This window comes from Neolamprologus brichardi, chromosome 10 (genome assembly GCF_056152115.1).
Source record: "Neolamprologus brichardi isolate AB-2024 chromosome 10, ASM5615211v1, whole genome shotgun sequence".
NCBI classification, from domain to species: Eukaryota; Metazoa; Chordata; class Actinopteri; order Cichliformes; family Cichlidae; genus Neolamprologus; species Neolamprologus brichardi.
In genome coordinates, this window is record NC_142113.1 from 20,295,248 (window position 1) to 20,417,271 (window position 122,024).

Sequence of the window (122,024 nt, forward strand, 5' to 3'; positions counted from 1 at the left end):
ATTTGCTACACATTTATTTCTTGGTCACCCTGGCGGTGGTGCAGGACATGTATGAGAACAGCGAGTCAGAGGTGAGGTAAGCAGTAGGAGTGACAGATAGGTTCAGGGTGGGGATGGAATTATATCAGACATTGGTTCTGAGTCTCTTTTTGTTTGCAAGTCTTTGTGGAAGAAAGGCCTGGAGACGTGGAGGTATGGTCTGGAGAAAAGATGAATAAAAGTTAGTAGAAGCAAGACACAATACATGTGTGTGAATGAGAGGGAGACAGGTGGAAATCAGAGGGTTGGTGTAACAGAAGACGACCCGAGGGATAGTCATTTATATCATATTTCTTGACACCATTGTTAGGTTATCTGCCATGAGCTAATCCAGTCAAATCTGTTTGATCATTATACAGATTTATGTTTTTGCACAAGATATGGAACTTTAAAACAGCATTAAGATATGATGTAAGGAAATCTCAGAAAGGTGTGAAAAAGTAAAGAAGTCATCAAACACAATGGCATATTTCTTTTTCATATTTCAACAACATGTTATTTATAGGTGATTAAAGTGGAATCAACTTTTGGGTGATTAATCTAAGATAATGAAATTTTGATGACAATTTGCATCATATGAAGAGAAATTACTACAAACTATAGTTAAGTACACCTTCAAAGAACATTACTCTATTTTTACACTGTTTTCGGAGGGCTCTTTAGAATTTCTTTACAAAGTATATTCTATAAAACATGCAGTATGTCATGATTATTACATGATATTCTTACTGTTTGTACTGTGAAATGAATACAATCTGAATTCAAAAATAATGTAATCATACATGCACATTCATAATATAATCTGTGTTAGACCCCTTAAATTAAGGTTAAAGTCAACACTTTGTGTTATGTTTGGACCCTACACCAATTTTCATTTATTGCACTGGCATACTTTTTATGACAAGTAACAGTTTCAGTTTCAGTAATGAGTACATATACTCAAGTACCTTGATAAAAACACCTGTACATCATCTCCTGTCCAACCAGCCAATCATGTGGCACAGAATCCTGCAGCTATAGGTCAGAAGCTTAGCATGGGGACAGGATTATTAGCACCAATCTGATTTAAGTATTTCTCATTTTCATGCCCATCAAGTCTGGATCAGGGGAATATCCAGACTTGATGGAGCTGACTGAAAAGCCACAATAACTCAGACATCTAATATTTACTACTGTGGTGAGCTGCCCAGAAACCATCTCTGGCTCACAGCATATGTAAAGGATGTGTCTAGCAGCAAATGGGCTAACAGCAGGAAAGGTTCACATCAGGTTCCATATCTCTGAACCAACAACCGAAATCTGAGGGTGCAGTGGGTCGACAGCACAGGTGAAGGCTGGCAAAACATTGCACTTCAGGATAAGCTCAGATTGCCAACAACATGAATCCATGAAGTCAATGTGCCTTATGTCAACAGTCCAGGCTTCTTTCCTGGCACACTCTGTGCCTCCGTAATAATTATGGCTTGAAATAAAAAGCCTATGAGTATTGCTGCAGACCATTTACATCCCTTAATGGAAGCTAAAGGGATACTTTGATGCTGCACTGTTGAGTGAAACAAAAGTCATCTGCAGTGGTTTCGTCAACACGACAATGAGTTCAGTGGATTCTCCAATTACCAGCTGTGAGTCCAGTAGAAAACCTTTGGGACGTGATGCAGTGCAACAATAGACTCGAAGGAGCAATGTTCAGATGAAGACTCTGCATATTGTTATCATTTCTGATGAAGCACAATCACATAAGCACATCTCCAACATCCTGTGGAATCCATGCCACCCAGATCTGAGGCTCTCTGGAGAGCAAATGGACGTCCTACCCATTAATAGCTTAGCATCCATAATAAGTGAACTGCTTGTGCTTCTATACCAATGACACACACACACACACACACACACACACACACACACACACACACACACACACACACACACACACACACACACACACACACACACATATAGCACATTTCATTATATGTAAACTCAATGTGCTTAACACAGAACATAAAAAATAAAAGTATAAGATAAGACATGAAAGCACTAGCACTTCGAGTATTGCTAATTTTATTTAAAAACACTTCAACTGATTCTTGACTGATCAGATGTTAAATTTGGGGAGCTCCTTGTAGGGATGCCGTTACAGGCTCTAATATGGCAGAATACAACCAGAGTCTGAGTCAGCAGGTCGTGTATGTGTTTAGAGGCTTGTGGTTCAATGTCCGCCCTGCTCCAGCTCCACTCATCTCTCTCCCCCACACACCCTCCATAGTGTTCGATATGCTGATCCAACTGCTGCCCCCATGCGCACATGGAAAGATGGAAAGCTTTTACGCACCGCGCGCGTTCACTTAAAACGGGTTTAGCTGTTGTTTCTGCATTGTCACACGCATCGCCTGGTGCATAAGTAGGCTTCGGCATTAGGGATGTGCTGTAGAAAAGTATGGGATGCGGTAATACTTCACTACATAATACAGGGGGGTGGGGGTAAGAGACAAGGCGTGCGTCCAGATGCTCACCGCCAACTAAACGCGAGAGAAGCTCAGACATCAATAACATCTCGCTCATCAATAAGAAATTTTGATGGAGTTGGACTGCTTAATTAAATAGGTTGCCTTTACGCTAGCTGAATTTGTAATATTTAATCTGATGACCCCCAATGGACAAGATCTGAAGGAAGAACTCTTCAGCGTCTCCATCCACAGGAAAGCGGCTCGGCCAGACAGAGAATCCGACTTGGAGATATTTCTTATCTTTCAGTGATGGCTATTAACACTGATGCTGCCTTTGGGAAAAGTGCCCTTGGCGAGAGGGAAGTTTCTATACCCACCGGCTTCCAGGACACGGAGAAGCTACTGAGCACAGCAACCACCGAGCCCACCGGGCAGAGCAACATCAAACCATCTGACTCTTTCTCCCTGAACATCAGAGGGAGTGTCCGCTCCCTGGATGCGGACCAGAACGGACACAGATCACCTCTTAAATCGGGCTCCGTTGGGCAACTGGCCCCACCCAGATCCTCGTCCCGGCTTTTCCTGGGACAGCTGCCCTCTCAGGTGCCACCGGACACCGACCCCCCGAGTTACCTCTGGCTCGCCGTGCTGTCCTGTTTCTGTCCCGGCTGGCCGCTCAATATTTGTGCCTTGTGGTATGCAAATGTGGTGAGTGCCGCGCAGTTATTTAGCTTTTACTTTATCCATAGACATTTTTCTCCGGGCTTTAAATCACACTGTAAATCCAGGTGTTTTGCTGCTGTTTTGCAACTGTGTTGCTCTTAAATAATTTATGTTTTATCTCCTTCCATTTCCCGTTAGTCGAGGACTGTTCTCCAGACAGGGGATGCTGAGGGAGCGAGAAAGTATGGGCGTCTATCTATGTTACTCAGCGCCCTGGCAATGGTGCTGGGTGTGGCTGTGATCATCTTCGTAGCGGTTACAATAGGTATGCGAGGAAGAAATGGAACAAACACACAGAAATCTCAGTGTAACTCTGTGTATATCAACTTTTTCCTCTGTCTGTTTTGCTCTCAGAGATGCAGCAATGAAAAGTGGGATGAAAGGAGTCTTCTTTTACGTCATCTCAAATTTTCACACGAGGAAGGATGTCAATTTGACGATGAAAAAGCACAAACAAGACGAAGAGACTCTCAAGTACGAATTAATGTTTTGTTTTTGTTTGTTGTGTTTTCTGCTACGGACCTAAAAAAAAACAGAAAGAAAAAAGAAAGAAGGGCAGGACATTTCTATTTTTCTGGCTACACTCATGCCCAATCACGTCAGAAACTCAGGATCTGAGGAAGAAAGATAAAGACTGCACTATTGTGTCAGGCTGTCAGTAACTATATTCTCATAGTCTAAACTAGTGGTGCACTCCTGCCTTATGCAGACAGCTGGATAAAACTACAATTTGCAAATAAATTAAAAAAAAGAAAAAAACACATATGGGTTCACTAAACACAACAACAAATGCACAAGATCAGAAAAAAAAGGCATCAGTGCACTTCTAGTCCATGATGTCGTCACTGCCTGCCCTGTTTCTCAAAACTAAATCTTAACAAAACATTAACTTTTTCTCCTGTTTGACTCGAGAGTTTTGTGGCTGTAGGAAGACGTATAAGCTGTTTTCGTACATTGTTTACATGAATTTTAGGCACATGTCTATGTATCACAACAATGCCTTTCTGCAGTCATAGTGTGATATCTTGCTTTGCGTGCTGTCATAACTGAAATGACTCCTGTTTGGACTCTACTGAACCTCATTATGTTTACAATATACTGCAAGATATGAACGGGGTGGTTGCCCCTCTTGTATGCACCGATCTTGGCACTCTGATGTTCATGTTTATACATTTATACTGTATGACTGGTTTACTGTGCCATAGTTCTGCATGTCTGAAATAAAGCTGAATGAGCATGACCAACCTGGAAGTGAGTTTGTCACTTTTATTTAACAAAATAAGTCAATACAATACACAATCCCAATGAAAGGTTATTATGTGAATTTATAAGGAGTTAAAATAACAACAGGATACAAGCAGCAATATACAAATCCCCAGAAAATAAATAAACTCTCCAATCTGAGAAATTACATCTTATTCTCAATATTTTGTGTCAGTTATATTTTTGTGCCATAGAGAGAATAAAAACCACCTTGTATACACTTGGTTAGAGTTACAGTGCGTATATTTTGTCAGTTGATGGCGATTCATTGGAAAGTATAGAGCAACAAGAGTATGGTGCAGACACCAATAACCACACCCAGAATTATAGAGTCCCGCCTCTTGCGCAAATTGATTTTCTGGATGAGACTGTTGATGGCGGGGAAGCGATCTGAGAGGCGGGGTAGCAGGGTGAAGGAAAATAATTAAGACCCAAGCTGGGTTTCCCTTCCTTGCAGTAAGTAAATAAGAGACAGAGAGTAGCAGGAAAAACCATCAGCAAGACTCCGAAACAAAAATGCAATCCAGCGGCGTGATTCAGGGGATCCAAACCTTTCCATCTTATATTAACCCACAGGCCTGTCAGATGGACTCGAGACTTTAAAATTACGGTCATTTAAAACTTAATAGCAAATTTTTTTTATTTTCTAAATATTTTTTCATTCAGTTCAATGGTCAGTGTTCATCTTAGGTCTGTACATTTTTTTTATTTATTAGTGCAATCTAGCTATGCATTTATTATTTTAACTAAGTGCTTATGGCTCAGTCACACAAAGTAAAAATAAGACAGAAACATCCTCGTCACTAGGAAAGGAAAGAAAAAGGTGGTTCCCTGGTAGTTATGGTGACCAAGTGTTCACCCAGATGTGGGCGGTGTTCCTTTGTCAACCTCTGGGCAACCTTTTTTGATTGGAAGTCAGTCGCATAGGTCGTCTTTCTTCATTCACACCCAGACAGACTAGCAAACATTTATAAATACAGTCGTGGCCAAACGTTTTGAGAATGACACAAATATTGGTTTTCAGAAAGTTTGCTGCTTCAGCTTTTATGAAGGCAGTTTGCATATACGCCAGAATTTTATGAAGAGTGATCAGATGAACTGCAAAGTCCTTCTTCTTGTTAACACAGGTGAGAATGTTGACGTGCACAAGGCTGGAGATCATTATGTTATGATGATTGAGTTTGAATAGCAGACTGGAATTGTTAAAATGATGGCGATGCTTGAAATCGTTGTTCTTCCTGTTAACCATGGTAACCTGCAAGAAAACATGTGCAGCCAGCATTGTGTGCGATCGTGGCTCAAAGAGTTGGCAGTTTGTCTTGTAACCGGAAGGTTGCCGGTTCGAGCCCCGGCTCGGACAGTCTCGGTCGTTGTGTCCTTGGGCAAGACGCTTCACCTACTGGTGTTGGCCAGAGGGGCCGATGGCGCGATATGGCAGCCTCGCTTCTGTCAGCCTGCCCCAGGGCAGCTGTGGCTACAACTGAGGCTTCCCTCCACCAGTGTGTGAATGTGAGAGTGAATGAATAGTGGAATTGTAAAGCGCTTTGAGGTTCGTGAAAAGCGCTATATAAATGCAATCCATTATTATTATTATTGTGTTGCATAAAAAGGGCTTCACAGGGAAGGATATTGTTGCTGCTAAGATTGCACCTAAGTCAACTGTTCATCGGATCATCAAGAATTTCAAGGAAAGAGGTTCAAGTTGTTGTGCTCAAGAAAGTCCAGCAACGATGACTCGGAAACAACTGACAAAAAGATCTAAAAACACTGAAGCAGCAAACTTTATGAAAACCAATATCTGTGTCATTTTCAAAACCTTTTTCCATGACTGTACAGTGCTATGAAAAAGATTTGCCACCTCCTTGATCTCATAAATAACCTTTCCTTTAAATGACGATGTCATTTCACACTGGCCCTGTATGAAAAACAAAATGAAGGTTTTGAATTGGTCTAATCAAAGTCTGGGCTTAAATGTGATGGCAATGCTTTGGCATGACCTTAAACAGGCCGTTCATGCAATGTAATTCCTCCTGTGGTTTTGACTTACACATTTCGCCATATTATCACAGATTGCACGTAACTTCCTAATTGACTCCATTCGATCGCAAACTCATAGCAGACTGACTCAGTCTAATCGCCCCTAACTTGCTTTGAAGACAGCAGCTGACTGAGAGTGGTTGCACAGGCGTTGCCTGTCTTCACAAGCAGTTTTCTATTTTCCTGTGCAACAAGGAGAACTGGCATTTTTATTTTAACACAGAAAATAGGAAAGAAAGTCGAGTCTGGAGAAAAAGAAGAGAAGTGATATCAATGATAAAAGGATACTGGCCAAAGTTGTGACCCTGGTTTGAATGGACTTCAACATCCCACGCTGAAATGTGATGTTCTCTTTGGTAGTCATGGCGATACTGCAGGGAGACAAACCATTAGGGACTGGCGGCGGCACAGAAAGAAGCACACACAGTAGCTGTCTTCGCAGAATCACATTAAGCTTGTTTCAGCTAATGAGCTAAAAGTAGGGAGCTACAGTAGTCTGTTTTAATAGACTGAAATGTGCTGCATTTGCTTATGATGGGCACGTGTTGAGTGAGAACAAAGCAAGGGAGGAGGAAAGCAAATGAAGCATTAATAGAACTGACCTTATTGCATTGTCAATACAGCTGTCTGAGCTGTGAACATAGGACAAAAAACAAGAAAAAGGATAAAAGTAAGTCAACCATCTTCAGTAAAGTTAAAGATTAAAACTTCCTAAAATAACCTTATGAGATCATTTCAAATGTTCTCTATATGAAGTTATGGAATTATACAACAAGACTCCGAGGAAGCCTGTGCCATGAACCCACACAGCCCAATCGGTCTGTTATCATAAGAGAAGCACTTCATCTGATTCCTGCGAGGGACGAGAAAGTGCTGTTAATGGGCAATTTTGGGGAAAGTCCATTAATGTGTATAAAATTTCAGCTCTGAACATATGGATATATAATGTTTGGTTCTGATCTCTGATTTTCTCGAGGCGCACGTAAGGAAAACATACAGAGGGTCAACAGTGCACATACACACAGAGAAGGGCTTGCATTATCTGCTAAGATAAGTGATGGGCAGAAAAAGTCTGGGGCTGAGCGGAGCATATAAAGGCAGCTGCGTGCATCCTGTCGGACTTCACTAGAGACCAAAAATCAATACTGTGCTTTATACTTCCTACATCAATTCGTCCACCGCTCCCACCATCTATCTGCTGCCGTCCTCTGCTTTTTCAGACGATCCTTTATTAGCCGGCAGAGTCAGAGGTGAGGCAGCTTCATGTTTAGCAGACCATACTTTTCTTTCTTTGCTTATTTTCCTATTCTTTACTTATGATATAGCATAACATTATAACTTAAATTTAAATCTGCCTGTGTTCAATGTACATAAATATGAATACAGCTACAATATGCACACAGACATGGTTTCCAATGGTTTTCCATTTCTGCATATCTGACCACTAGTCACACTTATAAAGTTAGAACCACTGAGTCTTTTTTAAAAAATTGGTTTAGTTGGCATCTTTGTTGAAAACAGAGCAGAGGCAATAACGCGGATCAACTCCCCACCATTGGACATTTGCTTATTTAACAAACACACCCAATAGATTCTTGTGAAATGAAATGAGAGGAACCATTCAAACCTAAATGTGTCAACAAGCCAACCAGCAAATGAACCAGTTAACCAACCACATCCCTCACTCAGGTCCAGATCTGGGTCCAGCTGAGAAATGCAATTTGTCTAGCATGCCTGAATCCGCTCTAGGACTTCCTCCCGGTGGGACATGACCAAACCACCTCGTCGGCCCTTTTGATGTAAGGAAGTAACGGCTCTACTTTGAGGCAACTTTGTCAATAATCACATCGATAGCACTCTGGGCCCCCTTTCTTCCTACTGTAAAACACATGTAAAAAACCTCAGTGTCTACCTCGATGGTTCTTTTAAATTGAATAAGCAGGTGAGTGCAGTAGTCCAGTCCTGCTTCTTTCAGTTAAGACAGCTAGCCAAGGTAAAGCCATACCTTCCGGCTAACGTCTTTGAACATGTTATTCACCTTTTCCTTACTTGCAGATTGGACTACTGCAATTCATTGTATTTTGGTCTCGACCAGGCCTCCATTCATCGTCTTCAGATGGTCCAAAATGCAGCTGCTCGCCTGCTAACTGGTACCAAACGGGGAGAGCATATAACCCCAGTTTTAGCTTCTCTACACTGGCTTCCTGTCTCCTGCAGGATCCAGTTTAAACTTTGACTTTTTGTTTTTAAGTAGCTTAACGCCCGAGCCCCTTCTTACCTGTCTGAGCTCCTTTCTGTTTATGCTCCAGGAAAACCATGAGGTCTAGCTCAAAATTAATGCTGTCCATCCCACAGACTTATCTCAAATCTCGTGGTAGAGCCTTCTCTGTGGCTGGTCCCAGACTTTGGAATAGTCTTCCCCTAAATATTAGATCTGCACAAACACTTGATCAATTTAAATCACTACTAAAGACACATTTTTAAGCCCTTGCTTTTAACACACTATGACCCAAGCATTTTGGTCTTATTTTAATAGTCTTAGTTCTTAGTTGTATTAATTCTTTTATTGTCCTATCATTGTTTTATATTGTTATTATTGTATTACATTGTTTCTTTTTAATGGCATTTTTATATTGTTAAGCACTTTGTGCAGCATCGTCTATCTAGAAATGTGCTATATAAATAAATTTGACCTTGACCTTGAGTCCTTCGTGAATGACCGAGACACACCCTCTGGAGAAATCTCATTTCCACTGCTTTTTTCCGCGATCGCTGCGATCCCATGCATAACAAAGTGAAATACTTTTTATCACTCACTGATAACATTACTTCAACATGTGTATTTACTATTGCAATATTACATATTAAAGTTTACCATAAAACACTGCAATGTGAATGGGACTCAGTGGCATAAGAGCAACTCTGGATCCACTGCTTCAGGTAAGACATTTGTCTATGCACTGATTCAGCGAACTAATATATGTCCTAATATGAGATGTGCATTTCTAAAACTGCAATCAACACCTCTTTAAATTTAAGTGAAGCTGCAAATTATTGAGTAAGTTATTGAGTGCTTGAATAAAATCTCATAAAATAATAATAAGAAAAACACCAGCAGTCCAAAACTTTTATAAACTGAGCAGCAGCAAAGTGTTGTCTGTCGATCAGCTAATAGCTAAATCGAATCCTTTTAGCAGCCCTCAATACTGAGACGATGCCGCACATTTTAACCTCATTTCTTACATTAAGTATTGAACATTTGTTCATATAATGCATTTACCCCACCGAAACCCAAACAAGAATCTCCTCATCAATCACTGACATGTTCACACCTTCGAGAAGTCAAAGTGCAACAGTGGTTTCTCAGATCAGCCTCACAGAGTCTCAGATTTTATGTGCATTCTTCTTTCAAGCTCCATCTATCTAGATAACAGCACGCCCAATATCTCATAACATTGACAATAAAAACAGTTCCTCAACTTGCAGAGACCGTGTTTCACTGTTAAAGGTAAATTTAACTCCTGAATTTTCAATCTGAGAGTCTAAACTGTCTGAAGAGTATTAATAGTTTGTCTTTGCTGATGTCTGCTCCTCCTCCACAGGTGATACAGGAGGAAAATGTTTCTCTGGGTAAAATCAGCAACGCTTGTTTATCCGAAACAAACCAAGGATGCACTGGAGGAAGAAATAACCACACTGCGACAGCAGGTGGGCTATTTTTTCCTCATATGGTTGGGAAGGTGCTTAAAGTGGGTGGTTTATTTCTGAATCATGTTCAGTGATCACGGCAGCGCGCATCTCAGCACATTTCTGGCATTTCAACAAGTCCAGTACTGGCACTGTCAATAATGTTACTGTTGGCTCAGGGAAGTGTATTAGCATTAGCTGAAGTACTCATCAAATACAACACAGTATTTAAAATGTTCATATAACACTTTATATAAAGGTATAGACTCTTTTCTTTTTAACTTGCTCTGACCTTTCTTAAAAAAAACACTGCCTCTGTTAGGAACAAATAAAAAACAAAAAGATAATACAAATAAATACAAATCAGAATAAAGTCAACATGTAACACAAAACTGCTTTTTGCTTCATTTAAAAAAAAAAAAAGGCATAACATGTTCTCATCATTAAGGCCAAATAGTGTGATCCCACAGTCCAAGCATGCCAACGAGAGTTGACTGTATAACTGTAGGCTGAGGTATCATCTAGGAAAACCAAAAACTGACTGACTTCAACAAGGAGCTGACTCACTGTTAGGGTGTTTTTTGGGGGGTTATCAAGCTTTGGCACTAATCAACAGCAGGCGTGTGAAGCCTGAAAGTGACTGTATGAGGTGATGTCTAAGTGATCGACCACACACAGATTAAAGATCAAGCCTGTGCTGCGATTTCTACTGTACTGTCTAGTAAAATGTTAAAGCAACAGAATATCTCCTACTTGTTTTGCCCTGATGGGGTGCAGACCCCTGCTGCTCGCTGATATTTCATTTACTGAAGACAGCCAAAGAAGAGCTTTTCTTTACGGAAATTGATATTCACAAAATCCTGCATCAATGTTGATTAGTAAGGGCTTATCCCTGATTTGCGACGTTCTCAGGAGGTGCACGTCAGGTTACGTTGCAGGTTACAACAACACAGATTCCCCACTAAAGCATAAACTTGGTATTACTGGCGGCCTTGTGAATACTTTGTTTGCTAGCGGATCGCTGGAGTCACCTGCAGTTTGCACAGAAGACGTCAACTTATCTGAACTCGCCGAGCAAACATGTTCAGTGAATAGTGATTAGCATGGTGGCTGCAGAATGGTCTCTAGACCTGTGTGACCTTGTTGTGGTTGTATTAATCTAAAAGTTACAACATACGTAACAAGAATTTTCTAAATGGATATTAAACAAAACTGATATACTTCCACATTAAAGAAAAAGTAAATAAATGGGAAGTTAATAAGAAGTATTCAGCAGCAACCATGTAAAATACCTGAAAATGAAATCATACATTTTTAACTAAGGAAAATGTAAAATGAAAGGCACCTAAATGATGACTAATCATGTTGGATTCCCGGCTCGACAAACTGCCGCGTCAGTTGGTAAGTTCAAAGCTGTGGTGCATATCTCAACACTGACACGGTGGATTTTTCACTGAAGTAGCTAAACACTTTAATGGCTCTCCAGACTTTTCAAACAAAACCATTATCACCATTAAAAAAAAGTGTTAATCCCCCGACGGGGCGTCTGGAGATTCCCCAGGAGCATCTTCCTTGGAGGGCTCAACCTGGGGTTGCGGTCATGGCCTATTAAGGGCTCTGTTGGCTCTTAGGTGACGGTTTCCTCGTGGCTGCGTGCAGCGGGGCTAGGGGAGGGTCTGTGCTGGAGGACGGGGCTGTGGCTCCCCACACCCTCTAGCAGATCATTACATGAAGGAACCTTTTAAATACAAGCGCGCTCATGCTCACAGGTGTACACACGGGTGCTCACACACACAAACGACACCCTTTTTGGCTCCTACCTCAAAGCACACTGTGCGCTGTCGATATTACGTGCTGCACAATAATGTTTAATATTTAGTATTTACTGTTATATTCCCATAGATCATCGTGATGTTGTTTATTATGTTGCTCTTTTTTTTCCTTCTGCTTGTTTTCTCTTTTTTCTTTCTCAACAGGTGATCCAGGTGATTGATATATGTATTTTTTGTCTGCTTATTTTGTTGGTTTTTGTTTTTTGCCTTTAATCCCCGTCCCTCTTCCCCGCTGTTTTTCTTTCCCTCTTTCTTTCTCCCCTTTCTTTTCCCCAGTCAAATCTGTCCCGTATTTAGCAAGTGAAAATAAAATAAAATAAACAATAAAAGGTGAATCAAATAGACCATTACAGCAAGGCTGGGATGGTTCAAGACTTTTATTTACAACAAAATACCTACGAAACCTTACGATAATTTAATCAGACTCAGATATTACATTAATCCAAACTGCCTGGAGAAACAAGTCTGACCACTTTCAGCCCTTTGAAATATCTGTGCAGTTATTTTACCTTTAATTGTTGCTGGAACAACCAGAAAACGTGAACAAGAACATGTGTTCATCATCAAATATCAATATATTGATCTAAACTCACAGCTAGGATCATTATAGCCTTCTAGTTTATTTTTCTAATATATCTAAATGCAAACAACAATTGTTTAAGCTGTTGCACAAAACATAAAATATACAGGATCTATGAAAAGTAAGGATTTGTAAATAGATCTCTGATAGGTGGGGCATTCCCTTGCACAGGAAACTGAATAATAAATGTGTGAGCAGTGCAGGCTCTCTGATTTAGTCACATTTACTTTAAAGATTAAATGACAAAAAAGAAAAACAAATGAAAACCCTCTTTGGTGTTTCCAATTCATTCTGAACAACTAACTCTGCTGTTTTCTGCCACCACAATGCTGACTCACAAGTTTCGGTTCATTGTTGCAACAAAAAAGTTTAAAGAAGTTACTGTTGACCACCTGACTCATCTGAGCACAGATGAATAATCATCAGACTGGAACTTCAATATAATCTCAACAACTCGCATGTTTCTACAGAAATTTTAATCATGAAGTTCAGCCATTTCGTATCCATCATTTACACCAGGTGATATGCAACCGCAGCACAGCTCTGTCCTAGAGTCAGACAATAATTACCTTTTTTATTTATTATTTTTTGTATTTCAAAAGGAGGAACTGGATCTCAGTCCAATGGCAACTCAGGGGAAGGAACAAACTGCGGATCCACTGCTTCAGGGAACAGCGGTGATGGGAGCGTGGGAGTTGTGTCTCTCGCTGCTAAAATAACCTAAACCATGTTTTCATTATCTGCAGTAATGCAGTCATTCCCATAAAACCAATATACGATATAGAGTCTGGTCTATCCGCCCCCAGTTCCAAACTGGTCAAACCAAAACTGGAAGCCACTTTGCATTCACTGCCTCAGGAAGCACCGGCAGTGTGAGTCCCTAGCTCAATGTGTTATTTTGTTCAGAAGACACTAAAGGTGGGCTGTTTCGTGATTTCTGAATTCTTAGTCATTCTCTGTATTTTAAAAGGAGGAATGGGAGCCCAGTCAAATACTGGCAACTAATGTAAAACAGGGGGGTGGAAGCAACGCTGGATGCCCTGCCTGGGGGAATGCTAGCAGTGCGAGCGGTCTGTTTTCTCTGTCATTTTGCTGAAAAGTTAGCAGGAGTGGGCAGACTTCAGAGTTTAGAATGTGTGCAGTAAAATTAGTAGGTTGTGTGATTGTATCTATTTATTATCTTTTTACTTCTGAAGGGGAAAACACAGCCAGCACTGGCAACACGAGTAACACGACAGCTGGTGAAGAAGATACCGGAAGGAGAAAAAAACACCTGCAATCTAACGTACGTGAGTACTGTTAAGGCCTTTACACACAGGATGGGTTTAAATATTTTTCACACGCACCTGTTCTTAATGCAGCCGCTCACACTGACCACATATTTTCGCTGGAAAAAATTGCGGCATTAATGTTTTCAAACCAAGCACAATTTTTCTGATTTTGTGGATCTGAATAAACAGATCAGACCAATCAGGTCACTGCATTTGGCAACAAGTGTGCTCATGGCTCAAATTGTGCACCTGTACTGAATATACAATATGGAAATCATTTTTTAAAAGACACAGACGGTCAGTGCTCTGTGTCGATGGGCTCTTTGAAATGATTTGTCTACCTTCTCAGATGTGGTCCCAAGTCTAGAAACAAGCATTCAAACTGGCCCACTGACATTCAAATTTATGAAAGACACGATACAGCTTCAACTCCTAGATCAAACCATAATCTACCTGTTCTCTTTTTCCCCTTTGGATAGCATTTCCACAACATGAAACCTGTTTGTCACCACAGCTCCGAACACGCCAGCACACACTGACACAAGCAAGACGAGCTTCTGAATAATAGCTGCATCGCTTCTTTTTTATAAATAGAACCCAACCGAGCTGAACAGAAAGCTATAACTCCAATCAGGAAGTGTCTGAGTTGATGCAGTCATTTTTTATTACATCAGTGGAAATACCGCAGACACATCACAGAGGGGGAAAAATAAACTTTGCACAAAGAATTCAACTCTCACATAAAGGGGTTGTAAACAATGAGAAATTTTGGAAAATAGCTCTCAATCTTCTTGTGATAAGTGTGAAACTGATTTCTTAAAGATGTGTCTTACTTTCTTAGATGCTCGTGCTCCTTCAGGAAGAGCTCTGTCCTCCTGTTATTCACCCCTGAGCTGCTTTTGTAGGACCTGAGTAAGAAAATGAAAGAAGTGTAAAGTCCAGCATCAGATTAGCACCAAAAACATTATTACAGCTGGGACATGAGTGTGTGCAGATGCTTAGACAATATATTTAACATCGAAATACGTCAACCTCCCTGTGACAAGAGAAGGATATGATTCGTCATCAGTGCTGCAGGTATTTCCCTCCATCCTAAAACACATGCCGGGATACTGATGTACTTCCTGCATTAAAGCTTCTAAGTGCTTAACCCAAAGCTCCGTCCTCCATCTCTTATTTACACCACCACCATCCCATTTCTATTTGGACTAATAATCTTTTTAATCCATCATCTATTTTCTGTTCTGTTGGCCCACTCCTTTCACTGTTCCTCCACACCTCTAATCTCAGTGGGAATAATTAAAATTCACTCTCATCATTTTTGTAATCAATCAAAGTCAAATCAGGAGAAAGTCTCATTCCCTCTGTCTGACTGTCTTGCTCTTCCTCGCCTCTAGTGAAAAAGCATTTCTCTGCATCAGGCAGGCCAGATGTAACCACTCTCCCTCAGCTCCCGCTCAATGAAAGCCTTGTGGTTTGATTTACTGTAGAAGGCACTTAGGAAAGAGATCCCCGGCGAAAGAGAGAGACATAGACAGATACAGAGAAGAGGAGGGAAGATGGCTAATAAGAGGTGTCTCTTATTAGAGGATGAAATATGATAGCGGGAATGCAGAGTATTAAAGGGTAGGGGAAACCAGACACTGAATAGACATCTCTGCCTCCTGCTGGTCAGGGATAACATCGGACGAGAGGAGGAGGGATGGGAAGAGGGCAGAAAAGTGGGACAAAAAATAAGGAAAGCTGAAAATGTTAGATTTGGTGAGAACAAAAAATAGGCATGGAAGAAAATGCAGGAGGAAAATGAAAACTCTGAAGCAGCAGGGAGTAAGCAAGTGATTTAATAACGCATTTTTGTAACATTTTGGGACATATGGGAGATAAAAGAAATGACACCTAAAAAGATAAGAGAACTTCTAATATTAGATACTAGAGTTATCATCAATATCCATGAGAAGCCTAAACTACATTTGCCACCAAGTTTATTCACAAAGTACCACAATAAATAATTTTACACAACACTTGCGCTGTAAAAAGAAGAACCTACAATAATTAATTTCCATTAGCTTAAAAATTTGACAGTATTCTTTGGCTCCACCTCCTCAAAGTTAAATATTACCTGTTTTTTTATTATTATTATTATTGTGAAGCACTTAAAATAATAGTTGTGCCTTACTGCTGCAACCAACCCACTTCAAAAGGCACAACTTTGACTTTGAAGACAGGGTTGGCGAGTGAGTCGAATTTTTCTTACAAACTACAGCCAACCACAGCAGCACCATATATTTCTTTGTTACCAGTTTCACCAAGTGAGTGCCGACAAACACTTGCCAACCTTTTGGGCAATACACAGTTTTATCTAGCAAGGTTACCAGGGCCTCGCTGACCAGCCTCGAGGCCTGTGTGACTGACGCTTCACTCACTGTTGTATTTTCTAACAACATGAAGTTTTTTATTGATCAGAGAGGGAAGGGAACTCACTCGATGTCTCTGTGAACTGAGCCCAGAAGGTCCTCTCGCTCTCGCAGGCTATAGAAGTTGCTTTTGATTTTGTGGAACTCATGAGTGTAGTCCTGCAAAATAAAACACAATAAACTACAGCCAGTGTGACATGATATCACTAACAAACAACATGATTGGAAAACATCGGGGCAAAATACAGTACATATTTCATAAATGCATCTTCAAAGTGCACAGAATGTTACAATAAATAGCTGAAAGATTTTGTCCTTGACTGAGGGGAAAATACTAATCATATGATCACTCACAGACATGAAAAATTGGTTTTTACAATGTGGATTTGCCCAAAGTTCAACTGTAATTAATTATAACATTTAAAGTGTGGAGGGCTAAAAGTGATTATTGTGAAACAGTAATTATAATAATAACGTCCCTGAACTTTGAACTCAGGACCTTCTTGCTGTGAGGCGCCAGCACTAACCACCACACCACTGTGCCGCCCGGCAAAACTGCAAATGAAATTAAAGTTTTATTAATTGCACAGCCTACAACAAAGTGAAGGAAGTCTATGTACCTGTAAAATGTCTCTGTGCCTCTGTAAGGTGTGCATCAATCCTGCGTTGTGTGATGAAACTCCAGGGGTGCTAATGTATTCTGCCATTTTGTCATTGACTGCTGTGAGCTGCAAAAAAGGATTAAATTCTTATCAAGTAGCCACAGAAGCACAGACGACCTTTTAAGAGATAATGTGATTTCAAACAGCCCAGGATTATAATTTGAAATATTCGACTACTCGAAAAAAATTATTTAACAAATAGGCTTCAGGCCTAACGTCTGTTTGACTCTAAAAACATAGAATAACACAATTGTCTGCTACTGAAGGCATCCTATACGTGACCATACCGTGTGCCACATTTAACTCACATTGGCTAAGAGCTGGTCCAGCTCAGTCGTCATGGCCACAAGCGAGTTGTCGTGAGATGAGCCCAGAGAGTCAGACCTGATTTCAGACGGAAATAGAAAGGATGCGCAAGCTCAAATTTATTGTTTGACAAAATGTGGAGTGTAAAGAGCGGTGGAATTCACAGGCAACAAATACTAAATGTATTGCTCACCCAATTCATGGTTAATTTTTTATTCAGCAAAAATGTAAAAAAGAAAATTTAATTTAAATTCAATAAGTCAACAATTATACGTTCTAAAGCTTCTGAAAGCACAAAGATTTTTTAATATCCAATAAGATTTCGTTTGAGAGAGGGTACATGTTTAAAGTGAAGAGGGGAAAGTGCTGCCAACCTGCTGTCTCTCATCCGCTGGTCTGGGCTGCTGCTGCTGTAGCTGGTGCAAAGCTTACTGAAAGAGACTAGCTTGAGGTCAAGCTCATTCTCCAGCTGCCTGGCTTGTTTACGTAAATCTGATGGGGGGAGAAAAAAAATGGAAAACAAATAAATTAGACAACCCTCAATATCATGCCAGATCTACAGGAGTCCAGTCAGGATAGAAAGACCCAGGCAGATCATTTTATGTAGACCCAGAGTGTCAGTGAAGGAGAAGCCCATCTCGGTCATGATCCATCATGATTCACAGGTTATTGTAAAGTGTGAAGCACAGAAAGAAAGTTGAGTGAACAACTGGATATTGTTCACAACACCAAGAGTGAGAATTTGGTGAAACTGGAAGTAGTGTGGAACAACATTATGCTGCGAAAATGTACAAGAGTCTGTAAAAGGACAAATGTGACCTTGGCCTTGAGCACAATTTTGTGGAAGACCCATTAAATGATCACTGTGTTCAAGTTTGGTTAAATTCTGGACAAATTCTTTAAATCTGCCGAAGGATTTAAAGGGTCACCGACTACACGTAGTTGGTGAAAGCATTAAGCATAAAGCCTCGGAAACTCTGGTGTTTTAAGATACCAGAAGCATGTTAAATTAAACTATTTATTTCACATTATTGTTGGAGGGTTAATGTTTTATTTTCCATGGTACATATTAGATTTAATAGAACTAAATCTCTGTAAAGTGTATTTTAAATAGCACAATTTAATTATCATTTACCAATAACACATTACAGCACATCCTTTACAGTGAATTATTATGGGTTGCTGCTGACAGTGTGCTGACCTTTATCCAATGAAAAGAAACTTTGATTCTCTTTTACTGTTTGAGATGGTATCAGAGATCCAAAGTTTGATCTTGGATTTAAAAGTTTGAGAACCACTGGTTTACAACAAACATCCACAAAAAGCTGATAAACCACAGACTACACAGTACAGGTAGAAACAATTTTTATGATTATAAAAATAGTTGTTTTTCATGATATTATGATCATCAAAACAGAAAATTGGACTCACTTTTGATTTCAGCCAAATGTAAGGAGATAATAACTTGCAACCATAACATCACGAAAGCCTTCATCTGATTAACGAGGTGACTGATTTGGTGGTCAGCAATGAATGACCATATATGTGTAAACAACTATTAACTTCCTGTTTGTTTACACTTAACGATGCAAGACTTGTTTGGTTGAAATCTTCCTGTTACGTGCCTATGAACAGTAAACGGAGGATGAAACAGAAAGGTTTACAAACTCTGGTAGCACGTAAGCTGGCTTAAAGGAGGAAGCTGAAGTCTGACTACTGACTTTTGAACTACGATGGCTAACACGCTAACAGATTAGCTCGAAACCGGCTAAAAACACCTTCTAACCGCGGATAAAATAAAGTTTCTGAACTGCTGAGTTTGTATGACCTGGATAACAAAAGCCTTACGTGGTGGCAGCTGTTTGTTTGTGTGTTTGTTTGTTTGTTTTTTTTATTATACAAAGCACCATTATTTACCTTCCCAGTAGTTATTGCTGCCTGCCATGTTTGTTGTTGACATGTCATCATCAGCCGTCAAGAAGATACAGTTGTCGCACTTGTCTTTCTATCCCACAGCGGCCTCTAGTGGTTTCAAGATGTATGTCGCTCCCAGAGATTACTAATTTTGATATAGAGTAGGCATCAGTAACGGTAAAGCTAATTTTAAAAATGTAGAAAATCCTACATTTAGAATTTTAGATAAATAAAATTCTAAAATCTTCATTTTGGAGTATAAACCACTGGGTATACCGATTTATTGGTAGCAATATGTACTTAAATTAGACTATTTAAGAGCTAATGTGGGGTTTGCAGCTGCTGTGGGTGTTTAACTTTAACTCTGTCAAAACTTTTATTTAACCAGCTATAGAATAGATACAAATACCTACTTCTGTAGTATTAAACAGGTCTTTAAAGACATGTTTATTTGAGCTTTACACACTGCGTTTTTTGTATTGGAAATTGCTTCACTCCATTTCATACACATTCACCCAATTTTCAGTCTCTTATATTTAGCCTCATGGAAACTTTGGCAGCTCGATCTTTGGCTCGGTGAGTCACTCAATAAGATGATGCAGCTTTACAGGCTGGTTTAAAGTTAAAGTGTATCGGAAGAAAAACAAAAAGCACACACAGATGTAACTGAGATATGTGTCAGCATTGTGATTCTCTGTCTTTTTGCTCATTCTCTTTATTCATCGTCTTGAACACAGGCAGTAATTATATCACAGTAACAGCGGCACTGGTGGTCTGGTTGATGTAAAAGACAGTGACGATGATGATGATGATGATGATGATGCCAGCAGTGGTGAAAAAGAGCAAAAAAGTCTGTGTTGTTTTTGCATTTCTGCAACCTCGCCAGATGACACCTCTCTTTCACACTGATTCAGCTTTTTTCTCTCATTTCTGTCATTCCTATTTTCTGTCTTTCTTACATCTTTCTTTTCTTTTATGATGTTTCTTTAAAAAAAAAAAGTGCTATGACACAACTGACGCCAGTAAGCACCTGAAGTCCAGTCCCAGATCCTGCTTTGACTAGCTGGAAGATGGAGGTTGCGGGACAGGAGGATGAGGATAAGGAGGGATGGAAGCACAGGAAGGAGGGAGGGGGAGAAAGAGTGGAGCGATAAGGAGGTTTAAAGAAAGCGCTCCCCTCTTAGTGCTGGATCCTCCTGATGGACTGAATCTGAGGAGTCTGGGCGTGGGAGCCAAATTCACGGTAACATTTGTACTCTCCTCCGCGACAGTCGCACTCCATGATGTACTGGTGGCCACGGTAGCCAGGGTACTGGTAGCACACAAAGCTGCAGGAAAACACGCACACAGACACACGCTTGAATCGGGTAAGCAGTCAATGCTTTCTAGTGGCTGTGTGTTTTTCAGCTGTGTGAAGGTGATCTAAAGTGACCGTGAACTTACGCTCCACTCTGAATCTGCATGGATCCAACTTCGTTGTTAAACCAGCCCATGGCCTGCAGGGAGGGGTAATCATCACACATCTCGAACTGACGTCCCATCATGTTCTCCATCTCAAAGATGATCATGCGGGAGTCCTTGTGGTTCTGTGCAAAAGAGAGAAAAAAGAAGTCTCAGCAGAATTTGAGAATAAGCTGATGTCAGCTAATGGCCGTTATAGTGTGCTGTGTTAACCTACAGCACAGCAGATGGGCCTGAAGGAGATCATTCTCTCAATGCGGTAGGAGTTGCTGCCACTATAAGCCTCAAAGCGGGGGTAGTCGCCCTTCTCCAGGACGAACTGTTGGCCGCAGAAGCTGGAGTGCTCGTAGCCCACCCAGCTGGAAGCCAGAAACAAATGAAAAGAATAATGAGCGCACCTTCTATCTAAACCACCCAAAATCTGAAGGAAAGACACTCCGTTTTAGTTTCTTTAAACAGTTTAAGGGTTTCCAGAAGAGCAAGGAAGCTCATCGGATACGTACGCGCCACACTCCACCTTCAGGGAGCGGATGTTCTCCATCCCACACTCCATGATGTTCTGGCAGCTGGCGGTAAACTCCATACGCCTGCCCTGGAAGTACTCCTGATCGTACACAGTGATCTGCAAAAAGCAAAGAGGGTGAACTGAGTACAGCCTCAATCAGATATTACTGTACATAAACTAAAAACTTGTGCTGCTGCTTGCATTCCTGCAAGATGATGTGTAAAGCATATGCTTACCTTCCAAGGGCCCATGGGCATGGGGTTTGTCAAAGCCATGTTGTCCTTTTTTTCAGCAGTACCTGCAGAGTAAAAAAGTACATAAATAGTCGGGAAAGGATGTGATCACAAAACCTGTGGCTCACTGTTTGTTGTGCCATAAATTTAAAGCCCAGGTTTGTCACACCACTTCAAGCCTCCTGCTCACTCTTCTTTGTTGTTTTCACTTGTTGTTTTAAAATAACTTCCTCATATTATAGTTAATGTAATAAAACAAGGTACACGGGCTTCCTTCTGTTCTCGTAAGACCACCTGTTGTTAGTTGGATTGTTGCATTAGAGGCCTAGGCTACATTACATTCGTAGACTGGGAAACTGTGCTGTATTGGTAACTACTTTAACAACTTGGACCTACCCAAACTGGTGAGCTGTGTGTCGCAGGGTTCCACTGAACAGTGTGCGGAGGCAGTGTGGACGGGGGGTATATATACACCCACGGGTGTCAGGGGCCGGGGGGGGCAGGCATGCCTGGACTCATGTCAGCACTTTGCTTTGGACTCCATTGTTTAGCCACAGAGGGGTTAACACGCAGACACACGGTGATTCATGCAAACACAAAGAGGACCCACGGCTATACTGCGCTACATACACCTCTGTGGTATCTATATGTTAGAGGAAAAAAGAGAGGGTGGCTTTCCACACAAGCATGTGGGTCTATTATGAGATAGGCCCACATAAAAATTCAGCTCAGCGGTGAAATACTTTATGTGGCTGTTTTCTTTGATTTTCAAAGTCATGGTACAAAGGTGGAGGATTAGCAACAGTCTTGTGCAAACTACTGAATCCACTCAAAAGCCAAGTGATGTTTTCTATGATTTTAAGTGATATCAGGGCAGTGTGATTAGCACTACTGCCTCACAGCAAGAAGGTCCAAGAAGGCTTGAATCCACCGTCTTTCTGTGATGGCATGTTCACCCCGAGGTTCTCTCCGGGTACTCCTGCTTTCCCCCAAAGACATGTGCTGGGGTTAATTTGTGATTACACTATGAAAAGTAAATAATGGTGTTAGCTCTGTCTGGATGTACCGGCTCTCACCCTATAGCAGCTGGGATAGGCTCCTGCACCTGATGACCCTCAATTGGATAAATGGAAGAAAATGGATGGATCGAGCGATATCTCACAGTTATTACTATTATTAGACTAATCAAGCCAGTATAGCCCTGTAATAGACTAGCAACCTGTACAGGGCGTATCCAATCTCTTGCTTAACTAAACCACACTCACACCTAGCTCACACTACTGAAATTCATTATTATTAGGTTGGCCTTAAAACTATCTGAAAAGCTTCCAGTTGATCCAAAGTATTGCAACCAGAGTACTGACAGGAACTAGGAAGAGATAGCATGTTTCTCCCATATTGGTCTTGATGCATGCTCAGTCGTCCAGGTAAGCAAATCCCTGAAATTTGACTCTGTCCAACTGGTGGGAGTGGGTCTCCCACTAAAAATGCTAACTCCAGTTGAACAGAATGAACTTTCCAGGTTCTCCCATATTGGCTTCTCCTCAGTGGCTCCCTGTTAAATCCAGAATCAAATTTAAAATCCTATTTATTTATTAGTACAGTATGACTCATAAGTGTGTGACTACATGCCCCGCCTCCACACACACACACACACACACATTGTTAACATTATTACAAGTGCAGTGTGTTAATCAGATGTGAGAATTTAGTTGGTCAAGACTCAGATCAGGAATCTAACTGACCTACTTTTGATGATGGACACAAACTGGATCAACACTATAAATGCTGGATTTGAAACAGGAAGGTGCTGACATTGTTGGAAAGCTTGAAATCCCAGAAAAGCAAAGCTCTCCGCTTAACTGTTTCTATTTTTATTTTTATGCTTTGTTATGAACGGCAGTAGCTATTTCTATTTTTAAAATATCTCTAAGACTGAATAAATCAACAATAAAGGTTAACCGGGGCCAGTGGCACCAGTTCAAAGGCCTGATTGGCAGGTCTGGCAGTGCTTTGGCATTGACTGGTGAGCTGCAACTGGCAGCTTCACTTTCAGATAGTTTGGTGCAGTTGGGTTTTATAACACAAGGGGAATATTATACAAATTGATCAAGAGATGAAGCAGACAGACTCTTATTTTAACAATTTTATTCTTCCCATTAAGCGAAGCATCTTATAGGTTTTTAGACTCTATTTACATTTATTCAAAGTGCCTGAATTATAAATAGTTTTGTTTACATTATTTGTTCCTCATTGTGTCATTAAAAAAGTGAACAACACGGAGCGAAAACAGAGCGAGCAGCTGCTACTGTCCCCCCCTTCTCTCTTCTCTTGCTGCTCTGAACAATAAACATTTAGAAATGGCTTACTGAGGTCAGCACATTGTCCAGACTCTCTGTCTATGTGTGCGTGTGTGTGTGTGCGTGCACGCCTGTGTGTGTGTGTGTGTGTGTGTGTGTGTGTGTGTGTGTGTGTGTGTGTGTGCATTCATGTGGATGCCCATGTAATTTCCTGATTAAGCTTATAACAGAGCAAAAGCAAGATACATGTGCACTTTTTACACATAATACCACAGTAGGTCCATTTCTGTGAACTTATTTCTGATCAGAGTTGATTTATTGAGGTCTGAATGTAAGATGGGACAGGGATATATGAACATGTGTGCGTGTGTTTCTGCTGATGATAGCAGCAGCAGCAGCACAGACTTGACAAAGAGACGAGCAAACTCAGCAGGCTGATGTGAAGAGCCTGCCGTGTCCATATAGTCGACTCTGTGTCACATGCACAGATATCAAAACCTCAGTAGAGCCTTCAGTAGACTCTGAAACCACCTGCTGTCAGCTGTCAAAGACCCACACTTAACAGCCCCACAAAAAGCCTGCATATTGAGTGCTAATTACAAAGAAGGAAGCAAACACCTACAAATCTCCTCTGATATTTCTTGAGTGAAAAGTTTTGCCTAGAACATATTTTTCCAAGCTGGGCTTTTTCCAAGTATGAAATCTGGATATTTTAGATTGGAAGTCATTTTATTCCACTCACCTGAATCTTAAAAAATAAAAACCTGTAACAGAAATTGTCTCTGCAGTGAATCCTGACTGCCTCTAGGGTGCAACATTTCCATATAAACTCTGAGTTTAAAGGCCTTTTTAATATTAACTTAAAGAATGGTCACAATATTAACAACCCATCACAGTGCACGTGCACAAACTGACTCAGGCTCTTCCTGGATCAGGAATCTTTTATACTCTAGTCTCTCTGCTGGCATTTTTGCTGCTGTTGTTGTTATTGTGACTGCTGCTAAACTGCCGTTACGGTTGGTTTGGCACCGTTATCGTCACACACAGAGTCACTGCAGAGCTGTGATGGATAGTCATGTGTGACTGAGATCTCCAGTGAGTCATGCAGAGACTTTACATGAATCAGTAGAGAGTGAAAGGAAGACAGAAATAGGATTAAACCCACCCAAGAATGATTTCATTTTTGCCGTTCAAACATCTGAAAACATCTGTTGTTGTTGTTTTTAACAGTAAAGTTCTGAGAAATTACAGCACATTAGAGCCACATTTTATGTTAAAATGTAGTACGCTTAATCAATGTGAGGAGAATTATTTAGGTCAAATTGCAAGACATGCAGAGCTGGAATAAGTAGATGCATCATTTCTTAAATAAAACCATAAAAAGCATGCTATTAAAATATTCTTGCAAAAGTTTTTTATATACATAACAGAACTAAAGTAGCAGAATCCCATTGTTGTGTTGAGATGAAAGCAGGCATTTGTTATATACTGATATTTTCAGTTGTGAAAGAAATACTAAGTATCATCTTTGAATAGAAAGATCTATAGTTCCTCAGCATGTCATCACATGTTGGGTCAGGGGGTTTCTTTTGCAGCTAATGTTAGCTACTTTTCATCAAAACGCTTTGTTGTGAAGAGTGAACTATCTTCTTAACTGCTTTGCACAATGGAAACAGATCATGGTCCTTCAAGATGCCCTATCTTTCACACAGTGCAGCAGCTCATTTTGTGTTTTCTTCATCCAGACTGATGGTTTTTCGTCTGCTGCTTCTTTTCCCTTCAAATTTTTCCAGATGTAATATCACATTCCAGTCCTCCTGTTCTCATAGTGCGTCCAAAGAATCTTGCTTCTCTTGCTTGTCTCTGATGTTCTTACATAGCGATCTTTTGGTGTTTGCTCTTTTAAAGACTTCTTCGTTAGTCAGTTCAGGTCTATGATATTCACGTCTTTGCTGCATTGATAGCTTCAATAGCTATCTAGTTCATTGTCCATGCTTCCATGTGTAGGCATCTTCGACTCTTTCTTGTGTTGAAGCAAATTTGTCAGTTAAATTAAATGTTTGCTAGCTTAGATTCACTTCAGTTTTATTTATATAGCACCAAATAACAACAGTATTCACTTTAAGGTGTTCTATATATTAAGGTAAATACCCTACAATTATACAGAGAAACCCCAACAATAAGATGAGCAAGCAAAAAAGTAAGCAAGCACTTGGCGACAGTGTGAAGGAAAAACTCAGTTTTACCAGGATGCTATTGCAACCTGACCTTGATTTCATGCAACGATCTTTCATCACTACTCACAGCAGTGCCCAAATACTTGAATTTGTTGACTTGTTGTAGGCTGGGATTCTTTGATTTCTTTCCTTTTTAAAGAAAATTCAATCAAAGTCCATCTTTAAAACTGCATTATTGTACCTACATTTTAATCAGCCCAGTCCTTTCTGGCTACTTAAAATATATTTATAGAACTATTATCCTATATTTGTTGCAGTTTCTGCTGCCTTCTTGTCCTGATCACTCTTTAAAAAAGAGATACATTTTTAATGTCAATGATGCTTTTTAGCAGGATAAAAAAACGATATATATGAAACCTACTTTGCCACAAAATGATTGGACCTTATTCTTTGTAAGGGTATTGTTTGTGGGTCAAAATGACGACATATCATTCATGAGAGACGTTTCACAGATTATATATTTGGCAGTGACTTCGGTTGTTGGTTTTAATTTATCAAAAATCAAATCAAAAATCTGCATTGAAAAGTTAACAGCGAGCGTGTGTCTGCTGCAAATAAAGGTTAAAAAAAAAGTGTGAGAGCATAATATGGAAAGGTTTGTTCTTAATTGGCGTACTTTATTTACAAGCGGCATGCAAGCGAAAAATAAAAACAATAATGCACTGCACTCCAGAAATTGATAAAAAAAAAAAAAATTAAATTTATTTGTGTTATTTTTGGTTAATATTGAGGCAAATTAGTTACTCTGGCAATTAGCCATTTCCTGCAAAGCAGCAGTCAAACACAGGCCTGCTGTTCGGTTAATATCTCCCCTGCGCCATCAACAAATAATCACCTCACTAGCTGCAAATATTTTTTGTTTTTTATCAATCAGCTGTTTGTTGCGCTGATTGCCGCGCGCAAAGCTCGGTTGTAGCGCAGACTGTGCGCAGAAGCACGAGCCGGTCTCTGCGCCACTGAGACGCTCTCCCTCCCCTCCTCCTCCACCTCGTCAACGGCAACAGCCATCTGCCGCCTCTTTTAATTTCAAACCCAGCAGATTTCCCCACAAACGTCCAGCTTCACTTGACAGAACACAAACTGCGTTTGACGCTGTGGAGGACAGCTCGCTCTCCGCACGTATTGCGCTGGAGCAGGAAGAGAGCCGGGGCACATTTCGCACACGAGACTCCGTCTGCGGAGACAGGCTGTGGGAAAGACGAAGCGGATTTGAATTAAGCACCGGATAACAGGCAGCAACTCTGCATCCTTCGGTGAGGGAGGGAGAGGAGGGAGGCAACTGTTTTGTAGCTATCTTGGAAGCCCTGGGTTAGGAGAGGGGGGAGGAGGAGCGGAGAATGAGCTATTCTTGCACCAGCAGAGGCAACAGCCAGGACCCGTCAAGCGCTAAGAAGCCCGCCGGTAGTAATCCAGCCAGAGACGCCGGAGGCACCGACAGCGGCACAGACAGCACCAGTAACGGCAGCCCCAAGCAGACGGCGGCGATGAAAGTGAAGAAAGGCTGCAACTCGACCGACGTGGGGGTCCCGGTGACCACCGAGGAGCAACTGCTCGCCAGCACTGTGATCACTCCGGAGGATGTTCTTGGCTTGCAGAAGATCACAGAGAGTAAGTTCAGTGCTGTTGCTGTTGCTGCTGCTGCTGCTTGTGTTGGTAGGTGAGTGGGAAAAGGGGGACAAAGGTGCTCTTGTATGAGTCATGCATCACGTCATTATCGTGTCCCCTTATTTATGTAATCCATACAGGCCCTATTGAATAAGCGTTATTGATAAAGCGTCACTGGAGGTCCACTCTCCACTGAGCTGCTGTGTACGTTTTTTGACGATTTGTGCGCAGAGGAGCATTCAGCTCTCTCTGATGGCATCTCAGTCCTGCGACCTGTGGAGGTGCAAGCCCACCACTGTAATGTGGAGGTTAAGCAGTCGAGGTGGGTGAATGATGTGGTGCATGCAGACAGCGTGCAAGTGAAGATGTTGAACCGGGATCAAAAGAAAGACTGGACGACCCACTCTGCATTTTAATCTCTGTTAAATTAAGCAGGGCGTCTTAGCTGGAGACGTTTGGGTGACCCAGGGGTCATCATTCGAAGCAGTCTGTGTGGTTCCTCTGCTTCAGTAACCATGTAAATAAAACAGGAGACAAAGAAAAAATATCCCATGCCAGTGTACAAGTTGCAAAATGTAAATATGCTCTAACAAACAAGCTTAAAAAGAAGTATGAAAACTATATAAATACACTTGTTATAATAAGCTATCCCTATTGCTACCACTGTAATAAGCGTGTGCAGGCAGTATTTTGCTGTTTAAGCTGAAGCCAGTTTATAAATGCAGGAAACATCATGATCGACCCTGTGTAGTCACATTCGCCTACTGTTAGATGTTAGTCTCTTTAGGTACTTTTAAACTCATGTGCTTGTTCCTTTTCATAACCTTCTGATGAGAAATATGCTTATGACATTAGCCTATTATTTAATGCATCTGTTTTTTTTTTAATTATGTCCCACCTCTAAACATCCCAGAAGCAGGCAGGAAGCTCTTATGTTCACAAGAACTCCTACATTTATCACTAACTCGGGTTTTAGTTAGCTAACAGGTGGCAGCGGGACGTTTGACTATTTAAAGGCCAGTGTAATACCTCACTTACACAACATACTTGCATTACATGCTGAGTGTGATAACATGCAAATGCTCCGTGGGATGTTTTCACTGCTATTTTGAAACTTGCATGGGGATTTTTAGGCTCACCTCTGCATGTTCAGTTCTTCTCTATTTCTCTGAAAGCTTTCATGAGCAGCCCAACATTTCACATGCACCCGTGAGATGCCACAAGCAATACAGTGAGCGCTTGTCATTCCACTTCTCTCAAAAATATTCCTACAGTGGAGGAACCTCCACCTGTCTTCTTTCCCTGCTTTACTTTTCCTTATTTTCTTGTTTCGCATGAGATTAACAGAGGACGATAAAGCTGTAATGATGAATGGGTCTTTGCTTGTCCAATCCAATATAATCACAGCTTACTGAGCTTTGGGAACATCCTTTGGCTCATCTTGCTCACAGCCATCGAAAACTCTAGTAGTTTCTCTAATTGTCCATTATGCAGTCTATTATTAGACACACACTAGGGTAATTTCAGCTTTGTTTTGACTTCATCGAGAACACGTGTGCGCATCTTTGTGTTTTTAATCGGCAAGTCTGTGATCCCATAAGTGAGTGTGTGATGTCTTGCTGCACAGGGACACGTAGGCGAGCACCATAATGATTCTGACTCCCACGCCGGACCCCGTTATGGTCTTGGAAACTCACTTTCCTATCTCGCAGCGTCATAGCTGGAGGCAAGAGGAGGCATGTGTGAATCACCACAGCAACGTGGATACACGCTTGAGTCACTACAGCAACGTGAAGCATCTCCCCTTGGTTACAGCCAGCGGAGCGTGCATCATCTCTGTTCTCCCACACACTTCCTCCTTGCTCTCCTCGCCTCCTCTCCCATGTTAAACAGTGTAGGTGATGGATTGTACGGACAGAATCGGATATGCGTACACTCACGCTTGCTTGGCCTCGTTTTTGGTGGTCAAACCAAGCAGGAGACATCCTGTGCTCTCCTGAGATGTCAGTGCCACCGAGGCCCTTCTGTTGTTTTGTGACTTGTCACTATTTTTTTCTGCTGCTGCAGATTGTTAGTGGCTGAAATTGAGTCCCTCTCTAAGTGGCATGGCAAACCAGCACAGCCAGATTTAACAACAGTCTTGAGTTAAAGAGGTTTTTGTTGTTCTTGTTGTTATTGAGTGGTTTGAACCTGTTTGGAGCTCTGACATCCCACGAGGGGAAACTTCAGTTTGTAGCTTTTTTTTTGCAGCGTAAAGATGTCACTAATCGTTTTGCCCTCCATTCATAATCAAAGCAAGCTGCTGAGACTGATTGGGATTTGCATAGACAGAACGGGCTTTCTACCCAGTTGACTGATTTGATCCTGATTTTGTTCTTAACCGAATCCTAAACTTAATCCATCGAGTCAGCATGGAGCCTCAGAGTGGCAAGAAAGCCCCCCCTGCTGACACTGTGATTGTGTTTTGTCTCATGGGGAAGCAGCTAACTGCTATTTCTGTTGTTTTGTTTAGCTCTGAAATAAAATTGAAAAAACACATCATTTTGCAGCAAACATACTGAAAAACTGCCCAGTATTCTCTTTCCCAGCTTCTTATATGAGAGGATTTGCTGCATTTATTTGTATATCATTGGGAATCAAAATGCTGTATTTCTTAATTATTACTTTTGCAGTGTAAAAAGAAAGGAGAGAGAATATACATTCCTTAAATTGTCAGTTATTAAGTGATGAAAGTTCTTATTGGAACTTAATAAGAAGTTAATAAGTTCTATAAAATGTTGCAGCCACCAACATACATAACTGGTCTCTGTATTTCAACACTTTAATGTTAACATTTAGCCTCCTTCTTGGGTTTTTAGAGGGAGGCTTTTCATGAGAGGGTGACATGCTAAATTACTGTGCAATGCCAGCAATCAAGATCCATAAAGTTACTGGATGTAATGCACAAACAGACTCATTCAAATTAGAAATAATCTCACTGAAACTGAAGCACATGCATCTTAGATTGGCCACACCTCACACCAGGATATTGTAATGTAAAGATGTTTCTCTTAAAAGTGCAACAACAGTTTGAACACACTTTATTTCAGTGGCTCAGTGAGTGACTGTCAGCGAGGGGAGGCCTTGCTAGAGGCACATCTGTTGATCAAAGTGGGCACATATCAAACTTTAAGCTTCAGCAAAATCCAAACATCTACATGTATCACCAACATGTAGTTGTTATGAATGGGGACAAATTGCTATAAATGTGAACACGTTATTGCTGTAGGTGGGGCATTTTAACCTAGGTGTCTGTGAGGACTGACTGGCTTTTAAGGCCTCAAGTGGCCATTGGAGAAACTGCAGTTTTTGGCACTTCTGTGAGGACACTGCATACAAATAAACAGTTTATCAAAGTAACCCAGAACCCAAAGTCACAAAGAAAGGCAGCGAGTTGTTATTACACAGAAGCAGCAACTGCATAACGTCACAGTTTATTAAACCTAGTACACACCCATGCCATGTCTGTGGTTGCCAGGCAACACAGATAGTGTCACACATAAAGAAAGTTTTGTGGCTTTAAATTAGATGTTGTTGTCCTAAAATGAAAATTGTGCTTTTGTAATGTGTTATAGGTGCATTAATGCTACAAGTGCAACCACATATTAACAGGCTAATGTTATTATGTGGTTGCTAGGCGATACAGTTATGTCAAATACTTCACACGCATTGAAAGTTTTGTGTATATAAAGAAGTTGTTACTGTTGTGAAATTAAAAAGACAATGGTTTTAAAGAAGTTGAAGGTGCATAAACTTTGGTTGCTAGACAACCACGATATATGATATAGATAAGAACCCTCAGAGGCCTAAGGTATATCTGCTGTATTTTTCCAACATAATTAAGTGTTTGTTGATACAATTATTGAAACTTCACACTAATTGTTTTGGCTGTTACAAAAGTATTAAACTTTGAGTTTTAAGTTTATGGACTGCTTCAGTTTGGTGAGTGCAAACAATGTTATGGAAAAACTTCCTAAATAGCTGCAGAAATGTCTTTTTGGTTATTAGATGACGTGGATGATACTAAACAACATAAACCAGTCATGCCGACTGGAGTGAGTATTTGCTTTGAGTTTAGCAGTGGCAGTGTGACCGTGCAGAGCATTAGTTCGGTGCGGATAAGCTTGTTTTAGCTGATTGGCATCAGCTGTTTCACATTTGGGCAGCTCAATAGCACAGGCATTAAAACACTGACACCATTGTTACTCCGATGATTATACTCCTGTAAACAGCGTCCGTTACCTCAGCGCTCCACACCCAGCCTCCTCTGTATTTACTGATATTTTACAGAGTGGGTTTAATGCTCATACACATGTTATTAAAGGGGGTTAGCAAATGCTCAGGTGCTGCTTGGAGTCTTTGTGAACTTCCTCAAAGGCTTTTCTGCCACCCAATTTTTTTGATAACAACCACAAGAATATATTTTTAATGACTCTACAGGACTAGAATCATAACTTTAGTAAGAAAACAGTCTATTGTGCTGCTTCTAACGTTCTGTTTCCAGCTTCTCAGATGGGATGATTTTGCTGCTTGACTTTATCATATTATAGTAAATTGAGCATTTGAGAATTTTGGTCTGATGGAAAAACAAAATAAGAAGCTTGTTCTGATCAAACAGCCAATTAAAAAAGTGATCTGCATAGGAAAGATTGGGTGATTTGGCTTATAGTGCATCATTGTGGTTAATAATTACTCATCTATTTCCTAATAAATCATAAAAAGAATTTAAACGCCTGTGGCTGGATTTCAATTCTTTGTGCATGTTGGGGCTAATGTACATATAAGTTATTTTTAAGGGTGGCACAGTCGGGTGGTGGTTAGCAACATATCCTCACAACAAGCAGGTCCTGGGTTTGATTCCAGTGACTGGCTTGGGTGAAGTTTGCATGCTCGCTACGTTCTGCCGGGGCTTCAGCTTCCTACCCCAGTCCAAAGGCGTGCATGTTAGATTATCTGGGGGTTCTAAATTTTCCTTAGATGCAAATGGTTATCTGTCTCTCTGTGTTAGCCTGCGATAGTTTGGCAACCTGCCCAGGGTGTATCCTGAGTCTTGCCCAGTGACAGCTGGGGATAGGCTCATGCCCAACTATGACCCTGAACTGAATTTTTTATAACTGAAAGATTAAATAATACAGTTTTATAAACTTTGTCTCTGCTAAAATTGAATTTGACAGGAACTTTTTCACAGAAACCTGAGCGATAGTTCTGAGCATTGGTCGCTGTCTCATCCTGTGAATGACCTCCAATTCTGCAGCCAGTAACGATCTGACGTTTTCTGCACTCCAAACTCAGTGGAGTGGAATTGCAGCATGTGAACCACTTCCCCACTTGCTGCAGGTTTTCGTTTGAGTGTCTCTCCAACACAAAATAAAGACTGCCAATGTCAAATGACTTGAGTCAGTCAAACTGTAGGATACAGTCCTCCCTAGAGGATGAGTGGATGATGGGTTGAATCTAGTGTTAGGGTTTCTTATACAGACAACTTGGAGCCATTGAGCCATTAGTCAGCTCTATGCTGTGATGTTCATTCATACTCATCGATAGCACTAAAGTGGTTTAATAAGTATAACTTCCTGACTATCTTAAAAGGACTGACTGCACTGACATTTGACAGAAGCAGTCACAGAAATATGACCGTGTGAACCGGCCTGTGACCTGTGAAGTCTGACCGAGGGATGATTTGAATAAACGTTTTTATAACCCACAAGCTCTGTTAAACAGTCAGTGCTTTAAACAACCCACCTTAGTCTTTTGGTTTGTACTATTTTAAAAGTGCATCGGTGCAGGTGGGATGCAGTTAAATCCTCCGTACTATAAAGTTAAATGAGTTAGCGAGTGATGAAACCAGTCCAGTTTTGTTTGCCTGCAAAGCTCATTGCAAGATAATGAAGATGGGCTGTGTATTTAGAAAACATAATGCACACCTGTTGGTCATATGTTGGTCATATGTTGGTCATAGTTATAAAACATGCATTTACTTTAATACGTGTATTAAACAAAGGGTAAAATTGCAAGCTGTTATATTTATTCTGATTTTTCTTGTTTCCTGATTTTTCTTTTCTTGCATTTTACAGACTTTTAGCAAAATTAAGCTCGTTTACATCTACCGTCCCTGGGAAGACCAGATTATGTTTAAATAACCTTAATCACACTGTTATCAAGGTTGTAAGATATGAACAACATGGCTCACTTATGTTTACTACAATGTAGTACAATGTTTTTGTAAATACTACATATATAAAATGCATTTTATTTAGTATAATAAAAATGGGAAATAAGTGCCGAGGTTGTACAATTAAATATGACAGCTATGACCACCTTTATTCTTTAACACAGCCTGAACTCTTAGTGGGTTTTTCCTTTTATTTCATTAAGTAGTCTTCAGTAATACTTCTCCAGGCCTCTTGAAGGACATTCAGAGCTCTTCTTTGCTTCTTCTCTGCTTCAATATTGCTGGCTCTGGGGAGACCAATCCATGACTGATAGTGTTCCACTGTGTGTTTTTCTATCCAGACATGCTTTTACTGTACCAGCAGTGTGTTTCTAGTCATTGTCGAGCTGAAAAATAAAGCTGTTGCCAGTCACATGTTTTCCAGATGCCTGGTGGATGAAAATTTGATGGTATTTTTTCATTGATTTTGACAAGATCCCAACACCACTGGCTAAACTGCAGTTTTACAGACATCTGGAGACACTCAATGTTGTATCTCTCTCTTAATATCCTCCATACATACTAATGATGATAAATGTACACATTATGTAAGGAATAGAAATTTCACATTTGGATTCATACCTCCATCAGACCTGTTTATACTGATTTTAGATCCAGTTCTTGTGTAATGGCAAACCTCAGCCTTTTCTCCCTGTTTCCCTCCATTAAGAATGGCTTCTTGACAGACATCCTTCAGCTGAGACTATTTTCTGATGAGGGTGAACAGTAGAGGATCAACTGAAGGGCCACATGTATCTCTCCGGTCCTGTGTCAATTCTTTACTGGAGTTTTTCTTTTTTTTTAAAAGTAAGTAACTTAGAGATACTGCTCATCTGCTCATCACACAGTACTGTAGACATACTTTACACATTTCCAATAACCTCAGTCCCTCAGACTGAGTAATGATGACATGTCACTTTAGCACATCTCCTTCCTCTAGCTTCACATCTTTTAACAGATATTACATCATCACATTGCAGGTTCTGGTCATCTAACATCTGCAGTCTCTTTAGCCACTCGTCTCTTCCTGCCTTTCTCTCCACTGTCCTTACAGCACACCTGCTTTGTCACCCCAATCTCTCTCTCTCACACACACACAGTTTCAGCCCTGCCCCCTCTCTCTAATGATTAGTTGGATTTGCCTTCATACGAGTAACTAAACCGGATTAGTCCATGTGAGCTGAGTTGGGCCTAAGTGCCTTCCTCATCCCACCTACGTAACCGGCAGATTGCTGCTCACTAGAATACAAAGAGGTTGCTGTCATTTTCTTTGGCATTCACATGTATTATTATGTACTCTAAGTGCAGGATGATGCCCGATATTTTTTATGGCAAAAGCTTTTTAAGAAAAAAATGATTTTTATAAAATTTAAAACTTTAAAGACAAATAAAATGTAGCCATTCGAATATTTATATCTAGCATGTCACCCAAAAAAGGAAGAAAGTAAGCAGTTAGTTTTTGACTATTCTGATCTAATAATCATTGCTGTGCAGATGCACTGCGCAGACAACGAATGCATCTCTGTTCATGTTCATGTTTTTTTATGTGGCCTCTGTGGTCTGTCAGTGAAACAAGCAGCAACACATGAGAAAGTCTTCCCCCCCTTCAGCTGTTGCACAATTTCTCAACACTTGTTCTCTGAGAGATGATATGACATTTGTCACATGACCAACAATGACACATTAAACAGGCCTGTTTGCATGCTCGTTGAGCTTCTTCTTCTTTTTCGTTTTGTTGATTAATCATCGAAATCATTATCTATTGCCTAAGTTTTTAAATTTGTCAGTTTTCTTGTTGTGACATTTTTTGCTGTCATTTACAGGAAAAGGTATTTCAGTTTAACGGTGCTGTTTAAGTGCTGTGTAATGAGCAAGGGTAAAGAAAAAACATAAAATGGAGCGATCCATCAGCATCTAAAGAGGGACACGCTGAACTAGATACCATTATTAGGATCAGCTGTTGTGTTTATGAGCCTTTTTATGTGCCACTGATACTGGAAGGTTCCTTAAATTTGTTCTGTCCCAGTGTTAACTGGGTGAACAGCTAAAACAAGCTCAGGACTGTTTATTTTGGTGTAACTGGGCCACATGGCGCAGTATGTGTTGAACTGTGAACCTGACCCAGTCCAACTCGGAGCTGCTGATCTCTGCAGGGAATGTTCAGGAGGACAGACATCTGAAATCACCTTAAGTTAAAATTATTAAATTTGGAGCACTTCTCTGGTTTACTGTAGAAGGCATCTTTTTCTGTGTGTGTGTGTGTGTGTATACTGCTGATTGAGGTCACTTTGGTAGATTTGGTGTTAACTTGCTAACCTTGCTCTAGCTTTAAAGGCTTTTATTAAGATATTACACCTGAGTTTACCCCAGATTCCTTTTAATATTAAAGCAAAAAGTCATAGAGCAGTTACTTTGTTGGAGGTCTTAACAAATGACCTAACAGTTCCCATCTTCATAAAAACAATTCATCCTGTTTTTATGAAGATGCTGCTTTAAATAATTTCATTTTTCCTTTATCCATCATTAAACCTTTCTGGCACAACCGGGCCCACCTGTGAGGATATTTAATGGAAAACTCTCTGGGGGTGTGAGGTTTCCTCACTCCCTGAGGGCCAACTCTTTCTTGGATCTGTTGCTGCTCTCTGATGCAGTTGTTTCCACCCCCTGCTTGCTTTTTTCTCTCTCTGGTTTTGGTGTCTTTTCATGTTTACCTGTGGGGCAGGTGGCCTGGTAAATGTTAACCTTACCATGCCTTAACACAGCTTGAATTGTGGAGGGAGGGACATTGGAAGTATTTTGGCCAAATTAAGAAAAAGAAAAAGATAAACTATTTACAGTAATTTGATGTAACTCAAATAGTAGATAATATTGTGACACATGCATATTTTTGACAAATCATTCCAGTAAATTGTTTCAAATCCAGAGTGCCACTTCAGACCCCTCTGACCAAAGACTGAGTCAGCATTTCCTTTATGTTAGCTAACCCTGCAAGTGGGTGAAAATCTCAGCTCAACTCTTCCTCTACAGCCTTTTTTTCTTTTTCTTGAGTCTGAGGCTTCAGACTGCTCTAAATGCTCTAATTTGTTCTCTTTAATATTGGAGAGCAAATATCCTCAATATATGAGCATGAAAGCCCCACCCACCTGCTGGTCAAACTTAATATTTGCAAGTGGTATCCAATCAGAGCAAAGTTGGCCTGAAGAGAGAAGAAAATTAGCTTAATAGCTTGTTATGGATTGGGTTGAACTGAAGGGCTGTATATGATCAACGAGCATTGTTCCATACAAAGTTTTTCTACAAGAGTCCAAGAATAAAAATATAGATCTGAAAATGAAGTTGATAGATCCCCTTTAAACCCACGATTCCTAAAATGTGGGCTGGTGAACAAATGAAAGGCAATACTTCCAATCCAAACAGAGCCTGTTCACTGTGTGTATCTTTTCTAGTATTCATGTGTGCAGCGAAGCTGTAAAATAACATGAGGACATACTTTAATATTAGCACAAGGCATCATTCATGTGCACGAATAAGATGCACCTATAAGCAGTGGGAATAAGACACTGAACGCTCTGATCAGCAAACTTTTGTTTTGTGAAGGACGTGAAGTGAGAAGCCACTTGAGGATTTTGTTAAAAGCAGCTGACATTTAAGTTTGAGAAGTGGTTTGCAGATGAGTTTCCTGTTCCCAGCAGCAGAGCGAGCACTCAATGGTTAAGGTTTTTGTCATCTTCAGCACATACCATAATTCAGTGTTGACTGTGGTGACCACTTCACTTCACGCTTTGAATTCACTTAAATTTGATCAGTCGCACAAACGCAGATACGCACAAACTCTAAAAGCTTGGGACATGCTCTGTCTGGAGGTGTTCACAACCCAGAAGAAGAGCTGGCAGTGATAAACTGAAGTCTGCTGGCAGCTTCGTTTTTTCTGGGAGCAAGTTAACCTCAGATGGCTCTGTGTGTGTTGGTGTCTGTGTGTGTTTAAGGCAAAGTGAGATCATACACTTGTGAAAGGACACTGAGCCACAGACAGTCTCACACAACAAATCCATTGTCTTGCTTTCAGCCTCATTGTCCTCATGGGACTTAATTAGGAGGCTCAAAGGTAACTATTAGCAGTAGGTTAGCAAAAGGACAAGGACAACAGCAACTGTGGCACAACAGACTACATTATACATGTGTGCAGCACACACACAGACACACAAATGCAGATCTGCTAATAAAAATCCCACACCTTGCAGGCACAAATATTGCATGTTATTAAACAAAATTATGTGGTTGCTGGGAATGTTTATGCTAGTGTGACTGTTTCATGCGTGTGTGTGTTGAGGCGGTTTGGATGGTCAGGTGTTGCGTGGTACTAAATGAAGCCGGGTATGCAGAGTTGATGTGTTTAGAAGAGCCGACCTCAGCATTCAGACTGACAGAGTAGCAAAGGCATCACAGTGTCACAGTGAATAACGTCAGCTCTGTCAGGCGCGCTCACCGCATGCAGTAAATGCAGTTGACAACATGCTGCGACTTGGGGGTGAGGCTCTTCTTTGGGGGATGCTTCATACATAAACATGAGGAATAACACACGGGGTGCATTGTGAATAATCCTCCATTTGGGATTAACGTTAAAATAAACAGACTCTCAGGCTCCAGCTCAGTAAAGTTCTCATCCTGACTGCTCCAGGCCAACACGTTAAACCAGGTACATTCATCATGAAGTCACACTGGTGAACTACTACTGAGCTACTAGTAAATATGTAGGTTATTTTAGGTTGATTATTTCCTACTCGATTCTTTTATGTGGGGGCAACTTGTTAAACGTCAGTTCAAAATCTTTTTTCTTTCACTCTTCATTTTTGTTTGTTTTTTTACACACTACAGTTGTGAGCCACCCCTCATTCCTTCACAGCTGGATAGGAAAATGGGAAATAGGTCCAACGATTTAATAAAACGTGCAAAGATACATTGAAAGACATTATATAAGGTAAGATTTTAATGCATTGGCAGCGTGTTTAGTATCACCTGTCACTGTCTCTGCTTCTGTTGTCCTCCACTTGTCCAGTTTCCTCATTTTTATGAGGACACACGGCCTCTGAAACATGCCAAGTTTTCATCTGATAACTACGTTTTATGTCGTCAAATTGTTATCTTTGGCTATAGAAATGGGAGCAAATAATGTGTTTTTGCAACGGGTCGCAGCAATTTGGCTGTGGGCTAAATTGCCCGTTGTGTAGACAGAACACTGCTTCATCCTTTGAGTTAGGTGCCTTTTTATGCTTGAATGATTCATAGGTCAGTGTGAAGTGGCCTATAAAACAACACAAAACAGCATTCTTCTAGAAATGGTCAGGTGCAAGGACTGGACAAAAAATGAGTGAGAAAGCAGCCGATGTTTAAAGAAAAACTTTGAAAGACCTTCAGACCTGAAAACAATTTCCAACAACTGTTTTTTTGTTGTTGTTGTTTTTTTGTAGGTTGTTGCTCATTCAGTGGGCGTGTCAGAAGCATTACCTAAGTTATGCTCGGAATTAGCATCATAAGACAATACAGTGACTCACCTACCACAGGTGTAACATCTGTGTAACATGAAGCAGCATTCAGTGCGCCATTGTTTCAGTTTAAAGAAATGCTTTTTGGTCTGTTTGGTTTAAACATAGCTCTGGTTGTGTGGAAACCAGAGTTTAGACACAACTCTGGTGTCCGCTGACAGTGAGCCGGCCCTGCTGCTCGGAGGCACCATGTTTGTGGGAAACAGGCGCACTGAGTCTGTCTGCTGTTTGTGACTTAGAACTACTGTCCTACAGTGACCTCAAGCAAGGAGTTATTAGTCAAAAATACCACCTGATTCCTGCAGCTTACAGCAGGCTATGTAGCTGTGGTCCTGCTATTCTATTGTCCCTGTCTTCCTCCTCTCACCCCAACCGGTCGCAGCAGATGGCCGCCCCTCCCTGAGCCTGGTTTTGCCAGAGGTTTCTTCCTGTTAAAAGGGAGTTTTTCCTTCCCGCTGTCGCCAAAGTGCTCGCTCATAGAGGGTCAGGATTGTTGGGTTTCTCTCTGAATGTATTATTGTAGGGTCTACATTACAATATAAGGCACCTTGAGGCGACTGTTGTTGTGATTTGATGCTATATAAATTGAATTGAATTGAATTCAACTCATACTGCGTAAACTTTGAGTGGAAGCACACTGACCTCAGATGTGTTATTTGGTGTTGAAGATATCCGGCATTTCTAGCTGTCAGTGTGTTATGAAGAACAGCTGGTGGGCTGATTGGTCAGTCAGAGCTGCCTCTTCAGCGATTAATCATCCCCGAAGCAGCAGCAGTGTCCCCACTGTTTCACTGCAGATTTGAGCAGGCAGATGTGGTTGGCTTATTGTCAGCTGACACAGCAGATGAGTATGTGTGCATGTGTGTGTGTGTGTGTGTGCGTGCGTGTGAAAAGAGCATGCCCATCAAGAGAAACTGCAGAACATACAGCAACAAGTGCCGATCTGTTAAGATCAAACAAGGCAAACGCTGTGACATCTTTTAAACTTGCTGTGTGACTCTGGGTTTCTGTTTTGGCTCCTCGGGCCTTCAATGATCCATCCATTAAAAAAATTCCCCTCATCATACATGCAGCCGATAGGTAGATGTTACAGTTTCGCCTTCCCGTGGTATCAGATCAGCCAGGAAGCAGGAAGTGTCTGCTCTGCTGGGGAAGTCTAATAAGCACTGACACTGCCTGGTAAGGGCAGGAAGGATTAAGGGAATAAAAATAACTCACTTCTCTTTCTTACTGGGTGCTTGTGGGTGTTTGCCTGCAATTGCAATTGTGAGGAAGTGGCTCAGTTTTTTAAGACATTAGTCAGTTGCTAATAAGTAGAAACCGAGCTCTTGTAAATGATCCCTTTCAGTTGTGTGTTCATGGAGAAATGGCTCTAATAAAACACTTGAGATTACACCTGGCTGACTGTTGCAGTCCTAGTTATTATTAAAAGACTAAATGTTTAGTGTTTACAGTTATGCACCAATTCTCCAAAAGGCACATCACAAACAGTGGACGTGACGCCTAACAAACATTTACCAGCTACAGCCGCTTGTGTTGGTACACCTGTCAGTCAGCAGTCATGTTCCTTACTGCTTAACCTTAATGAAAATGAGACGGAAGCAGTTTTGTACCAGGCAGCAAACGCCCTTTTCTCTGTTCTAAAGTTCTCTGTGGTTTTAGAGACAAACTCAACTTGACCTGTGAAGACCAGCAGACTGCTTTTTTTGCACTTCTACACTGATTTTGTTTTACTGCCTTGGAGGTTTCAGGTTGATTAAAATAACCTTTTACTCCTAAATAAGATGAGGAAACACACAATCTGTCCTCCCCTTCCATTGCTACTTGTGAATTTTTAATACTCTCTGCTTGCTGAGTCTCAAAAGGTATTGATTTTCAAGATTGTCTAATCTATAACTATTCTACCTCCTTTCTCTCCCCCTCTCAGATTATTTGTGTAGCCCAGAGGAGAACATTTACAACATCGACTTCACCAGGTTCAAGATCAGAGACATGGAGACCGGCACAGTGCTGTTTGAAATCACCAAACCCCCGTCTACAGGTCAGTCATCTGTCTTTTGCATTCATATATTTCATTGTCAACTATTTATAAAAAAAGAGAAATTTCCATCATGAAATGCTGTAAAGCATATGAGTTTCAAACACTACATAAATATTTAAGAAATTGTTTGGAATACACTATATTGTAGCTACAGCTCTATAATCCCTTTGAATATGACTGTTGTGAGCTAATTAATCAAATAGAAATCAATATTGTTTATTCACCAGCTTCCAATCAGCAGCTCACGGGAGACATTACGTTATAGTTGTTGTTAAATACAATAATATATATAATAAATATTCTTTACATTATGAGATTTCAAAGTGAGAGCGTTGCAGGATGGGTTGATAATGTGTTTTGTACTTTCTGTAGTTTGAGTAGTGATTAGGCCTATTTACCTCTAAAAACAGAGTCAACCACAGCCCATCCTTTTAGAGGAACTAAGCTACAAAAGTAGGGCTCAAATTGAAGGAAGACAACAAAAATTATAAGATGCGTTAGGAAAACAAATCTGTCCTTTTTCTTTACCAAATACTACTACTTGGTGCCATTTCTATTAGGCTTCCATCTACAAAGGTTTATCTTGTACTTTAATGTGCTCCATGCAAACTGGTCTTCACTTCAGATAAAGGAAGTGAGAAGAGGGATATTGACCCAAATGCCGGCCGATTCGTCCGTTACCAGTTCACCCCTGCGTTTCTCCGACTGCGGCAAGTTGGAGCCACGTAAGTGAGAATGTGTGTGAATCTTTATTGACAAGGACACAGTTAACAAAGGAAAGAATGAACCTTGTCTGTGTATGTTTTTCCTTCCAGTGTTGAGTTCACAGTCGGAGACAGACCGATAGAGAATTTCAGGATGATTGAAAGGCACTATTTCAGAGAGAAGTTGCTCAAGAGTTTTGACTTTGAGTTTGGCTTCTGCATGCCCAGCAGCAAGAACACCTGTGAACACATCTATGAGTTCCCACCTCTGTCTGAAGACATCAGTAAGTCTGTGCACCCACTAGAATATAGGTCTTGTGGAACAAACAGCATGCACACATGCTGTTTACCTTCTTTCTGAACCTCCCTGAGCTTGGGGTTACTGGAGGTTTCTTCCTGTTAAAAGGGAGTTTTTCCATCCCACTGTTGCCAAAGCATTTGCTCAAAGGGAGTCCTATGATTGTTGGGGTTTTCTCTATTTTCTTTCTATTATTCTAGCATCTTTACCTTACAATATAAATCACCTTGAGGCAACTATTGTTGTCATTTGGCACTATATAAATTAAACTGAACTTTTAAGGCTTTATATATATATCATAGAAAATCATCTGGTCCTTAGCAGGTCTTAATCAAGTAAGAAGTTCCACGGGGATTATTAGGGCAAGGAGAAGCCAAGTGCTTAGAAAAAAATGCACTTGAATAACTGATGAACTGCAAGTATTAGCACCTCTATAAAAGCAGAGGTTTTTAACAGTTTGCAGGTTTGGGGCAATCAGGTGTGTGTTTGCGCAATGCCAAGGAGGAAATCAGCAATAATATCTGAGAAAAAGTTGTTGCTACTCATCAGTCTGGGAAAGAGTTTTAAGGTCATTTCCAAGTCATCATCTGAAGTTCATCATTCAGAAGTGAGAAAATATATTTACAAGTGGGAAACATTCAAGGGACTTGCTAATCTTCCCAGGCGTGGATGTCCCAGCATATTTACCACAAGGTGCAATGCTTAGATAAACTACAGAGAACCCAAGAGCAGCATCTCAGACTCTTTCACGGTAGCACAAGGCTTTTACGAGGCACTGCTGTCTGAACATGGGGAAAAAAATCCATAATCCTCAACCAATTTGAGCCACAGAGAAAATTGTTTAATTTTGGGTTAAGTTTTTTTTTTTTGTTTTTTTTTTTTTTTTACAAAAGAAGTCCATAAATCTTGTTCAATAAAGGGTTTGTACCAAAGTACTCTCAACTTAAATGTGAGGCCATCTGTCTGGTAGCTGAAACTTGGCAAAAACTGGGTCATGCAACAGAACAACGATCCAGAGCACAGCAGAAACTTTACAATAGAGTGATGGAAAACCAAAAGAATCAAGGTGCAACAATGGCCCAGTCAAAGTCCAGACATCAAAATCCTAGAAATGCTGTGGTGGGACTTTAAGAGAGCTGTGAAAAAACAAATGACTTCAAACCTCAATGAACTAAAGAAGAGTGGGCCAAAATGCTGTAATCTGCAATACCAGGCATTGGCCAGTGCGCTGGTCTGTTGGCCAGTGCCTGGTATGCCAGATTACCAGTCCAGCCCTGCTCAAAACTACAACTGGCAACCTCATGGTGGCAATAGAGAAGAAGCCACCAAAGCTTCCTGAGAATCAGGAAGTACCTGACAGTTTCGGTGCTCAGGAAGCTTTATCGAGTAGCTACTCAGATATTTAATTGTCATTTAAGTTGGGTGGGGAGAAAACATTCAAAAATACTTTAGCCTATCATGTATTGTAATGACATATAAACAAAGTAAATGACACAGTTTTAATGTAAGCAACATAGTGAATTTACTACATATTTGTCAGTCAAACAAGTGAATTAAGTGAACTCAGTGTGTCTTGAATACATATTTACCAGTTATTTATGTATTAAAGTCACATTATGTTTACTTCTTTCAATCATTTTAGAATGACAGCTATGCATCTCATTGGGTTTACACTTTTTTTCTCTTAAAACTACATACTTTATAAAATTTTTAGCAATTCAGTTGCATAATAGGCCCAATGAAGGTGTTGCTTTTACTTTTTAAAATTATTTTCTGTTCTGACCAGAGTAGATTAGGAGCCGGTCTTCTAAAAGCTGCAATGTTTTCTGTCTGCTTGCAGTCAGAGAGATGATCCTGCACCCGTATGAGACACAGTCGGACAGCTTCTACTTTGTGGACAATAAGTTGGTGATGCACAACAAGGCAGACTACTCGTACAATGGCGGGACGTAGAGGTGGCACGCTAACAGGAGTGCAAGCGGAGTTATGGACTAAACCCGAGGGGCGATCAAAATACACGTGTGGGGTTAACGTCCTGTTGATCCTGCAGTCCCTCTCCCTGTATCTCTTTCTCTCCCTCTTTGTTTTTCCTTCTGAGAGGATGCCGTCAAGAAAAGGCCCACACAGATGTGACACTTATAATCTGTGAGAGAGTGTGTGTGTGTGTGTGTGTGTAAGCACATCAAAGCCTAACAGAAAACACACACACACGCACTGATGCACACAGCTCGGTGTGGCGTTGCTGTAACAAAGTGTGTTTGTAACATGATAAACTTGCAAGTAAGCAACTTTTTAGGAATTATCAAATGGTTTTTGCTCTCTAGCCACGTCATGAAGTGAAAAACGAAAAAAATCTTTAATTATTGGTAGAAATTATTTACATTTTAGGGTTTAGAAACGCGTCTGAAAACGTGTTTTTAGGACTTAAAAACAGTCTTTTGGAAATCTGTTCTCAGATTCAGTGAGTCTGTGTGTTTTGTATGCGTGTGTGTGTTTGTATGTGCGTGTGTCTACCCTTGCTTTTAGCGTCTTTTTTATGATTGTCTGTGTGTATAAGTTTGAAGCATGATTCATTTAAATGTCAATAACATGACCATCTGGTTGGCAAAGTTCAAATAGATTTCCAAAACCGTTTAGTGCATATTCTACAAAGTAGGCAGTAAGTAGTTATTTTGTATTTATAATTCCCTCCCCTGTCCCTTTATTCCTTTTAGTTCTCCAGTCATGTGACCTGTATCAACCGTAGGACTTGTGTTTATTGTATCTGCTCAAAGCACAACATTTTACAACAATCAGGAAACTTATAAAGACAAACTGAGCTGATATGAAATGTACTTTGTCATCTGTGAAAATTCAACTGTACTTCCAGCCCCATGTTTTGTTGTTTAAGTGATAAAGAAAACTTTAGAGAGGTGCAAATTATGTGTTTCAAAAGAGACGAAAAGGAAAACATGGGTTAGCAAATGTTCATGTTCACCCTGAAATGTTCTGCAAAAAAAGAAAGGTAAGGAATGTAGCAGCAGCTACTTAAAGAACAGGTCACCCTTAAATCTCTTCCATTCTGTTGTTTCTTCCTGCAGTCGTTCTCGTCATGTCTTGTGTGATGCGGATATTTTCTCTTTCTCAGTTTTTTCCCCTGTAATATCTTATTTTCTGTCAAATTGTTTTCATTTAGAGACATACCAGCGATTTGGACCCAAGTATTGTGATCCGAACACAGGATTGCTCCATACTGTAATATGCTCACTGTGCTTTTTGTCTGTTTGTGCTGAGACTCAAGAGCAACCACGTAGTTTCCTGCATTTTTTTCCCCTCATCACACACTCTAATTTGATGCACTAGAGATTGATATTAGTTTATGTGACTGATGATTTTAATGAGTCTAAATTTAAAATGCAGTTAATTTAGACAGATACTGCATCGTATTTGCAAACACTCACAAGTCTATGAATAACAGGCCAGCTGAATCAAAGTTACTCAAATGTACCTGCTGGGTGTTCAGATTAACAGAGGAAATTGTGGATTGATTCAAACTGGCACTGCTTTGTTGATTTCGTCTTGCACAACAGACAAAGTATGAAACATTTATAATAGTTGTGAAATGAACAGGAGGGGACTCAGATTTGACTTAATCAGAGATTAAGCCAATTAACTTGAATGTTATTTAAAAAATGTAATACAGATATGTAGAACAGATTTATATATGACTGTGACTCGTGCAAATTATTTTGAACTCGGGAAGTTTTTGACAATACAAATGTTGGTGTGACTGAAAAAAGTAAAAATAAAAGATTTTGAAATATCACTGTCTTGGCTGCTATTTGTGTGGGTGTGCCTGTCTATCTGTTGAGTAAATGAAGGTGACACTTTGTTGAAGTAGTGCTTTATTTCTACAGAATAGAAGTGGGTCACAAATCTTGTTCAGTTTGGAAAAGTACACATTTCTCTGCTGGGATGTTCTTCACATTCTCTTGTATAAAACAAAAAACATGGAGAGAACATGGACACTAACCTCTGCGACCGGTACATCCTGATAGCAGCCTCTTATCTCTGTTACCCAACCAACCAACATTTTCATCTGTAATGACTGGGCACAGTCTTGGTAACACCTTCCTGCCATTTATTTGTGCGCTTTCTTGGAGTGAATCTTTCAAAGGGAAAGCTTTTAAAAATCCTATTTGCTTTAATTAATCCTTCTGTTTAGTGTTAAGGTGAATACAGGATACAGTTAGCTTAGCTTAGAGAGTAGAAACAGAGGGAAACAGAGCCTGGCTCCATTTAAAATGTAAGGGTTAGCCTACCAGACCCTATAAAGCTCACTTATTAATATACTACAGCAGGGGTCGGCAACCCTGGGCACGCGTGCCACAGCTGGCACACGAAGGGTTAACTGATGGCATGACCATAGCGGGCCGAGGCAATTTTTTGTTTTTATGGCCCGATGGGGGTTTTTTTTGTAACGGTATAAACAATGAAAGTGGTGGATTGGCCACATGCTGGCCGATGTGTAAAAATAACTCAGTTGTTTGGTGGTGGCTATGGCAGAGCTTCCACAGAGGCCAGCAGGTGGATGAGGGAAAGGGGAGGCAGGAGGAGAGGAGACCCGAAGCGGCCGCTAGTCCGAGTGTCAGGTGAACTGTTATGACCTGCAGTCTATCTGGATCAGATATAAACCAAGTTTAGGTGTAGTTTATTTTCGTTGTACTAACTTTTTACAGTCAGTTAAAATAACTTGTACTGCGTATTAGCTAGCATGACGGAGTTTCTATACAGCTGGGTCGGTGCTATGATGTTACTGATAGTGAACTTTATTTTATTCATAAGGATAGTTAGTAGAGTTGCCAACCGTCCCGTACAGAAATGGAATAGTCCTGTATTCAGAGAAAATATTACGCGTTTTGTGTTGAGGTGAAAAGGAACAGTTTGTCCCGGACTTCAGCTAGAATGAAAAAAGACACAAAGCTGGATTTATTCTGTCTTTACGCTGTCAGCTGCCTCTTCTTCTCTCATTGTCTCGCCTCTCTCTCCTGTTGCTACTTCAATCATGAAACTGATCAATGATCAGCTGATCGGCTTTTCTGATGCAAGTCCTGTTTCTCTTGTTTGTTTATCGCCCACTTTGTGCCAGAAACAGGAAACCAACTAAACAACAGCAGCACGTTTAAGGTTGATCAGCTGTTGTTAGAATTTATTTAATATTACTTCCTAGTATCAGCTGATGTTTGCTGGAGCCACAGCTGTAAAAGCTGCTGGTCATGATATCGGTTTGGTTATCTGGTGAGAGGGAAACATGAAGATGAAACCAGGAGATGTCCTTACTGAATCATCAGAGCTGAACAGGTGATGGAGAAACAGGTTTACCTTTTAGGTGACATGAATGAGTTGAAGGGAAGTTATGAACTGTTTCTGAGAGACAAATAACACCAGGATCCTTTTTTTTAACGTAGCTGACAGCTGGTAACTGCAGGGGCGGGTCTAGCAAAGTTTTGCCAGGAGGCCAGGTAGGGCATTAACAGGGAGAGGGGGGCACAAAGACATACTTTTATTTCTTATTCTCATTTAAAATGTCTAGCTTATAATAAATAATTATCTGAATCTTAAAACCAAAGTTTTTATCTGATGTAAAATGTATAGAAATCATACATATACCAACAAGACAGTATACATCACTGTCACAACAGCATTTGTTTTCATTCAAAGGCTTTATAGCTTTTCCTATAATACCTGGTGGGCCACTCTCTAGTCAAAATGCCCGGGCCGATTTTTTGTCCCAGTCCAGCCCTGGGCATGACACTCAGTGGATTAAAAATTAATGGCTGGGCCAGCAGTGCACATCGCAAATTAGCTCGCATAGTTGTGCCGCTTCTTAATGACGGTATCTTAGCTAACAACCCCAACTACCAGATTCAACTTGTAATTGGCTAAAAATAACTTAACCTACTGGTCAGAGGGACGTTGCTAGCTGGCAGTTTTTTCAAGTAATGTTGAAATTTCCACATTCCAACACTTCAAATGCTTCAGGAGCTGTCAGTGCAGCATCAGCACCGCGGAAATACACGGATACATCCGTAGACTCGAGACAGAATACATTTTTGGGACTATGGACCAATGTTTTCTTTTCTAATCAAACCAAAAAGCTTTAATGAGCAGCTGGATTTGTCTCACATTAACTGGTTGGACACAGAGGGCATCGAAATAAACTGATTGAACTGAAAAGCTAGACTCTGTGGGGTTTTCAGTTTGCAGAACTATGTACGCAGCTGGAATCTATAGCTGTGCGTGTTCATGGTGCTTGCATTTTCACCTGCTGGACATCACTGCCTGACAAGGTTAACTGTCTTTAAATCATTGCAGAGGTCTTATTGATAGTATTTGGCTCTACATATTTGTGTGAGCTTATTTTCTCTCACATGAAGAGTGTCCTCAGGTAGCCGTCTGAATGCTGGACACTTCTAGACCTGTGTCTCTGAGTGGGTGACCAGAGATCACATTAACATGTGTATCTCTGTATTAACAAAAATGCCATATTGGCCCTGTTTATTTTTCTTATCATTGTTGTGAGGAGACCATAAATAGCATTTGCATTTTCTGTTGTACAGTTCATTTGCTGTTATGGAGTTCTAGTTATTGATAAAAAGTTATTCGCTGATAGCTGCCAACATCTGCGAAGAAATATAATTCTATAAAGTTGTTCTATATAGTTTGTAACTGTTCATATAGCTCATTATTAAATTTATTGCTAATGCAATCATATGGCACATTGACTTCTGAGGAAATTTTAGATACACTCGTCATCAGAAAGGTTGCCGACCCCTGCATTACAGTATATCTAGCTTCTCTGCTGTTTTTTAAGCATGAAAAGCAATGCATTTATTTCATTGGGTGTTTTAGCAGGGTAATAAAAATGGCTTCAGCTCACCAAAAATCTGTTTAACTTTCTACATTTCAGATCAGGGGTAGGTCATTTGTGTTTCCTAGGGCGCACATAAGAAACTGGGACTGTTGTAGAAGGCTGCATAAACAGCTGATATCAATTCTGCTCACTATTACTTTAAATTTAGGTTATTGGTGTATCCTGTCACAACAGTCCCAGTTTCTCATATGACCGCTTGGGAAAATTAAATGCCCAACCTCACTTTAGATAGCCAACACAAAGAAGATGTAACATGTAATAAGTAAGTTGCTGTAAGGTGGATTTTGACATTCTGCTTCTAAATAGGTTTTGCTAAGTTTCCGTTTTACTTTTTTGTCCATAACACATTTGGGGGCTCATCCGGGAGTGTGACCAAAATTTGAACCTGCAGTTTTCTTAGCAAGAAATTAGAGCACTTCGATTATTATTATTATATGAATTGTTATATAAACAATCACAACCAGAAAAAGGTCACATTGGTATTTATAAATGATAAAATAAGTAAAATTCCTCCTTATGAAAAGAAGTTGTGACAAAAACAGATATAAAATTAAATATGACACCCAAAAAAAAGTCCAACAAAATGACCACAGTAATAAGTTAACTGACACCATGAATTAGTTTTCATTTTTGCCTTTCAAAGGTAACTATGCTGCAGATAATGCATGCATTATCAGTAAATGATGCACAGACTGATAAGATAACAAATTCATTGAAAAGTGTATGAGCAAATAACCTGGTTTAAACACTTTCTTTGGTTCTGTCACTGAAATGACGTCCTCAAAGGAAGTCCTCAAAGAGGGTCTGTATATAATAGTCTGATAGAGCTTAAAGTTTGTTTCAGCTGCAAGTGAAAATCTTTGATTGCTCTTTCTATAACCAAATTTAAATTGTCATTTAATCTTTAACTTATTTGTCTTCAGTGAGAGTGGAAAAACTCTGCTATGACTTTTTTCTTCTTCTTTTTAAAGGACCTGAAAACATTCTTATGTAGCTTTCCTGAGCAGCTTTCCTGGAACAACAACAAACTATTGTCTGCCAAAGGTAGAAAAGTTTTACCTCACACAGTGGATTTCTGAGCTTTTTCCTCATTGGTTTGAAGAAGAAGTTGGAAAATGTGATACTTTGTTCAGTGTCTTCTTGTGTGACTGTAGAATTGGATTTGTTTTTTTACAGGCTGTAAACAAGTTCAAGGTTTACTATTTGTAGTGTTGGCCCAATCTGGAAAAGTGTCCAAGTTAAACATGGCTCTTCCCCAGGTGTTGATGGCTAAATTAATGCACAGGATCCCGATGATGTTGAGCATGAAACCAGCTTTCACCTGAAGGAACAAAATGTAATAATCAGATGATGACACAGGATGGCTAAAACTTTAGAATTTTATTAAAAATTCTAAATTATGCTCTGTGAGTTTGCATATTTGTCTGTCGAATAACACAACTAACCAAGATCTTATCTGTATTACCCCACATAGCAAAATTGGTATGGCCCAGATCTGGCCCACACAATGTGCTTACACATGGCCCACATACCGCAAAGAATGACGGCCCTTTGGTGGCCCAGATCTGGTTTGCCAGAGGTGGCCCACACATTGGCCAGAACAAGGCCAGTTGCATACACACTGGTGGCCCTGTGTTGGCCCATGTGTGGATTACCTCTGGCAAACCAGATCTGGGCCACCAAAGGGCCGTCATTCTTTGCGGTATGTGGGCCATGTATAAGTTGTGTGCAGCCACAGGTCAGTTGCAGACACACTGCTGGCCCTGTGCTGGCCCAGAACAGTTTCAGCTCTGGCACCAGATGTCAGCCTAATGTGTACCTTAATCAAGCCATGTAATAACAACATGTGCCGGAACATGATAGTGCAAAAGTAACAAGATGAAACTCTGTTCAGACAGTGAATGGACTGAATCTTTTATAGCGCTTTTCTACTCCACTTACTCAAAGTGCTCTACACAACATACCACATTCACCAAATCACACACACTTTCTCTAAACTGAGTGCTTCCTAACTACATTAATACACATTCAAACTTGACATACAGACTGGAGGAGCCAGGGAACAAACCACTAACCTTCCGATCAGTAGGTGACCTGCTTTACATCCTGGGCTACAGCCACCCAGTGGAAAACATGAGTGAACCCTCACTAGGTTGTGGATAAAGTGTACACTCACAAACCTGCCAAACCTGCATTTGAAATGTTGGCTACCATAGCAGTATAGTATTGCAACATTGCATTTGGGTCCTCTAACTAAAATAGGAAAAAAGGAACATAAACAGTGCCATCATTGCCAGACCTGGCCCACATCTGGTTGACATACACCCTGCCATGACACCGGTCAGTCAGAAGTGCCAACTTGATGCCAGATCCGGGGGCTAGGCCTGTTTTCTATGAGCCTGGGTCACATATACCAAACCACAATCGGGCATTATGCATTTTATTGCATATTATAAAAATATTAGGTTGTTGTTCAATTTAGTCAATTTAATTGGGGGGGGGGGGGGGGGGGGGGGTAGAAATAAGACACAACAATGCAATGTAGGCCACAACATCTGACGGGATCTTCTGCTGATTACTCATGTGTCCATGGGGGGAATTTTCACTACAGTCAAATTTTACTTGCTTTCATTTTTACTGCATTTTTTGTTTTTTTATACAGTTTAATAAATTCCCCAAAGGGTGATAGAGGTGAAAAACCACGTGTGTCTCACAACCTAACAGTGAATCTAATAAGAAAACTTAGCTGGTTTTTCCCAATCTTCATCCAGATAAACTTATCTGGATAAGTTAAAATGCATGGAAAGCACTGAGAATGGATGAGCTACAACACATGTAGGTTGATTTAAGTGTCATGATACAGCTCAATAGTCACTGATTTTAAAGAGCAAATTGAAGATACTAGCAGCAGATAGCTCTCTTGTAACTTTGAGAAGTGACAAGAAGGACAATTGTATTGCTTTTCCCACTCCAACAAGGCCAATCAAAGACAGTCTTATTAGCTCAAATAAACTAAAATCGCAAAGGCAGCATATGTTTGTATGTCATATGTATGCCAATCTTACCATATCTAGGACTTTGAGGTTTCCAAAAGAAAAGGCAATGGCATTGGGTGGTGTGGCCACAGGTAGCATGAAGGCCAGAGAGGCAGCAATAGTGCAGGGCAGCATCACGTAGAGTGGGTGGAGCTTAATATTTTGGGCCTAAAGGAGCGCAAAACACAACACAGTTAGATTTATGGAGAACATACGTGCGCACACATCTGTCAACATATGAGCTCCATTTACCATTGACGCCAATATGGGCAGGAACAGGGTGGTGGTAGCTGTGTTACTGGAGCACTCGGTGAATGTGGCAATAAGTAGGGAAAGCACCAGTGAGATAGCAAAGGGGGGAATATTCTGAAGAGGTGACAGGTTTTCTCCCAACCACTTGGATAGATTTGATGCCTGTAAAGGTAGCAGGAAAAATACACAAACAAATGTTTAGTATTTGAGAAAAGCTACCACCATGGCTCAGAGGATGTCTGCTATCGGTCTACCAATTTGCCCTTGACTGAAATCTCTCCTCAACTAGATGGAATTGTCATTAATTTTCGTGCAAATGATAAGCATATTAACAAAACCTCCAAAATTCAATCACCAAAAACGAACAAGAGACCAGTATTTATTTTCTGATTCAAGCATTTAAGTATCCAGTAATCACCAAGACTAGCATTTAACTGCCAAAATTCTTTTTAGATATTCTGTAAAGGAGAATGAAATAATAAAAAGTGATGACATGGAGTCCAAGGGTGTTTACCTCACTGCCAGCAGCAAGAGCAAAACCTCCTCCCAACAGCAGCACTATATTCCAGGGCATTCGTTCATGAACCACATTCCAGGTCAACAGAGCCGGTGGAGCCTTTATCCTCTTACCTGTGGGACACAGATGAAGTTTAAACATCAACAAGTAATTAGTTTGAAAGTGCAACATCAAGCCTGCCAAGCAATCTTCACCCAGTGCTCCAGTAAGCCCAAACTGAGTTCACATGAACATTTTTAGAAGCAGTGTGTTACACCAAGGTTAAAAATGAATATTTCACCTTCATTTGTGTATCCGTAATTGCTAAACGGCACCTGAGAGGGGATGACGAAGAAGAGCAATGACATTAGGATGGCAACCGTTCCGTCTGTCACAAACCTGACAGACACGAGAGAACATGATTATATATGCTGCCTTTTAAAAATGATGAAGAGAAAAATGTGTAACATCATATTTACTGTCAACTGTGGGGCAAAACAACCGAACTGTAGTTGAAATACATTTATGTTGCCATTTTTTTCAGTCTGACCGATTTTTCTCTTTTATAAAAAACTAACAAAAAGGAAAAAGAAAGTTTAATAAAAAAGAAAGAAAGAAAATGAGCACTTTAGCTACAACTTTGTTGCGCTTGTGAACATTTCCTGCAGAAATATTACTCCAGTTCAGAAGTGCCCAAATTGCGGATACTCAGACGGGCATTTCAGCTTTTCATGTAGACTTTAGAGCAGAAATAAATAATGAATGTTTAAAATGTTTGTCTGGTACAAAAATAGCTGTACTGGCATTCGCTTTTCCTTTATAACGCACCTGTTTAAACTGAGGCTAACGTGTGAGCATCTTACCTGTGTTTCTGTTGCTTTTGGATCATTTAATGTAAATCTAATAAAATATATGCCTGTTCATTCTGTGTTCCAGTTTTAGTGATTGACATTCCACCATCACAAATTATCTGTTAACTTTATGTGATGTAAGCATGTGTTTTATGAATACAAACTAGGGGATGTTGTATAAGAATGGGTCAGAGCCAATCGCTGAGATCCTCTGAGCAGGATTAAAGCAGCATCCAGGTATTTATCTGTCAGCTCATGTTTGCTACCTTGGTTTGCAATGCTGAATTGGCTCAATGTCCATTCACTTTATAGATCTTAATGCAGAGAGATCAGGTCACTTTTTATATTTTATAGCAAAAGTGTTAGCTGCAGAATCACAAACAAAGCTGCAGAATTGTAAAGTCAAAGCATAATTTTAAAATAAAACATATTATACAACTGTTACAGTTACTATGAACATAAAGCAAGTATCATAAATATTTATCTGGCATTTGTTTGAAAATTATTTTGTTATCTTATTAATATTATTATTTTATTTCATTTGTGTCTCAGTAGACTTCAGTGCATTCAGCACAAAAGGTGCCAGAAGACTTTGTGTGACTTTGCTTGTAAAATATGTTGACTCATCCTGCCTCAGAGGCATTAATGCAGGACTTTATAAACCACTGGGTGATACCACAAGTGCTGCATACATTTTAATGCACAGGAAAGCACGTGTTGAATTGATCATTTCATGGCTAGCTGTTTGGTCTTTTTGTTGGTAATATGTGGTGCTTCACTTCATTTATATCTAAAGGTCATGCTTAAAAAAGAACTCACGCAGCCTCCTTATTGAACAGCACTGTGGCCCAGCCAGGCATGAAGCCCGGCTCTCTGGTAAACCACAGAAGCACGAGCAAGATAAAGAGGACGAGCACCGCCACCTCTGCAAACTTGATACGTCCCAGCTTCTTGTACTCCACTTTCATCACTGTGTATGCCGCTCTGTCGCTTTCACTTTTCTCACCACAGCCAAATGACTTCTTCAAACTGAGGAGAGCAACAAAGAGATACAGCATATCTCTGCAGATGCTAAAAAAGTCAGTTTTACTTACAGTGTAGATTAATTTATTTTGTGCTGTTTGAGCAGCTTTTCTGAGGATAGTTTAAAATAACTGGGTTTGTTTCTGGCTGATTATACTTACTTGAAGCCCAGGAACATAAAATGAAGCCAGAACCAGGCGAGCACCAGCATGAGCACCATGCTGGGAAAGCAAAAGCCAAACCAGCTGGCAAAGTTGATCACGTCAGTATTGTTAGGGAAGATCCTTCACAGAAAGAAAAACAAAGGGATGTGAAGAGAAGATACAAGTGGTTCAATGAGCAGTGACACACCTTGAAGATCATTTCTGTTTGTGTGTGAGTTGGGTTTTTTGCCTTACTCGTCCATTTGGCCCTTGAGGATGAGATTAGGCGTGGTCCCTGTGAGCGTGGCAGTGCCTCCAATGCTGGCAGAGTAACACACACTAAGACTCATCCCTTTGGTCAGAAGGTCATACTTCGCTTCTATGGCTTTTTCTCTGAACTCTCGCTGTGTGTCATGTACATCTGGATCAAAACACAATAAGACAGAGAGGTTATTGGGAGGGTTTTCTTCTAGAAGCCCATATGTGTATGTAGCATTTTTACTTACACACAGGAACCTGTGTGTCTCTTTCGTGTATCATCTCCGGCTTGGTTTGAACTTCCAGCTCAAATGCGTGGTTGTCCGCAGCTTGGGCCTGGAGATCACGCTCATTTGCCTGGGTCTCTGTATCTTTCAGCTGCTGTAGCACAGCGTGTGCGATGGGTAGCATCATGGCTGTGGTGGCTGTGTTGCTGATCCACATGGACAGGAATGCCGAGACGCTCATGAAGCCAATCATTAACCTGCGTGAGAGGGAATGGTGATGATGATAACGAGGAGGCATGAGTGAAAAATCCTCAACATCCTCACTAGTGCTCTGGGTGCATTGTTTTTTAAATGTTGCTGTACTGGGCAGCTCCATGAACTCCTGGAGCAGTTTGCGATACCACCCTGTCAAAATTCAAGAACCATGCAAGTAAAGACATAGCTATGTCTACATACGGTAGATGTTTCTGAATGAAAACAGAGAGCAATTATTTGTTGCCATCTTTATTGATATTGATTGTTTATTAATTTTATTAAATTTAATCTTTTATTCCTTTTCCTTTAGAGGCGACCACACTTGGCTTAAATTAGATGGCATTAGTGTTTGTGCTTGTTTGTCATCCTTATTAAACTCACAGGTAAAGTTTCTCATTATGGGAAACATCAAATGAACATTTTTTGCCATTTGTTCAAACAAAACAACGGTGATGCAAAGAATCTATCCGGTCGTTAAGTCTGACGTCACTAGCCGTGTCTGGGCCTAAACTCCGCTGCAGGTCCATATATCAAACGATCACTATGGCATTACTGAGAGTTGAAAACTGTCTAAAGTCTTTCATCTTTAATAAAATGATCCGCGTTCTGCTTTACCAGGTGTAACAATTGAGTTTAACATCCAGGCATCCATGAAAAGTTAGAAGTTAGCAGGAAGTTAGCTCGCTAGCTTCTATCTAAATACAATATAGCGTGTCCTGACTGCGGGGTTTTGGAAACAAATTAAAACGTACAGCTCTGTTATCACTTCCAACATAAATGAAGACAGAAAACTAAACAGCAGTGACGTTTGTAGGGTTACTGAAGTTTGGCTAGCTGGTATATAATGATGTGCTACGTGACCACTAGCGACACAGCTATGTTAGCATAATATAAACAAGCTAACTTTTTTTCCACTCGATAAAAGTTAACGTGAGTGTTCTCGGTGGTCAGGAACAAATGTAATCGCATGGCAGGATGCTGTAAACGGACCAAACTTCAGCCAGGAGAACAATTGAGATAATCCATCCACAATACGAGGTTAGTCATTCATATATTGCTGCATGGGCCGGGCTGTAGTTACATCCTAAGGTTTTAAAAACTGAGCTTAAATAAATAATTAGCGGTAATAAAAGCCGAGGGAGGTCAACAGTGATCACTGACTGTTTTAGGAGCTTTTTGAGATTAAATAGAAGAAAATACAAAACATTAAACATGTTAACAACACAAAAGCCATATTAAACGCAGACTACTTTAGGCCCGGAAGTAGGATCCGTCACGTCATCACTTAACGACCGGATTCTGAAAGACTTGTAGACTTGTATGTCAAGGCTCTCTTACAGCGATGGACGAACACCAACCAGCAGCAAAACCCGGAGAGCGATTCGTTTATGGAGGTTCCAGTGTTCGACCGCGATGGCCACCAGCAGACCTCCGATGAACAGCATGTTCGAGTCTTTCAGATACTCAATACTGACCTGAAACAGATCACACAGTCGCTAACATTAGCACATGGATCAAAGGTAACCTGTAGACCTACATCTATCATCAAATACGCTTTATGAGCAATAAACGCAAAAAAACGGGATCAGCAGTGTTACCATGCCAGTAGAAGTACGACGTAAAAGAAGTGACTCGGGGTCACATCACACTTTCAATAACTGTTGTCCTATTTAACTTCTATTTTCCACACTAAACTAACTGAAGAGTTTCTTCCCTTGACACTCCTATTTGCTTTCTCATGCGACACACAGTGTTGTATCAACACTTTTTAATTCAAGTTCCTCATAAATGGTCTTTCTGTTCTCAGTGCAATTTAAAAAAAATCCTAAATTATATTTAAAATCTCTGATTTTCATTTTATATTCATAAACAGGAGCAAAATTTTCTTACGTGTGTCAATAACTCAGATTTTATATAGAATCATTTTTAAAATAAAGACACAGTATTTATTTAGACACAGTAAGATACAATATAATAAGATAATAAAATAGATAATAAAAGGTCATGTGGTCCTGAGCAGGTTCTAAAATGATTTAAATAGAAACTCAGAAAAACAACAACACACAACATTTTACACAGTGTCATTATTAATTAACCAAAACTAAAAACAGAAGCAGTGAGTGAAGTGAAGTACACAATGCCATGAATCAATTTTAACAGTAATAACTTGACGTAATCCTTTTCTGCACAGCTTTATTGGTTTCTCACATAGTTCTGGGGGATTTTGGCCCCGGCGCTGTTCAGAAATGGCCTTTCCAAACACTGACGAGCAGCAACAATTGCTTCTCTAAAATCATTGCTCCTTCGCATTGTGTTAACAAACACATCAATGCGCCAGACCAACAAACTGGCAAATCTTCTACTTTTTTAGAGGTGCTGATAATCCGTTAATCAAGTTCATTTTATTACCAGCACCTGGCTGCCACTTACTCTATTATTTCCTGTTGAAGCAGTGAACGTTTTACATAATTGCTGTGTTGTGTTATTAAAATATACTTATGAAGCACAGAAGTGGAAAAAAATGACCCTACATCTCCACCCTTCATGATGCCCATCATAGGAAAGAGGATGACTGGCAGTAAGGCAGTCACAGCCAGAGGCATGCACTCTGTGCACCAGTACAGAGCCATGAGGATGATCGCGTAGCCACATCTGGCTTCCTGTAAACACAGACACATAAGTATAACATCACAATCACTAACATGTTCACATGCATCAGCATTTTTGATTTGATTACATTTTGTGCAGACGCAGACAGAAGCAGAGACCAACCCACAGTTTGCAGCAAAGTGCATACAGGGAATTTTCCTGTCCTTTCGCTTATCTTTTCTCTTTAAAAGGCACTAAGTCACTATACATGCAGATAGCAGCAACCCTTGATCATAAAACAAACAGTTTGTCGTGTTCACATCTCACAAGATAACTTTTTACGATCCTCAATAAAAGTTACAAAATCTCTTTAAGCTCCCGACACAAAACATTCCAATGCAGACAAGACACTGATAAAGCTTAAGTTTCAAAAAGATTTCCTAAAACATTATAATGAAACGTACAAAATAATATTTGTGTTATTATCTTCTTTACGGTTATATTTTAGACAGCTACACCGTTCTCTTGCAGCTTTTGTGTAATGAAATGCATCGTATATTATAGAAATATTTTTTACTACAAGTCTGTGTATTTAAGCGTTAAATCTCATGTCTACATATTAAATAGAGAGCTCAGGATAATTACAGGTAACACAGGCTCTAATTTATTAACAGTAATAGGGGTCATATTGGGTAGTGTAGTTTGAGCCCACCATCTTTATGTGTCTTTAATGGCACTGTAAAGCACAAAGGTTCAGCTGAGCTCCACAAAGCCCTCTTTGTTTCTTATCCATCATACATTAACAGAGCACTTCAGCACTTTCAGCAAAAAATGAAGATGATAAAATCAATTTGGTGATGAATTCAGTTGCAATATGTCAACACATAAGAGATTGTGTGAGTGGCTTGCAGGGAATTTGAGGTGACTGTGTTTAGTAATCATATTAAAAAACTGGCCCCGGATGTCTACGGTATCTTTCGATTAAATCAAGTCTTTCAAAGTGAGAGACGTGGTGACTGAGATAAGTGCACTCAAAAAATAACCTGCAGACATGTAATGTCACAGCAGCTTATGTTTGTGTCATGATCCTGGGTCTTTTGACCCAGCGTTTTGAGTTTTAGCTTATTTTAATGTTTTTGATTTATGTTTAAGTCCTTTTTAATTTTCTAAGTTCATTTCTACAATGCCTAAGTTTCTGTTATAGTTCATTGTTTTTTAGATTCCCCTTGTTTCTTCTAGCCCTGTGTTTAAGTGTCCCTCGTCCTTTATGCGTTTCATGTATGTGTGTCTTATGTTTGTCACGTTCGTGTTTTCATGTCTGCGTTCCATACTGTTTTCTGTTTTACTGTTAAAGTACCTGTCCTGTATGCGTGAGTGAGTGAATGAGTGTTTAGTTTTGCTTCCCCTTGTCTCATCGGGTCTGATTTGTCCCAGCTGTGTTCCCACCAGTTCCCCATCCTCTCATTATCTTTTTGTGTACTTAAGTCCTTTGTCCTCCTTTGTTCAGGGTCAGGTCGTCTGTTGTCTGTTGTGCCATCTCTCAATGTTCCAGGTATCTTTGTATCCATGCCAAGTTTCATTTTTAGGGTTTTTTATGTTTATTTTTAGTTTCCCCAGTTTAGGTCATTGTTTATTCTCATCTTTGTTTGCCTTATGCATTACTTTGTATTTCTCCATCAGCCATATTAAATGGCTCGCTTTTTGGTAATTCAAGTTTTGTTCCATGTTCCTTTGTGTCTGCATTTGCGTCCAGTATTCACAATACATACAGTCTGCTTCTGCATACTGTGACAGTTTTGTTATAGGCATAAAAATGCAGTCTATTAAAGAAAATCATCAAAACTGTAAAAGAATATCCTCTATGCTTCTCTCCAGACGGCCTGCGTCCTGACATGGGGACATTACATTTTGGCTTTTTTGCATCTTAAACTTCATTCTGTTCAACAAAGTGTTTCATACTTTGCTATACAATGTGTTTATTGTGTTATCCCATAAAAGAAAACTGGTACCACATGAGGATGTTACAACATTGTAATAACTTCCTGTTCAATGATTTTAAGATTTATCAGGGCCCGAGGTCAGGGAGATTAAAAATGAACCCCAAATAAGAGCCTGGGTATCAGGAGGATAATTGACCAATGTTGTAGTGTGAGTATTTGTTTATTTTTAGAGATAACCATCATTAGTCCACATGTTTTCAGCAGATTCAATAACTGCAACAAGAGAGAAGTGTTAATAAGTGTGAATAAAACACCTGACTTTAAAAGCTTTTTAGCCCTTGAATTCAAACAACATTCAAACACCATTTATGTTATCCACTACAGACAGACAAACTTAGCCTGTTTAACTGTGATTGACTGCACTTCATATAGTGTATAGTTCTAAAGCTGGGCATCAGCGTAGGTCAGTGATCAAACACTTAAATCATATATTTAAAAATAATTACAAGATGCCTGTTCTTTAAGAACAAGTGTGAGATTAACTGAACGGGTTATAGCCAAACTTCTCAAATTGCACGTGTACAAGATGCACACTAAAAAGATTAGTCCGGTCAGTCAATATAAATCTTTAGCTGTTTTTTTTTTTTAAAACAAATATAATTTACCTCCATGCACAAACACACTCACCGATGAAGGATAGACGAGAGGCAGAGGAAGGAATACAAGTGGCGTGACGATTATGATGATATAGTTCCTGTGGTGCCACAGAAGATGCAGCACTCTCTCCCAGTTATACATGATGCTCTCAAAAAATGAACTAACAACTGAAATAAACTCTTTCTTTCTAAGTGTTGCAGGTAGGTCAACGCTAACACAAACACTAGTCAGTATGAAGAAGAGGCACAGGGCAGCTGTGGAGCTGAAAACTGAGCTCGGGTGGGTTAACAGTAGAGGTCTGCTCCACAGAAAGCCACTGTGGTAAAGAGAATGAAATCAGTGCAATTTTCTGTCTATATCTCTGGTAGCATATCAAACATTAACTCAAAGAGATCAACATCCTTGACAGAGAAGCAGCTGACACTGTTGGGAAAGAGCAAAAAGTAGCTGTAAAAGCAGAATAAGGGGGAGGGACTGGAGACGGACAGCCAAACAATAGAGAGACTTTATTATGTGAAGGAGTGCAGTTCCAGTAACTTAACCAAAGGTCAATGTCTGTGTAAGTTTCACCTGAGATGAATTTCTGAATGATTCAAATTTTTAATAACTGATTCATTAAACAAAGAAGGGAGTTGATGTCAGTTGATGTCAAACAGCACAGCGAAAGATGGGGTGTTTTAACCTAAACTGCATCGATTTTGACAAAAAAAAACAATCATAGCCTCACTACAGCCATAATTAGGTTATATGAACATTATTTTATCTCCTGTCTGACTGTTGTTACTGCGTCAGATGTTATTTCTCATTGCTGCATAGCTCATTGTAGGACTAGAAAAGTATTCTAAAGTATGATTTCATACAGTCAGCAGGTTGCATGTGTCCGAATAGGATAGGAGGAATCCATACTCCTGCATCTGCCCTGTAACAAAGAACAACTTGAAAAAAAACCCTCTACATCCTAAAACAATGAAATGATTCAGTGGATTAAAAGCTTGTGACTGTTGCTGCTGACTTTGCAAAAGTTCTGGCAACTAGGATTTTCTCGTTCAATTGCGATATTGCGATGAGATTAACAACAAAAACTTTTAGTTTGGCACAAATTTCCACACCTCCTGATACAAACCTCCCTTTGGAATTCTTGGGATCAGCAGTGGTAGTACAGCTTGTGTCGTCCCACTATGTTTTCTGTTTTTAAGTACAGATTAGGCCTTTTAGTGAAGTCAGTAAATCATGCAAACACCGGGTGGAGTATTGCATCGATACAGATGAGTGGTTTGTTCATTCAGTAGCTTGTGGGAAACAAAGGTAAAGTGGTATGTTACTGGCACTTGTTGTGGAATTAAGCTTTTTTTTTTACATCGTGTTGAATGGGAAAATCTAACTTTAAGGACTTCTGCAGCTGTGTAAAAACCTCACAACTAGGACACAACAAAGTCTGAAGTTTACAGTAACAAGAATTTTTTATGTATATATATAAGAGAGAGAGAAACGTAGCAAAACAAACACATGGCAGTTTTATAGCTGGGAGAGTTTTTGTGTCTAGTTTCTTCCACTTTTTACACTTTTTTTTAATATAATTTTTTTTTAAAGAGGCAAAACGCTGGGAAGTGTGTTGTTTAAGAATAGCATTTAAATTGTAAACCATGTTATCTTAAAATGGCAAACACAACTTTGCCTTTAAACACAAACACTTCCATCTGGGACATTTAACAAACAGTGGCTGGTGATTTTCAAGGAATCCCAGTGAATCTTTGTAAAGACTTTATCACAAAAGTTCTTTGTCTTAAATGAAGATAAATATATCCCATGACTCAAAAACACCATCAATATTCACAGCAACTCAGATTAGAAGCTTATATTAGTCTAAAAACCAGTGATCGTATCATGTGATTAATACTCATATCAGTACTCATATCAGTCTTACACAGCACACTGGCATCACTGCAAACTCCCTGTTGTTTTATAAATTACTGCAGTTCATATAGGAAGTTCATAAGAGATTGAGGCATAAAACGTCTATTAAAGACGAACACTTCTGTTGATCATAGATGATCATGTTGGTCTAATCTGACTAAATGTTACTGAGGATGAAACGTTCTGGTATTAAACATGATGAAAACAAAAAAAAGGGCAAATGTAGTAATTAAAACAAGAAAAAGCAACCAAAGCAAAAACTCTGGGTGACCTTTCTATGTTCATGTACAGCTTAGGAGTTTTAATAATAAAGGCAGTTAATCATTAAAGCACTAGACATAATATCGCATCCACACAGATTAGTGTTTTTTATTTATCGGGTTTACTGAATGATTTATGAAGGGTACAGAAAATCATTGTTTGTGTTTTCCAAATCCTGTATGCAAGAATTTCAGGCTTCTTAAAATTAAAATAGCAATGAAAGGTTCTGCATCCAACTAAGTTTAATCTAACAAAATAACAATCCAAATGTTAGAATTTTAGATTTCCATAATCATTATACATCCTCTGACACCTTTATCAGGTTTGCCGCCTTCAGAACTGCCTTAATTAATTATGACATGGATTCATGTTGGAAATATTCCTCAGAGATTTTGGTTCAGACTGACATGATCACACAGTTTCTGTTGATTTGTTTGTTGCGCATCCATGAAATTACTATCTTGCTCCACCACATGTCAAAGGAGCTCTATTGGATTGAGATCTGGTAACTGTGGAGCTATGTGAGTAGAGAGAACTCATTGGCAGGTAATAATAATAATAATAATAATAATAATAATAATAATAATAATAATGATGATGATGATGATGATGACAAGAAGAGAAGGGGAAATAAAGGGCGGTTGGGTTGCTGGGGGGTGCTAGGGTGGGATGACTCAGTGTGATCTTCATTATGAATACTATGGTGTTTCAGTAAGGGAGGGGTAATTAATGCCCATCCACATGACCACACAACATGTTCTTGCATTTTCACCCAAAGAACTACTGCTTGCTGAATAGTTTCTCTCTTTCTCTCCGAGCCTAAGAGATGATTGTGTGAGGAAAATCCCAGGATATCATCAGGTTCTGAAATACTCATGCCAGCCCATTTAGCACCAACAACCATGAGATGTTGGAAGTTTCTTAAATTATCTTTTTTTCCCCTGTTCCGCTGCTCAGTTTGAACTTCTGCAGGGCATCATGACCCCATCTACACCCATCTACATGCCTAAATGCACTGAGTTGGTCCCAGGTGATTAGCTAATAGATATTTGAGTTAATGAGTGAGTCGCTTTGCTGCTGGTTTTTTTTTTTTTACTGCCTGAAATTAAAGAACAAGACTGAGCTGAACATTGTGTCTGTACTTTTTTTATGACTGTTCTGTAATGAAAAGCTCAAAGGTTTTAAAGAGCCAGCCTCTTTTTTCCAATAATGAACAGAAGAGCTGACTTGTACATGGACCAGATTAATATTTGACACCAAAAGAGACCAACTGATAAAAACTGTGTATGGATTTAGATGTTCTGTCACTCTCACAAAATCCTTATTTGTTGGTCACACTTTGTGATAAATCATTACTCATTAAAGGTGCAATTTGAGAGAAAACCCACTGTAAAGACCTCTAAACAATCAGCACCCAGCTTTATGGATGAAGTGCCTCCAATTGTAATAAGGGTGAATAAGGCTGTTCTGCCAATACAATTTAGTCATACTGATAAGATAACAACATGCATCCTGAAAACAGTACAAATGTTGAATATAACTTAAACTTATAACTACATAACAAACTCATATTTACTATTAGTGCTATAAAAATCGCACTTTTATTCTATCAAGATGACCTTGGACACGCCATTGCACTGCATTTTGATGTTATAGTGCCAGTACAATAATAATCAAGTCATATAATGTTAATTTGTTTTTCTGCACAGACCAGAGAACATTTCTACACCTGCTCTCCTTACAGTCATGGTTTAAACATCACTAAAAGAAGAATCTGGACCATTATTATATGAGGGCAGCATCCACTTACATTTAAGGAGGGCTATATAAATATGATCTGTATTTTTCATTAGTGTAGAACTCACAATTCAATATTGTTGTGACTGAGTGCTTTTTAAGGGGACTTTGCATCCTGTATATACACCTTTCCCATCTTTTGGTATATTAGCAACAATAGGAACGTACAGAGGTACCTTCCACTTTAAGCCCCCTTGAAACAAATCTATGTATTTACTTGTTTAGTTATTTTTGAAACATTATCTTTTATATCAACGTCACAACTAAAGTTATTACCTTGAGTTTTATTGTTTTATTTGTCCTTCTGTAAATTTCAGGGGTTCTGCCAGATGTGTGCATTTCAGTTGATTATACTTTTTCAACCATCAGCCAGAAAATTCAGGATGATGCTTCTGAGTCTTTAACATACTGCATGCTGTCCTTACTTCTGTCTCTACTGGCACTTGACAAGTTTGAATAAATAATAAATGGTAAGTGGTCATCGAGGCAGACAAAAGCATTTTTTTTATAGTGACAGCATGCAGGGTTTAGCAATAAGTCAAATTTGTCAAAAAGGAAGTTCTGTGTCTCCGCAGGAGTCCATTTTAGGTCCAATCTTCTTCTTCTTCATATAATTATTCTCCTTATAGTCTCTGTTATGTTTTCAATTTTATGCTGATCACACACAGATATATCGGCCTCTTAGATCATCTGACCCTCCGCAGTACACTGAGCTCTCTGAATGGCTGCCTTTGCAAAGTGTTTTTCATGCTTTTATTTCCTCACACCGAGATTACTGCAACAGGCTGTTTATTTGCCTAAGCCAAATAAATCTATTGAATGACTGCAGACTGCCAGGATTTTAACTAGACCAAAGAGATGGCATTGTATCACTCCTGTTTAGGCATGTTTACATGTTCTCCCAGAATGTTTTTTAATTGATTTTAAGATTTCACCTCTTATTAGAATGTGCAGCATTATGTACCGTTAAATCCTCAGGCAGAGGTATTTTATTTGTTGTAGGGGTCCAGCGAAAACCTAACGAGGACAGAGCATTTGCAACAAGGCGCCTGAGGAACTGTCTTAAAACGTTCTTTTTTTAAAAAGGATTTCAATGATTTTAAGTTTTACATTTACTTACAGTTACTTTTTTAGTTCCTACATTTGTTACTTTTGCTTTTTTTATTTTTAAATCTGCACTATGTGTCTTATTTTACCTTCATTCTTAATTCCTAAACCTAGATTTTTTTTGTCATGACAAACTCCGGGAGGCTGTTTTCTGTCAGACTGGCTGCAGGCTTTTCAATCAGGCTCATGGAGTTGCACTACATCAAAGGAAGTAGAAAAGTCAGCAGGCAGTCCAACACTTTGCTGCTAGATCCCGAAATAGATCTTTGTGGATTAGATTCGGCACACTTTCTGTGGTTTTTCGGATTTGCTTATTGATCTTGTTAATTGGACTCAAGAGCAACATAAGAACTGCCAAGTGATAAAAGCTTCACTGATAATCAAAGTCCACACATGGACTGTTTTTGCTGCACTGCATGAAAGATGAGTACATTCCTAAATCCGTGGATTCCCTTATTGTTTGGGCAGTTTAAATCTTGACCTAAATTACCAACTTTCTTCAGCTGCGACTTTGTTCCTTTTAAACCTTAAAGAAAAAACAATTTTTTAAAACTCCTTTCAAATCTTTTAATGTTTAACAAATACCTGGAAACTTCAAGGCTAGCGATAAGGAAGCATTAATATTGCTCTAATCTGTCTGCAAGCTGACTGCCTTGTTCCATGGTGTTGAATTTAGTCATCAACTCCCATCTTTTGGTCATAATCCAAACTGGAAAGGAGGGAATCCACAGGTTTCACCTGCATTTTTTCTTCTTCTCAGGGCTTAATTGGGGGGAAAAAGTCAGTGTGTGTGTTTAAGGATCAATAGAGAACAAAGACAGGCCTCATGTTACAATGTTTGAGCTTAGATATTATCCTAAATTTGCCCGGAAATTAAAAATACAGTGCACACACTTACTTTATGACTCAAGAGACACCTTCAGTTTGTAGTTGAGTTTGTAATTCTGTGTTTTAACCATTTTCATATTGAGAAGCATCCAGCTAAACCTATAATTAATAACATTTTCATAAAGTAAATTAAAGTCATTATAAAATTATACTGGGTGATAGGTTTACTAAATAACATCAAATTAAAGCCATAAAGTGTTCATGTTTCTGGTCTGTAGCATGTTTCTAGGACAGATGGAACAGAGATCAGCTTAATGATTATCAGAGTATTGACCAGTCAGGACAGCAGAAGCCTGCGGGGTCAACAGCCTCTAAAAAATATCTATTGATCAGCTGCACACAGTACTAAACCGCAAAGTGGGGCACCGAGCTCAAACCCAGCTAGTGGTTTAGGTTAGTAAGCAGGATTTTAGAATAGTACACCTTCAGAGTTTTAGTTTGGGGGATTTTTGCTGTGAGCCGACATGAAGCCAGCGGTAGTTCTGCTGGGCCTCGTCCTCTTGTTGGACACCGCCTTTGCTGCAGAAGGTAAAACTTTAACATTTTTGATGTGCAGTTTGTATTATTGTTGATAGCAGTTGTAATTATTAGACACGATAGATCATATTTTTAAGTTTTGTATAATGTCTTGATTTTGATGTGTAGCTATTGATGAAACAAAATGCACCATATTGTCAAAAACATTTGCTCATTGCCTTCACACATATATGAACTTGAGAGACATCCCATTCCTAATCCATGTGGTTTATTATGATGTCGCTCCACCCTCTGCAGCTATAATATCTTCAACTCTTCTGGGAAGGCTTTCCACAATGTTAGCAGTGTTTATGGGGATTTTTGAGCATTCTTCCACAAGCACATTTGTCAGGTCAGGCACTGATGTTGGATGACACGGCCTGGGTTGAATTCAGGACTCTGTGCAGGCCAGTCGAGTTCTTCCACACCAAGCTCACACATCCATGTCTTTATGGATCTTGCTTTGTGCACTGGCGCGCAGTCATGTTGGAACAGAAAGGGGCCATCCCGAAGCATGAAAAATATCCAAAATGTCTTAGTGAGCTGAAGCCTTAAGAGTTACTTTGACTGGAACTAAGGAGCTGAGCACAACGCCTGAAAAACAACCGTCACACCATAATCCCCTCTCCACCAAACTTTACACTTGACACAATGCAGACACATACCGTTCTCCTAGCAACCACCAAACCCAGATTCGTCCACCAGAATGAGAAGGATGATTCATCACTTCGGAGAACACATCTTCACTTCTCTAGATCGAGTGGGGGCGTGGTTTAAACTACGTTTGGTGATGTAAGGCTTGGATGCAGCTGCCATGCAAGATGGGACATACTTTTGGCAGTATAGTTTAGTTTAGTTAATAGTTTAATTATTTATATAGCACATTTAATTACAACAAGAGCGTTGACCAAAGTGCTGTACAAGAATACAACATACATAATAAAATTGTACAGGAATACAACATACCTAATAAAACAACTTAGAGTATTAACAGCAAACACCAAATATGAATTAACAAATAACTCTCATGCTGTATTAAAAGCCAGTAAATAAAAGTGCGTTTTAAGATAAGATTTAAAAAGATTGACAGTGGGAGCCTGTCTGATGTGTAGGGGTAAATTATTCCACAGCTTGGGCGCTACAACTGCAAATGCTCGATCACCTCTATGAACCTCTTTTCTTTGCAAGCTCCTTTGACCACCTCTATGAACCAGCCTCGACCTTGGTACAGCTAAAAGCAAAAGATCACTTGATCTAAGTATAGTGTATATTAATAGTTTATCCTGGTGTTTTCTTAGAGGTTTGTTTTATTGTTTTAATTTCTAATTAAATCTTTTTATTCTTGGACTCTACTGAAAATGCTTTGAATGACTCAGTTTTAAAATATCCTTCTTTATCTCAGACTTCCAGTTTATCCTCCCTCTGAAACATGCTCCTCTCCCTTTATTTAATTCATATTTCTTCCAATTGGCTGCCTTATGCATACAGAAGGTTTGAACGGGAGGTGAATCGAGCTTTTGTACTATAAGCCAGAGCTGTGTGACATCACACAGAGCCAAGAGTGAAAAAATGGTAGAAATAGAGCAGCCTGAGCTTGCAGGGACTATTTATAGCATCCACTATTCCACACCATAATCAATGAAAGAATCCCTGTCATAGGCTGATAGGTGGGAACATGGTTTTAGTAACTGTAACTCGCGTTTTACACATTTTCCCCTTTAAATATATAAATGAATTGATTTCAATGACTCTTTGAACCCAAAACACAATTTTGTTCTTCCCTCTTATTCGTGTCCCAATTCTTCAAATTCAGTTAACCTTGGTAAATAACTGTAAATATTTCAAACATTGACAATGTGAAATATTTTATTTAGTGATGAATTAGGAAGAATCTAATCCTAACTTTATATCGTATCTTTCTGATAATTCATCTGGATGGTTTTACAGCTGGTGTGTTTAAAGGGTCTGATTACTTCTGGTTTCACTGATTATTGAATGGTAAACTCAGACCAGGTCTACACGCTGCATGATATCTCACACTAAAACTACTTTCCCACAGAGTCCTGTGTAGGTCGCTGCGGCTCCTTCAGCCCACAGAGCAAATGTCAGTGTGACTCCATGTGTGTGTATTATGGAAGCTGCTGTGAGGACTTTTACACCATCTGCCCCAGAAAAGGTCAGTGCTGTGCTGTGTGACAGTTTCACTAAAGAGTCAGTTTGAATTTTCTTCTCCTTTGAAACGTCACCATCTGACAAAACCTCATGTTCTACCTTCAGTTTCTCGAGGCGATGTCTTTGAGGAACCACTGGAAGAGACGAGCCCGAGCCCGAGCCTGAGCCCGAGCCCGAGCCTGAGCCCGAGCACAGCAACTTTTATGCCAACCTCAGACACGGTTATACCGACTGTCACACCCAACGTCACACAGGGGCCCACACTACTACCGCTGGATCCTGATGCCGTGCCCTGCAGTGGGCGGGCATTTGATGCTTTTCTGCAGCTGAAAAATGGATCAATCTACGCTTTTAGAGGTAATCCTGATCACATAACAGGATTTCTATTATATAAAACAGTTTATTTCTACTTTTACTTTTGTTACTTTGTTGCCATTGTGTAATGTCTCTCTTTTAAATTTCACAGCTCTTTTTAATTTCCTCAATTATTCAGCAATGCTGTTTATTCCAATACAGAGAGGAGAAAGTTATAATCAGAAGCCTAAAAGTGTAAATTATGTTAAAAACGAATGTTAATAATGTCTCATACCTTAAAAGATCCAAACATTAAAGAAAAGGAGGCAAAGGCTTTTCAATTTCATCCAAAATTAAAATAAAAATGATAATAATTGTTTGAGGAACTTAAATGCTGAAGGAGCTTTTGCTCAATGAAAACAGAATGTGTTTCTTTAAAAAGTAAACGATAAATGAATACATATTTGCAGGATTTTGAACATAGACCCAAAATCAGACTTGAGTACACATTCGTGGAAACTTTGTGGATTATCCTGCTGCAAGATTTGAAACTCTTTGAATGCTGATGTAAACACTGATCCAGAGTCTGCTCTTCCTCGTAGGTGTATATTTCTTTGAGCTGGATGATAAGTCCATCCTTCCTGGTTACCCCAAACTCATCGAGGACGTTTGGGGAATCAGTGGACCCATCGGTGCTGCATTCACACGCATCAACTGCCAGGGGAAATCCTACATCTTTAAGGTATAAGCTGCCATATTTCTTTGTGATGAGGTACACAAAAGGCTCCACCTCATACAAATGTGTGTGTGTTTTTTTGGTGGTGTGCATGCGTTTTCAGGTTTAATTGAGCTACATTTATTGTTTATTCTTTTAAGCCTCTGAAAATTCAAAATGAGTCCCATTGTTTTAAACCGTTTCTCTGTAACTGTGAAATACTCAAACAGTGACTCTGTTGCGTGCAATAATTCAGATCAAATACACTATCCAACATTATGGCAGAAATAAAGCTCTTCAGCCCCACACTGGCATGAGTGTTGCTAGAAAATGGTGTCGCTTCATTACTCATAATATTGATGTGTGACCTTATTGATTCGGTTATTTGTACAGTGCATATGAAGAAGAATTGTGCATTTTTTTCTTGCTATACCCTGCCAGTGGTCTTCAGCTGGATAAAATGGAGTAACCTTACAAAAAAAAACATAAGAAACGTGGAGAGAAAGCGGTGTTCTTCTCAACTAATTAACAAAAGTTTTTAATTATGCAAAGTATTAGCAGTATTTTATATTAGGGATGAGCTCTGGGCCTCTTCTTGTTTGCAGGGGGGATCCACAGGCTGACAGATGAGGTCAGGCAGGCGTCTCTATGGACTCTATGCAGATGAGATTGTGATCTATAGTGAGAGTAGAGAGCAGGTGGCGGTATGAAGATGAATTAAAGTCAGTAGAAGCAAGACGAAATATGTGTGTGAATGAGAGGAGATTTAAGTGCCTGGAGTCAACAATCAAAAGTAAAAGACGGTGCACAATAGAGGTGAAGAAGAGACAAGGTGGCAGGGTGGAGTGGGTGGAGATGAGTGTCAGAGGTGATTTGTGACTGAAGTGTAGCAGCATGAGAAAGAGGGAATGTTTACAAGATGAGACCTGCTGTGATATATGGTTTGGAGGCAATGGTGAAATGAGTATATCAGAGGCAGTTGGAGAGGCAAGGCTGAGTTGGTTTGGACATGTGCGGCGGGGGGATAGTGGAAGATGGTGAAGATGGAGCTTTAAGGCAGGAAATTACTGGATGTAGTGATAGAGGACGTGCAGATGATTGGTGGGACAGAGGATTGACTGAGATGTTTGCAGCGACCCCTAAAAAGAAGAAGAAGATGATGATTAGGAATGTTTCAGACTTCAAACCTTCTTTAGGGAGAGTAGTCTGTTGCCCTCATTAACACTCCCTCGCAGCGGTATCCTCAAACTTCAATGCTCTGGGCTCCATTTTCTCTCAGGGGAACCAATACTGGAGATTTGATGGTGACGTCCTGGATGAGGACTATCCACGGCTTATTTCAAACGGCTTTGATGGCATACCAGATGAGATCGATGCTGCGTTTGCCATACCAGCACCAAGTCACCGTGGCAAGGAGAAGGCCTACTTCTTCAAAGGTATTTGTACTAATGGGTGATAATGTTTCTTATGATATACAAGTACAGCAGGGGTTTCTAAGTGTTGCTCGTGATCTGATAAAACTAAGGAAGATGACTTTGCATGTGAATATATAATGGCTTTTGCAAGAATAGGGAAGTAGCACGCTATCACACAAAACAAGCAAATTAATAAACAAAGTTGTTTTCATGTTTTTTTGTGGGGGGGGGGGGGGGGGGGAGAGGAGGAGGGTTGCTTCATTTTGTTAATAATTAGTTAAGGAGCTGAATACGTACTTACTTATATTGTAAATATTTTACATTTTTAGGAAATGTTTAACCCACCGCATTTATCTGAAAGTCAAGTTATTTTGTCTGTACTAGATAAAGTTACCCTCAAACTTACCCTTAAAGTGATGACTTCAAACAGAGCACTGCTATATTCGTTTATTATTTTAATGCAGTGTCTTCACTTGTAACATTTGGTGCTTTTCCTTCTACACTTCACCTACACTTCTACAATTTCCTTGCATGATCATTTCACGGCAAGTTGTAAAGATGAGCAGGTTATAAAGAGCAGTCTGAGGACACCCAGGCTTTCTGGTGTGGAGCACAGAGGTTAAAGTTTTCAATAAAAGCAGTCAGAGGCAAAGCAAAGAGTTAGAGTTACAGAATCTGATGGAAGCAAATGCAGATGGCAAGGTTTTATCTGCATTTGTATATCATTAAAAATGTATCGGCAACTCCACGGACAGTTTCACTGTTTCTCTCTCATCGAGTAAAATCCTGAAATCTGATTTTTCTCTTTTCTTCAGGGGACCGGTATTACCAATATGAGTTCAAGCACCAGCCTACCCACGAGGAGTGCATCCAGATGAGCAGGTCCTCCCCTTCTGTGCTGTTCACACAATACACAGACCTCTTCTGCGATAACGCATGGGAGGATCTCTTCACTGAGCTCTTTGGAGGATCCTGTAAGGACTTTGGTCTCTTTATGCTTGTATGTTTCAGATTTTTTTTTTTCTTATTCTCCATCTGCATGACTTTTGTATTTTAGCAGTTACCAGTTCCCAAACAGACCTTCGGTTCATCAGCAGGGATTGGCGGGGTATTAGGCCCGTTATAGATGCTGCCATAGTGGGACGAGTCTACACCACTCCCAAGCCAACTTCACCTCCGACCGCAAAGAAGTGGAAGAGTCGGAGGAAGAGGCCCAGTAAGAGGCGTGGACAGCGAAGAAGGCAGAGTCGCCACGATGACTTTTGGTTCTATGATTTGTTCGACCTCGGTGATTACAGTGACAGCTCTGAAGAGACCATCATGCAGGAGTACCAAAGCACCCCCGTTCAAAATGTGTACTTCTTCAAGAAGGGTAAATCAGACTGAAACAAAAATGAGTCAAAATCCTTCCAAAAACAGCTCTTTATTCTTCCTTAACACCTTTTGGTTTGTGTGTTTCCTTTTTGTTTTTAATATCAGATAAGTACTACAGAGTGGATCTGCAGACAAAACGTGTGGATGCCGCTTACCCTCCCTATCCTCGATCTATCGCAAAGTACTGGCTGGGCTGTGAGCATGAAGCTGCTGCTCCTGATGCATCAAGGGCAGAAAAGAGATAAATACTTGTCTTGACTATTACCATATGGGGCTAATGATGACAACACCTTTGACCCTTGCATGTAGTTCAGGATAGACACCTCTCCAATGGCCTCTTAGGTGGATACACTGAAATTATTCAAAATTAATAAACTTTACATTTCAGTGCTTGAGTGCTTTGATATTTTTGACCACATGGCAGAGATTACACACACACACCTAATGTGATCTGTAGCCATGCATCATGTCTACATGCCCAACCTCAACACCGAGCCTTTATCAGCGTTATCAGTGGGAGAAATGTTTCACCACTCATCCATCTTAGCTTACAGCAGATTTGCTCAATCTTTTAAAGACTACAGTTTCATACTGACCTAAAATAACACCATAGCTAATAATATATATATATATTAATATATATATATATATATATATATATATATTAATATATATATATATATATATATATATATATATATTAATATATATATATATATATATATATATATATATATATATAATATATATATATATATATATATATATATATATATATATATATATATATATATTAATATATATATATATATATTAGCTATGGTGTTATTTTAGGTCAGTATGAAACTAACTTCAAGTGTCAATAAAGTTGTGCAAATAACTCATTTACAGAGTTAGAAGATGGTGAAAGATTTACTCCTTGGTTCAGTTGCGGTTCCTTTTACACATAAATTAGGGTAGATGTAATGTTTATAAGCTTAGGGAAACCTTCCTCCCCCTGAAAATGCTGTATCTAGAGCATAGGTGTCAAACTCTGGCCCACGGGCCAAATTTGGCCCGCAGCCAAATGTAATTTGGCCCGCGAAGACATACCAAATTACTATTAGAGCTGGCCTACTGGTATTATACAGCTAATATATATATTGTTTAGTATTAAGCTTTGCTTGTTCCATATTCAGTTTTCCAGCAGAACTTATTTGAGTCCATAAGAAAAGATTCATTCTTATGTCTGGAGGAAGATTTTTTTTTCAGTAAATATTAATGTTAGCCCACGACTTTGTTCCAGTTTTGAATTTTGGCCCCCTGTGTATTTGAGTTTGACACCCCTGATCTAGAGGGACTTAATCAACCTTTTGGGGTATCCTGACCCTTTTTTTTTTTTACAAATGCAACATACAACTGAATATGCGCGCACACATACAGGCCTCTGTTCAGTGAATTCATGAGTATCCCTACAAGAGGCTGCCGTAATCCTGTGCTGACCTCTTCAGGTAACTGGCACAGTTGTACAAAAAAAAGAAAAAGGGGGAAAAGAGCGCCCTCTGTTGGGCAATAGGCCGGAACAAGGGAAAATAGATCAAAATAAATACAATAAAAAGCTGTGCTACAACTTTGAAAAGGCATTAGGAAATTTGTATTAAGGTTTAAGTGATTTATAAACCACTGCAGATGTTTTTAACATAACCTGATATTATCGAACTGTGCAACAGTGGGAAAAAAAAGAAAAATACACACTCCCTTGAGGTTGTTTAAAAATGAATAGAAATTGATTTGCGTCAGTGTCGCAACATTTAATGTTATGGGAGTGTTTAAAAGTCTACTTTCATCAAAACAGAAAACAAAAGGCACCGCTGGGATTCGAACCCAGGATCTCCTGTTTACTAGACAGGCGCTTTAACCAACTAAGCCACGGCGCCACGTGATTACTGACCTCGAGAAGAGTTTATGAATGATAACACAATCTGAGAGCCTCGTTCAGGATACATTTATTAGTAAAATATATGATATGTACATAACATTATGTTAATAGTAATATGCATTTTATTTACATTACAGATCTCCACGGCCTGCCATGAAAATCGTGAAATATACCCGCCCCAAAAAGGCGATCTGGTCATTCGTGTCCCATTTCCCCGTCACAACAGTTGGCATACCTTGTAACATAACTCGGGTACCGAGTTTCAGTTAGAAACAAGTGTCTCATTTACTTTTTCCCGCTGAAGCCCACTCAGAAAGGACAGCTTTGAGTCAAGTGCTAAATGTTATCTTTGCAACCCCATTCAAAACAAACTATGTGCAAAAATAATAATAAAAAGCAAAAAGGACATGTGAAATCATCTGATGTGCATCATACTGGTGTTTCTTAAATAGATAACGAATAGCATAAGTCACAGTTACCACCTCCCCAAGGTAGACTCGGCACCTTTGTCCAAAAAATGTTAGCGCAACACTTTGAAAGACCGCGACGTCACTGAATGGGTACACTAGTGGAGACCATCACGGCAACTGGCGACACAGCGTGGACGTATGGGTGTGAGAACGGATACACTGATGTAGCAGACTTCCTGCTGTAGGCTGGCTCGTAGCTGTTACACAAACGGACGTGTTGTTGCACGTGGACCCATTCATGTCGTGGTCTTCATTATGTTGCTCTCCGTTTTGTCAGTCATGCCAAAAGATAGTCAATCATTGAGCTGTCCAAGCTGGGCAGACTGGGGACCATCAGGTCCTGGAAGCACAGATCCGACAGGTCGGCCAGGGTCTCTATAGAGCTGGAGAGAGCCTGGAGGCCTTGCAGACTCTGGATGTCTTCCTTGTGGACAGGATGGCCACGTTCTGCTGGCTGTACCCCCCGTGCATTGAGAAAAGCTTCAAAGTCCTCTGGTAAATCCAACTCATCCAGCCCATCGTATGGAAACATGTCTTGGCAGTAGCTGGTGAAGTCCTGGGATTGGTGGCAAAAAATTTGGGGAACGTCTGGTGACTTGGCCTGGATGTCCAGGATTGACGAGAGCCTGGTGGACTGAGGTAGACTGGGCACACGGTAGCCTGTTGGAGACGCAAAGCTGGGACTAGGAGGTGGAGGAGAAGCCACCTGAGGACTGCACGGTGTCTTGTGCCTGACCTGTGAAGGTTTGGCGGCTCTTCGAGTTGATTTCTTGGTCTTGAAGAAGCGTGCGCGCCGATTTTGAAACCAAACCTGAAGAAAATTGAGAATTACATGAAACTCTTAGTCAACAAAACATGTGTACGTTGTCTAAATTAGCCTTAGGTCGCACGTGTCCTACCTGAATTTTAGACTCCGGTAGTCCAGTTAGAGTGGCCAGGGTTTTCCTCCCATTGATATCCGGGTAGGGTGTAGCAGAGAAGGCCCTCTCCAGCTGGCTCAGCTGCGCCTTGCTGAATATTGTGCGCTTCCGGCGGCACTTTGTCTTCGAGTTGATCGTGTATGGAACATGGTGCACTTCAGAGGGAGAGCAAAACGTTTTGTTAAAACTTACAATTACATTTTAATGCAGAAATTAATTTGCAGAGTCAACAGCCCACAGATGTTTGGCCTTAAACTATATCACATTTTAAATGTGCAAATATAAATAAATGTCCACCTACCCGTGCTGGAGCGCTGTGCCGACCCGTTGTTGTTGCTGTCAGTCAGTGCATCAGGCCATAACTGCTCCGAGAAAAACGTGATGATCTCAGAAAAATTACCACTGGTAAAATCCAACCCGCACGCCATTGTGTCCGAAGCACGCAGCTAAAAGGGGAAATAAGTTTCCGTGAGTGAGTCCCAGGCGATTATCCAGTGAGCAGGCATGATGTCAGAGGGATTTTATACCTGAGTTCTGCAGACACAACACGACCCCCTGCGTGGCATCCTCTTGCACATCACAGACGCGATCAGGCTTTGCGAACGCGTGGCTTTGATGTGCTGCTCACCTGTTAATGGCTGTCTGGATAATAGGTGTCTGTTTGATCCCCTATGGCCCGTTAATGGGCCCCGTTTAGACCAGAGAGACAGCTTGTCTTCAGCTGCGGACAACGAGATGCTCCAGAAACCTTAAAATGGAAAGATGAATCAAAGACACCCGCAGGTGAAGAAATAAACTTATCGTGGGCGTGTTTTCTTTCATTTTAAGATAATTTTCGAAGCAATTCACTCTGATTTTATGGTAACTATTTTGGCCTGAAATTATAAACACGTGTGTTACTAATCAACAGCAGGGAGGGGGGCAAATTAAAATGATTGGAAACACCTTGAAGCGCCAGAACGGCTGCTCTGATCCGGGTCTAGTTTTGTTTTTAATAGTGCCCGTCATAGTGATATTCATGAACGTATACAGTGTAAGGCGTCCGCACTACGAGGAGCGAAGCGACACACCGGCACTGTTTTACTGATTTGAAGCTCCAGTCTGCGGCACATCCTCTACCGCGCGCCGCCTCCTGGTGAGCATGAAAGCGCGCAGTGGAAGCGTATTGGAGAAGTTGTGGGAGTGACGCTTCTGTCAGCTATAATGTGTGAAGGTGACAAATCAGGCTACTTCTTTTCCCACCCCTTTCTTCGTTGTCGGTTGTGTTTCCACCGAACGAGACATCAAAACACCGGATCACTCGTAGTCCTTTTCAGCCAGTTCCCAGGCGAGTGCCAGACTCGCAGCTCCTTCACAAACAGACAGAAACGGGCTGCATGTATTAAATTACAACACGTCCACTGATTTTGCTTATAAGCAGATTTTTTTGAATGCTACAATATATTTTGTAGAGGCCACATGAAATAAAAATTAGCCTACTTGAACTGAGACAGCGGCCTTGTTGATTGGGTCAAATTAGCTGTGAAGTACTCTACGTTCACCCTCTCTCCAGAGAACAATGCGCCATTAAAAAGATCATAAGCCAAGCTCACGTGATTTGATTAAATGCCATAACATAACAGATGTAGTCGAAGAGGTCCCAGCAAACTGTGGAGTACAAAGAGTGGCCTGTGTTTGTGTGGGACACGTTTGTAACGCTGGGAAGTGGTCTGAAAAATGAAGGTGCAGAAGAAACATTTTCAGTTCCACGAATAGCCATAAACGACCAAAGAACTTCTCCCCGAAAGAGTTTGTTTTAAGTGGTGCTTATAGACTTGTAGCAGAAATAATTTCTGTAAGGAACCATTTTCGGGAAAGTTCAGACTGTTTGTTGTTGTTGTTGTTTGTTTGTTTTGTTTTTAGTAAAGAAAACTCTTGATGCATTTAAATCTGCCATGTCTAAGTGTAACCGCGACAGTGTCTTCTAAAATAAAACACAGAAAGGATTAAAAGCTTCCTGCAAACACAAACTGCTGTTAGGAACACTTTGGTTTTAGATCATGGCCTAAAAATATGCAGCTACACAGTTTAAGCGTATGGAAGATAAATGCACTGTTTTATAAAAATGCAACTTTTTAAATGCTTTCTGTATGTAAATAATGACATAAAATTAAGTCGAGTGTTGTCTGTTCAAATTGTTATCAGTAATTGTTAATTAACTGATTAATTTGTATTTCAGATAATAACCTTTAGGTTTCACTGTAATGAAGATAGATTTGCATATATCTTATTAAACAACGCTTCATATAAATATTCTCCCCAAAAATGAAAAAACTGTGAATAATGAGAGGAAGAAGAAACTATATGAAAACTGCCTTCCTGTGGCTTCTGTCACAGTTTTTGGTTGGCCGTCACTGCTGCAATTCCTTGTGTGTGTGTGTGTGTGTGTGTGTGTGGTTTCATCTTATTCCCCAGAAATCGCCATAAATTATGCCTCTGAGCGGAAATTTTCCCTGTTGAATTTAGCATTGACAGTAAAAGGTGACACATTAACTTGTATGGCACCCACAGTGGCAGCTTTCCCAGCTCTCAGACTTAAGAAAAGTGCCCTGCAGTGTTGACTTTTGAATGCTAGAGCCAATAAAAATGTGGGACACAGTTTCTATAAGTCTCTGTATGTGGAAAAGCAGAAAAATGCATTTAATATGAAAAGGCATGGTCCCACCAATCAGCAGGTTCTGCAGATGATTGAAATATGTGCTTACAACAAATGTGAGTGCACAGCTGAAAAGTTTGTGATGTGTTTGTGGTACAAAAATATCCGTTTTACTTGCCCCACTTTATTGTAAAGCTTTTTCTAAAGCTACAGCTGCAGAGATGAAATGATCCACTAGATGGCAGCATTTAATCGCTTCTATCTATCTATCTATCTATCTATCTATCTATCTATCTATCTATCTATCTATCTATCTATCTATCTATCTATCAAATAGATGTTAAATTAATTTTCGAATAGAGTATAGAGTTTGTTTGCGGGTTGCCAGAAACAATAAACTCTGCTCACTATTAAAGCTTATAAATCTGGGTCAATTGCACCGGACCAATCCAAACTGACTAAAGTATGACAGCAAGGTCAACTACACTGCTGGGTTAATAATACAACTTGAATGGACTTAATGTTCTATACAAATGTTGATTCATGTTAACTGGGATGTTGGGTCCACTGTATGTCATAAAGAGACATCTCGATGCATGCTCAATCATCCAGGTAAGTAAATCTCCAAAAGTTTATTCTGTCCATCTGGACGTAGCGTTTTTAGTGGGAGAAACATTTCGTCACTCATCCAAGTGACTTCTTCAGTCTCAGCTGACTGCAGGTCATAAAGAGACAAATTCTTTTAGCAGTGCATGACAGCTCACAAATACAAACTAAAGGCAACAGCTGCAAAAGATCATGGTGGAATAAAGATGCAAAGTGGACTCCTAAAAAATGATATTTCTGGTCAGATGATGTTCAACCCTCCTGTTATCTAGTGAATGCTGTTTGAGACTTTGTGTGTGTTTTTTCTTATCATCTGTCCATCTACAAAGAACATTAATACATTAATGGAGATTTCTTCTCATTTCATTTGTACTTCAATTGTTACTAATCATAAACTGACAGGGCGATCTAGACTTCATCTTTTCTTCTCACTCAGTAGTCGCTCTCTTCACTTTTCCACTCTCCTGCCCGCTCCTCTGCTCAGACTGTGTTCCCGACCTCACCGTGGAAAAAACACAATACGCAAACTGTCTTTTTCTCTGTGTGTGAATGCCTCAGTGTATACCTCACAAACTCAGGTGTGCACACAGAGAAACGCTGCACTCCTGTGTCCACACTCCCCTCTAAGAAATCAGGATTGACACTCAGGCGTGAATGACGCTCTGACCTCCTCTCCGTCACCTCAGTCCTCGCTCCTTCCTTCACAATACACAAACGCTGCTCCTCAGTCCTCTATTTGATGTGGAAACTCATTCCACATTTCCTGTCAACCTGAGAGATTTTGGGGGCCCAATCTTGAATTCTGCATAGCAGAGGCGAGGGGGTTACTCCTTGCCTCTTGTCCCGTGCTTGTAAAGGCCCCTCTGGATCTGAGAAGTAGGAGCAAAGTGTGATTCCAGCTTGGCTATGGATAAAAGGACAACAGCCCAAGCAGCAAAAGAATCACACACGATTTAGTGCAGCTGGAGATACAAAATAAATGGGTATTACAGCTCAGATGGAAAGGAAGCTGAAATATTCTGTCAGCATTGCGATCCAACAGGTCGGTGTTACTTCAACTTGGCTTTGGATAAGTAAGCAAAGCATGAAGTCAGTGAAGGAGAAAACTGTGGCTGTAGATCACATTCAGTGAACTTCATAAACTGAATTAAATCCAACAAAGTAATACATAACATGCAACTATTATTCCTATTATTCATGTAGCTTAATGTTTTGGGTTTTTTGGGCATTTTTGTGCACTTAGCTACTGACACTACTGATGTTTTTTTTTTCCCAGTGAAATTAAAGAAATTAATTTCACCCCTCTTTCTGTCAAAATCCTGACCAAAGGCACAACCTGTACATGCAAACAGGTGGTGATTAATTATTGCTGCTGATTAACAGATGTTCAGATGTAACTTGTTTGCTCCTCCAACCTGGGCTACAGTTTCTCAAGCACAGGTGTCTGATGGACATTGTACACCGCACATTATCCATAATAGCTTCCTTTGTAATATGATGGCTGCTTTTTAGTTTAATGTAGTTTAAGATTTTATATTTTGCCACTGTATGGGTTAGTGCTTATCTTTTAACCCCGCGCACTTCCACTGAATCACTGAGATCTGCTTAGCAAATGCTCCTGCCTGTCTCGAGCTCTTAATTAAACACAGGAGGTGAAATTGTGGATCAAACTGTGCCTTCACATCAGCATCTCCCATGTTTATTCTTTGGCTTTTAGATCAGACTGAATTTTGACTGTTATTTATCTATGTTGTTTTACTCTTTTTGCTTTAATTCTTTTTGCTTTAAATCTGTTGTTTTATATCACTGTTTTTGTTTTTTGGTTTTTTAGATGTGCAGCACTTTGGTCCACAGCTTTTGTTTTATATGTACTGATAAATAAATTTGACATGACAGTACATTCAATGAAGGAATGAATGAATGAAGAGTCTTGCTTGACTCAGGCTATGTGTTGGATTGTCGCAGTGTTTTTTGGGGTCTGCAGAAGCCTGAATGGGAAACTGGATATCATGCATAGACAAGAATATTATTCCCCTATTTCCAGGAATCACAGGGTACTGAGATTTAAAGCAGATGTGTGACTGCTGGCATCTGATAAAAGATGGATTCAGCCTCAGCAGGGAATTGATTTGGATATGAATATATGCAATATTCACACTAGGTTTTAGTGCATTGTTACTAACAATAGTATAATTTGTTAGATGTTACCAGTACATAATTTTAAATCGTCAATATGCCAAGTCTGAAGCTACAAAAATGATATCCTAACTGCAGTAGGCAATTACTGGCCACTTTATTAGGTGCACAACCATCTCTAGGATTTATAGAGAATGATCTGAAAAAGAGAAAATATCCAGTGAGTGGAGAAAATGCTTTATTGATGTCAGATGTCAGAGGAGTGTGGTCAGACTGCTTCAAACTGATAATAAGGCAAAGGTAACTTAAAATAACCTCGTGTTACAACCAAAATATGGTAAATTGAATTACTCTTATTTGGTGATTTTTCTACCTGAGCACACAAAGCTCTTTATTCGACATGTCTCGCTCACACATTTTATTCTGCATCCTAGTGCACACTCACGCTCAATCAGCCACCTGACCAGAAGGGTATGCAGAAGAGCATTTCTAAACACACAACATGTTAAACCTTGAAGCAGATGGGCTACAGCAGCAGAAGACCACACCAGGTGCCAATCCCGTCATCTAAGAACAGGAAACTGAGGCTGCAGTGGACAACAGAAGACTGGGGAAAAGGCTGGATAATTAAGTTCAAAATGTGCTGTCAAACAACATGAAAGCATGGATCCATCCTCCCTTGTATGAATGAGCACACTGGGGCTCATTTAAACACCAGAGTCTCCCAGAGCAGTGTTGCTGTTTTCCATCCCTTTTTGACCTGCTTCTAGCAGGATAACACAGCATGATACAAACATCGAATCATCTCAAACAACTGTCTTGATCACAACTTAATATAAGTTCACTGCACTCAAATGTCCTCCAGTCATCAGATGTCAAATAGAGCACATATCGGATGTGGTGGGAAGGATTCTCATTGTGGACATGCAGACGAAAAATCTGCAACTAGTGTGAGAATCTGACATGTCAACATGGACCAAAATGTCTGAGGGATGTTTCCAGCACCTTGTTGAACCTGTGCAAAAATAAGGACTTGGTTATTTGTCATGAATGACTCCCAAAGGTAATATTTCCAGACCATCTTATTTACAGAATTTCTAAATCTCTGAAACATTAATATTTTATTAAAAGTAGAAAACCGTTATTTTCCACAGTGAAAAAGTCCATTAAGATATTTCTATATAAATACAGAGAGAAGGGGATTTGTTTCATGTGCATAAGGGACATTTGTAATTTTATCTGTTTATTTGTTTATTTTAGTTTTTCATTTATTTTTGCTTATTATGGCATTGTGTGCTCCTGGCTCAGTTTGAAAGTCGACTGCAGGTCCAGCGGTGCACTACATCTCTGTGACACCTTTACTTAGTTCCAATGGTTAAATTTGCAGACAAAATACAGAAACAGCATATCAACTAACATGCCTGCGGGTCACTAAAGTCAGATTTAACGTTTGGAAGTCTTTTTTATGACAAATAACCATGTCCATGTTGACATATTTCGGTGTGGACTATGAACTGTAGGTGTGGACCAGAGAGCCGCGCTGAGGCTGAAAGCTAAGCCCAGCGGAGGGAGTGTGGGGCCCTGCCCCCAGCGGGGGGTGGGATCTAACGGGGAAGGAGAGCTCTGTTTCTCTCGCCAGTGTGACCCGTCCGGCTCCTCTGCAGCAGGTTATCTCACCATCGAGACGCTTCAGGATCTCCAGAATTTAACCGCACCTGATATTATAAAGGTAGGACTGAACAAAACCAGATCACAGGTGTTTTCGCCTTTTTAGTTCCTGACCTAACAGACAGAGAGCGACCCGCGGGAGCGATTTGTGAAGAGGCAAAAAAACAAATAAGACTAACAATAAAAACACGAACTTTAATCAGCCAGACGGACACATTAAGAAGATAATGTATCCAATAAAGTTTGTGCAGAATAACCAACGTCAGCCGTGAAGCATTTAACGTGAAACAGAATACCGGATGTTGTATGTGTAGTTTCTAATTACTGTACCTTTAAGTGTGAGCCAGCCGCTGTAGCCTAGTGTTTGTGATGGTTTCCCTTTGCTGTCATTATCACGGCATACAAGCATAGAAAGCATCAGGCTCCTTCCCTAAAAAGCGATAATGGACAAATATTCCGCTTGATCCAAGTTATCAGGAGCATATAATGACGTATGCATATAATTAAAAGTACAGAGAGCCAACACAACAACAGAAAAACGTACTTATATAATACTTAATTGCTAATATGCAAAACGATGATGTATTTTATCATTTCTGTCATTTTTATAATATAGTGGGTTTGTCTCAATAAAAGAAAAAGCAGTGCAATGCTGCTGTAGTCAATGAACGAAATCTCTCAGCACAACTATAAGAAACAAATTACAGAAAAACTTCTGCTCATTGCCCACACTGTCCTGTAATTAAGTAAAAGGTTGTTGATATTACATTGAAAATGTCCTACTTTATTTATTTATTTATTTATTTATTCAGTCAGTCAGTCATTCATTTGTTTTACTGCAGACACATCATTAAATTTAAAAAATATCTATAGTAGATAGTGGAAAAACTTTTTCTGTCATTTAACTGTTTATATATTACTTAATTACTTTGCAGTATGAGTGGCTGTGGGGCAGGTCTATATCAGTGTATCAGTAACACAAACTGTAAAATATTTGAAATTACATTTGAAACTTTCCTAAATTTTCCAAAGATGTTCAGTGGGCTGGACTGGAGTCTTAAGCTGGCTGATTTTGGCTCCCGGGCCTTAACAATCACAATTAAATATAACAGAAAATACTAAACTATCCTAACCTTTATAGCTTAAGTTACTAAACTACCACCAAAACTTCAAATTACATTATATAATTTAACAGTTCTTACTTTATAGACGAGAGATCAATAAAACTAGGATAGTTATGGTTATAACAGATCAGATGGTATTTAGAAAGTTTACCATGTAATGGGAGACTCCAGGCAATCACAGGTGAATGATATAAGGTGGGGAATAGTTAATCAGAAAGTTTGACCTGAGAGAGACTGTTGGTCTTGTGGGAAGCCGAAAGTCGGGCTTATTTTTTTAAAGTGTATGACGCACTTGCTCGTGCTTGGAGCGGTGAGAAGAGAGCTGCAGTAGGAGAGTTGTGTATTTTAAAGTTATCCACCTTTTCTTGATTTCTGCTTTCTGCAGCTTTGAGGAAATCTTTTTCATTTGGTCTCAAAAGATGTCCCGGGAGCAGCAAGCGGTGGCTCGTGCCAGGAAAGCCTTTGAAACAGGCAGGTCCAAATCTGTAGAGTACCGAATCAACCAGCTCAAGAATCTGCAGCGGTTATTCAGCGAGAAACAGAAAGAGATTGCAGCTGCCATTAAGAAAGACCTCAATAAGGTGAGTAGTGAGTACAAAACACATAGACTCCTGTCTGTGTTTTTACAGACTGGCTTCCGATGTTTCCCATTTTATTTCTTAGCTAAGCACAAAAGCTCCCGGAAAGCATGTCCTCTGCCAAGGCCAAGGCACATCTTGGAATTCTAAACAAAGTCATCTGGACCCAATTAAATCCTGAATTTTTTTGTCTGTGTCATTAATGCCTTGGTAGTTGTGCATACTTGTGCTGACACACAAACAGTCTGACATAGAAAGAGCTGGATGGGATCCCTTCTTTCCTCTGGAAATCTGATTGCTATAAATAAATATATATGTATAGGACTGCTCTGTTAAGAAATGTGAATAGAAGTTTTAAAGTGGTCAGATCATAAAACCTATGAAATGTTCATAAATCACTAGATAAATATGAGATGGGGTTCAAAATAGTTTCATTTTATGGAAGCATACAGAAACTGAAGAGTATCCACCATAAGGAGATCCTACGTTCATCTTCTTCTTCCTCAGACCGAGGTTGGGGCGCAGTTTTATGAGACTCTGGGTCTGGAGGGTGAGATCAGCCTCTTCATTAAGAATCTGAAGGAGTGGGCAGCCCCTCGGCATGTGAAGAAGAACCTGCTGACCATGTCTGACACTGTCTACATCCATCCAGAGCCTCTGGGGGTGGTGCTGGTCATCGGGGCCTGGAACTACCCCTGGGCTGTGACCATCCGGCCGCTCATTGGAGCCATTGCTGCCGGTACTGTACCATGCTGAGAGTGTTTGGGGTGGATGAAAGGGCAGAGTGTGATGTAATAAGGTTCATATTTTTGTGCCTGAGTAGCGCTTACATCTGTAACATCTTTTATGATAAGAATACCACAGGCAATTTGTGTCCTTGTGGCCACTTACTCAAGTGCATAAAATAGCATAAAAATCAAATTATATAAAGCATTAGAATTTATATATAATAATAATTATTATTATGTACATATTAAATAATAACTGAAAACAAAGTTACCTATATAATTAAGTACTGGAGTAAACTTATATGTCACCAAATTCTCAATTTAAAATATACAATTTACTTACAGTTTGTAGCGCCTGCCCCTTTAAGCACACAGCTTTATTAACTCTGATATTGTAGCATTTTTCAATTCAGAGTAAAATCAGAACCTATGTAAATGTCTTTGGATACGTTAGCAACAGACGGCAAAGACCATAACATTTCCGCCTAAGATTTGGAAATCAAGGCGTGTATTCAGTTCTTTTCTATTCGTCTGTTTTTCAGGCCAGTTCTTTTCTTTTGTCCCGTGATCACAACCGCTCAAGTTCCCCTTTCTATCCAGCCACTGCCAAGTGTTCTCTTTCAGCTTGTGATAAGTAGGTCAAAGGCCACTCTGTGAACTCTATACTGCAATAATGAGAGCAGAAGTTTTAGGAACGGCAAAAGATTCATTGTGTGTGTCCTTGTACGTTGGTATTTACTCATCAGATGCTGGGATCCTGTTTTTTTCTATTCTGGGGTGATGTGTGTGCACTTTCTCATACATTATCTTCATAAAGCTCAGCCTGAGTGGTCAAACTGTGCGACTCAGCTTTAATCACGATGTCATGAAGAGGTTTCTTGTGACTACACAGCATGACACTGCAGTATTTGTGGTTGTCCAGTGATAGCTTTGCATATCAGTGCTTGCATGTAGGCGTCTCATTTGTATTTCATTTGGATAAATCCAGTTTAGTGTCAAATACTGAAAAAGTGTAGCACTTGTCAGTGCAGTTGTGCAGCACTTTGTGCCACCATTTAATATTCTGTGATTGCTGGCACAACACGGACTTTGCTCTTTGCACCAGCAATATCAGATATTACACAGATGCTCGTATCAGCCCAGTGGGTCAGAAGTCTTTTCTTCTGATTATTTTCAGGCCAAAGGCAACTGTCAGTTCAACAAAACTGTTGAAGAATTATGCATTTAAAATATAATGCATTAATTTTTTTCAGTGTATTGTAATAATGTAATAAAACACTGATGTGCGTAATATTTTTTCATTGTGATTGGTTAATATTTAAAGTCACAATTTCAAGTTAAAATAGTAAGTTAGCATTTTCTGTCTGGGCAGCCACAGCCTGAATGTGTGTGTTTGAATGGGTGAATGAGGCTAGTTGTATAAAAGTGCTTTGAGTGCTAGAAAAGAGTAGAAAAGCAGGATATAAGTGTCATTTATTTCCAGGTTGTAAAAATAATTCAATTAATCTCAGTAAGACAGATACCCATAAACAACGTATGTACTATATGTAATAGGTTGATAATTCATAATATATACCATCATGTAAAAACTCTGATATATATAATGATACTTGTTCAACTGAATCAATTAGATTTGCATTTCACGTGTCAGTGATCCTCAAGGTTATTGTAGTTAACTAAAAATAAAAATAAAAAGTAGACTTAAGAAAGGTTAAAAACAACCAAAACAATTGTGGCTAATGTGAAAAATGAATTAAAGTAAAATAAAAATGTAGATAATAAGTTAATATCCTTAGCTTTAGACATTGTTATCTGTTAAAATTTGCTATCATAACTTAGCTGTGGAGGTTTTGATGGACATGTTAATTGAGACATGGATGTTTAAAAGAGTGAGAGTCAATAACTTTAAAAAAGTTTTAAAAAGTATTTTTTGGAATGCCTGTTCTAATTTTCCATAATCTTGCCTCTGTCGTGTGTCCTCTACACAATAAAAGACTAAAACTGACACTGAAATAGGGATGCAACGATACCAATTTTTTCAAACCGATACGATACCGATACTTGGATCTGAGTACTTGCCGATACAGAGTACAAAAACCGATACTTCTACCACACACACACAAATACAATGAATTGGAAGACAGGTTTTATTTTATTCTCTGCCGATACAAAATAAAATCTTAATAAAAATAACCACAAAAAAATTCAAGTGAAAAATAAGCACTTCTGTTAAATTATTGCAGAGTCTCCACATTGTAATTTAACAAAATATCACTGAACTATTGGCACTGTCTCGAGCTTTCAGAATAATAAATAAACACTTCTGTTTGGAATAAAATAAATACAAATTAGGTTTGAGAATAAAATAAACTTTTAAATTATTGCAGAGTGTCCATATTGTAAACAAACAAACAAAATAACTTAAGTATTCGGCATTGACGAACAAACTCCTCATCTGCCCGTGAATCATCAGTCCACTGTGCTTACCTCTTCAGAAAGTTTTGGCACCATTATCTCCCTGATTTTCCACGACCGGCATTGGCTGGTCATCCAGAGCGATAAAATGAGTCAGAGTCTCTGTTATTTTAACTGCCCGTGGATTTTCTCTTGACATTTTTCATCGCTTTTTCAAAACCTGAGTTAAAGTTGGCTGTTCCGGTCCACACTGCTGACATTTTGTTTAGCCTAGCTACAGCAGCCTCCAGTTTCTCTTTTTTATCTGGAGCCGCCAGTCTCACTCGCCTAACCCTGTGCCTGTTTAGCGCGGGATGTCCCCCTAGTGGCCAATCTAAAAAACTACAACAGAAATGACATGCCACCCTCTGATTAATGAAATAAGTTGGTATCGGTTCATGGTATCGGTTAACTTTTACGAGTATGAGTACACACACATTTTACAGTATCGGCCCCGATACCTGGTACCAGTATCGGTATCGGTGCATCCCTACACTGAAACCAATAAAAACTAAAGTGAAACTACTGAAAATGTTTTCAAGCAATAAATATTAAAGTGAAACAAGCAGCAGTACTTTAGAAACTAACTGAAACTAAACAGAATTAAAAACAAAAAGTCACAGTGAAATGAAAATAAAAACGAAATTATAAGAACTCTGTTGATCACCAATAAAAAAGCACAAAGGTGTAGCTGAGGCTGCCAGCACAGACAAAGGTGAACGTCTGGGGGTAGGCGTGTGATCTCAGCTGTCTTAGTGGAGATAATGATCCATAAATGTAAGATAATGATGCCAAATGCCTGCACACAAAGAGAACTGGATATTGTTTTGGACTTAAAGCCATGATCTGCATTCTGCTGAATAGCTATCCATTCACAGGCTGTGTTTTTAGATCACAAATCAATAACAACATTAGCACATTTCATATTAAATGTGTCAGGGAAAAAAATGGACGAACATCATCAAAGAAAATGATTGAAAATAATTGTTAGACAATATTGAGCTGCCATTCTCTTCTACCTGTGCAGGTAATGCAGCTGTGGTGAAGCCCTCTGAGGTCTGTGTGCACACTTCCAAAGTCATGGAGGACCTTCTGCCGATTTACATTGACAAAGTAAGGACAGGTCACATGACAGCAGCCCATGTCCAGCCAAACAAGGCTCTGTTATTAGCTGCTTATTCTTTACAAATTGCATCTGTGCTTACACTTATAGTTTTATGCTGTGCCATATAAAAACAAACTGTGAAATGTTTCCCATGAAAACACAAGATGTCAGGGGAACTGTGTTTACTATATACACATGATGGGGGAAGTCGAGCAGAGAAAAGCTTTTGACTTGTGCTGTATTTGCTTTTTATAATCAGCTTAATTTATCTCTATTTATTCTGCAAATGATCTAAAGAAGAAAACTGCCTTGCATCTCAAATTGTTTAAATTACAGAGACGTGTTGTTTCCGGACCTTTTGTGATACCTGCATGTATGTTTTCTTTTGTGTGTCAGGAGCTTTACCCTGTTGTAACTGGAGGAGTGCCGGAGACCCAGGAGCTGCTACGCCAGAAATTTGATCATATCTTCTACACCGGCAACAGCACGGTGGGAAAAGTGATCATGGAAGCTGCCGCCAAACACCTGACACCAGTCACCCTGGAGCTTGGCGGGAAGAGCCCCTGCTACATCGACAAGAACTGTGACATAAGCATAGCCTGCAGGTGAAAGCAGTGCTCAGTGTTATTTGTCTTCATGTTACAATTTTAATTTCTTTTTTCTTTCTTACATACAGTCACTCAGAATCTTAATATTTCCATTAAGGGTGTCTGAATATGCTGGGTAGCTTTGCATGATCACAGTTTAAGACAGCCTTTATTTTAGCCTTTTGGCTGCTGGTTCATCATCTGTCATTATCAGTTTAAGCTTCTCTTCTTTCAACCACACCGCCTTAAAGTCAGCTTTTTTGTGGTTGGCTACACCTCATAAACAAACAGCGGGTGGGAGGAGCTGTTGTGCTCAAATTCAGAACTGTGTACCCTGAATGAGCATAATAAATATATTTACTCTCTCTGATGTTAAGAGGAATCTAAAGCATGGGCTTTAGAATACTTGCAGCCTTCGGCCATATTTAATATGAGCATCCACCTTTGTTCTGAGTGTTGGTCCATCCAGTGAGTGCTGTCAAAGCTTATGCAGCTGTGGTCAGATGTTTATATACACTAGTCGTGGACATGAATGTCATAGTAATTTGGGGCTTTTAATGATTTGAATGATTTTTAATTTTCTCTAATCCACATAAGGTCAAAAGTATACATACACACCATCAGTAATATTCAGTGTCCAAGCAAGTCGCACCTTGCTAAGATACACTTCTGGTGGTCATAAGTAAGTTTCTGGCATTTGACCACCTTTTGTAGCAGAATTGGTAGAGTTAAATTAAATAACTTGGTTTCCTTGCCAACACATGGGTTTTAAGAGTAATCTACAAATTTGCAACAGGGTCGATGTGTGTTTGGGATCATTGTCCAGGTGGAACACCAAATAAAAGCAGTTGATTTAATGTAAAGTTGAAGAATATGAGATAGTCCTCCTTCATTATTTCATCTACTTTGTGCAAAGTACTGGTACCACAGCTCCAGAACATGATGCTACCACAACCATGCTTGACAGTTGTTAGAGTTTTCTTAGGTTTGAAAGCCTCACCTTTATTCCTCCAAACTTACCACTTGTCATTGTGACAAAACAGCTTAAATCTTTGTCTCGTCTGACCATGAAACTTTGAAGGCATCGATTTTAGAGCGGGGGCTTCTTTCTTGATCGACACACTCTCAGCCCGAGTCAATGTAAAACTGGCTCGACTGTGGACGCTGGTCTTATAACGCTTCTAGTTCATGGCAGGCCTGAGCCTTGGGGTTTTCTTTAACACCCTGATAACGTGATGGCACATCTGAATAATTTCAACTTGCCTACAGCTGTCCACTCTCCAAGTTAAAATACATTGTAGAACCTTCACCAGTACTTACTAAAAAATTTAAGTGAGTAGATGTATACTTTTGAATCAGTGTGTATTTGAGAAAATCCAAACGTAATTCAAGCTTATTGTCTTTAAAAGTAATTAAAGATGCTGTAAAATCATTCCACCCTGAAGGACAAAGAATTCAGAGAAATTGAATTCTCAAATTGTCTTGATATTCATGCTCATGATGAGTGTATGTTTAACTTCAGACCACAACTGTATATGACATAAATCCAGTCACCGGTAACACTTCCTCTGCTCTGTAGGCGTATCACGTGGGGGAAGTACAGTAACTGTGGTCAGACCTGCATTGCCCCAGACTACATCCTTTGTGAGCCCAGCATCCAGAACCGGGTCATTGAAGAGGTCAAGAAGTGTATTAAGGTACTTAAGACTGAAAAAAACATAACTTTGAGTTGAGAATTTTAAAACTAAGGAAAAAAATATAGTCCTTTATTTCAATACAAACCTCAAAGAAATGTTTATGCTTCAAAAATTCATTATCAAGGTGGCAACACAGTGCATCAGAGTGTGTGGGGGGGGGGGGGGGGGGGGGGGGGGGAATTTAATGTGTTTGCCCATTAATTCACTGGTTTTTAAAATAATTTCTGTAGGTGTTCTACACAGACAACCCAAAGATGTGCCCGGACTATGGTCGCATCATCAACCAGCGCCATTTCAAGAGGGTCATGGCCATGTTAGAAGACAGCAACATCGCTGTAGGAGGGGAAAATGATGAGTCAGACTGCTACATAGGTAACAATTAATTCATTTTTAAAATATAAAAGTCATTATTGTGTTTATTTTCTCAGGCCTTGACAGCTGCACCTTCTTCCTTTGTGGCTTTAGCATAAGAGACCCCATTTAACAGCTTATATCATTCCCAACACTGGCTTCTCTCTGTTGGTTTTTATTTTAAGATTTTACTATCCCCTTGCTTGGGTATAAATATATAACAAAATGTATAACCCTATACAAGCCAGTTCACATCCTTAGATACAGGTGTGGGTCTGTGGCTCAGATGGAAACAGAAACATATAATTTCTCTGACATTTCTCCAAGCTCTCTTCTCTTTCCTGTTCTTTCGTTATATTAAAATGGGCTCCAGCTGTCCTCCATTTATGGTGTTCTTTGGCGTTCAGAGCACAGAGCTGATAGCCTTTGACACAGTGTAAAGTAAAGTTGAGATTATTTCAACTCAGCTAACTAAATGTGAACTTGCACATACTTACACCACCCACAAAGAGGTTACATTTTGTCATAAAACATGTAAACAAGCTGGTTCAACCTTACTGAGGAGCTCAGCCTTGCAGAATCTTTTTTTTGGTAACTTTAACTGTTGTTTACTATTAATTTTTCATGTTTTTATTCACAATTATTCATCTACATTTTTTGCATTTTTGTTGTTGTTGATACTTTCACTTTAATTTTGCCTTCTATCTCTTGTTATTTTGCTTTTTGTTATGATTTAGCATCTGAATGTCCTGCTTTTGCCTTTCTATTAAAGCGGTATACAAAGGAAGTTATTATTAGAATTTAACCAATATATCGGTGAGGCTGATATGTTAGCTGTTTGCCAATCTACTGATATTGTCATTTATGACTTCCCCAAAATAATTTTTTTTTAAAAAGTAGACAAGCATTGGAGAAACACCCCTCAGCACCTCAAGGGTGCTGATGTTGCATAGCTTGTCCACCAGAGGGCACTCTGATCTGACCAGAGCATAAACAAAAAAGTATTCCACGACTGCTTGTGACAGTAAAACAAGTTCATTTTTAAAATACAATGCGATATTATCTTGTTACAGACAGATAAATAACCACAATAACAAATGTTAGTGAAATCTGTTTATGTTCCATGTGTCTGGAAGAAAAAGCATATCAGCTGATACACCAGAATTTTAAATGTACAAATTTCAATACTAGTATCAATATTAAAACTTCTATATTGGTCGGGCTGTAGTTATTATTATAATTTGGAAAGGTAAAAATGAGAATGTAGTTCAGGTGCCTTATTTGAATACCAAACACATAAATAGGATGGTGTTTAGTGTTATATTTAATAGCAAAATTCATAAAAGATAGCGACATGGATGACACAAAATAAGGAACTTTTGTTTAGAAACAAACAGGGTGAAACCAAAAGAACAGCAAAGGCAAGAAAGTCCAAAAAGTACAAGAGAAAAACAATCGAAAATGCCAAAACTCCACAATGAGAAACTAGTAAATGGGAAACGTGAGGATATAACTTCAGGGACCATATACAGAGTCAATACTCAATAGCAGGAAGATAAGGGGAAAATAGCAATAGAAGGTACAATGAAGACAAATGTTGATAGCTTTTAAACTAAAATATGAATCAAACTGAAACAGGCCAAAGAACAACTCAGACAGATAAACCAGAATATCTGAAAGGAGAACCTTCAGGAACAAGACGAAGTCATGCAGTGTTTCTGTGATTTTCTTAGCTCCAACAGTTCTACGGGACGTGAAGCCAGAGGCAAAGGTAATGCAGGAGGAGATTTTTGGACCTCTACTTCCTATCTTACCAGTCAGCGGCCTGGACGAAGCCATCAAGCTGATCAATAAGGGAGAAAAACCTCTGGCTCTCTATGTGTTCTCACCAGATAACAAGGTATCTATCAGCAGCCAACACAGCAAAGCAGTTAACACGTGGAAACCAGCGTTTAGGTCGAGACTTATTGTCAGTGTTTTTTGTTTTCTCTTCTCTGTAAAGGTGATAGAGAGAATGAGAGATGAGACTTCGAGTGGAGGATTCCTGGCCAACGACTGCCTCGTGCACTATTCTGTCAGCGCGTTGCCATTTGGAGGAGTGGGTGAGTAGAGAAACTGTGCAAATGGAGCCTTTTTTTAACCCCTTAGTGACTTTACTGTCTGTACTGGTTTATTGTGTTGATTAAAAGTGGTCAAACCTGATGCCAACATCTGTGTATGTCCCATGTGCAGGAAACAGTGGAATAGGCTGCTACCACGGCAAGTTCAGCTTTGACCGACTGAGCCACCTGCGTGGTTGTCTGGTCAAAAAGCTGAAAATGGAGGGGGTGAACGACATGCGCTACCCGCCGCACACATTGAAGAAACTGGGCTGGGCGCGCTTCTTCATCCTCAATACCGTAGATGTGGGCTGGGTGGGACGGATGGCGCTCCTAGCTGCTCTGGTTATGGTGGCTGCTGTTGTGATTCAGGTGAGTTGAAAAGAAAGAAAGGAATAACTGACACGGGCAGTATCAGTGGACGAGCTTCCCAGCTAGCTGCAATGTTCTAAGAGGAGCAGAGAAACCTAAACCTTTCTGTAGTTGAACACATCCTTTGAGTGTCACACAGTGCACATGTGCATTACTGAGTGGGACAAAAAAGAGCGATCGCATTACTCCAGTGTTGGCAGACTTGCACCTGCTCTCTGCGCATCACAGAATCCAGCATGAAGTGCGCTATTGTATTTAAAGCTTTAAATGGCCTTGCACCTGCGTTTGTGGTAGAGACTTATGCTGTTTCCATACTCTCTCTCAACATCATTAACCCTGCAAAGCCTGAACTATGCAATGACTGCCGGACGATTGTAATTTTTTTGAAACTTTTTTTTTTTTCACAGTTTCAAAAAAAGTTTTTGGAAAAAAGTGTTTATTGAACCTTATGACAATTAAAAAAAAGCAAACATTAATTTCCATATATGAGTTTTAATTTGTAATATTTGTCTCACAGTAGCATTCAATGTGTCTGATTGCATACATCAGATTTTTCAGCCTTACAGGGTTAAGGTCTACTTCCTAATCACTCTAAAGTCCAAACCATCGCAGAGTCAAAGCTAATTTGCTTGCACCAAGACGCTGGAATGATCTTCCAAGTGACTTCACAAATGCGTCACCTACGTCTGTCTTTAACTCTTAGCTAAAGACATCATGCTTTTTGTAATTTTATGTAATTAATGTAAATGCGTGTACCATGAATTTGTATCTTTTATTTTTATTTCTTATTGTAAATCACTTTTCTAAACATGCTACAGTATAGTAATATAAAAAATTTCCAGTCATGCTGCACAATGGGAGCTGAACCATCCAAGTGCCACCAAGTCCCCCGTCCACACATCCACAAGTATTTTTTTAAGCTCAACTTTGGTCTTTCCATCTACATTCAAAGGCCTAATGAAAAGCTCCTTCTGGGTGAAGACAGATTTAGGGTTAAGGGTTACATAACCACCAGCTGGCTTGTCATACTGTAGGCATGCCCAGTTTTGTTTCAGTGCTTTCAAGCAAATTTAATTTATTCAGGTTTTGAGCTGTTTAGTGCTCGGTCCTGTGGAAGTGGTGGTGGTTCAGCCTTTTTTTTTCCTCCAAAAGTTCAAAGATTAATCAGTGATTCTGAGGCAGATTTGATGATAAATGGTCATCTGTGATCGACTGGCATAGCAACAAAGATGCGGAATGTTTTTCTTTCTTCTTCTTCTTCTTCTTTTTTTGGTTCACAATGCAAATACTTCACAGTATTTCTGTTGTTTTTATTCAGTATTCACATATATAAATGTTGAATGTGTGACATTTACTTTTTTTGCACTGTGGCATTTTTCTGTTCTGTTCTGTGTACTCCTTTTTACGGTGGCCCTGAGAGGCCAAATGGACTGCAACTTAAGAAAACACCAGCAATAAGAAAAACACTGCAAAAGCACACAAAACACAACGGAAATAGGAGCAAACAAAACACAAATAGGAAAAAACTCATTTCCACAAGCACAAGGGAAGTGTTTGTGGGGAGACAATAACCCGACGGACAAGTTGCAGGAACCAAATTATGCTAAGAACTGTGCTGGGAGACACTTAAAAGAAGTTTTGTGAGGAAAGAAAAGATGAGAGGTAAGTGTGTTAACCTAACTATTGGCCTAAAAATCCGTCATCAGTATTATATGAATCATGATAAAACACGCCTACCATGTTTTGGGTTCCTGCAACTGGTCCGTCGGGTTATTGTCTCCCCAGAAACACTTCCCTTGTGCTTGTGGAAATGAGTTTTTTCCTATTTCTGTTTCTGTTTTTCCAATTTCTGTTTTGGTTTTTTCCTATTTCCGTTGTCGTTTTTCATTCGTTGTGTTTTGTGTGCTTTTGCAGCGTTTTTCTTATTGCTGGTGTTTTCTTAAGTTGCAGTCCATTTGGCCTTTCAGGGCCACCGTACCTTTTGCCCTCTACAGTCTGCAGACTAGTTTTTACCCCAACCTTCCTACTGAGTAACAACACAGGATTCAAATAGAAATAAAAACACTATTTCAAATAGAAATAGTGTTAAAACACTTCCTTACAGCTGCGTCACAGCTTACGTCTGAGACACCCATCAGTCATTTTAAAAGCATTATGAATGCAGAGCAAATGTTTTGAAAAACCTCCAGCTGAGTCTTCTGTTTGTGTCTTTTGTTTTACAGAAGTACCTCCTCTGAAGCCGTTCTGCTGTTTCCTTTATCGTCTGGGCCGCAGAAGAGGAACAAGGATGATTCATTTGTTTATGCATGAACAAGATAGCAATGTTGTGTTGTTTCAGGATTGCCGTTTTCCATTTCACATTTCAGTGAAGTTTCATGGAGCTCACTGAGAGCCGTTTATTTTAATGAAGATAATTATTTATTCTCATCTATGCAAGAATCACTACGTTCCATTAATTCATCACCACATTTTTTAATACTTTTTTTAAAAAATATGATTTAGTTTGTTTTTTTAAAATGAAGTAATAGTGTAAGTGTAGAGGTATTGCATGATTCAAAGTATGATGTCCATTTATTCTACCTTGCATTTAAAAAACAAAACATGTTTACATGAAGGGCCATAAGATGAAGTTCATTTTAATAATGAAAAATGATTTTTTTTATCATTATTATTATTATTATGTAGGAGCTACCTACAGGGTATTTTTAGCTTGTTGTTTCAGTAATGGATCTGCCATTAATCTGACAATCAGCCCGAATGCACTTGATTTCAGCCCAGAGTAGTTTCAGGCTGTGTTTGGCAGGCATGAAGACAATCCGTCCAGTCTGTGAGATTTCAGTGTTTGTTTTCAGCTCATCCGAATCACGCAGGTTCATGTGAAGGAAGTTTTTAATGATTTTTTTATGACCAAATGTAAAACATTTAAGTGACCAAGTGTAGTTGTTTCTAAATATTTGCCTATATCGCACCATTTAAATTTATAAACAACAATTAAAGAAATATATATGCATTTCTATTTTAATATTCAACTAAATAAATTGCTACATGTATCAGTTTGAAATTTAAGTTATTTTTATTCTGTATTTTACAAGCTTATGTTGCATAATACAGAGTTGATATTCATCAGCTCTCCTCTGTGAGTTAGAAATAGATTCACAGTTCAGCCTCATACGTTGTTAAATTAGCTGTTAAAGGTCATGAAAAACATTTTTACATAAGTGGGTCAAGAACTTATGAAGAGTGTTGCTTAAAGTCAAATTTCAATGACTTTGGATTTTATCATCTGCAGTGACAAAATCTCCATGAATGGTAACATTTAAAAGATTCAGAAGTTCAGTTCTTGTGATCTTTGGGACCAGAAACCACACCCAACCTTCGCTGGTGCACAAAAGCTTGTTCTGACACAGAACTCTGGAAAACTCTTCTGATGCTAATGATGCTGCGCTGCTAACTTCCATAGACACTAACACTAACCGGACACTTTATTAAGTACACCCTACTATGTGGAAGATAGAAGACAAGCACGCAATTTAGGAAAAATGCTGCCAATTTTAAATTTAAAAAAAAAATAGCAAAGCAAAAGCTCCAGGCTTAATTTTAAAGTTTTTCCAAATAAACACATCCACTTTTTTATGTGCACTAATGTATTATAGAAAATGGAAATCAGATGTAAATAATGACATTTTGTCCTGTGAGTTAAAATACTTTCTTGTTCCTTTTCAGTAAAAGCCTGGTGCAAAATATAGTGTAAATGATACAGTGTAAGTTCAGTCAGTGAGACTGCATCAGGAGTCGTCCCCCCCCCGCCCCCGTTTTGAATAACTTCCACACACACACAAACACACAATAATCACCTCCCTCCCACCTTCAAAGGTGACTGAGTTGGTGTGTGAAGACAGCTGAAATTTAGTCTATGAGGAGCTTCGCCTGACTTCATCATGGGTTTTTCTCTCTACCTCCTGACTCTGCATCTTCTCCTTTCCCGCTGCACAGGTAGGGGACTCACACATAATATACACAGTATAACTGCATTTAAGCTAAAGCTTCAGTTTTCTGCGCCTATTTTTTTAGTTTGAACTTGTTCTTGTTTACGTCAAAAGGGTGGATATGGCGATAAAACATCTGCAGCCACACTTGATTAAACATGCTGTAATTTGTGGGAAGACAAGTGCCATGAGATTATTAAGAATCAAAGCAGCAACACAACTATCTAAAACATATTTTGAATTTTCTTGCTACTTCTTCATGAATGTTTAAATATTAACTGGAAAGATCACGAGCTGAACTGCAAACAGCAATGATTTTTATTACTAATTAACAGGCTCATTAGTTTTTCTATATGATTAAATGACAAAGCCCTGCAAATTATAGTGGAAAAAAGTGGACTAGAGGCAACATCAGATGTCTTTTTCTGTTGAAACAAAGTCCAAGACTCAAAAACAGTTAGTCTAGATCATGAAAGCAGTGGAAAAGCAACCAATTCTCCCATTTGTGGATGTGCAAATCTCACATCTGTGAGTTTTTCATTTTCCTAAAGTTTACGTAAAAAATTAATTGATTTTGAAAGTTTGCCGGGGAGCAGGTGTTTTGGCTTGCAGTTCACAAGAGTCACAAGAATGGAGCCATAAAAGTCAACAAACCAGTGTCTGCTTTGCAGCAATATCTTTCTCCAATTTAAGAACACCTGCCACAAAAAAACTCATCGCTACCAACCAGAACAAGTTGCAGAAGAACCTCTAAGTGTCCTGAGCTACAGTCCTATGAAAAGAACATTTCCACAGGTCCTAAGAACAACATTTTAATTTAAAGCAACCATTTCCTTTATAGTTTTATCAGTCTCTCACATCACTGGGGAGGAACTTTGGGCCGTTCTTATAGCTTGAACTGAACATAGCTTCAGGTTTGTGGTCCTGCTGCATCTTTTCAATCAGTTCATGTCGACTAATTCACTACAAGGTGCCAAAGTTCTGTGGCTCCAAATCAATCACTTATCATCACCACCTTTCTGCCAAACATGGCCAAAGATCTCCACTGTGGTCTCCTCTGTCTAAAGAAGATTGCTCCAGATGTCTTGTGGTTTCTGGTTACTGTAATGAACTTTAACATTTAGCCGAGGCCTGGAGTCTGAGATGTAGCGCTTGAATGTTTTTGCAGTTTCTCTGAGCGCTACACAGTCTGACATATAAAATTTGCCGGGACTTCCACTCCTGGAAAGATTGTGACATTGTGTTAACAAACACCCGAGTGCTCCAGATCAGCAAATTGCCAAAACATCTGCTTTTATACAGGTGCTCACTCTATATTAAGTGCAACCGATCAGCAGCACCTGCTGTTACTTACCTTCTTAATTTCTGTCAATCAGTAAGAGTTTAATGATTTTCTCACAGGGATTCACGTTGTCATGTGTAAGCTCCAGGTTTAGGCTACATGGAGCCACTCTGAAAGCTCAGATGGTGAACTGTAGAAGATATTGTCATTGTAAGGAAAGTAAAACTGGGAATTTAGCAAGGTAATCACTGCATAGACTTCACTCTGACTTTTCCCCGCTGCTCAGTCTCACACAGGTGAATAAGCCAGGTGGTGTAAAGCCAGCCTCCAGCTGTGTATTGTTCTCAGTTGGTGAGAACCACTGTCCCCTTTTCAAAGGACGGCATTGTGGGAGTCAGCAGGGCTAATCTGTGTTCCTATATTAGCTAAATGGTTCTCTATAGCGGCTTTCATTCCCACTGCAGAGTCAAACACCGGACTTTCATTCACATCAGAAACACAATACACAACCACGGCACAACTCTAATAACGTCATCAGCACCTGCTGAATGAACACGCTTAATGCAGCGGTGCAGAGGCAGTTAAGGAGTCGGATAAAGCCACTTTGCACTGAAAGCAATCAGTGTAATAACAACCAGCTGACCTGGGTGATTAAAATCCGCCTGCATCTCTTCCACTCACTGTCACACACAGACACATTTTCCAACATTTGAACTGAGTAAAACATGTTTGAAAACTAAATGTAAGCTGCTAATTTATTTTATTGTAAGACCTTCGGTCAATATATTTTTATACTACTCTCTTGTTCTGGCACAGCTTTTGTTGTTCTTGTAAACAACGGAAATAAGTGTGGGGGTCTATGAATTTCACTGAACACATTTTTGGATGTCTTTTTCACTTTTTGCAGAGGTCGGTTTTGTGCAACTTTTTCAAAGTGCACTGAGCTCAGCAGTCTGACTAAATTTGCAGGGAGGAAGGGTGATTCATTGTAATAAATCAATAAATCGTAAGGATCAGTCATTTGTAATCACACATCATGTTACTACATTCTGTCTGTGCTTTATCAGATAACATATTAATGGACACAGCATATTTTTAACACACTGAGCCCATGTGTCATGTGAAGACTAATAAAGTTCAGGTGCAGAGGACAAACACATGAGCAGATCAGCTAGTTGCTGACTAAGAAAAAAATAAACACTGTGTCTAATAGAGCGTGAACTTAATTAATATTCATTTATTAACTGCAGGGAGACTGCTGGCCTGGCACAGCGCAGCACCATCCCGAACATAAATATAAGCGCTGTGTACACTGCAGGTTATATCTGTGTGTCTGTTTGTGTGTGTTTCTGGGTCTAATCTGAGTGTTTTACTTTTTCTCCAGCTAACTGGTGTTATCAAAACCAGAATGCCTGTGATGACCCATGCAGAGGTAAGACTAGAAAGAAAGGAACCTCCAAAATTTTAAAGGAAAATCCAAAAGGTGTCAAAGATCCTGCAAGTCAAGGATGTAAACCACTGCGATATGAACATTTCTTTAACCTTAGTGCAGAAGTAACCATTTATTTTATTATTGGGCTTAACCACAGAGGTTCTCACTGGCCTCCAAAAATCTGTTTGGTTAAACGTCATCAGTTTCAGAATAAAGTTATTTGTTTGTGAGAAGCAAAACCAAAGTAGCAAAATGAAAGCAGAAGAAAGTGATGTTCATTCTCATTGAGATCTACAGCACCAGCAAATATTCGTCATTCATGAGGTGAATTGGCTGAGCACTATTCATTTTGTTGTTGCTTTACAAATTGAGTCTGACCTGCAGGCCTTTGCTGTGTGTCCTCTCCTGCCCCCCTTCCTGTCTACTCTTCACTGTTCAGCTGATGAATAAAGGCAAAAAAGCCCCAAAATAAGTCTTTAAAAAATACAATATGTAAGCGTTTACGTAAATAGGCAGGCATCCTGTCTTTTCAGCCAGCATGGGTGGGGGAGGCAGTCTTCATGGACTCTCTGAGAGGCAGCACTCTGTATGGTCAGTGAAGCCTAAAATCTGATGATGCTGTTGCTTTTCCTGTTTGTGTCGCTTAGACCCCAACCACTGGGCTACTCAATTCCCTAAATGTGGAGGGTTACGCCAGTCACCGATTAACATTGTGACCAGCAAAGTCCACATCGACATCGCCCTGTCACCTTTCAACTTCATTGGCCACACCGACACAATCAACATGACAGTGGAAAACAAAGGGCACTCTGGTAATGAAGAGCCGATCTTATCCAGTCTGACACACAGAGTGTGTTTTTTCCCTTAACGACCAAATAATTTCAACATGTTTACATAAAAATAACTGTTAAAGTAACATAATACCTGAGAGCTCAGTGACAATCTCTCGCCCCTGCAGCCCACTTTGCTTTGCCGCCGTCTGTTCGATTCATTGGGGGAGCTCTGCCAGGTCACTACAGAGCCGCCCAATTTCACCTCCACTGGGGAGGGAATGGGAGACCAGGATCAGAGCACACCATTGACGGAGAGAGATTCCCCATGGAGGTAAAGGAGTCATCATTAAAGTTATAAAAAGATTTGAATAATTTTGTTGGCACATGGATTTGGTTTTCTGACATCAAAAATGTTCAAGCATGGCACTTATGTTAGTGTGAATAATTTCATGTATTATTCCCTTAAATCTGCTCAGTAAGGCTGACAGACACACCACAATGACACAGCAGGGTCATTAATAACATTTTATTAATATTGTTATATCCATTGTTGAAAAAATTATGTGACTGATCTGATCTCTGAAAGCAGAAAGGGCCCTTGATGCAGTACAGTACTCTTTTCTTTATACAGATGCACATAGTCCACATTAAGGAGCCGTACAGCTCTCTGGCGGAGGCCGAACATGACACAGCAGGTATAGCTCTGCTCGCCTTCCTGTTTGAGGTAATACACTGTGATGTTTTCACCTTCTTAATAAAATGTTAAGACGTGACTTGCGACATAGTATTGATGGTATCTTTCCAGGAAACAGCGGATGATCATCCTCATTTGGACACAGTAATAGATGCGCTGGGCCGAGTACAAAACAACGGTAAATTTGCAACTTTCCCCACTTACAGAGAAATGAACAGTCTCTAATTTTGATCACAGTTTAATTTTGGCAGTTTAATTTTGATAAACAAACAAGCTGCCAAGCTGCTCCCTCCACAGATTTCCAGTCAGACTGAGGTCTGGAGAATGACTAGGCATCTCCATAACCTCAGTATACTCATTTATTGCCCTGTTTTATTACCCTCAGCAGAAAAACAGCCACAAAGCATAATGTTTCCACTACCATGCAGGGAGGGTGATCTTTGGGTCAGCATTTCCTTTCCTCCAATCACAGTGGGCTGAGCTGATGCCAAAGAGCTTGATTTTGGTTTCATCTGACCACAGCACTTTCTCCCAAGCCTTCTGTAATCATTTAGATGCCCAGTGACAAACTAAAGACCATTACAGTGTACTGTAATGGACCAAGGGAAACTGTTGATCATTTAGTGTGTCTTCCATTACCGTACAGTTGTCCCTTTCTCACCGAGCTTCTTGCTGATGGTCTCATGGTCCATTCCAGTGTTGTGCAACTCTACAATCTCTTCCTTGATGTCCTTTGACAGCTCTTTGGTTGGAAGAAACTGATTTCTGTGGATAGGTGTGCTTTATACATATAACCAGTTGAGGAGTATCTGCAATTAATCGATTGATTGTAATCTATCTTCCCATCTGTGATTTGCAGGAGATCCAATACTTAAATTCAATAAGTCAGTTTATTGCTTTCATGTAATAATTTTTTTCAGGATTTTTGGTTTCTCTCCATTAAAATAAAGTGAGGAGGTGATTCAGATTGGGATCAAATAATTGTTTCCCACATCAGGGCACAATAAGCTTTATTCAGTCCTGATTTTGCTTCTTTCTTTGTCACATGAAGGCAGCACCACAGTGATCCCAAACTTTAGACTCGGTGACATTATCCCAGCTGCAAAGGACCTACAAGGTTACTACCGCTACGTGGGCTCCATGACAACACCGGGATGTGAGCAGGCAGTTGCCTGGACAGTGTTTCACAGGAAGCTGGCCATCAGTAGTCGACAGGTGAGCAAGAATAAATATGTGAAAGAAATAAAAGGCTCACAGTAGAGAAACTAGTGCTTTTGGTTGCATTTCATCCATAAACCTGTGAACCTCCAAACGGACATTTCTTTACTCTTTCACAATGTAAACAAAAACAGCATATTTGAAGAAGTTATGGAGATGTAATATTAAAATGCAAAATAAAACTATTAAAACTAAAAAAGTAGAAAATGCCTGGGGGAAGAAAAAAACTTTTCAGAAACACTTTGCATTTAAGAGGTCAAGACCTACAACAACTTTCCTTCTTTAGACAACTCTTCATCTCCTCAAACACATTTTTTCCCTCTCCACTTCACAGCTGGATGCGATAGTTAAGCAGTGTCGCTTTTGGACAGGGCAGCCCATGACTGACATTTTCCGACCTACGCAGCCGCTGGATGGCAGGATTGTGTACTCCTCAAAGTCGGGTACAGCTCAGACAACTGCGACACATTTTTGGTGTCTGTTTTTATCATTTGTGACTGTTACGCTGGGTCTGGCACACTGAATGAGCAGCAAGAAATGGGCATAGTCTTCAAGTCTGAACAGCGAAGCCAACGCACAAAGTCTTAAATCTGCATTTTTTCTTATGGCCAGCAGGGAGTGACTTCTCAAAGTCTGATTGTATATATACAGTTCTGTGAAAAAGTATTTGCCCTTTATAACTCCTTCCTTGGGTTATAACTTCAGTAAACACTTTCTTGATGAATCTTAGTCACATGATAAAGCATGATGTATCATTAGTAAGTAATGGTCCCTTTTTGAGTTAAGCAGAAGATAAGTACATAGAGCTAGATACATACAGCTCAGCCTTCCTCTGCGGATCAGAGGGTATGCAAAAATTAGAGATGCAAAGAAATGTTTTTATTAAAAATGCCACTGCTACCCTTAAAAGGTGCAGTTGTTTTGCATTAACTATTGGTAATGTATTCATACTTAATCATTTTTTAAGATGATCCATTTTTTCTGACAAATTACCATCAATTAAAGTTGATTACATCAGCAGCAATGCCCACATTTAGGTACGTGACTGCCAGGCAGTGTCTCGTACAACCCTGTTAGATAGTTTTCTCCTAGCACCACCATCAGGTCCACTGATTGTGAGTCAGTGGACCAGTGTCAAACTTATTTCCTTAGAGATTATTAAAGTGTTCTGGTTCTGAAGATATTTGATTGTTTGTCATTAAATCTGTACAGATTCGCATATTGTACTGAGCAGAATGATAACAACAGCCTTTAGAGGAACTGGTCTCAGTCGCCAAACTAATTCGGTAGTGGTGTGAAAATGATCCAGGCAAGTTTTGACTAAAATGTGAGTGCACTCGGCTCCTGTAGCCTGATGTCCCAGCTATGGTGGAGCATGCAAAGAATGGCAGCTTCCACAGTAATACTAGTTAAAACAGCTAACTGGGCGTGTTTCATAAATGCAAACATATATGTGCTATTTAAGAAGACTTTCTTCCTATATTTACTTTCTTCCTCCCCACCTTAGACATATCTAAGCTACATGAATGTTTTCTGGTGATTTGAAGGAATGCATGATGATTCTTTGGGTTTTTTCTCTTTGTGGAAAGAAGCTGAGAGAAAGAAAAACAAACCGATCAACTGATTCAGACCAGACCAATTTAAAACTTTGAAACCATAAAGCAGCACCATCTTTATTTCAAACAGAAATGTGCATGATGATCAAATTTAATTAGCACATGCTGACTTCAGCTGAAGTCACCCAGCCGCTATCATGGCAGTAGATTTGAATTTGAAAGTATTACTGACTTTAATTATGTCAGTATTTCTGACCTAGGAAACAGAAAACCAACATAGTATGTGTGTGAGCTTTAGTACCCTGCAGCACTTAGGGCTTTAGGGGGGGGGAGGTCAGTTTTTAATATTCATGTTTTACTGCTTTATATTAATGCTTATTTTCTCCTAGATGTTTTTGTGGACAAAAGTAATAAACAGATATATAGAATTAGAGGTTTAACATATTTTTCTTCCTTTTTCAAGACATGAGAGATTCTTTAAATATTAACCTTTATTCTACTATCTTTGTCTTTGCTTTTCATGTATATATTTGTATCTTTGTTGTTTAGAGAGTTTAACAAAGCATTTGGTAATTAATGCATCTCATAAATGTACCTGTGCATGTTTTAATTAAGATCTAAACTCCAGTAATCCTCCAGCAATCCAATGAGCAGTAGGTAGAGTGGTCCATGATAGGAAGGTCGGGGGTTCGAATCCACTGAACGGCTACCCTGAGGTACCACTTAGCAAGGCACTGTCCCTACACACTGATCCCCGGTGCGCCTGCCCACTGCTTCCCTGAGTGAATGGGTCAAATGCAGAGAGTAATTTCCCCACGGGGATCAATGAAGTATACATTAATATTGATCCTCTGCCAGAGTAATAACTTGTTCTTGACTTCTTATGATGTGCAAAATCCAAAGCCAAAACTTCACAATCAGTAAACAAACAGCTGACGTCAGTGGATTTATCTGAACTCTTACTGTGAGTGAGACTGATTTTATATTGAGTATTCACCAATTTGGATTTCTACAGATTCAATTAGATCAGTTTAAAATGAATGAAACTGTTTTAAGCACCATGGAAATAAATCTGCCTTGCAGTTCATTCTGCCCCAGTCAGTTGTGTTTATTATAGCTGACTGTTAGTAACTTTGTTCCTATACAACAGGAAACCATGCTTGCATTACATGACTTCACTGGTTAACGGCCACACTGGAGCATTTAAATAAACAGGCACCTCAGAGTTTCTCTCAATTGTCAGCGCAGGTGTGAATCCTGCATAAATCTGCCATAAAGTAATGTTGGATCCACTTATGTGACATAAATAAATACACGTTCTTGTCTGTGCAGTAAAATAGGCTATGTGTGTCTTTAGCCTGGCTAGACAGTAAAGTAAATCACATCAGATGTTTTTGTGGTGGAAATCAGACTTAATCAACCTGTCATGGCACTATTTATTTTCTTTTCAGGTATTTAAAACTGGTCAGTTTCCAGTTTGTACACAATCAATGACAAACATCACATGTTTGCACAGGATGGAAAAGGCACTCCATATTAAAGAGAGAAGAATTAAATGTTTGGGAGGCAATGTGGTTCTCAAAGTATAAAGATTTCACTTCAACCTCGCTCTGCAAATCTGATTCTAAAGGTTACACCGAGTGACACCGAGAGGTCACTGTGCGTGTTTCTTCAGCCAGTTCCTCAGATGCTCCACCTGTGCAGCGACGCTACTCTTAGCTGTGCCTCCAGGGGCGCTGTACTGCTCCACACTGCTCCTGTAGTCCCACACTGACGACACGTCATTTCCAAACAGAGGGCTGAAGGTACAAAGCAGACAAAGAAAAGAAAGAGGAGTTTAAAGTTATGGTATGAAAAACATGATAGAAATCAAAGGAAGAGAAAATGATTCATTTGGAAAGTTTTAGGCTTTTAGACAGCCACCTTATAGCAGTGAGATCTTCCACAGTGAGCTGATTCAGGGCAATGTTTTTGGATTCAGCTGTAAACACAGCTTTGCCAGAGAGACCATGGGCCTCTCTGAATGGGACCTGCAACACACAAAAACGCACAGCTATACTGTAACACACAACATGCAGAAATGCAGGAAAGTATTTTGCAGTGAAAAATAAATGCAAATAAACTCATATAAAAAAAAAAAAGAATAACAAAACAGACTATTTGATTTGGCAGATTTAATACTGGATACCCTTGCTGACAGATTTATGTCTCCTTCCAGGATCAAACAGGGTAGCTTTCACTTGTTAGATAAACCACTACCCAGAGACACTAGTTTACCTAGGACTAGTTACTAGGACTAATAAACTTGTATCCTAATAAAGGCTCTGAAGAGTGTATGAATTCCTGTACAAACTGTAGACATAATTTGAAATCATTTCTTTGTAATTACTTCCTCGAAACTTGTGCACAACTAAACTACAAAACTGATACTCAGTAATTTGTTATCTTGTTCTAAAAATTTTTTAAAAATAATATAGATTAATTTTGTATCCTGAATATCTATAACATAATATATTAGTTAACATCTACATAATATAATATTAAGGATATATGATCTACTCACCCCCTTCCTCACAAGGTAGTAGGCCAGATCAGTAGCCAGCATGTCAGGACTGAGAGCAGCTTCCATCACAGTCTGATTGATCTAAAACATAAGCAAAAATTAAAGGACACCCTGAACGTTTCCAAGATTATTTGTACACTGAAAAAAGACTGAAGAAAAACTGAAATTTCTCTCCTTGTTTGGAAAACTGTCTCAACTTCCAGCCTTGAGTTTATGGAGCCAGAACTTAAAACCCTACAAAATCTTTCTACGTTAATGTCGTTTGCTAGTCTCCACAGAGAATCAGCTCTGTCAAATCCTCAGCAGTGCTTGTAATAAAATGTTTAATGCTGCAAGATGACTGACAGTGATCCAATTCTCATAATCCACCTCTGCATACAAATACTGCGGCTCAAACTGCCACGATGGCACTGAACTGTGGAAATGATTCAGCTTTAAGTGAAGCATCTCATTAACCACACAGGAGTTACTGTTTCCATATTAATTTTTTAACATAGTCTTTATGGAAATCAATTACCATCTACAAACCAAGCAATGTATTCGGTTTATTTTTCAAAGGAAATAGCAGCAAACTGATTGTCTGACCTTCAGAGTTGACATGACTCCAGTGGTCACCTGCAGCACAGCCTGAACATTATCATAGCAGTCAAACATGGCCTCCTTATCCTCCTGAAGGGTGAGCACGGTGATAAAGAGAGCTGCATATTAGGAGAAACTTGACTTCCTTCCAAGTGAAACCACGTGAAGACAGACTTTCATACCTGTAGGTCCTTGTTGTACGTGCTCGGTAGGCTCTTCAGCGTCATCATGAAGCCTGCACACTGAAATACAAAAAAAAAAAAAAAAAAAGCACAGGAAGAGTTTTGTGAGAAAACTGCAGCGAGTAAAGAATGAAAGCAGTAAAGACTATGAGAGCACAGCACGTCTGAATGCTCATGAAAGGTGATAATGTTGTAGCTGCGAGGCAGACAACTACAATAAAACTATTATCACCCTCCACACTGAAGAGCCTCTGCTTCCTGTTCCCAGGTTTCATCATACAGAGCTCTGTTGATCATAAATTATGAAGGATCTATTGTATCACTATAATAAAATATTAAATTATTAGAAAATAGACTATTTATTAACATGTGTTTTTCTCCAGTTTGTCACTGTACTTTTATACTGAAACCAGCCAACTGTGATTCTAGTGACGGAGAACTAGTGACTGCTTTAGGACACATGAGGGCGATGATACTGCAGAGAAAAAACAAGCTGTTCTCCAGAGAGAAAAATCTACAGTTAGTTCCACTTTTAAACATATTATTTTTTAAGAAGTTAAAATATGAAAGCAAAGAATCAACTATTTACAACAGGAAGAAACAGGATTTAGGGTCTACACTTGAACTAATGGAAGTGATCTCACACAGCAACAACTATACCAAGATATTGAAAAGAGTTATTGTAGCATCATTGGTGTTTCTATATTATACTTTTTTTTAAGTTATCTGGCAAAATAAAATTGCAAGTGTGAGCTACTGACATGCGTAGAAAGACAGCATTAAAGCCAACCCTTCAGTCTTACCCTGCCAAAGGCACGACCTGCTTTACTCCTGATCAGCTCCAAACTGTCAGCATTTTTTTTCTGGGGCATCAGACTGCTGCCGGTGCTACACACAGACACACAAATATACATGAAGGGCAATGAAAATGCAGCATAAAATAGAGTAGGTCATAGCAAAGAGATCAGTGCTAAATGGACACAACTACAGAGAAAATAATGATTCAAACACAACTTTTCATTTCACTTTATTAACTTATAACACAGCTTCGAGACTGCAGCCTTTGCACTTTGGGTGCTGTAAATGTTGAATGAGGAGATGTACACTTTTAGGCTCAGTTTTATTATAGATTAAATACCAAGATTATGCTCACAGAAATCCAGTGAACTGTCAAACCTCTACAGCACAGGTGTCGAACTCCAGGCCTCGAGGACCGGTGTCCTGGAGGTTTTATATGTGCCCTTGATCCAACACAGCTGATTTAAATGGCTAAATTACCTCCTCAACATGTCTTGAAGTTCTCCAGAGGCCTGGTAATGAGCTAATCATTTGATTCAGGTGTGTTGACCCAGGGTGAGATTTAAAACCTGCAGGACGCCGGCCCTCGAGGCCTGGAGTTCGACACCCCTCCTCTACAGTTTCTAGAGTGCTTGTTTTATTTTCTCATTAATTTAGAATATGTAAATAAAGGAAGCAGGAATAAGTCAGGGGAAATGGCCCCTTGGAAAAACCTGGCTTCAACTCACTGCGGGGCTTGGGTTACTTTTTCCACTCAGTCCTTTTCCTTTGCTTGCTGCAGCATTCCGATCTCTGTCTAACTGTGATTGGATGTGTAGATTAGCATTATTGCAGTTTCTTTGTTTGTTGTAGATTTCGATTGTTTAATTGAATTATTAGCTTTACACTGATTATTGATTTAATTTGCCTTGAAACTACCCGTAAAATAGGTAATAAGAAACTTTCATGAAGTAAATAAACTCCTGTACAGCTCTCCTCTTATGTGCCAGTAATTTTTTTCCAATATATAAATCACAGATCTTTACATACATTGATTTTATATGAAAGCGGTGTTTCATGTAATATTGAAGTTCATGCACAATGTCACAAATCTTGCTAAAGAACTGAAAAATAAAAGCATGAACCAACCTGTAGGCATCAGAGAGCGTGATGAAGGAGAACTCTTTTGTGCTGTACAGTATCAGGTCCTCGGCCATCTTACTGAGATGGGTCAAACACAACGAAGCCCAGAACAAGAACTCAGCTAAATAAACAGACAAGTGAACATGAAAGGACTCAGAGTAGATTTCATGTTTTTCACTGCTTGGATCCATTTTAGTCTGAAAGCTTCCTGGTGTGTACAGTTTACATACCAACAAAGTCTCTTTGGCCTGTGGCATCCATGCTGTTTAGACTGATGCTATCAAACCCTAGCTCTGCAGATCCAAAGGACAGCAAATGTTGTAATTTCTGCTCATTTTTGAATTCATATTTTATAAAAAACAACAGTTAAATGACAAGAAGACATTGGTAACAAAAAGCCAATTGGCCTGACCTCTCTGCAGGAGCTCTCTGTCGATGTCGAATGGAGTCCCAGCGATGGCGCCACTGAAAACAACAGGATTCATTTTATCATATCTGTGAGACCAAAATGAAAGTCACACACGAGCGCGTTCAGGGCGTACCTGCCGAGAGGTAAAACGTTAACTCTTTTCTTGAGCTCCTGAAGCCGCTCCACATCTCTGCTGAGGGCAACAGCGTGGCTGGAGACAGAGATGCACGAGACTGACGTGAACACCACACTGTCTTATATGAAAGGCGGGAAAAGTGCAAATATGTCAGTACAGGAAGATCACCTCAGAATCCAGTGGCTCCATCTGATTGGCTGTGCCCTCTGCATGTGGGTGTAACCAGGAAAAAGGACTTCAATTTCTCTGAGTTTCAGAAAAAGTGATGGAAAATATCATTTTTTTAAAACTGCAAGGTTACAGCAGAGCACATGTTTACGTATGCCAGTGTGTGTGTTTGTCTCACGCTGCCGCCCGCTCCACCATGGTAGTTATCAACTGAAGCGCGTTGTCCGCAAGGGTTGAGATTGCGCTTCGCAGCCACAACCTCATGTCAGTCACCACCTGATCAATCAAAACACACAGAGGGTAATATTTTAATCTTTTCTATTCTATAACAGTTAAATCATTACAGTTTTAATATCACAAATACAGACCTGGTCATTCCTGCTCCTGCCTGTGTGCAGCTTCCCTGCAGGTGCACCAATCAGCTCCTGAGAAAACATGTAGCCACACGACTATGACATCTGTCACCACAGCGATCACCAAGCCCTCAACGGAGGAGATCAGTGTTTTATAGCCCAAAACTGAAACAATAAAACACTCAAGTTACATTTTATTGTTGGCAGTTTTTTTCCTCTATATCCTCCAAACATCAGGGTAAGACCAAAGCGATTTTACAGAATCTTACGCTCATCAAATAGAAATAGCAACAGCCATCAGGAGCGATAACCAGTATCTGAACCCAATATATGTGTATACATTTTTTTAAATTGTTTTCAGCAGTGGTAGAACGCACATTTAGTGTTCTACTAAAATCAACAGTAGAACTTATAAATGTAATTTTCATTGTTTTCTGGAAAATACTGATGTGGAATAAGCTCTATCAAGCTTCTGCTGCACCATGCAGCACTTCTTGGTAGGATCAATTCAACAATTAGAACACTGAGCAAAACATAACCTGTATATTTTAAAAAATACTTTTCTACTTCCACTATGCTCTGCTTCCCTTTCTTCTTTCTCCTCTAACCCCAACCAGTCATCTCATTTGGCTGTGCCTCCCTGTGTCTGGTCCTGTTGGAGGTCCCTGCCACTGTCACCAAGCACTACCTCATAAGTCGAACTCTGTTCACTGCACTTTTCTTTTTAATGTTGTAGAGTCTTTGCCTTATGATATAAAGCATATCGAACTGATTGTTGCCGTGAAAACAAAAGGAAAAAGAAATTCTACAAGCCATAACTCACCTTTAGTCTGCGCTCATTGGCAGTATGAATATCTTCATCTCCGGGTTTGATGACAAAAACACCTCTAGACCACTCATCAGAAATCTGCAGAAACAAATAGGGACTATTTTAAAATATAATCTGTAAATAAAACATATTAATACATAGAATGTTTTCAGTAACTGTGCATGAGTATGGCAAATGTCAGTCCTGGTTACATAATGACAATCGCACCAATTAAAGCAGAACCTCAGGACAGAGAGGGCACCCTAAAAACATGAGCTGCATGAAAGAAGAACTAAGGCTGTTTAGCAGCTGACAGATGTCACATGATGACACCATTGTGCAGCTCACACTCAGTAGAGGAATCCTCCACCATGGCACATTTTCAGCTGTCATCTATTAACCAGCCAAAGGGAAGGCAATGATACACATAACCATGCAAGTGATTTTCTGCTACTGACAGCCTGTGGTTGCCCCTGAACTATCTTTCTTAGTTGCAGTTTATGTTGTGACTTCACCAGAGCCATCCCGTGTAAGATTTGCTCCATTTCGTCCGTGCTGACAAGCTTTGCCCTCTCCAGAGCTTTAACATAAGCCTTGCTCCCACGGATGTCTGCATCCCACATCCTCTGGTCATAAGCGATTGAGGCATTGAACTTCTCCATAATAGGATCGGTGTCTCCAACAAATCGACCTCCCCAGAGTTTACTTCCCTGAGAAGGAAAGGGGTAACAAGAAAAACTTTCAAATAGGTCAAAATATTAACTTTACAAGGTAAAACTCCGTGGCTTTGGTTGGTTTATTGTTAGCTAATGTGCCCTCAATGGAGAAGAGACCCCAGTTTGACAGCTTGCTTTTGTTGTAAGTGTTCAGCTGGGTGTTAAAACAACAAACGCGCCAATGGCCGTACGTCGTTTGCACGCTTACCTCTGTATTGGCCATGTTTAACTGACGGTAGGCGTCTGTAGCGATTTAATGTTGGTTTTGTAGTTTAGCTGAATTAACGCTAAACACTCAGACGTGTGGCGAGAACGAGGCTGCTGCCACTGAAGCGGTTGGTGTCGCTTTAAAAAAACGTCAGAGGAGACGTCCCGGCGTCTTGCTACGTTAAGGGCTCCGTTGCAACGTAACAGGTGTGCAGTCAGCAGAGTTCACGTCGTTCCGTCAGGAAACGTCTTTTTTTAGGGCCCGAGCACTGAGAGTACGAAGGCCCTATTGTATCTGCTCCGTTTATTATTATTATTATTATTTTGAGGGCCTAAACATGCTCAAAAACTCATGAAATTTTGCACACGCGTCAGGTCTGGTGAAAATTTACGTATTTTAATGTCCTCAGACATGGACAGGGAAAATTGGCTCAGTAGCGCCACCCAGAAAAGGAGAGGGATTTGGTCATATAAACTTCATATTTGGACAGTGCCAACTACACACCTGGGCCATGTTAAATTGCGGAGCTTTTGAGTTTTCACAATACGGTGAGGCGGTGGCGCCACGGCGAATTTCAATGACTCGCCATGAAAATCTTATTGCCTCTCATTCTATCATACATTGTCCGATCTGGACCAAAGAGCACACATATGATAAGGCTCCACCCCTGAACATATTTCAACTACCATATTTGACATCAAGGACAGCGCCACCTAGTGGGAACAGGAAATGTCATGTTTTACACTTTGGGATACAGTATTGTGATGGGTGACATCTGCAGCCTCAAATTTCTCCAGGAAAGCCTTAAGGAGTTGGTCTTGGGTTACAGTGAAAACTGTGACTTTTCGCGAAAGGGTGTGACCCCTGAAGCATGGCGAACTTTGACGTCTCGCTATGAAGAAACAGAATAGTATAACTCAATGAAATCCAGTCTGATCAGTACCAAACTTTAAAGGCATGATGTCAGACCCGCCCTGAACAGATTGATGTGCCCATTGTCAGGAATACGCAGAGCGCCACCTAGTGGCAACAGGAAATGTCATGGCTTTAATTTTGTTGCACTGATTTTCACAGGTTCATCGTGGCCACCTCAAAAGCGGTGAATATCACCATCAGTCCTTCATGATGCTTCAGTGAGAAAATTGTGACTTTAAACTGAACGGCGCACCCTGGTTCACCATGAAAAATGAAGTGGTTTTTGAGGGGCTTGGAAAGTTTAAAAAGTCTTGAAATTTGGCCCACACCTTGTAACGTGCGGTGGAGATGAAGCCAGCCGCGGAGGTGTGCAGGTGGATAGCGAATGAGCAACAGCTTCTGACTTTCCAAAAAGTACTCATTTATTTACAATATCAAAAATAAAAGTGCTACCTCTACCACACATTACTAAAGAGCACACTAGTCCGCGTACACACGGGAGCATCCATTACAGGAGGAGTGCGAAGAAGAAAACAAAAAGGGGGTGACACACCAGTCATGAGACAGGAGGCGCCACCATGTGGTGATACACTACATTACAATAGCAACTGTTACATAGTCCCCCCTGGTGAGAAAAAGGCTGTCCTCAGCCGTACACAGCTGAAAAAGCACACACCACACCTAACAGTACCCTATACATAGAGGTTACAGCTAAGATTGGTGCACACACACAGGGCAAAAGACCATTTAAAAATGAAATTGGTGAAGAAAAGACGAATATGTACAGTGGAAAATCAGTTTTCTTAGTTTTTCACTTTTTTTTCCTTTTTTTTTTAAAAGTAAACGCCAAGAATGAACCTTAACGCAATAAAGAGCCATAAAACTGGATTAAGTAGAGCAAACAGAAACATCTACATATCATGACTCAAAATAGCAATGCAACAAGACAGCATCAAAGAGGTTTAACCAAAACATTTCACTTCAGATCAAGCCTGGTGAGAAAAAGGCTGTCCTCAGCCGTACCCAGGTAACCCTCCTCCCGCTACCCCCTTTCACTATACATAGCTACTTTAGGTAGTAAGCAGGCTGTGGAGGAATTGTTATACAGCATCGGTACAGTCAATACAATCAACACAATCAATAAACAAAATTAGTGATTCAAGCAAACAATACAGAACAGTCAGTGTTACTGGCTACTCATCCTCTTGAGGTTGTCCTAGACAAGCGAAAAACAGTCAAAAATACAACACATCCCGTTGCTTAAATCAGTACAACAGAAAACCAAACCAAAAGCCTCTCACGGGCTGTGGTGACGAGGGTACAGTGGAACAGAACAGGTAATCATCCCTTACGAACAGAATAATTACATCACATACATCTTGCATGAAACCAACCCTCAGTCAACCTTAAGATCGTCCATATGATAACGGTTAGTCCACCTGGTACCCGTCCAACCAGCGGTCATTACGGGGCACCGGCGGGGTTCGTTGGGGAGATGGCCGCTCTCCCGGCTCTCCCGGCTCTCCCGTAGCTCCATGATCCAGACACTTCAGCAGGCTCTTCTGTAGCTCCAGCGAAGCCTGTAAGCAAACTCGTGCCTTCACGACCTCAGCTCCCAAGTTTACCACTTCAAGGTTGAGGTAAAGAGGTGTAGAGTGAGGGATGATGTACTTTGTCAGGCCAGGCGCCTCAGCATCCGGGTCGCAGCCATCCTCCTCACTCCTCGTGTCTGCGTGGGACGCCATTTTAAAAGTGTGGAAACAACTCGCTCCCACAAAAGTTATAGCGAAGTGAAAAGAGCGTTCACACACAGTACCTAAGCGCATATATCAGTCAGACCGAGAACGTCCATGCACACTCTGATGCTTCAATGCTTTACACAAAACAACACGTCCCTCTGAATAAACACTGAGTCAAAGTCACTGCCGCATTAGCCTTAGCTTTAGCGCCGCCGATGTGACGGTCCAACAGCACTGAGTTGGTGGTCCGACGGACCGTACAGTTACCCACGGAGTACTCTCCCTCGGTAGGCGAGCGTGTCAAGCGATGGGTCGGTGGTCTCCCACGCCTGCAAATATCGTTGAAATCGCGGGGAGTCAGCTCCTTCTTTTTCTTTCTCCCAAGCGGAGCAGCGGCACACCGCGGTATCCAGAAATTAGTCGGGTCCCACCTGAGCTGAGGCTGCGGCCATGGCTGGGGAAAACGTCCGAGCGTCCGCAAAAGTGGGGGGATTTCCGAGACAGTTCACGTGCTAGAAGAGAAGAATCCTCGGCGGGATACAAAAATCGTCTGAAGTCCAAGGGGAAAAAGTTCGGGCGCCAGTTGTAACGTGCGGTGGAGATGAAGCCAGCCGCGGAGGTGTGCAGGTGGATAGCGAATGAGCAACAGCTTCTGACTTTCCAAAAAGTACTCATTTATTTACAATATCAAAAATAAAAGTGCTACCTCTACCACACATTACTAAAGAGCACACTAGTCCGCGTACACACGGGAGCATCCATTACAGGAGGAGTGCGAAGAAGAAAACAAAAAGGGGGTGACACACCAGTCATGAGACAGGAGGCGCCACCATGTGGTGATACACTACATTACAATAGCAACTGTTACAACCTCCAATGTGATGAGGGCTTTCTTGTTATGTGATCATTTTCCTTGAATAGCTTAAAAGCTTAAAATTTCAAAACATCAGCCCCTGCTCTGTGTTTTGTGTATGAGTCTGAAACCTGGTAAGCTTATAGAAGATTTAAAGATGTACAAAAAAGTCTCTTGGAGGAATATGCCAAATCCTACAGGAAGTCGGCCATTTTAAGATTAATGTGTAATTTTGGCAACATTTTCCCCTCTTTTCAGGCAATGTTCTTTGACGAACTCCTCCAAGGGATTTCATCAGATTGATGTGATCTCCGGTGTGTGGAATCTAAAGACCTTTGTGATGTTAATTTGCGAAGCTTTTTATGTTCAGGGAAACGGGGTGGTCATGGCGGCACGTGGAGTTTCAATCACTCGCCAAAAAGCAGTAATCTGCTGTCACTCAAAAACACAATGTCCAATCTCTCCCAAAGGTCGCAGGGATGATGAGACTCAAGCTCGGAAATGTTAGTTATGTCATTTGTCAGTAATGGTTACAGCGCCACCTAGTGGGAGGACTATAATCATGATTGAATGAGATGAAATGTTAGCTGGTGGTTAAATGCATGAATTCCATCAATGTGACATCAGATCGGACGTGCTGGTTTTAGGTGTTGGGCGTGGCTCGACGCGATGGGGTGCGAGGGCCCTCATAACGCTGCTTGCAGCTTTAATTATTATTATTAAAATGTTGTACTCTTGATTTCAAACATGGTATCTTGGAAATTGTCTGTAATATATATTTATAGAATCCTAAATGTTGATGACAATTTTTTACTTTTTACAATACGCGAGAGAGTATATCTTGTGTTTTTCATGGTTGAACATTTAACTCGTTGGAAAGACCTCCAAAGTTATATATTTTGCTAAACTAAACCCACAATACCACTGAAAAATACTGCAATTTCTAACGTAAAGAAAACTATTTATGCACTTACAATTGTTAGGAAAGGAGTACAACAGAGGAAAAGCTGGTTTGGAGACAACCTCTAGATCTGAGTTAGAGGGAGAAGGATGAGAGAAGGATGAGATGGTTTGGATACAAAGGATATTGAATATGAAGCAGGAGGTAAAGATGTGGGACCACAGAGAAGATTTGTGGATGCAATGAAGGAGGACGTCCAAAAGTTTGGTGTGACAGAAAAGGTAGCTAGAGATAAGGTAGAATGTATTTGTGTGAGTGAGTGTTCAGTGAGACTAGAAAAGAGCTATACAAGTGCCAGCCCATTCACGATTTGGTGTTTATAATATTGAGCAGATATTGCCACAGGTTTACTCCTGTAGCAGTCCACTGTGTCTGAAGAACAGAGGCAGAAATGTTTGCAGTGATGATGGATTCAGTATCACACAGAACAAAGTTGCATGTTGGATTTGTAAAAGATCAAAAAAACAAAAACTGTTTAATGAAGATTAATAATTCTTAAGGAGACAATGACACATTTTTGAACACATCTACTGGAAATTACTTAAGTTGCACTGACTGCTAATCAGTAGCGGTTTTAGATACGGGCGACACGGGCAGTTGCTCGTGTCATCAAGTTTTTTTGATGCCGCCCCCCACCACGATGCCGCCCGTGGTGGGGGGCGGCATCAAAAAAACTTCAAAAAAAATAAAAAATGCTCGTACTCATGCTGCCCCGACGTCAACCAGCGCATATTGGGAATATCACAGGCACCGATCGGCTTTCTATCGCCCATTTCCTGGGAGTAAGGGCGCCCTTCGTTTGCGAGTTGCGCCTGCTGCTTGCGGCGCAGAGAGGAGAGGGCGGGGCGGTGGGGGATTTTCTGACCGGCTGGAGCAGCATCTAATAACCAACTCGCAAAGTAAAACAAAATAAAAAACAAACCAATAAACACGAAAACACCAGACATTATGATACAGACTTATAATTTGCACCGATGTTTTTTCGAAATTCTATACACGAAAAGTGAGCGCGAGAGCCCTCGGTGCGCTTGCTGCTGAAGTCAAAGTAAACTTTATTGTCATCTCCACAGTCCAGTATATAGAGAGACGAGACGACGAGGCTCCAGTTACAACTGTGCAAATAAACAAACAATAAATATAAGAAGAGTAAGGAAATAAATATACACTTTAGTACCAGGGGTAAAGGGATCAATAACAATTTTAAATTTTAAATTTACAGTCTGATGATTTAAAGTCTCACAAACAACCCGTCAAAAGGGGAGGGGGGCTTGCTGCTTCCAAATAGAGCACATTTCATTCATAATGTTGTAAATTCAAGCCCATTATGTATTCATGATTTGAATCCTGGGTTGTTTGAAATCCCAGAAATACACCTTAGACAAAGTGAACCTGTGAACTATAAGGTGTAGGTCTGTTAGGTTATGTTGTGGTGATCCTCGAGTTGGGGGATGGGTGTTCATACTGGAGTGCAAAATTAAAACCAATGGAAGATGGACAAGAAAAGTTCAAAGCCATCATGTCTTCAGTTTAGAAAAAAGAGAAAAGAAGAGGAAGAGAAACGAGCAAAAGATACAGGTAAGCAGATGTGTCATTGGATAATGGCAGGTCATGTATCCTGAAACAATCAGAATCAGAATACTTTATTAATCCCTAAGGAAATTATGTGGGTTACAGTTGCTCCAAGAAGAAATGGTAAAAATAGTAACAGTAACAGACTAAACTCCAAACAATACATTATGTTACAGATTTTAATATTAATTAGTCATTGTCAATTGTTGATTTGTCCTGTTCTCATTGTATGACAAATTATGATGGCTGTTTGGTAGCCGTTTGCATACTATGCATACTCTCTCTCTCTTCATATGTGTATATGTGTGTGTACAACAGTTTTATGTTAATGTATAATCCTTAATATGTTTTGTGTGTGTGTGTGTGTGTGGGGGGGGGGGGGGGGGGGGCGCCAGAGGGAGTGTTCGCCCAGGGCGCCAAACAGGCTAGGACCGCCACTGCTCCTTGGCCAAACATGCACCATGGTGTGGTCTTTCATTGCTTGTGACTTCTTGATGTTGGTAAATAAGATAATTAAAAAATACCACATTACATATAATTAGATTAAATTGCTGCACATTTGGCAGACTAAAATTTTCAGATTAATTAAACAAATATTTTATAACATTATGTGAAGAGTCATGTGGAAGTTTCTCTAAAGTTATTTATTGATATTTATATTATGAAAGCAGTTTTTTTTGGTTTTTTTTTTTGACATTTTAGGTTTTTTCCCATTATAAGATAAAATAAACACGCACAAAACAAAAGCAAATAAAAGCTTTTGTATAATATACATATGATTTTGCTTTTGTCACCTTATGGTCTGAGAAATACGTATTTGACTTTTTTATTTGGCACACTGCAGTATAATGTTGTAAAGCGCACCTTTTTTTTTTTTTAAACTTAGTGGATATTATACATGGTTATGCTCAGGATATGTCAGCCCATTTCTACTGGAAATGCCTTTTGGTTAAACTTTCAGCAAGGAATTTGCATTTGCACTGTTAAATGTTTATATAGCTTTAATGCATATAAAAACAGCTACTTGTTCAAGTAAAAGGAATGGATGGGGGGGGGGGGGTTTACGCTAGTAAAGTTGTGGAGTTGTATTTTGTCTCGCAGAAATTATATCGTCAGTTATATCGCCGGTTCGATCCCCGAGCTCTCTGTCCTGGTCGTTGTGTCCTTGGGCAAGACACTTCACCTACCGCCTACTGGTGTTGGCCAGAGGGGCCGATGGCGCGATATGGCAGCCTCGCTTCTGTCAGTCTGCCCCAGGGCAGCTGTGGCTACAACCGTAGCTTGCCTCCACCAGTGTGTGAATGTGAGAGTGAATGAATAGTGGCATTGTAAAGCGCTTTGGGTGCCTTGAAAAGCGCTATATAAATCCAATCCATTATTATTATTATTATTATATCGTTATCGCAAATTTTCAAATGTATATTGTGATATTTATTTTTGGCCATATCGCCCTGCCCTAGTTGGCTGTATCCCAATTCAGGGTCTGCAGCCTTAAAGTACGCAGCCTCAACGATCCCCAAGGGCTGCGTACTTAAAGACCGCACTGGTGTCAAGCCAGCCTCCAATTCCAGCATTGCAGTCAAGCCAGCCTCTACTTTGTTTTACCTTCCCTGTGTATTCAAAGCATTATGGCAAAAGATGTGGAAACCTGATTTCAAAATAAATGCTCCTGAAGCATAACTCGTAAATAAAAGCCAACTTCCAGTAAATTAAGAGCACGTTCACAAATATCAATTAGTCTTATTTGCACACTCTAATGTTGGATACAAATGACATACCCTAGTATTCTAGTAGCAACATGTCAATATTAAAGCCATCTACTTTTGGATTTCAAAGTAAAAGCCCTCTGAATGTTTATTTTTGAACTACTCTTTCAATTAATTCAGAATGGAAAATTCACGTTTCCACAGACTAGTTGCAGTCTATATTGACAGTATACAACCCCATAGTGATACCATGTCAATATCAATCATCATTGTCATTCCCTATGTAGCCAGTGTATCAGAGAAACTCAGGAGGGTTTTCTCCAAGCATGACATCCCGGTGTACTTCAGACCCAGCAACACACTCAGACAAAAACTGGTTCACCCGAAAGACAAAACGCCAAAACAC

The 122,024-nt window shown here is 39.9% G+C and overlaps 10 protein-coding genes and 1 non-coding gene across 14 annotated transcripts; 5 read left to right on the top strand and 6 right to left on the bottom strand.

Moving 5' to 3' along the window:
- Window positions 1–2,379: 2,379 nt before the first annotated feature.
- Window positions 2,380–4,454, top strand: trarg1b (trafficking regulator of GLUT4 (SLC2A4) 1b). Of its 2 annotated transcripts, XM_006784876.3 has the most exons (3): window positions 2,381–3,194; window positions 3,348–3,474; window positions 3,564–3,672. In XM_006784876.3, exons 1-3 carry the CDS (start codon window positions 2,796–2,798, stop codon window positions 3,575–3,577), a joined length of 540 nt encoding a protein of 179 aa, XP_006784939.1. In that variant the 5' UTR covers window positions 2,381–2,795; the 3' UTR covers window positions 3,578–3,672. The 2 variants fall into 2 exon arrangements, with proteins under 2 accessions (XP_087703499.1, XP_006784939.1); XM_087847373.1 differs by having other exon boundaries at window positions 2,380–3,194; window positions 3,348–4,454.
- A 7-nt stretch (window positions 4,455–4,461) lies between these two features.
- On the bottom strand, window positions 4,462–19,236 carry LOC102779419 (Golgi SNAP receptor complex member 1-like). The gene is made up of 9 exons (XM_006784877.2): window positions 19,179–19,236; window positions 17,636–17,753; window positions 17,264–17,339; window positions 16,914–17,021; window positions 16,361–16,452; window positions 14,713–14,787; window positions 7,112–7,141; window positions 6,798–6,880; window positions 4,462–4,862 (listed from the first exon to the last, which is right to left on the bottom strand). Exons 1-9 carry the CDS (start codon window positions 19,219–19,221, stop codon window positions 4,738–4,740), a joined length of 750 nt encoding a protein of 249 aa, XP_006784940.2. The 5' UTR covers window positions 19,222–19,236; the 3' UTR covers window positions 4,462–4,737.
- Window positions 19,237–20,165: 929 nt separating this feature from the next.
- cryba1b (crystallin, beta A1b) lies at window positions 20,166–21,808 on the bottom strand. Its single transcript, XM_087846879.1, has 6 exons — window positions 21,771–21,808; window positions 21,378–21,439; window positions 21,140–21,258; window positions 20,854–20,995; window positions 20,619–20,761; window positions 20,166–20,503 (listed from the first exon to the last, which is right to left on the bottom strand). The coding sequence occupies exons 2-6, from the start codon at window positions 21,414–21,416 to the stop codon at window positions 20,356–20,358; spliced, it is 591 nt and encodes a 196-aa protein (XP_087703005.1). The 5' UTR covers window positions 21,417–21,439; window positions 21,771–21,808; the 3' UTR covers window positions 20,166–20,355.
- A 5,038-nt stretch (window positions 21,809–26,846) lies between these two features.
- Window positions 26,847–46,119, top strand: unc119a2 (unc-119 lipid binding chaperone a2). The gene is made up of 5 exons (XM_006784878.3): window positions 26,847–27,519; window positions 41,237–41,350; window positions 41,976–42,075; window positions 42,166–42,338; window positions 44,193–46,119. The coding sequence occupies exons 1-5, from the start codon at window positions 27,249–27,251 to the stop codon at window positions 44,303–44,305; spliced, it is 771 nt and encodes a 256-aa protein (XP_006784941.1). The 5' UTR covers window positions 26,847–27,248; the 3' UTR covers window positions 44,306–46,119.
- Window positions 46,120–46,230: 111 nt separating this feature from the next.
- Window positions 46,231–61,331, bottom strand: slc13a2 (solute carrier family 13 member 2). The gene is made up of 12 exons (XM_035905309.2): window positions 61,022–61,331; window positions 58,337–58,465; window positions 57,144–57,280; window positions 55,572–55,807; window positions 55,321–55,486; window positions 55,084–55,206; window positions 54,719–54,928; window positions 53,350–53,447; window positions 53,067–53,182; window positions 52,553–52,714; window positions 52,331–52,468; window positions 46,231–50,586 (listed from the first exon to the last, which is right to left on the bottom strand). The coding sequence occupies exons 1-12, from the start codon at window positions 61,130–61,132 to the stop codon at window positions 50,455–50,457; spliced, it is 1,758 nt and encodes a 585-aa protein (XP_035761202.1). The 5' UTR covers window positions 61,133–61,331; the 3' UTR covers window positions 46,231–50,454.
- Window positions 61,332–67,296: 5,965 nt separating this feature from the next.
- Window positions 67,297–73,831, top strand: vtnb (vitronectin b). Of its 2 annotated transcripts, none has more exons than XM_006784882.3 (8): window positions 67,297–67,486; window positions 69,534–69,650; window positions 69,752–70,003; window positions 70,543–70,682; window positions 71,935–72,091; window positions 72,886–73,044; window positions 73,128–73,442; window positions 73,550–73,831. In XM_006784882.3, the coding sequence occupies exons 1-8, from the start codon at window positions 67,423–67,425 to the stop codon at window positions 73,687–73,689; spliced, it is 1,344 nt and encodes a 447-aa protein (XP_006784945.2). In that variant the 5' UTR covers window positions 67,297–67,422; the 3' UTR covers window positions 73,690–73,831. The 2 variants fall into 2 exon arrangements, with proteins under 2 accessions (XP_006784945.2, XP_006784946.2); XM_006784883.3 differs by having other exon boundaries at window positions 73,131–73,442.
- A 1,455-nt stretch (window positions 73,832–75,286) lies between these two features.
- On the bottom strand, window positions 75,287–75,360 carry trnat-agu (transfer RNA threonine (anticodon AGU)). The gene has a single exon. It is a non-coding gene; the product is annotated as a tRNA-Thr (tRNA).
- Window positions 75,361–76,109: 749 nt separating this feature from the next.
- On the bottom strand, window positions 76,110–77,195 carry LOC148100930 (uncharacterized). Its single transcript, XM_087846880.1, has 3 exons — window positions 77,054–77,195; window positions 76,732–76,907; window positions 76,110–76,643 (listed from the first exon to the last, which is right to left on the bottom strand). Exons 1-3 carry the CDS (start codon window positions 77,178–77,180, stop codon window positions 76,110–76,112), a joined length of 837 nt encoding a protein of 278 aa, XP_087703006.1. The 5' UTR covers window positions 77,181–77,195.
- A 6,548-nt stretch (window positions 77,196–83,743) lies between these two features.
- aldh3a2b (aldehyde dehydrogenase 3 family, member A2b) lies at window positions 83,744–97,892 on the top strand. 2 transcript variants are annotated; one of them, XM_006784885.3, is made up of 11 exons: window positions 83,744–83,858; window positions 85,307–85,502; window positions 86,007–86,238; window positions 89,709–89,794; window positions 90,183–90,391; window positions 91,953–92,070; window positions 92,301–92,442; window positions 94,155–94,321; window positions 94,424–94,523; window positions 94,654–94,892; window positions 97,115–97,892. In XM_006784885.3, exons 2-11 carry the CDS (start codon window positions 85,341–85,343, stop codon window positions 97,127–97,129), a joined length of 1,470 nt encoding a protein of 489 aa, XP_006784948.1. In that variant the 5' UTR covers window positions 83,744–83,858; window positions 85,307–85,340; the 3' UTR covers window positions 97,130–97,892. The 2 variants fall into 2 exon arrangements, with proteins under 2 accessions (XP_006784948.1, XP_035761257.1); XM_035905364.2 differs by having other exon boundaries at window positions 83,745–83,858; window positions 85,341–85,502.
- Window positions 97,893–98,830: 938 nt separating this feature from the next.
- On the top strand, window positions 98,831–104,915 carry ca4c (carbonic anhydrase IV c). Its single transcript, XM_087847374.1, has 8 exons — window positions 98,831–98,885; window positions 101,545–101,592; window positions 102,240–102,404; window positions 102,551–102,696; window positions 102,997–103,089; window positions 103,171–103,237; window positions 104,111–104,274; window positions 104,612–104,915. Exons 1-8 carry the CDS (start codon window positions 98,831–98,833, stop codon window positions 104,798–104,800), a joined length of 927 nt encoding a protein of 308 aa, XP_087703500.1. The 3' UTR covers window positions 104,801–104,915.
- Window positions 104,916–107,255: 2,340 nt separating this feature from the next.
- On the bottom strand, window positions 107,256–114,030 carry asl (argininosuccinate lyase). The gene is made up of 16 exons (XM_087847375.1): window positions 113,876–114,030; window positions 113,467–113,661; window positions 112,967–113,050; window positions 112,159–112,215; window positions 111,969–112,066; window positions 111,791–111,868; window positions 111,620–111,697; window positions 111,490–111,542; window positions 111,308–111,370; window positions 111,084–111,198; window positions 109,961–110,045; window positions 109,158–109,217; window positions 108,982–109,065; window positions 108,397–108,477; window positions 107,757–107,863; window positions 107,256–107,632 (listed from the first exon to the last, which is right to left on the bottom strand). The coding sequence occupies exons 1-16, from the start codon at window positions 113,888–113,890 to the stop codon at window positions 107,488–107,490; spliced, it is 1,398 nt and encodes a 465-aa protein (XP_087703501.1). The 5' UTR covers window positions 113,891–114,030; the 3' UTR covers window positions 107,256–107,487.
- Window positions 114,031–122,024: the final 7,994 nt, after the last annotated feature.

Coding starts and splice junctions, on each gene's coding strand:
- trarg1b (XM_087847373.1), top strand. CDS start 2,796: ATGGCTATTAACACTGATGCTGCCTTTGGGAAAAGTGCCCTTGGCGAG. Junction 3,195..3,347: donor CCTTGTGGTATGCAAATGTG/GTGAGTGCCGCG, acceptor ATTTCCCGTTAG/TCGAGGACTGTTCTCCAGAC.
- LOC102779419 (XM_006784877.2), bottom strand. CDS start 19,221: ATGTCAACAACAAACATGGCAGGCAGCAATAACTACTGGGAAG. Junction 17,022..17,263: donor TGGACCAGCTCTTAGCCAAT/GTGAGTTAAATG, acceptor CCTTTTTTGCAG/CTCACAGCAGTCAATGACAA. Junction 16,453..16,913: donor GGCACAGAGACATTTTACAG/GTACATAGACTT, acceptor TTTATTTTGCAG/GACTACACTCATGAGTTCCA.
- cryba1b (XM_087846879.1), bottom strand. CDS start 21,416: ATGGCTTTGACAAACCCCATGCCCATGGGCCCTTGGAAG. Junction 20,996..21,139: donor CTGAAGGTGGAGTGTGGCGC/GTACGTATCCGA, acceptor TCTGGCTTCCAG/CTGGGTGGGCTACGAGCACT. Junction 20,762..20,853: donor TCAGGCCCATCTGCTGTGCT/GTAGGTTAACAC, acceptor TCTTTTGCACAG/AACCACAAGGACTCCCGCAT.
- unc119a2 (XM_006784878.3), top strand. CDS start 27,249: ATGAGCTATTCTTGCACCAGCAGAGGCAACAGCCAGGACCCGTCAAGC. Junction 27,520..41,236: donor CTTGCAGAAGATCACAGAGA/GTAAGTTCAGTG, acceptor TCCCCCTCTCAG/ATTATTTGTGTAGCCCAGAG. Junction 42,339..44,192: donor ACCTCTGTCTGAAGACATCA/GTAAGTCTGTGC, acceptor GTCTGCTTGCAG/TCAGAGAGATGATCCTGCAC.
- slc13a2 (XM_035905309.2), bottom strand. CDS start 61,132: ATGTATAACTGGGAGAGAGTGCTGCATCTTCTGTGGCACCACAGGAAC. Junction 55,487..55,571: donor AGACACACAGGTTCCTGTGT/GTAAGTAAAAAT, acceptor GTTTTGATCCAG/ATGTACATGACACACAGCGA. Junction 55,207..55,320: donor CTCAAGGGCCAAATGGACGA/GTAAGGCAAAAA, acceptor CTTTCTGTGAAG/GATCTTCCCTAACAATACTG.
- vtnb (XM_006784882.3), top strand. CDS start 67,423: ATGAAGCCAGCGGTAGTTCTGCTGGGCCTCGTCCTCTTGTTGGACACC. Junction 72,092..72,885: donor GAAGGCCTACTTCTTCAAAG/GTATTTGTACTA, acceptor TCTTTTCTTCAG/GGGACCGGTATTACCAATAT. Junction 73,045..73,127: donor TGAGCTCTTTGGAGGATCCT/GTAAGGACTTTG, acceptor TTTGTATTTTAG/CAGTTACCAGTTCCCAAACA.
- LOC148100930 (XM_087846880.1), bottom strand. CDS start 77,180: ATGGCGTGCGGGTTGGATTTTACCAGTGGTAATTTTTCTGAGATCATC. Junction 76,908..77,053: donor GGCACAGCGCTCCAGCACGG/GTAGGTGGACAT, acceptor CTCCCTCTGAAG/TGCACCATGTTCCATACACG. Junction 76,644..76,731: donor TACCGGAGTCTAAAATTCAG/GTAGGACACGTG, acceptor AATTTTCTTCAG/GTTTGGTTTCAAAATCGGCG.
- aldh3a2b (XM_006784885.3), top strand. CDS start 85,341: ATGTCCCGGGAGCAGCAAGCGGTGGCTCGTGCCAGGAAAGCCTTTGAA. Junction 89,795..90,182: donor TGCCGATTTACATTGACAAA/GTAAGGACAGGT, acceptor TTTGTGTGTCAG/GAGCTTTACCCTGTTGTAAC. Junction 94,322..94,423: donor TGTTCTCACCAGATAACAAG/GTATCTATCAGC, acceptor TTCTCTGTAAAG/GTGATAGAGAGAATGAGAGA.
- ca4c (XM_087847374.1), top strand. CDS start 98,831: ATGGGTTTTTCTCTCTACCTCCTGACTCTGCATCTTCTCCTTTCCCGC. Junction 98,886..101,544: donor TCTCCTTTCCCGCTGCACAG/GTAGGGGACTCA, acceptor CTTTTTCTCCAG/CTAACTGGTGTTATCAAAAC. Junction 104,275..104,611: donor TGGCCATCAGTAGTCGACAG/GTGAGCAAGAAT, acceptor TCCACTTCACAG/CTGGATGCGATAGTTAAGCA.
- asl (XM_087847375.1), bottom strand. Junction 111,869..111,968: donor ATGGTGGAGCGGGCGGCAGC/GTGAGACAAACA, acceptor TCTGAAACTCAG/AGAAATTGAAGTCCTTTTTC. Junction 110,046..111,083: donor ACGCTCTCTGATGCCTACAG/GTTGGTTCATGC, acceptor GTCTGTGTGTAG/CACCGGCAGCAGTCTGATGC.